Source organism: Cryptomeria japonica, chromosome 9 (assembly GCF_030272615.1).
Source record: "Cryptomeria japonica chromosome 9, Sugi_1.0, whole genome shotgun sequence".
In the NCBI taxonomy this organism is placed as follows: Eukaryota; Viridiplantae; Streptophyta; class Pinopsida; order Cupressales; family Cupressaceae; genus Cryptomeria; species Cryptomeria japonica.
In genome coordinates, this window is record NC_081413.1 from 379,970,341 (window position 1) to 380,114,519 (window position 144,179).

Below are 144,179 nucleotides of genomic sequence, written 5' to 3' on the forward strand. Positions count from 1 at the left end.
GGGTAGATGAATCCTACTTGTAATAACTTCTCAGTCTCTTGTTTCACAAATTCTCTTAATGTAGGAATGATTATCCTTTGTTATTGTCTAACAAGTTTAACATCCTCGTTATAAATATGATGTGTTTAAATATCAAGATGTATCATTTCATTTCCTTATAATCCCACACAAAATCTTTAGTCTTGTTTCTAAACTTCTTTCAAAACACTCTTATTCAGGAGGCAAAGACCCACTTATCAATAATGGGTTATCTCCCTTGACTTGAATCTTCTTAACCACATCCTACATATCTTCAAGATTTCCTATTGGAATGTTCAGTGGATAGGATTGTGGAAAATATTCATGAAAATGATAGTTATCACCTTACATTTTACATTGCTTTTGACTATCAAGTAACTATTCACATTATTTTCAGTTTAAGTTTGCGGGCAAAATTTTGATCGAGATGCCTTTTTTTCCTTCTTTATCTTTCCAGCTGCACTCAATGTACAGGCCAAATGTCATCTCGGCGTTGCCCTTGCGGCCCATATTTTATGTTTGAAGTCTGAAGGAGCACAGAGATGACAAATGGATCAGTTTTGGTGACTCGACATTTTTTTTGGGCCCCACCTTATAGGTTGAGGAGATGGGAGACACATGGAATCTCTGTGCTATTAGTAGTATTTCTGTTGGGATGATTTTCTGTGAAGATTCCTCCGAGCTTCCGTGTGTCCTTCAGTGTGTGTTGTTTGCCATTTTGCACCTAGCATAGACTTTTATGTTCAAGCGGGTATGAAGATCGTCATGACTGAGTAGGAGTAACAACTTCAGAGCTGTTTTACTGGGTACATTCTTGCGGAGTGCCATGGCATGGTTTTTCCATTTCAGCGGTGGTTGTGCTTGGTTGGTGGATGTTTGAATTGTTAGCAGAGTTGTGGGCTCTATTTATGCTTTGTTTTTCCCTTTTCTAGGGGTTCAGAACTTTCAAAAAGAAACAATTAAGTTTTCTTAGATAGAATTTTTAGCCTTTTAGTTGTTACTGTTTTCTAAAGAAGGTTAATCAAATTGTGCCTGTGGCCTTTGTAATGCCTCTTTTCAACATGTTTTGATGGTTTTCTGTGCTTTTCCCTTGTAATTCTAATAACTTTGGAAATATATATCTAAGACTCTGTCAATTAAACTATGTGTTGCACTTGTTATTTGGTAGATGCATGATTGATATTTCTTTGTGTTGTGAAGGAATTTTGATTGTATCTTAATTGTGGTTCTATTCAGATGTGTAGATTGTTGAATTGGGCTTCAAACCGCATGTCTTTGGGTTTTATATGTTGTTAATGTTTTTATAAAATGCTCTAGTGCATCACCTCAGTAGTTTAGATCTTGTTGTTTTAAGTTTCCTTCTTCCCCTTTTCTCAAAACCATAAAGAAGAGCTGACTTCTTAAACCCGAAGGTCATTCAGTGAGTCTTGCGTGATTGGTTCCCCCATCACTGAATTTCCCATAAGGTTGTTTGCTTTCAAAGTAAAATTTAGAGTCAACAGTAACTTCTGAATTTCGTTACTTCCTTCTATCAAATTTTCTTGATATTCTTCTGAATGAGTTGCTAAAGTAATAATTTCTAAATCAAAACATTCATCTTCTTCTGACTACATCCCCTCATCTATCCAATTTTGAGTTCCTGATTACAAAGAGGGTTTTTCAAGAGGATAATGTGAAAGCTCCTTTTGTTTGGTACCATTGAAAATTGTTATATTCCCTAAGAAGCAATCTATAAGAGCAATAGGAGTAGCTAACTAGGGTTTTCCTAAAATAATGGGATAACCAGTTTGTTTCTTCTTACCTTTTAAAACAAGAAAACCCACAAGATAATCCCAAGAGTTAATTTTGATCATAACAACCTCTAGGACCCCTAAAGGTTTATCAATTGATTGATCAACCAATCGTAAGACAATAGTTGTTAGTTGTATCTTAATTAACCCCAACTGCTATGTTGTTGATGTTACCATATTAATAGTAGCTTTAATATCTATCAACACATTGGAAATTTCTATCCTTTTTATGCTCAAAGAAATAAGTACACTTCCAGGGTCATCATACTTCAAAGCGATTAATTTTCCTGATAAAACATCATATAATTTTTCTCCAACCTAAATTGTAGATGGCATCTTTCTCTTCCTACCTAGAGTCTCAACACAAAGTGCTTTAATGACTTGGTTGATCTCTACATTAGCTTTTATATCTCTCAATAGTGGTATCTCAATATTGATCTTTTTCAATTCCTTCAACAATTCTGAATCTTCCAAAGGATCATGCTTTCCTTCATTGTTATTTTGTACTTCCTACTTAAGATGTTCAGGGAATGGAGTATTCTTGGGAAGAGGATCACTTTTATCATTTTTCTTATACTCCTTTAGTTTCCCCCTCTGGTTCTTGAATCAGTAGTCTAGAAGGAACAACTCTAGTTCTCAATCGAATTTCATTAACCTCAATCATATTTGAACTTGCAGTGGTCTGATCAACCCTATATGATTGTTTATTATTTGGGTTAGGGATAGGTTGAGCAGGAATTTGAGGTCGATTAACTTATCTATTACCTTTATTTTGTGTAGTGTTAGTTATTAATGGTTGAATTTCATTCTCAAGACATCTTGGATCTTAATATTTTCATGTTTTAAATTTGATTATTTTGCCATTGAGGTTGATTGGACTGCCATTGAGAAGGATTAGACTACCATTGAGGTGTGGTTTGTTGCAGCATTCACCAATCTGGAGGTCCCCATGAAGGTTTCCAAGGTGCTTACATTTGAGGGGGCTACATAGACATAGGTGGAGGCATCCATTGATTTTCCCAAGGGATTGGTCCCCAACTAGGATTATTCTTGGGCAAAAACTACCCTTGATAAGAGTTAAATACTACATTTTTTTTCTTTATCCTATGAAGTTCAATTCCTCTTCAACAATGGGAGTCTTCTTCAGATGATTCTTAATTTCAAGAAAAAGGTTGCATGAACTTGTAGCATGCATCTTCTCATAGATTTCACACAACTCTATTTGATTCAAGAGATAATCCCTCAATGAGTGCTTCTCCCTAAACTTAGGAAAATAAATTTCTAGAGGCTTGGTATTTATCCTACCAAGTTAAAAATTGAGACAAAGAACAATATCAATTTTAAGATCGGTTATTTCCTCTTGTAGCATCGTATATTATACACCCCTATTTACAGATATCCAATTCCAAACTTAGGTAAGCACTCACCTTAGTGTGTCCCATTTTATTTTTCATTTATAGGGCTTCTTTAGGCATTTAATTATTAATTTGATTAAATATAAAGGCCCTCTCTCATCAATTCATACATTATAAAATTGGGCACTTAACCCTAGGTGCGCCCCTTTTTATTTCATCTTAATTTAATCCTAATAATGTCCTAATTTCAATCTTAAAGACACAATTTTGCATATCTACACATCTTGGATTGACCTATTGTTAGTCAACAGATTTGTCTTTTATTCATTGTATTCTTAAATCTCTGTATGCCCATTAATTAAAAGACAAAAGCAACTAACTGATGGATAATTTTAGGAATAATTATTCTCTGCATACGGGTACAGCTCCCCAACAAAGAATGATTTTCAATCAGCTCTGATTATAGTAATTTAATTTACATACTTTTTACCCCAAAAGTACTTAAAGGCAGATTTATATTCACTTGTCAGCACACAATGAATATATTCTCAATTAACAACACCAATTTAATCATGAAGTTCACAGACTTCAAGCATTTTTTTTTCAAGGGAAAAGCATTTTACATGCATTCACATATAATGAGAAGAAAAGTAACAAACTCTGGATTCAAACTAAATCCACACAGAGATTATCATCCAAATCTATTAAACTCATAGATTTAATATTACAGAACTTGCAACAATTTTATTTATAAAAACTGTTCTCTTCTTTCTCAAAACATCATGAAAAACAGATCTTTATCTATTGCATTCCTTTTTCCCCCAAAATCTTTCGGAACCAAACAGAGTCTTTTTCATCCCTTAAATAGCCACAACAAGGCTTACAGTAAAGCGGGAAACACAGAAAAAACTAACTTTCCACCCCATGAAGTTCAACAAAATTTACCAAATGAAACTGTCTTTTTTCGATACCAGAAAACAGAGCCTATCGTCTAGAAAACATGAAAGAAATTTCAAGAAACAGATTCTTTCTTCCAATCAGAATACGTCGTAATGAAGTGTTGGATTACAGGCTTATGTGGAAGCCCCACATGTGCTATGCACTGCTTCCACACCTCCTTTTCCTTGTGAACCTATGCAGCTTTATCGGAGTGGCTATCCAAATGTCCAATGTATAGGAAGAGAAGCGACTCAATTTTGGTGATAGTAGTTAGGTCATCTGAGACCAAGCCTTTAGCCTCCTTCACATAGTTAATCTTTTTCTCAAAAGATTTTGTTATTACTTCGATAGTCTCTAGTGTTCCATCACTTTTTAGGCACTTAATTCCAATGCATAAGAGCTCATTTCGCATGGAAGTGGTTAACTCTACAAGTTGGCCTGCCAATTTTTTGAATTCTTCATATGCCTGTTTTATCAATGAATTCCTCCATTCAATATTCTTTTGGCAGACATACAAGATGTTATCATCCAGTCCTGGCACTGGTTTCTTAGTTAGGAATTTCATAACTCCTTAAGTTTGTACTTCTTGCATCTGTGTAGTCCTTGTTTCCCATTCCACCTCTTCATTTTTCCAATTACCTATTTCAGTCTCCAATTCCTTCATTACTTGTATTGCCCCATTATGAACTTTACTCAGGTTCTCAAAATACGCAACTCCAGATTTTCGCATCTGTTCCAACCACTCCATCACAGTTTTTGTTATCAGTCTATATTTCTGTATTTGTTCCAAGGTTTTCTGATTGACCAGGGACTTCGGATCAAATGATGTAGGCAATTGTGACAAGGGTTGAGGATTCAGACTGTTCACTGCCTCAATGTACTTTGCCATTATGCGCAACATCTCCTTCATTCGATGTTTGTCCCTTTCATCTTTCCAAGTCCTTGTGATAATCTTCTTAGTTGAAGCTTCAAGATGAAGAACGTCTATGGCACGAATAGCAGTCCCTATGTTTACTTTTTCAATAGTAAAATCTTGAACTGTAGGATTTTCAATCTTAGCATCTGTCAATGGATGTGCAATCTCTGCCACCCAATCTCCACTATCAACATCAAAATCAATTTTTAACACAGTCTTTGATTTCTTGGCTTTGGGAGTCTTTCCTAAGCACTTACTCACCATATCTTCCATTGGAATGGATGTGGGGACTATGTTTCTCTTCTTGCTACCAAGCATATTATCCAACCAGACTGGGCCTGTGGAAACTAGAGTCTTTACGGAATCAATTCCTGCATCTTTTTCATTTCTTATTACCATGATAGAATCTACCTAAAAGGTTTCCTGTGCTTGCTGACTGATTTCCTCATCATCTAGATTTTATTGCTCTGAACCTGGATTATCTTGAAGGGCATCCATTTCAAGATCAACCACTACTGTGTCTGGAGGAAAGAACCTTCTTTTACTTCTAGTTTTAGAGCGGGTAACTCTAATAGGAATCAATTGCCTTGTGCTTTGTAATGCCCTGCTCTTCTGCTCACCTTTATCCCTTTTGTGAGAATGACCTGCATCACAAGATTGAATAAATGTATTAGAAACCAGGCTCTTAGAGGATGAAGTTGAACCCTTCTGCCGACTTTGCCTTAATTGGTGTTGCTTAAGCCATTTCTCTGTTCTTCATATGACCATAAGGGTTCTAGCCTGAATATCTTCCTCCTCATTTTTCTCCCAATCTATCTCTGGGATTACCTCTAGTTGTTTATCTTCAACAAACTGTGGATCAATTAAATCTTTTCCATCTTCCTCAATATGAGCAGTCTTCATTTCTAGGCCATACTCTCTTACTTGTTGCACAGTGAATCTTAGGTGGGCTCTTCTCCGAACCTCATACTCATCCTCACAATTTATCCAGAAATCTTCTAGATTCGACATATGCTGAAAATGTTCACTAATTGTAAGATGAGCCATTGCAAAACCTTTAATATCAAAGTTAGTGCGAGGAATATACAGTTTGAAATTGAACCGTTTGAACTCTAGCTCTAGGTTCAAGGCATCTGAAATAGTATTGCAAGTGTAATGTGTTAGTTCAATAGGGAAAGATACTCTTGTTTGATGCTTTTCTCTGTATTTCTTTTCTATATAAGCAAGTTGTCTACTTACTTCCATTAGCACCTGTCTATCAAAGACATACCTCGGCAATTTATAGGGTTCTCCTTCAAAGCCACCAACCCTCAGATAAGTGAATCTAGAAAACTAAATATAGACACTGCCATAGGTACTTATAAACTGCATAGCTTCTTCAGTCAATCTCTTATGCATATCTCTCCTCAATTCAAATACTATCCTAGCTAGGAAAATATTTTGAACCTTATAATAATTCTCTGCTACCCTATGTTGCTGTAAATGTGGATGGTACTCATAAATTTTCATATTATTCTGCCAAACTTCATGGAATAAACCTGTCCATTGTCTTATACAAGCTAAGCAATATATAAGATAGGAAGACATATAGAAATTCTTGTTCCCAAAGAAGCTTAAACCCTCATGCATTCTCTCTACAATCAACTCGACCCAGTCTATATATCTTTTCTCACCAAAGATAACCTAAACAAAGAAATACATCCAATCCTCCCAGTAATAGGCAATCTGATTCCCCTGCATTCTATGTAAGAGAATGATAATGTCCCTTACTTCTTGAATCATGTGATCACGAGTTAATGGGCTGGGCAACCAAGAACCTCCTTTTTGGAATTTCAACAGCCAATTTCTAGCAATAACACTTCGGTAATAGGCCTTTTTTCTGAAAACAGCCCTTATGACTTGCAAACCGTCCAGTCTTCATACTGTTCTTTCTCAGGAATCCTCATTATTGTGGCAATAGTCTGTCGACTAATTACTAGCAAACTTTTCCCCTTTACATCTCTAATACACCTCTCGACAGGGTCATATCTGCTCATCCATTCTAAAACTAACTCTGGACATGATACGGTAGGGGGAAATGTTGCGGCTTCAATTAACCCACTGTCTAGAATCTTCTGCATTAACGAGGTATTGGCAGAATCGCGTGCTCTTTCATGAAATTCCTCTAAATTCATTGCTGGCAAGAAGGTGTCTCCTATGTCTGGCAGGGAACAGACTAAACCAGATTTTGGGTCCGGCTGAGGTGGTTTTGGTCTCATCTTTACTCAACAAACAGGAAAAGTGCACAGCAAGAAGAATAGATTGAACTAACTAAAATACTAAACAACACTTTTCAATTTACGCAATTTAACAAGGAAGAAAGAAGAACTTTGAGCTCACCTTTCATGCAGAACCGAAAATTCACACAAAGCTAAGGAAAGAAACTACCGCCGCCGCTACTTCCCTACTGACTGATTTGAGCAAACAATAGAGGCCAATAATTTACTTTCAAAGAAACAGACTTATAACATAACCTGAAATGTCGGCTGCATGACTCTTTATGACTCTTGCCTGTCAGATTATTCGTGCCCATTGTGCTGAGAGGATTTGATCCTGACACCTTATTAATTCCTGCGTGCCTTCTCCTTTCATATCTTTCCTCAATATGATTATCTTTAGTATGGATGTCATTATCATTCATTTCCCTTGAGGTTCATCATTCAAATCCAGAATATTCCCTTATATGCCGATACTTTATTACTTTGTCTTCAAAATTATCTATCCTCGAACCTTGAACGTTGAACAACTTAAAAGTAGTTCAGAGGTTCAAGTTCAAGACTGCACTAGAGAACAAAACATTTAGCCAAACAAGGACTCACACTTTATGAACACGACTCACAAAGACTTAATACAAGATGTTTGAACCTTGAACCTTGAACCACCAAAAAGAAGGTTCAAAGGTTCAAGTTCAACGACAATTATCACAAAGTCTATTGACACCCTATTAAACATAGACATTACTTTATAAACCGACTTTGAACTTTGAACTTTGAACCACTTTTTTGAAAGGTTCAAGGTTTAAGTTCAAGAAAGACCACAAAACAATAACTTTCTTTGGATGTAGAAAAATTAAAAGAGCAGACTAACACCTATCATGCTGTATTTAGCATTAGAATCGTGATATCTCACATCCCTAGAAAATTGGAAAAAAGGTTAGTTGGACCAGGTAGTATACTATGTGGTCCCAAAAAAAATTTCACAGAGTAAGAGTTAATTCATGAAACATAAGCACAGAGTCAACCACAACACATGACACAAATATTTGTACGTGGAAACCCTGTAAGGGGAAAAACCACGGTGGGAAACCTTACCCACAATCAAATGATACTACTGCAGATAGTAAGTGTACAAGAGGGGTCTACACATGCAGAAAGGCCAACAGCCTAGAGCTCACTACTCAAACACAAATGGGAGTCACACTGACTACAGATGGATGGTTAAATCTAATGAGAATGTACTGCACAAAATAGCATCTTCATATGCTGGATTCAGTACCAGTGTAATGCTGATATGCTTCTACAAAAACCTAGCTTCACCTTCAAATGATGTCTTTGTGTATACCTCTGCTTAATCTCGCATATACCTTCTTATAATTCTTTTTCGCATTCCACACATTTGATCTTACAAATAAGATCTTACATTTATACCATACCCTAAGACCAATTTTAGTAGGTCGGCTCTACAAGATATTACAATAAAACATTTTACAATTAATACAATATCCGATGCAATAACCAATTGAACATGTCGGCTTAATGCATTTACAACAATAATAAATCATCTCCATAGTGTGCCATGCTGATCTGGAAAAGATAAACCTACCGGTGTAACCCTAGATAACCTGGACCTATTTGCCAGTGAAAGAAAATATGCAAATAAGAATATACCAATGATATTACTTCAAGGAAAAGTGTCTGTTGGGTCTCAAATCAACAGATTGGATAGGTTCTAAGGAAATGCCAACTCCTATGATCAAACCCTCCAATTGACTTGGCCAACTTATAGAGTGAACCTATTTGGTTACTGACTCTCTCACTTTAGGCTCTATAGGACCTAGGCGGGTATACCTATTCACTAGTTGTTTTCAAAGACTAATGCCTTTTATAGCAGATTAAGTATCTTGATCTGGCTTCCTCCTATCATAGAATGGCATAAGTTCTTGGAATGGAGATATAGCAGATGAGTTCAAGATTGTTGTTGTGGAAGCTATTCGATCTTTGTGCTTAGAATTTTAGATGTATACACTATTGCCAACTTACTCTATGCTTCCTACTCAATTACTCCTATTGTAAAATAAAATATGATGAATATGGTGATAAGTTGCAATTTACAAATGGCCAATGCCTTCTTTGCTGTCTGGGCTACAGAGTCTTTATATTGCCTTAGGACTTATTGTATGAACTTGTGAGATAGTTTTTAAACCCACCCCTTTTATGGATCTGTCAGTTACTATTTCTTATGAGATCAATTGAATGCCTATATCATAAGTTTCTTGAATGAATTTAACCCTACCTTTAAGGGACCATCCAAGTAAGCACTGCAAAGAACAATTATAATTCACAAGTAGAACTTTTATTTCAACCTTATAACATAAAACATAAATTTCACTCAAAGAATATGAATAACCTTATCTCCTTTAGATAATATCACAAGTAATTTCCAACAACGAATGAAATAATCCACAACACATATGCAAAGAAAAGACAACTGATTATATTATGTATCCGTCAAAATTTGTGTAACAGGAAACTTACAAGCTATCATATATCATTGTATTCTTGCTATCATGTTCTATCTCTCCAATTACAAGAAACCTTTCTCATATATATATGAGAGCAAATGCTATTTATGAAAAGACATGTCTTTTCGAAATACTAACTGTCAATTTGAACATTCTTAACAAACTTAAGTAAAAAGAGATTAAGCATCCCTAAATGATGAATGTAATCATCTTCTTTAAAAGTCTTGATCTTGATGCTCTATTTCTTTAATTCTTCTCCCTGTGAAAGGTATTCGAATATCATCTGGTTGATGGTAGGGGCCATGTCTTTGCTTCGATCCAATCTTGACAGAGCCTGATCCTTGACGCTTAGAAGTTCATTCCACCATTCATCCATAGATATTAATTCTCCCTCTTTATAAATCGAGGGCATTCCAATAGGGTTCCCATCATCTAATTCTTTAAGATCTCCTTTTAGCACATCTTCAAATTTAATATGATTTTCCATATACGAAGTCCCTTCTGTTTTCTCCTCTAGCGTCATCACATCAACACTATTTATCACTTCATGCAATTGTGCTTTTAACCTTTCATGCTCTCTTAATGCCTTTATGGTTCCAGTGTACACCCTCCAATAATGTTCAACATGGATGAGCATGGTATTGAACCTGTGTTCAATGATATCATTAACCATTTTATCCATCTTCTGTTGAATATTACTCACCTATTTGGCAGCCTTCTCTACTTGATATTTCCAATATAAAACATCAGAAACATCATCCAAGCTTCGTCTTGTGGGATATGCAGCATATTCATTTAAAGGAGTCCCTATCTCAAATTGCAATATCCTTGTTTGTAGCCTCTGATTCTCCTCTTTAGTTCTTTCATATAAACCCTTATAGGTAATGTTTTCCCTGACCAAAAACTCTCTCTGATCCAGATTTAATTTGGCTACATCCAAGTTTAATTTTGCAGTGACCCTAGGGTCAGTCTTTCCTACTTGATGGACCATAAGGTGTCCAAAGCTTTCTTCAACATCCACAATAATTGGTCTTTTTCCTCTTGGATATAGTGCCCATTGTAGGAGAGCTTTTTGATCAGGATCATACCCCGAGCCCATGAACAATTTCTATATCTCTTGAGGCAATACCTGTTGATTTATGTCTTTCTTCTTCAAGAATCCATCAAACAGAAGTGCTGAATTTATATCCCAACCTCAAAATATGATAACTCCAGCCTCCTTTAATATTTTCCTCCCCTTCTCAGGGGTCATATCTTTCATGAGAGCATCTATCTCATTTTGCAGCCTTCTCATCTGTTCTTCTTCTGATCTCCTAGCCATACTTCGTTTCACATGAGCCCCCTTGTACTGGTATAAGAATGAAAGGAATTCTCTTGAGGAAGCGAATCCATCATCCGCAACAAAGTCTTCATGCTCTATCATCCTTATATCAACTATATCCCTATTATTAAAATCACCAGTTTCCACATCTACCTCTGCTTCAAAACCAGGTGGATAATCTTCTCTAGGGGAATCAGCAGGGATGCTACTAGTAGTTGATTTTGGTGACATGTGAGCCAATGGCTTACTACCTCTTCCAGTGTTGACAAAATGGAGGAACTGTGGGGGTACTCTATGCATAATCTCTACCTCATGCTGAAGTAGTTTTTTGGCTATCTCCAAAGGATCTTGGAGGTTTCCAAGTAGGTCTCCATCCACCATCCCCCTTGCTCTTTTCCACTTAAAGGCTTCCCAAGTCATCTCACTTCTTTCTCTCAAAACCTTGGCCTCTTCCCTTTCAAGGTTCCTGATTAAATCGTCTGGCATTTGAGCCACATGTATTCTAGCCTTTAGCTTCTGTGATGCCCTTGTAGCTTTTATATATCCCTCAGGATCAAAATTCTCTCTAGGATCACCCAAAGTCATGCCATAATAATCTAACTTATTTTGAAGTAAATGATAACTTTTAGAACTTTTAACAATGAAATCAGAAAACACGAGTAACCCTGGCACAATAGATTGTTTACCAAAATCTGTAAGATGTTTGGCACTGACAGTAGACAGTTGTCTTATAATCTCTAGACTAGCCACCCTATTTGGCACTGTAATTGGAAGCATGTACGGCTTTCCTTCATACCCGAAAACCCTGATTTCTATATGATTAGGGTGGCAATACCAATCGCCCCAGTTGTGATCAATTTGAGACTCTGGAGAGAAGTCTTTTGGCCTGAGGAATCTTTTGATTTCAGGAGACAAAGCATAATTTCTATGTTGTCCGAAGGCTGCACTGAGTGGTTTTACAAAATATTCCTGAAAGTGCCAATACTGGTTGTTTATAAATCTTTGATCCCATGCAGAAACCCACAACTGGACTGGTTTCTTCAAACCATTTTTATCATAAGCTCTGATGCTAAAATCGTCTGACCAGAAATTGACTTCTTGTCCACAATAAAGAATAATGTGCATTAATAAGGAATACAATGAGAAATGAACATTTACAAGGTCTCCTTTTAACTTCTCGAACCCATGATTTAGGGCTTCTGCAACATAAGTGGCATAGTCAAATGGCCTAGGGTCTTTTGACTGTAGATCAGCACAGAGAACCATAACCCCAATATCCATGAGAGGATGAGCTTCTAAGCCTAATACTTGGGTTGCAGCATAGTATGTATACTTGAAATACGGATGGAATTGGTTGACATCAAAAGGCACCTTGTCATCTTTACTAAAAGGAACTAAGGACTTTCCCACTTTTGGCCGGTGAATGGGTAATCTCCATTTCCTATAGATGTCCTCTAAATTGAAGAACTCTTGCGACAGCTTCTGTATGTCAATTTTCTCTTCTACATCCCAGTCTAAATCAAACACCATATCAATGGTCTATTTGTTAATTACCACCATAGGATTCCCTCGGTAGTCACATATGGTTTTGGTTTTTGGGTCATAACAATCTACTAAGGATTTCATTAATTTGACATACACAAATACATTCGGAACAGCCAATTTCCCCAAATTTTTCTTCCATAGGTTACTCACGGGCTCAGGAGCATCCCCTCTCTTGTAACCAAATAAGAACAACTCATGTCCTCTAATTTCAGTCCATATGTCTCCTAAATGTTCAAATCTATCTTCCAACCCTTCCTCTTCACTTTTGATTTTTTTGGACCTCACACTGGATGTCGGGCACTGGTCTAACAAATCCTGAGCTAAGGCTCTACCCTCCTTTTTTTGTCGTTTAGGTTTCTCTTCGGGGTTCAATTCCTTTCCTTTCCTACTCTTTTTAGAAGAAGAAGAAGGTTCCATAATTTCAATCAATGAGAGATATCACACTTACTTTGGAGAATTGTCGAGCTCTTCTGTTTGTTGTTTACGAACTTCAGCTAACTCCTTGTAACTTTCCGTCTTCTGCACCAAAGTCTGGTTCTTATGAAAATTCGATCAATTCAGCTATAACTGTGTGGGCAACTTGTGCAATAGTTAATGTCTCTATGTTTATAATGTCTACTCAAATGTTTAAACTTAATTGTAGATGTGACATCCCCAACTTGAGCTTTTAATTCCTTCACGGGAAGTACTGTTCAGCTGAAAATGACTGTGAATTGAGTTTTCGATGAAACCCCTACCTTCGGTTGAGTGCTTTAATCTTTCATCGAAAGTTCATTTTCCTTGATATCACCTCATCGGTGAATGGCCCTTGTCGAAAAACCATCTTCTAGTCTCCTCGAAATCATCCTCTCCTCGATGAAATCCTCTTCGATGAGTTATTCGTGAATCTCATCGAAATCATATTTTGATGAGTTTTATATTTCGGTGAAAGTTCACGCGAGCCCTCCGAAATCTTCTTTTCATCGATGTCCTTCTTTTATCGATGAAATCCCTCTGCTTTTATTGACATATTGTTATCGATAAGATTTGCTTCTCGATGAATGCTTTTTAAGCTTCCTCGGCAATTTCATTTCCTCAACTTCACCTTTTGTTGGCATTTCACTTTTCGATGAAAATAGGATATTGATGAGCGGCTTCCTTCATTTACCAAAAGAGATATTCTGTCGAAGACATCTTAACTTAGTATTTTACACTTTGTGTTTTATTTCGATGAAACTATTCTTTCGGTGAGACTCATTCTGAGATGCTCGACATGATATTTTGGCCGATGATCTTTTAGCTTTCGCGCCTTTGGGAAGATTTTTTTTAAATTCAAATATATTGTTCAACAGTGTCCACATGATGTCTTTGACATTACCAAGTGTCTTCCATGTCATTACAGGTACCGGTGTACATTATATCCTGTCGGTTAACCATATACTGATGATTGTTGAACAGTTTACTGATTGCCAGTGAATGTTGCTAGATCTCCAAAGTAGGTGTGTTAGCAAGTGTTGACATCAATGACAAAACCATACCAAAATACTAACAATCTCCCCCTTTGGCATTGATGGCAACACAAGATGGAAAAACCATCAAAGTGCCAAAAAGAAATGCCAAGTACAAAAACCAATTCTCCCCCTGGGAGTAATATGTGTTTATGCAAAGATTTATTTTCAATATCAATCTCTTATACCAATCTCTCCTCAAAAAGATAATGTATTTTTCCATATATCTCTCCCCAATGTTTTTCCATATATCTCTCCCCCTTTGACATCAAATGCCAAAGCTACAAAAAGGTCAAGTTCATACAAAATACCAACCAATTCAATATACCAACTACTCCCCCTGAGAAGTAGCTTCCTCATCAAATACCGGAATATAAGATTTGTCCATTTAATTATGTCGGTTGATGACAATCATCAACTGTCTAAGTCTCTACCGGTGGAGGTAAGACTCCGAGCTAATCTCTGAGATACTCAAAAGTTTCCTTAGGCAAAGTTTTTGTAAAAATATCTGCAAGTTATTCTTTAGTATTCACATAAACCAGTTTTATTTCTTTTTCTTCAACTTTTTCCCTTAGAAAATTCAATTTAATAGAAACATGTTTTGTTTTAGAATGTAATACCGGATTCTTAGATATATCAATTGCTACAATGTTATCACAATATATAGTAATAGGTTCCTTGCATTTTACCTTTATGTCTTTCAACATTTGTTTAAGCCAAAGTACATGTGTACAGTTTGTTGCTGCTGCAACATATTCTAATTCTGCTGTTGATAAAGATGTACAACTCTGTTTCTTACTTAACCAAGAAAATAATCTCTTTCCAAGAAAGAATGCTCCTCCAGTGGTGCTCTTTCTATCATCCACATCTCCTGCCCAATTTACATCTGTGTATGCATATAGATCAAAATTTTCATCTTTAGGATACCATAATCCAAGATTTGCTATGCCTTGTAAGTACCGAAAAATCCTTTTTACTGCTGATTCATGATTTTCCTTGGGATTACTCTGAAATCTAGAAACTATACATACTGCATTCATAATATCAAGTCTGGTTTGTGTCAAATACAGTAAACCTCCTATCATAGATTTGTATCTAGTTGGATTAATAGGTGTAGATTCATCCCTTTGAGATAATTTGTCATTTGTAGTCATAGGTGTGCTTACTGGTTTAGAGTTCTCCATCCCAAATTTCTTGAGTAGTTCTTTCAAGTACTTAGATTGACTCAAAAATATGCCTTTATCAGTCTGTAAAATCTGCAATCCTAAAAAGAATTTTATTTCTCCAATCATAGACATTTCAAATTCACGCTGCATTTTAAGAGAAAATTCTTTGCATAATCCATCTTCTCCTCCAAAGATTATATCATCAACAAATACTTCCATAATCAAAATGTCATCATTAGTTTGTAATATAAATTGCTATCTGCATTTCCTTTAGTAAAACCAATTTTAAGAGATACTTATCCAATCTTGCATACCAGGCTCTTGGGGCTTGTTTTAGTCCATACAGAGCTTTTCTTAATCTGCAAACCATATCATTGTTATCTGTCAAAGAAAATCCATCAGGTTGTTCAATATAAACTTCTTCTTCAAGATCTCCATTCAAAAATGCACATTTAATATCCATTTGATAAACTTTGTAATCCTTGTGAGCTACAAAGGCTAAGAATAACCTAACTGCTTCAATTCTGGCTACCGGTGCAAAGGTTTCATTGTAATCAACTCCTTCTTTCTGAGAATATCCCTTACACACTAGTCTTGCTTTATTCCTGACAACCTTACCATCTTCATTGAGTTTGTTTCTAAATACCCATTTGGTTCCAATTACATTTTTATTTTCAAGCCGAGGAACTAATGTCCAAGTATTATTTTTCTCAATTTGTCCTAATTCTTCTTCCATAGCTTTAATCCAAAATTTATCTTCACATGCCTCATTGACAGATAATGGTTCAATTTGAGAAATAAGACATACCTATTCATTTGCCAATCTTCCTCTTGTCATGACTCCTTTAAATTTGCTTCCAATTATCTGATCTTTAGAATGATTCAGTCTTACATACCGGGGTGTCCTAGTCTGTTGTTGTTCTTCAATTACTGTGGTATCCTCTGATGATACCAGAGTAGCTGGGTCATCATTCTGTACCGGTGGATTTACTGTTGGTTCATTTGTCATAATTTCTGTTACCAGTTCAGAGTCTATATACCTTGAAGTTCCTCTGAATTGTTCATCAATCTTTACATTTGTACTCTCACCAATTTTCTGTAATCTTTTATTAAAACATCTATAAGCTTTACTCTTAGATGAATAACCAAGAAATATTCCTTCATCACTTCTAGGATCAAACTTGCCAATATACACATCTCTTCTAATATAACATTTACTTCCAAAAATTCTGAAATACTTAAGAGTAGGAGTATTACCAAACCATAGTTCATGAGGGGTCTTACCGGTTTCAACTTTGATGTGAACTTTGTTGAATGTATAGACAGCGGTGCTTATTGCCTCTCTCCAGTACACATGTGGTAGATTTGCTTCTGATAACATACTTCTTGCTGCATCCAAAATAGTTCTGCTTTTCCTTTCAACAACTCCATTCTGTTGTGGTGTCTGAGGTGCTGATAACTGTCTTTTGATTCCATTCACTTCACAGAATGTATTAAAATCTCTAGATGTGAATTCTCCTCCTTGATCTGATCTTAAACATTTAATTTTCTTATCGGTTTCATTTTCAACCATTGCTTTGAATAGTTTGAACTTCCCAAGTGCTTCTCATTTTTCTCTAAGAAAAGTAACCCAACACATTCTAGAATAATCATCAATAATTAGCATGAAATATCTATCACCTTGTAAGCTTTTAGTTCTAGCTGGACCACATAAATCAGTGTGAATTAAATCAAGAGCATTATTGGATTTTTCTGGAATACTTTTGAAACTAGCTCTAACCTGTTTTCCAAATTGACATTCCTTGCAAATTGTATTCTGAGGTTTCACAATTTTAGGTAGATGTCTAACTGCCTTAGAAGTACTGATTTTTACCATGCAATCAAAATTTACATGACATAGTCTTTTATGCCATAGCCAACTTTCATCTATATGAGAAATTAAGCATGCCTTTTCACTATTATTCAAATGAAAGATATTACCTCTAGTCTGATTACCGGTTGCAATTTCCAAACCAGTTCTATTCATGATTTTGCATTTTCCATTTTTAAATTGTAACTGAAAACCTTTCTCAACTAATTGACCAACACTTAAAAGATTATGTTTTAATCCTTTAACATAGTAAACATTGTCAGTGTTATGTTTACCATCAAGAGATATTGAACCCTTACCTTTGATTGAACAGGCTTTGTCATCTCTGAATCTTACTAAATCTCCATTGTATTCTTGAAATTTCAAGAATTTGCCTTTGTCTCCAGTCATGTGATGTGAGCATCCTGAGTCAATAATCCATTCATCCTTTGATTCAACTTTAGTTGCTAGGGCTTGTTCTATCGGTGGATCAATAGGTACCGGTTGATCTTCTGTTATAGCAACAAAGACCCATCCATTGTCTGTTGGATCCTCATCAGAATCATCAGTCACACCTTCATCAACAATGTAACAGGATTTATCTTTGTTTTTCTTAAATCTGTATCTCTGATATTCAGGATTAGGTTTGTCTGTCCTTCTAGCTTCTTCTCTTAGTCTAGCATGTCTATCAGGGCATCTTGAATCCATATGACCAATTTTATTGCAATTGAAACATTTAAAGGGTGCTTTACCTTCATACTTACTTCCAATTGGACCTTTTGGCATTTTTCTTGCAAATAGTGCTTCAAGTTCTTCAAGCTCTTCATTCTCCTTCCTGGTTTCTTCAAGTTCTCTTGCATAAAAGGCTCTCCAGTCTGATTTGTCAAAAGATGGAGCAGATGATGTTGATGCTTTGAAGGCCAAATCAGTTTTTATAGCAACAGGGCCAAATTACTCTATTTCAAAAGCTGAAAGTTTTCCAATCAATGTATCCCTAGTTACTGTTGTATTAGGCATTGTTCTCAGCTCATTAATAGCAGTAACCTTCATTTTATATGCCGGTGGCAAACCTCTTAAGATTTTTGAAACAATCTCATCTTCACTCAAAGTTCCTCCACAACATTTGATACCTAAAACAATTTCATTTACTCTTTCCATAAAAGCAGAATTTCTTTCATCTTCTTCCATTTTCAGATGTTCATACCTGACTCGGAAGCTTTCAAGTTTTGCAATTTTGACCGTGGAATCTCCTTTATTCAGTGTTTCCAAATGATCCCAAATAGATTTTGCAGTAGATCTATCTGATAATCCCATGATTTGTTGATCTGACAATGCGCTCAAAAGTGCTTCTCTTGCTTTGCAATCATTTTCTTCTTCTTTACCTAGAGTAATAGGAGCAGGCTGACCAGCTACAATAGTAGTATAACCATTCTTAGTAACTTCCTAGATTTCTTTACCAATGCAATTCAGATGTGTCTCCATTCTGATTTTCCATATTCCATAGTTGGTTCCATCAAGTTTAGGACTATCCTTCCTGAAATAATTAGTAGACATTGGATCTCCTCAAGTTGTTAAACTTCTTCAAAAGAGGACTAGGCTCTGATACCAATTGTAGGTCTCGGGGACAACTGAGAGGGGGGGGGTGAATCAGTTGTCTAATAAATTCAAACCAAAATCTTAATAACCAGCTTATTGCTTAATACCAGTAAGACAGTTAATTGTGTCGGTAAATAGTGTTAATAGGAAATGTTGTACCGGCAAGAGTTAATTCATGAAACATAAGCACAGAGTCAACCACAACACATGACACAAATATTTGTACGTGGAAACCCTGTAAGGGGAAAAACCACGGTGGGAAACCTTACCCACAATCAAATGATACTACTGCAGATAGTAAGTGTACAAGAGGGGTCTACACATGCAGAAAGGCCAACAGCCTAGAGCTCACTACTCAAACACAAATGGGAGTCACACTGACTACAGATGGATGGTTAAATCTAATGAGAATGTACTGCACAAAATAGCATCTTCATATGTTGGATTCAGTACCAGTGTAATGCTGATATGCTTCTACAAAAACCTAGCTTCACCTTCAAATGATGTCTTCATGTATACCTCTGATTAATCTCGCATATACCTTCTTATAATTCTTTTTTGCATTCCACACATTTGATCTTACAAATAAGATCTTACATTTATACCATACCCTAAGACCAATTTTAGTAGGTCGGCTCTACAAGATATTACAATAAAAAAATTTACAAATAATACAATAACTGGTGCAATAACCGATTGAACATGTCAGCTTAATGCATTTACAACAATAATAAATCATCTCCATAGCATGCCATGCTGATCTGGAAAAGATAAACCTGTCGGTGTAACCCTAGATAACCTGGACCTATTTGCTAGTGAAAGCAAATATGCAAATAAGAATATACCAATTATAATACTTCAAGGAAAAGTGTCCACATGATGTCTTCAACATTACCAAGTGTCTTCCATGTCATTACAGGTATCAGTGTACATTATATCCTGTCAGATAACCATATACCAGTGATTGTTGAATAGTTTACTGATTGCCAGTGAATGTTGTTGGATCTCCAAAGTAGGTGTGTTAGCAAGTGTTGACATCAATGACAAAACCATACCAAAATACCAACATTGATTACATTCTAAAGCATAATTATAAATATATATATCGATCCAAAGGATCCAATCGGCCCAAAAGGATCAAAACCCGAAGAACAAGACCTAACGTGCAAAATGAAAAAGGTCAGCCTCCGCCAAAAGATTCCTCCAGAAAATCCAAAGGATGAAACGTAGAATGTTGGCCACATGCCAAGAAACATCGAGATAAACATCCAAGGCTTCACAAGCTTTGGAATGGGTTTTGGTAGATCACCAGAATAGGTCTCAGGTAACCAGTAACAAAGGAACAATTAGTAACAAGAAACTATCATGGAAACCGGTAGCGATAACTTGTCGAAAAGTGATCCAAATGAGATGCAGATTGGAAGCAAGAAAGATGATCCAGTCTTCAAGTACAATCCAACTCCATAGGATTTGGTGAGCCAAAAATGGGACACGGAGAAAGGAAAACTAAAACTGCAAACAGGAAAATAAAACAAAAAAGAAAATATTTTTGGTTGATGCAAGATCGTTGTGAACCGAGGATGCTCTCACATCAGACATCTAGGGTTAAAGAAAAAGTAAGCCTCTCACTTTGTTGGGGTTAGAGGGAAACCAAGGCAGTCTACCTCTTCCTGAGAAATCCAAGATGAATCTTCAACTGGTCTACTCTTCCACTTCACAAGATATTCTTTGTACTTACTGTTTCGGGTACTAAGCCCAATCCTTTTGTCCAAAATCTCTTCAATCTGTTCTGGTTCCTTCCGGGGCAATTGTTTCTCAACATCTGCAACATTGTCCTCATTGAATTATGGTTCATGGTACTCATGAAGATTGCAATGTTGAATATAGGTGAATAATTAGACTATTCGGTAGCCCTAATTTATATGCATTTTCATAACTAAACTTCCTCAAAATATTACAGGGTCAAAACTTCTTCATCTACAACTTATTATAAGTTCCAACCAAGAATCTGTCTTTTCGTAAGTATACCATCACTTCATCACCGACTTAAAATTCCTTGTGTCTCCTCTTCTCATCTACCTTCTTAATATTTTCTATTCATGTCCTCCAAATATTGTCTAACCTGAATATGCAATGTTGTCATGTGATCTGCAAATTCTTCTGCTTATGAACTCTTTCAGTCTTCACTGCTAATGTCTCTCAATTTTTCTATTCCTCTAGGATGCACTCCGATAACAATCTCAAAAGGTGCTTTTCTAGTACTTCTATTCACTGAATTGTTATAGGTAAACTCTACTTGTGCAAGGATCAAATCCCAACTTCCGATTTTATCTCCCACTAAACATCTCAACAAGTTTCCCAAACTCCGGTTAACTACTTATGTCTATCCATCAGTCTGTGGATGAAAAGTAGAACTGAACTTCAAATCTATCTTCATCTTCTTCCAAACTATTCTCCAAAAATAGCCAATAAAATTGTATCTTTGTCTGAAACTATTCTCTTAGGTAATCCATGCAATCTCACCACTTCCTTGAAAAATAGGTCTGCTACATGCAATGCATCTGATGTCTTCTTACAAGGTATGACATCAGCCGACTTTGAAAATCTATCCACTACCACAAATATAGAATCATTCCCTCTTGGTGTCTTAGTCAATCCAAGTACAAAATCCATGCTTATATCCTCCCAAGGTCTTACCGGTACTGTCAAAGGTTTATACAATCCCACATTCTGACTACTACCTTTTGCAACTTGACAAACTCTACAACTATGCACATATCTCCTAACATCCTTATGAATTTGGGGCTAAAAGTACTACTCACTCACCAATGCAACTATTTTATCAATTCCAAAATATCCAACTAAACCTCCACTATGCTTCTCTTTTATCAATTTCTCTCTCATGAAACTCTTAGGTATGCATAAATGAACTCCTTTGAATAAAATCCCATCATGAATGAAATAATCCAGCCATTTGCTTCTATCAACCATAACCGGTTCTCTACATGCTTTCCAAGGTTCTACGAAATTTGGGTCTTCATCATACAAGGTCTTCAAATCTTCAAAACCTAATAATGTCACTCTCATCTCTGTCAGAAAATTCCTTCTCCTACTCAATGCATTAGCAACTTTGTTAGATTTCCCACTTCTATGATTCAACAAAAAGGTGTAACTCTGCAAGAATTCTACCCATCTCATGTGTCTTTGATTCAACTTACTCTGACTGTTCAAATACTGCAAAGCTTGATGATCTATACACAACACAAACTCCTTAGGCAACAAGTAGTGTCTACATTTCTTCAAGGCTTGAACTATGGCATAAAATCCCTGATCATACACTGAATATCTCTTTCAAGCATCATTCAATTTCAAACTGAAATATTCTACTACTCTCCCTTCTTGACTCAAAACTACTCCTATTGTTGTTCCACTTGCATCATAATCCACTAGAAATAATTTATCAAAATCCAGTAAAGTCACTTTCTGCTTCAACAATTCAAAACTTCTATTTGCTATGGTGATCCACTTGAATTCCTTCTGATCTCCTCTCATGGTCTCAGTCATAGGGTTACAAACTGAACTAAAATTTATGATAAACTTCTGGTAAAAATTGCCAATCCATGAAATGACCTTACCTCTTTAATACTTTTTGGTGTAGGCCACTCAACAATGGCTTTCAATTTCTCAGGGTCCATCTTCAAACCATCCTTAGATATCACAAAGGCCAAATAGAATAACTCATCCTTCATGAAAGTACACTTCTTGATATTGATCAGCAACTCTCTTCTCTCAACCTCTACAAAACTTGTCTTAACTGCAACAAATGCTCCTCTTTTGTTCTACTAAAAATCAGAATGTCATCCAAATATATAATAACAAACTTACCCAATAATTTCTTTAATACATCATTCATCAGCCTCATGAAAGTGCTCGATGCATTAGTCAATCCAAAAGGCATCACCAACCATTCATATAGTCCTTCATTTGTCTTAAATGTTGTCTTCCACTCATCACCTTCTTTGATACTGATCTGATGATATCCACTCTTGAAATCTATCATTGTAAAGTATTTTGCTTTACTCAAACAGTCCATTATGTCATCCATCCTAGGCAAAGGAAACCGATATTTCACTGTGATCTTGTTTATTGCTCTTGAATCGGTACACATCCTCCATTCTCCTTTCTTCTTAGGTGCTAATATTGTTGGTACTACACAAGGTCTCATACTCTCCTTGATCAAACCTATCTTCAATATCTCCTACACTTGTCTACTCAGTTCTTCATTCATGTCGGTGTTAGCCAGTGTGCACCTTTGTTAGGCAAACTAGCTCCAGGAACCAAGTCCATGCAATGACTAATACTTCTAACATGTGGCAATCCATCAGGTACATTATCTGAAATGATGTCCTCATATTCTGTCAACAAATCTCTTATCTCTATTGAGTGTTCTCCTTCTAGTTCCGATCTCTTTGTCTTCTTAGGAATTAAGGAAAAACACACATTCTCATGTCTCAGTCCATCCATGAATTTCCTTCCATCTACTAAATAGATTTTGGTATTCGTACAGACTTCATTCTTCAATGGTTCCTCCAAAGGTAACAAAGGTTTGCTTCATCCCATTGGCCACAATAGTGTATGTATTCTTCCTCTCATCATGTATTGCCTGTCTATCAAACTACCAAGGTCTTCCCAACAAAAGATGACAAATATCCATAGGCATAATATCACACAAAACTTCATCATGATAATTCCTAATTTTCAATTTTACTAAACATTGCTCACTTACTAACAACTTATGTTCATCCTAAATCCATGCTATCTAATAAGGCTTAGGGTGTTTCAATCTTTTCAATTTCAGCTTATTCACCATCTCTTTTGAAACAAGATTATCTAAACTACCACTATCAATAAAAACTTTACAACACTTACCGGATACCTTACATCTGGTCTTGAGAAGGTTCTTCCTCTGCAAGGGTTATTTATCTCCTCTGATATGACACAAAGCTCTCCTCATCATCAATAGTTCTCCATCTTTCGATTTATTGTCTGACCCGATGGGGTTTTCTTCCACCATTGTTTCTATTCTGGTAGCCTCTGCATTCAAATGCACAGTGTCCTTCTCCTCCACATTTAAAGCAGGTTCCTCTAAATTTCCTTTTGTCTTGTCTTCCAAAGTTCTCATTCTGGTAACCATCTAGCTCTCTCCTCTGGTAGAAATTTCTATCATCCTTCCGGTGTGAATTACCTTATTTTCTCACTTCCTTGTCCTTCTTGTGATCTATATTGGTTCCTCTTCCTCCAGTATATCCTCTTCCTCGAAATCTTCCTCTGGTAAACCTTCCACCTCTACCTCTTTGTCTTTGCTCATGTCTTTTGTTCAATTTCTCTTCAGCCTTCAGGGCATACTGGTAAGCCTCTTCAACACTCTCCAATTTGATCATACTGAGTTCATCTTGTATAGACATCTACAATCCATTCAAATATCTTGCAATCTATTCAACTTCATCATCAACATGTCTAGATCTGATGTTCAATTTGTAAAATACTTCAGTGTACTCCTTCACACTAGATTCCTTCTATCCCAAATTCTGCAATTTCTAGAATAAATCCACTTGATAATTCTTCAGGAAAAACTTTGATTTTAACTTAGCAATCATCCTATCCCATGTCTTAATCTTTTCTTTACCTCTTCTTTGCCTATCAACTTGCAAGTACTTCTACCAAGGAGATGCATGACCTTTCAACTGGGTACAAGCATATTTCACCTTCCTCTCTTCTGCAGTGTTTTCAAAATCAAAATTCTTCTCCATCTTTGAGATCCAATCCATTAATTCATCTGAATATAACTTCCCATCATATTCTAGTGGCGTAAAATGAGGTTTACTGTTCTCCCTACTCAAAACCCTTAAAAAAATTTCTTCATTCAGATCAACTACTGGTAGTTTCACTTGTTCTACCAAGGCTTCTTCTCCTTCATCTTCACTTACATCTTCAATATGTTGACCTCTTCTCTAATTTGTCTCTATGGCTTCTAACCGGGTTGCTATTCCTCACAACATCTCCATTATAGTAGCATCTGCATTCCCATATGCTCCACCATTCCTAGTTACTCTTTGTGCCATAGGATTCACGCTAATCCTATACAATTGTAGGTTGGATCCGCAATCCACCACCCTACAACAAAATTCAGGACACGCAACCTCCGGAATGAAACTTCACTCTGATACCACTTGAAGAAGTCATCGGTGAGGAGGGACCTCAAGGAGATCAGTCCAAACCGGTCAGCAAGAGTAAACACAATGGAAACAAACAGATGATGGATTAAATGTAGAACTGATAGTTTTATTGCATGAAATTTTATTACATCCAACCGGTAACAACCGGGTTACAACATACCGACACACAAGCCTGGTAGAATAGGTCACACCGGGACCTTGAATCGAAAGACCTATCTTCTAGGCATAGTCTATCTCTGATTGATTCTAATTGATCTTAAATTGATTACGTTCTAAAGCATGATTACAAATATATATTTCAATCCAAAGGATCTAGTCGGCCCAAAAGGATCAAAACCCAAAGAACAAGACCTAACGTGCAAAATGAACAAGGTCGGCCTCTACCAAGAGATTCCTCTAGAAAATCCAAAGGACGAAACATAGAAGGTTGGCCACATGCCAAGAAACATCAAGATCAATGTCCAAGGCTCCACAAGCTTCGGAATGGGTTCTGGTAGATCACCAGAATAGGTGTCACGCAACTAGTAACAAAGGAACAATCGGTAACAAGAAACTATCATCAAAATTGGTAGCGATATCTTGCCAAAAACTGATCCAACTGAGATGTGGTTTGGAAGCAAGAAAGATGATCCAGTCTTCAAGTAGAATCCAACTCCATAGGATATGGTGAGCCAAAACTGGGACACATAGAAAGGAACACTGAAACTGCAAAATAAAAATAGAACAAAAAAGAAAAAAAATTTGGTTGATGCAAGATTGTTATGAACCGGGGATGCTTCTGCATCAAGTTGACTTTAGATTTCAATAATTTGGATCAAACAAACTCATAAACCAGTTTTCTAGTTTGCAAGCTTTCACTATCTCTAAGACTAGGGTGTACAGCTCCCTGGTCTTGTCAAATCAAGCCCAATTTTGTTACATCCCATTTATGCCCTAGTCACTTTTAATGTAATTTTATGCCAACAAGTTTGTGCACTAGTTATTTTATGCAATATTTACGCAATGTTAATCGTGCCCTAGATGTTAATGTTACAACTGAGTGATGATGCCCTAGATGGTATTTGTGTTGAGTACAGTGAAATGATGACTTACAACGGTTAGATTGATGTTTTGATATTTATCATGATCATATTTAAGGTGTTTTATTTATGTTAAAAATATTTTTAAATGTCAGAGTTATGACAAGATTTCAGACTAATTGTTTGAACCGGACCAAGTGTTTGCAGAAGATCTTCGTCCTCCACAAAGGGAGGGAAAGTATCATCAGATTGGGAGGAAAAAGGAAAGAAAGAATTTGTGTCATCTAAAACCCTAACCTGAGACAAGAAGACTTATGTTTGACCATGTCAAACCTTGTTGGTCATCGCGTCAGGTAACCCTAGATGGTTTGTGCAAAGGTTTTAGGGTTCATAACCCTAGGTTATGTTTGTGTTTTGAGGTAGCTCGTTATTATTATTTTTAAGGAATTTTTAATTAATTATTATTTTAAATGCCTCAGAAGCTCCTATTTAATCACGCATAAATATTTATATAAGTATAAATATCTATATAAGTATATATGAATATATGGGAATATATGAATATATTATGCAAAATTATTGTAAGGTCAAGTAACTTTAAAAATAAAAGAAATCGTAAACCATGTCATTTCTTTTTAACTATTCAATAAACCACCCTCTAGTCGCTAAGGTATAAGTGACATGAGGAATAAGTAAGAAACAAAATATATATCGCCCCTTCTTAGTGCAAATTCTTTGGATTTTTAATATAACTTGGTAAGGATATTTTTATCAGCCAAAATAAAGGGGTTGCTTTAACAAAACAGATGCATATAAAATTATAAATTCATATAACCTTGATATACATTATTTTATCGGGCATCTTGGGAAACAATGGAAATCAAAAATCTAACTTAATAGAAGCTTCAAACATATAGAGGATATTCATATTTTGAGATGAAAGAAAATAATTTTTTTTTTATCGGGCATTCTTAGCGTGAATGAAGAATCTTCTCCAGGAAGCTCAAAACTTGAGAAACACGTGATGATGAAGCAAGAAAATGGCGTGACTCCTGGCAGTTTGAGGAAAATGTCTGGCATTACGGAATTGGAAGTAAAAAACAAAAAAAAATGTGTTTCCTAATACATAAGCGAATTTTGGATAAAAATGATTCATTCTACACTTTGCTAGCCAAGAGGAGGGTTTTGCTCTGCGAAATTGCATTTCTTCTACTTGCATTTATAGAGTAAGGGTTTTCACATTAAAGAATGACTTGGAAAGCACCTTCAGGAATTATTCATCTACAATAAATAACCAAGTCATCTAATCTAGCTTATACCTTGTGAATTTGTCATAGTCTTCTTCCTCTTCTTATTTATGTTCAAAAAAAAAATAGATAGAGGAAAAGCACGAAATGCAAAAATGCTCTTTATTATGTCTTGAAATTTCTAGATAAATTCATTTTGTGGTTTACCCTCATGTTGTTCTAAAATCAAATACGTATTATATTTACAATATTTTGTATGAAATGGAAGGTGTCTCTTTTGATTAGAGTGAAAGATCATTTGAGGTTGTCTTGCAACTAGGGTATGAAACTTGGCCCTTGGTTGCAGACCAAAGCATGAGCGGGGGCTCCCAAATTTCTTTGGGAGCCCCCACATTTATTGCATGTCCTATAGTATTAAATGGTAGAAGATGGCTCTAATTTCTCTGTAGAACAAGGCATCTCAAAAGACTTAGCTTCAGGTATTCCTGGCTCGGCGGCGGCTAAACAAAGAATGTTTAAACAAGCCCTTGAGGGCTGCACAGTTGATCTCCCTCTCGAAGCCTGGTTTGTTGTAGAGGAAGGAAACAATATTGTGACCAATCACATCGAAGAAGAAGGTAAGATTCCTCCTATCAAGAAACTCATCATTTCTCCTAATGCTTCTATGTCTGCAATTATTTCTAAGGAAATTGATAAGGTTAGGGATTCAGCAGTATTTCTTGCAGCCCTAGATGTTGATAGGGTTCCATCTAGGCAATTTATGAATAAATAGTTATAAGATATTTGATTTAAAAAGTTAGGGCTTCAATATACATATTGTCAGATGATTCAAAAGGTCCTTTTCTTAATTATTTTTAGTGACCCGGATAGCCAAAAAAAGCCCTAGACAAAAAACTTTGGGTTATAGGGAATTCAAGTTTTAGAAGAACTAAATGGGCCCCTGAAAGGTGCAATGAGTAAATCATGGCCCTTTCAAACCCTAAGTAAATCATTGTCAAAAATGTGCCCCCATTCCTCTGGTCATATGTCTCTAAAATTGTGGAACCCCTGGGTAAAGTGATTAAAATTGACTCTTCCTCGACCCTTCTTCCCTATTTGGATGTGAGGGTCCTTGTGGCATTCAACCCTGATGTGGGTTTCTCTAATGAAATTGTCATTAACTTGGAAAACTTTTCGCATAACTGCTCTATAGAATACCTAGGAGATATCAATGTGTGCCACATTTGTAGAAGAAGTGGACATTACAAAAAGGATTGTCTGATTGTTACAAGGAGAGTTGCTCATCCTGCTAAGGATCCTCCTCATGCCTCTCATAAACCTTGCCCTCCCCCCAATCCGATGCTGAGACCATTGGTCCACCCCAGTATAATGTTGAAACCATTGTTGCTCTGATCATTCCTAATCCTCCCACCCAATCCCAGGCCCCCTCCATTTCTGACAGCATTTTAAAGTATAGAAGAGTCCTTGATGAGACTCATGAGGCTTTTGACCCTCCTCATACCTCTCTATTTCATGGTCCAAATAAACCTGAGTCTAATATGAGCCTGAGGTCACAAAATTCTCAGAAATAGTGTTGTATAAAATGAAAAAAGTGGCTCAAGATAGAAAACAACTTCAAGTTGCACTATATTAGAACAAAGGTGGCTCTAATGTATGCACTCCCTTGCCCTCTAATGTGGACATGAATGTGGATAGTGAGGTTGTGGCCACGGGCCCCAACAATGCCATTATGGGGGTCTGAGGTAATGGTGAGGCCTCATCTTTGGGTAAGGTTGACATGAACTTTAGTGGTTGGGAATGTGACCTCAAGAAGGATTATGTTATCAATATAGGTAGGGAGAATGGAACTATTATGTGCCCCATTAAGACCTCCCCTAAAACTTATGATGACTCTTAAGGCCGCCAGTTGGTTGTGGACACCCCCAAGTCCTCACATGGTGACACTGGTGGGGTCAACGACCCCCTCTTGACCCCCCACACTCTAACCTGTAATGATGGGCATCTTGTCGGCGTCGGGATTGGCCCTACTATCCCTGAAGGAGATTTCAATATGAATATGGAGTCCCCAAACTTTGTATTGGGTATAAATAAAAAAGGGGATAACTTCATTGAGGTTAAATCCAATAAAGCTAGGAAAAAGAGATCTCCTAGAACTATTAGAGATGTAACTATTAGAAAAGAATCAATTGGAACAAATTAACTGTCTGAATCTAGAAGAAAGAGAGGTAGACCCAACTCAGTGGTTTCTTTTGATGCTAGCAATCTCACCAATAAAGAAGATTGGCCTAAATGTATTGATGGGTTAAAGCCATCCATGGACACCTCTAAATAAATATTTTTATGATTTTGAATACAGTATCTTGGAACATAAGGGGTTTGGAATCCCTATATAGGAAATATATTGTAAAGAGGTTCCTGAATATGCATAGCAACATTGACTGCCTTATGCTCCAAGAATTGAAATTTGTTGGATTCTCCTTGCAAATTGGTTTGAAATGCATATGGAGATATGCTACTTATTTCTATACTAATCACTCTAAGAACAAAGAGGGAACTACTATCTTACTTAGTCACAAATGGTCCAATTGGGTGATTAAATGGGGGCAGGCAGTCCCCCTATGCTAGGGCTATGTGGGTAATGCTCAAAGTTGAGGATAATATATTTGGAATATGTTCAGTTTATGCTCCTAATGAATATAGAGAGGGTAGATTTATGGAACTGGAATTCTCATTTGGAAGATGTCTCGTGGTTCATTGGGGGGATTTTGGTTGAGAGTGCTCAGGATAAAAGAGGTGGTTCTAGGTTTGAATGGAAAGGACTTGAAAGAATGCATTGGGATAGAATGATTAATAAACTATTGCTTGTTGATCCAATTGTTGGTTGGAAGGATGAATTAGGCTCCATTTTTTTCACATGGTGTAATTACCAACATCGCATCAAGAGAGTATATTGCAAGTTGGACAAATTTTATTACAATAAGGAATTTTTTGAGATACTTAAGGGTGATAAAGGGGATAAATATTCAATTATACCATATACATTATCTGACCACCACCCTATCAAAATCTCCTTGGGTCTCTCTAAATGTGACCTTACTCTGCCACCTAAAGTTGAATCTTTCATTCTAAATACAAGGCTTCTGGAGGATGAGGACCTCAGATGTGCCATGGGATTTATCGGGGTCTTCAATAAGGTCTTTAATGTCTCTCTCTCAAGTTGTGAGAGATGGTACCTAAATATTAAGAGTTGGAAGAACCTGTGCCAAACAGTGGGTAAGAAGAAGGCTAGGGATTATAGGAAATCTGAATTGCACTGGCAAGAGGCTCTATCTAAATCAGAATTTGAACTTCAAGCTAGCCCTAAGGATGAATAGCTCAACCATAACCTGGTCTACACTAAGGACAAGCTGAGAAAGATTCAAAATGTTAAGGTAATGGGGTGGAAAACTAGGGCCAAACTCAAGTGGCTTGATGCACGGGATAAGAGCTCTAAGTTCTTTTTTTAGTTGCTTAAAATGAAGGAGGCCAAAGATAGAATATACAGTATATGGGAGGATAACAAAAGTGTCACAGAGCCTCAAGATATTCTTAACTATTTTGCCTAGTTTTACAAATCTATTTTTATGTCTGAAACTTTGGGAGAAGATCAAGTTAAAGCTAGAGACATAAATAAGAATTTGGTCCCAAGAAAATTGGGGGAGGAGGATTTTTTTCACCTAGGGAAACCTATATCCAAGGAAGAAATAGAATAGGTTATCTCCTCCCTGAGTAATGATAAGTCCATGGGAATAGATGGCTTCCCAATGGAGTTTTATAAGGCAATTGTTGATTGGATTGTTAATGATATGTTAGAACTATATATGGAAGCCATTGATAGAGATACAGTTGGTAGGGATATCAATCAAGGCCTAATTAATCTCATTCCAAAGGAGGGTGATAGAACACTTATCAGGAATTGGCACCCAATTAACCTCCTTAATGTCTCATATAAGAATTTGGCCAAGGTTGTGGCCAAAATATTGGAGGAGATTCTTCCTAAAATCATCAACCCTACCCAAACAAGATTTGTGAAGGAAAGGTACATCTTAGAAAATCTTATCACCTGTTGGAAATCATTGCACTGGGCAAACTCTTCAAGGAAAAATAGTGCTATGCTATTGATTGATTTTGAGAAGGCATATGATAGGATTGAATGGGATTTTATACTACATATGCTTCACAGTTTGGGCTTCCTAGATTCATAATGCAAATTGGTTCAAACTTTACTATGTGATTCTAATGCAAAGATTGAGGTGAATAGCATGAGGTTGGACGATTTCTCACTATCTAGGTCTATCAGACAAGGTTGTCCTCTTGCCCCTTCTATGTATGTTATTGTCACTGATGCTTTGCATTATATGATTAAAAATAATGAACTCACCCCCAAAGTCAAAGGAATATGTCTACCCAATAAGGAAGAGGTCATCAATATTCAGTTCGTTGATGATACTACAAATTTGATGTCCCTAGAAGAGAATAACTTGACTTCTCTATTGGAAAACATCAATATTTTTTCCAAGGCCTCTGGTAGTAAGGTGGCTTTCCATAAATCTTGTTTGCTTGGCTGGAATCACTCCCCCCCAACATGGTTGTGTAGATTCTCAATGAAATGGGGGGGTCCCAATCAAATAGTTAAATACTTGAGTATCCCCTTTTCAGTATCCCCTAATTTAAAAGAAATGTGGGAGTGGATTAGAAAAAAAATTGATAAGTAACTCTCTAAATGGAACAGGAAATTTCTCTCATTGGTTTGTAGGTATCAAGTCTACCAAAAGATACTCTCCCCATATAATATATAATTCTCCTCTACATGGCTCTTCTCCAACTATCAATTTAATCATATTCAGAAGAAAATTAGAAATTTATTATGGTCTGATGGAAAGGGAAATCAGAAACATCATGATGTCAGATGGGAATGGTTTGCTTTAAACAAAGAGATTGGAGGGATGGGGCTGAAAGACCTAAGAACTCAGGGGATTGCCTTGGCCTCCACGTGGATTTGTAGGGCGGTTTGTGGAAATGAACCCTCGAAAGTACTATTAAGGCAGAACATCCTGATGTCAGTCCCTAAAAGGGCTAAGAAGTGGAAAGATCTTCCCTTTTGTGATTTAATTGGAGGTAAGTTTGAAGTCTCCCCCAGTGGCTCGTGATCTTCAAATCCTTATGGAAAGCTAAGGAAATGGTGACTCAATTCATTAGAAACAATGATTGTTTTAAGGATAATAATTGTATCAGTGTCAACAAATCCATCTGGTGGAATTTGTTTCATAGGGATAAGCCTCTTTCCATACTTCAAGGTTTCTCTACTCTAAAATGGTATAACAGTGGTATAAGAACCTTTTCTGATGTGTTCCATAATGGTTCTTTGATCTCTTGGGAATCTCTATCTTGCAAGTTTAGTGTGCCTCCCTCCCAATTCAAAACTTATGCACTTATGAAAGATTCTCTCTCCCCCTTGACCTCCTTGCCTCCTATCTCTCTAACCCCCTCCTGCCCCTCCTCCTTTGGTTGGCTTGATAATACCCCCCTACCATGCATCAAGTTTAAAACTATTTATAATACCCTGATGGATGCTTCCTTTGTTGTTGAACATCTTAATGTTGTGTGGAACTTGGAATGGAGTAAGGTGCAATGGGGAAAAGCTATCAATAGGTGTGTTGGGCCCTCTAAACCCAAAAAGAAGTTATTTACTTGGAGGTTGTTGTTAAATAGGCTCCCCCTAAAAGATTCTAATGGAAATATGACCCTTTTCCAAACCTGTCGCCTTCCTGAATATGTCCAGCATGTTTTCTTTAACTGTTTGTTTGGCTTTAATTTTGAGAGGGTTAATGTAGCACCCATTGATTTTGTTCTAGGCTTCATTAAGGGCTGCAAGAAATCTGCTAACTCCTTTTGGTCTTCTTTTTCTTTGGAAATTTTATGGTTGATGTGGAAGTTTCGAAAGGATGAAGTTTTCAATGGTAGGAGTAGAAATCTTACTGAGTCTCTAAGGAGATTCATTTTGCATGTCTCTTTGCATATTTTGATGGTTATAAAATTTGACAAATGGCTAGATAATGGCACCATTCATGTTCACATCAGAGAAATATCTCATGGGTTCACATGTGAGCGGGGTGATCACCAAAAGACCCAATTCGAGCAGGCCCTAATGAAGTTCACGCACCATCTTGAGGGATGACAGGCTAGAGAGGATTTGATCAGCAAAGAGGAGGAGAAGATATGGGGGAGGGTTTCACACCCTTGCAAGGAGCAGATCCTGGATGATTTGGTGGAATTCTAGATGGAGGGAGACTAAGGCTAGACTACTTGGATTCCACCTGTAGGAGTCAACTCTCATCCTGAGGGTGACATTATTTTCAGCTAACTAGTGGATGCTCTTCTCTTTTTTTGCCATAGTCTTTTGGTTAGCAATGATGTAATACTAGGCCTCTATTGATTATCTTGTTCATGGTTGGTTGTATCTGAGGTATTATCTGACTCTAGACATCCCCGACCTCCTTAGGCTTTGATATGTAACTCTTTGTTTGGACTGCTTTATATTTAATAGAAAAAATATTTTTTGTGAAACCAGTATTGTAGACACCTAAAATTGTCCTATCTAATTAAATAAATATCTTTATTTATTTAATTATTTAAGCCTAATTCTTCTATTGATTAAATAAATCTTTATTTATTTAATTCATTCATTTATCCTCTTCTAGCCTTATTTCTCACTTAAATAAATATTTTTATTTATTTAAATTATCATTTTCCTAAATTAAATAAATACTTTTATTTATTTAATTGATCCCTTCCTCTATTAATTAAATAAAACTTTATTTATTTAATTAATTCATTATCCTTTTATACTCATGACACATGTAATTAATCTCTTAATTCTTACACTACCTACCCTCTCATTATTTTATTATTTTCTTTACCTACCCTCTAATCCTAGCCAACCATTTATCTTTTACACCTCTCAATCTTATCCCTCCATTTCTTATAGTGTCTTCTATATAAGAGGATACTCTCCTTCATTGTCAATCCTAATCATTATATTCAACTACTAGCACTCCCAAGCATTCTAGCATTCAAACTTTCATATGCAATCTAGCTATCAACCACATTTCCGTTCTTTGTTGAGCTCTTGTGTACAAATAAAATCCAAGAGCAAATATATCAAGCAAGATCAATGGAGATAGTAAGAATGGAGATCCAAACCCTATTGGACATGTGATGGTATAATCTTTGTGATTTTGTTGATTTAAATTGTCTTAGGTAATCTTCATATGTTATGGTGGATCTTTGTTGTTGTTAGGATAGGGTTTTGTGGTTGAATTCATTTAGTCTTTCAATGTTGTTGTTTCCATTTTTACCATAAACAAGTATTATTGTTGTTTTGGAATTTAGAAGGGTTTGAAAATTTGTCAAACCAGTTTCTCTACCTGTACGTTGAAGTAAAATATGGCTCATTGTTAGCATAGATCATGATATGCCAAGGGTAACGTGTGTTTATTAGTTCATACCGACACTATGTCTCCCCATAAACCCATTTGATCAAATGTATTTGATCAGTTGTAGGGCGTAACCCCTATCGGTTGGGAGCCTTCTGTATTTATAGAGCTGAAAATGTTGCATGTATGGCCACATGATTGGATGCCCTTACTATCACCTTTTTGTTTGATAAAGCCAAAATCCTTCTAGTTGTTGGGGCAGGAGGTCGGACCTCTAGAGCGGCCCACACACATACAGTTCTTAGTAGAGATACAAAGTTCACCACTGGGAGTTTTCATGGGGACTGATGCTTAGCTACCCTGGAGAAGTGAATTCCGAGGGTGGAGCCAGTGGGGTTAAGCATCTAAGTATCTGCTCTGAATAGAGTAGCCTAGGGCGAAACCCCATGTGGGATCAACAACTATTGTCTTGACCAACCATAACAATTGTGCTTGTCTTCTTTTGAACATTCAAACATTCAAGATCAAACATCAAAACACTGTGTCTTTTATGTCTTCAAGTGTATGCAAAACATTTTTACATCAAACAACACACTTTCTTTTGAGTCATTTTGAGTCTAAACACTTGCAAACATTGAGTCCTCGTCAAAATTGTGTCCTCTTGTCACAAAAAACAGTCAAAAATTCAGATTTGGTCACAGCAACTTTACATAATTGGAAAAATTGTACTTAGTTTCTGGAAATGCATCTGTGCAGTGTTAAACAGCGTCTGTGTCATTTAGCCGCGTTTATGAGGGGCAGAAATGTGTCTGTGTTATTACAAACAACATTACATTTGGAAAATCTGAAAAAAGTGTATGTGCGCTTTTCAACAGCGTCTATGTCATTTAACAGCATCTGTGAAGTATACATGCACGTCTATGTTCAGAATTGGAAAAACTTGCAATCCGGCAAAAACAAGAGCAGTCAGTTTCAGATTTATTGAGCTTCCTAAGTTATCTCTTTAGGTTTACATCTAGAATTCAGCCTATTTATGGGTCTCACAAATTCCATCATTGCTTTACACCTTGCATTACATTCACATCTGTCTAAACTTGAGTCAAAAGGTCACTTGCTTTTCCTCATCATACTTTGTCAACACACTACATACAACAACATTTTGCTAAGTGGTCCCTCATCAAGGTCTATCACCTTTGGGTCTCATTTGTTCTTACTTAGATTCAAGGTCAACTTACCTCATCAAGAGAATATCATCTCTTTCGAAGCCACACCTACTCTACTACATACATACTTGGTCTTACACTTTGGACATTGCAAGTATACCTTAGATTCATTTACATTCCATCCAACTCTTGGTCTTCCATACTCTTTCCATTTTTATCTAGTCTCACACATCTTGGTCAAGACCTAGTTCATGGTTGAAACCCATTCCCAAAAATCTAGGAGAGAAGCTAAAAAGGCTCAAGAGTCCACAAACATGAGTGCCTATGAGTATGACAATGATATCTTCTTCAATACTGATCATACCACATTACCTGACATGGACACTTATAGAAATACTCAAAATATTGAGAACATGGATAATACGAACAACAATGATACGCACAATGACAATACAAACAACTTTTCTGTACATTCAGCAAAAGTGGAAGACTCCATCATGGATCCCCATTTAATAGATTGGTAGAGGAAATCATGAGAAGAGATAGACAATATTTCTTGCAAGTGATGGCACAAGGTGGAGCCAAGATACCTCATGATTTTGACATGTCTCAAATAATGGAAAATTGACCTATCCAAGAAGCTCAACTCAACATGGATCAAAGGAGACCTAATAGTAGAGGTACTAGAGGACCACATTTCATGCCTGAGTCTCCATCATCTTTGTTTCAAAAACCTGAGGTCCCAAATAAACATGGTCAAGCTTATGATACTCATGAAAGAGAATCTCATGAACAACTCCATCTATGCAGACCATTATGGAAGTCTTATGCAGAAAAATACACTCAATCGCATACCAATGCTAAGGACCAACCTCAAAAGCAATTGGATATCTATAGGCATGCTTAAAATTTGGACACAAGGAAACCCTGTGTCAAATTTGGGGGAAACACACTAGAACAAACTCATGACATGCCTATAGAATATGATATACATGGATAAAGCAGATATTCCATTCCTCATTATGACTCTATACCAGGTGGTTTCTATATGTAGCATCATTATAGACCTCCTCCATATGAACATGTTTATGATCAATACCATCCATATATACAACATGCTCCTCCTCCACCCAGTGGCTCAAGCATGGGATATGGTCCAAGAAGTCGATCTCCACCTAAGAATAATTTGGAACGGAAAATTAAGGACTTACAAAAGAAAATGGAGGACATAAATACACCGAAGCCAACTTATACAATGAGATACATATGTCCCTATCCATTTGACAAAAGCATTCCAATGCCTCCTTTTCCTACACAATTCGTGACACCTAAGTTTGATAAGTACAAAGGAAAAGGAGACCCTAAGGCACATATAAGATAATTTTTCACAGCTTGCATTGAGGTAGCAGCAGAAGAAACATACTTGATGAGACTATTCCCACAAAGCTTAGGTGATCAAGCTATGGAATGGTTCTCCCAACGTCTACCTGGAATTAAGTCTTGGGGTGATCTAGCGGAAGCTTTTATCTAACATTTCTCATACAATATAGAGACAGACATATTAATCACCACTTTGTGAAACACCAAGAAAAAGGATGGGGAGTCATTTTCACCATTCTTACAAAGATGGAGGAATTTAGCGAGTAGGTGCTCTTGTCAAATTTCACAAAAACAAATGGTAGAGATGTTCACATAGAATGTCCAGAGAGAAATTGGTTATGATCTAAGGAAAGCTTGCTTGTCCACTTTCAAGGACATCATTGAAAAATGCTTAGCAATAGAGAAGGTCCTAATTGAACAAGGAGTAATTAAGATATTCAAAGAAAACAAAGAGGACTTTAAAGGAAAAGACAAACCAATATTTTGGAACAAAAACAAGAACATAGTAAATGATGGTGTTGTCGATGCTAACACAGTGAGAACTAAAATCATTCTTTTGGGATCAAGTTCTACAAACAACCAAGTGAATACTCAAGAAACTTCAAAACCACAAAGGAAATACACCCCATTGGGAGAACCACTTAAATGAACCGGTATTACTCTTTGATGAGTTACTAACCCATATTTTTGTGATGAGTTATCATCCATCGACACTTTGGCGGTGATTTTGTGTCATGTTACCAAATGTGTCTAGATGCACTAAACCTAGGAACTTGTAATTTAATCCTATTGGACCGACATGAAATTAGACTCCTTTATAAGGACATCATGTCTAGGGTTTTAGATGATGATGAGGGTTTGTATGTGTGATCATAGAAGAGAAGATTAGGTCTGTGTGAAGAGTAAGAGTGTGGAGATATTGAAGACTGAAGTAATGCTGAAATGCATTAACAGTGAGCTATCAAGGATCTAACCAAGCATACTGTGCTAGTATCTAGATCACTCACTTGTTGTTTACTCACATCTTTGACTAGTCTGAAACCCTTAACTGGGTAGGCCTGGAAAAGCCTTTATAAAACCTCTAACAAGGTGGTTCACAACTATGAATTTGAAATCCTCTCACAAGGTAGTCTTTAACAAGACTTATCTCCTAACAGAGATCTAGATTCCTAACAAGATCTGTTCTGGTGAAGAACATTGTATGACCTTAACTGGTCTGGTTTCTATTCTGCAGATAGTTACTTGTAAGTTACTGATCATCATGGTTTTTCCCATTTGGGTTTCCACATCAAAACATCTTGTGTTATGGTGATTGTGCTCTTGTGGGTGAATGCTTTGTTTTCTATTTGGTTTGCATTTATCTTAACCGGTTTATTAGTGAATCTGTTGTACCAGTTATCTGCTAAATTGTTTAAGAGTTTGAGTACAGTATTTTTTGGTATACTAATTCACCCCCCCCCCCTTAGTATTCATCAATTGGTATCAGAGCCAACCTTTCTATAAGTCTAACCACTTGGAAGGAGATATGGGGGAATATAGTGTGAGGGAACTTACTCATCGTCTCACTCAGACTAAGAGAGTCTATGATGAACTCAAAGTCAAGTATAAAGCCTCTCTGGCCAAAAGAAGAGAGCATGCTGAGAAACTAATGGAGCTTACTGAAAATAGTTCTTTTGATGAAGCGGACATGGATGCCCTAGTTGAAAAAGTTGAAAAACTGAATGAATCTAATGCCAACCTGAGAAGGGAACTGGAAGGACTGACTATCAAAATATGTCAAGAGCTTAAGAACTGAAGGAAACCTAGAGATCTAGTAAAAGACAAAGATCATGAGATCTCCAAGCTGAAGCAAGAAATCAGTGCCCTTGCCACTCATCTCCAAAAGAGGAAAGTGGAAAAAAAAGAAATACAAGGTGAACTAAACATGGCTATTTCTAAGAATGCAACCTTAAAGGAATCCAATGCTTCTATTTCCAAACAAGTTACTGAGACAAAGGAGATACTTGCCAAATTCAATCAGAGTACTGCTAAGCTAGAGAAAAAGCTTGAATCAGCAAAATCAGTAAGAATACCACTGGACTTGGTTTCTCTGGGTATGAGGAAGGTGAGAACTCTAGAACAAAATATGTTGCATCAAAGAAGCAACCAACATCCAAGGATAAAGGTAAGCAAAAGTTTAAACCTGCTTGCTTCAATTGTCTCAAGGAAGAACATACTGCTAATGTGTGTAGAAATAAGGCCTACAATAATTTTCCTTATTTTCTAAACAATAAGCCTAGATCCAATAGATTCAATGGAAACTGTTATGCATGCAACAAGTTTGGGCATAGAGCATTTGAATGTAGGTCTATTTTGCACAACACTAGGAGATATCCTCCAAGAACTCAAGGAGTTGTTCCGAAACCCTCTGTGAACCAGAATCCCAACCGGTATAATGCCTATGACCATCGGTCAGGTGGCTATCAAGCAGCAGTTGGTTGGAGAGGAACCTGTTTGATCTGTCATGGTAGCGGTCACACTGCTACAACATGCAGAAGGAAGAATGGTAGTATCAACAATGGACCATGGAGAACACTTGGAATGGTATGCAATCATTGCAACAAACTGAGACACACTGTCAGAACCTGCAAAATGAGAAAGAACCTACCGGATGATATACCAATCACTCCAAAAGGGAAGATTGATGTTGAAACTGTTTAAATGAGAATGAATAAAACATGGAAAAAGAAATTTGAAGAAATATCACAAGATGAACCAGTTTCTGCACCTAGTGTGGAAATCTCTGAACCGGCAAACTGAGCTTTAGAAAAGCTTAGGGGGAGTATATCGGTGAAATATTTGAACCCCCAGTTTATATTGATAAAGACCTTAACTAGTATACATTACATGTCAATTGGAAGAAGATTTTGAAGTGGTAAAAGGAAAAATTAGGGTTTGTACCCTAGCAGTGAAGCATTTATTATGGTAGGTGAAAGATCGTTTAAAAGGGATTTTTGACACCATTTTCACTTATCTATTTTCGAGCGAAGAATTCTCAAGTGCAGAGTGACAAGAGCGATTTGTCTAGCGATTCAAATTGAAATCAAAATCTTGTAGAAGAATCCAGAGATCATTTTCAATCAATCAAGTGAAGAACACCAAGCAGTAGTCCAGCAACCAAAGTGGTGTGTTGTGAGTGACATTGTAAAACCCTAAATTTTGAAGTGTGAAGGTATTTCTTGAAATTTTTTGTCTATCATTTAATCATGGCTTCTGCATCGCACTCCAGTTCTAGTGCACCAGTAGACTCGGCGGATTTTATTCAAAAGAAGATGAAATACAATACCCTATCCCAGATACCCACTGGATTTATAGTTGAGGAAGATATTTCAGGATATATTGATTGCAAATTGGAAGACCTAGGATCCCTAGTGATCCATTCTCAGCTAGGTCTATTATGTGGGGATGACAAGAAAATCAAACTGGAATATAGCATCCTAGAGAGGAAGAAACTACACAATGCTTATTTTCTTGAAGATTTCACTGAAGATCACATCCGCATCATCCTGAGCAGTGTACATGGTGACAAAATGTATCTCGAGAGGTTGCATGATATTACACCGAAAGCAATTCATGCCATCACCGGTTTCTGTAACATTTGAGAGGTGCCAGCTCTAAGGAAGGTCATTAAAATTGAAATGACAAAACCCACCGGTTCTCTGAGCGACCAACGGGGAATGACTTTCAACACCATCAAAGATGATTTGGTTAAGTATGCTTGCATGGTGATTGGCTACCGGGTGTTTTATGCCAGCAAAATAAACTTTGTCCCTCATGCTACGGTGAATGTCGCCTACAGAATGATTAAGGAATATGCTTCTTTTGATTTGTGTACCTATTTGCAAAAGCAACTGCTATTGAACCTAAAATCCATCAAACAGCATAATGCTCTAAGGTTCAGGTTTGGACAACTTTTGGTTGGCCTATTTTTCTACTTTCAAGGCTATTTTCCAGGAGTAGGCAATATTCAATGGTCTGCTGACCAACCTGTCACTAAGCGAATCAGGGAAAGTCTCCAAGTGGTGGGAACTAGATATCCTGAGGTTCTAAATAAATATTTTGATGAATTCATGCAGAAAATGAGCCAGAGGATGAGGATTTTTGGAGATATTGTAAAGAAATATGAAGATGACATCTTCTTTATCATAAAGGTAGATGAATGCATAATGGAAGTGGTAGAGCCAAGAAAGGAAGCAGTAGAACCTATGGGGTATGAAGTGATGTATGACATGTTGGATGGGTATGTCTCTACCCTGATTGCCTCACCTCTAGATGCTAAGAAAAATTGAACCGGCACCTACTTGGAGAGAGCAACACTGACTAAAGATCCTACACTAAAAAAGGGCAAGACAGTGCCATCGGTATCGACACCGGTTACCTCAGAAAGTCCAAAAGTGACCAAGCGGTCACCTACCAAGAAGAAACCGAAAGTTGCTCCTGCTAAAGTATTTGAAAGGAAGCGGAAGACCAAAAACAACTCACCAGAGTCAGAGGATACTGAACCGGAAGTACAGCCTAAGAAGACTAGGCAAACAAGCAATAAAGAAAAATCTACCAGTAATCCACCTGCAACGTCAGCACTGGTAAATATAGACATCTCTTCTTATAAGCCTTTGGCACATTGTCAAAGAACTATTAAGAATATTAAAAAGAAATTACTTGATGATTTTAAGGAGTATTTTGATGATTTAACTGATAGTGAGAAAGAAGAAGTAGAGTGGGAAATCATTAATTATTTATGTGTTTATGATCGGTCGCCATCTAAAATTAGATCGGTGACACTTGATTCTTTATAAATTCTTTAGACAATAAATGGTGCATTGCCATTGAGAAGGAACAGTACATAAGGGAGAAAGTCTTTGCACAATACTTTCCCGACACCTCTAATTCTGAATTGTTTGAGATATTTGACAAGAATAAAGGTCTCTTCTTCATGAGAAGGAGAAAACTCAAGTTGCTTGAAGGTAGAACTTCTGAAGTGGAGAAGGACACCCACTTACATGCTAAAGTTGTTGTGAAGATGCACCAAGTGTCTGAGGCCAATATGAAGGCTGAACAAGAACCTAACCTATCCTCAACCAAACTAGATGAGGTATTTGATGGTGAAGGAGAAAAAGTTACAGAACAGGTTGACACTATTTATGTGGATGCATTGGATGTTGAGGATGTCACTCTGGACATAGGGAAGAAGAAACAAGACAAGGAAAATGTTGATAAAGAGAAAGCAAAGAAAGAGGAAGAGAAAAAGAAAGAGGAAGACAAGAGGAAACAAGATGAAGAGAAGAGAAAAGAAGAGGATAAAAATAAAGAAGAGGAGAAGAGAAAAGAAGAGGAGAAAAAGAAAGAAGGGGAGAAAAAGAAAGAAGAGGAGAAAAAGAAAGAAAAGGAGAACAAGAAAGAAGAGGAGAAAAAGGAGGAAGAAAAGAAAAAGCTGGAAGAAGATAAGAAGAGGGAAGAATTGAGGAAGAAACAAGAAGAGGAATAAAAGAAGAAAGAAGAAGAAAAGAAAAGAGCAGTAGAGGAGAAGGAAGTAGAGAAATCCAAACAAGCAGAGACTCCCAAGGCAACCGGTGGTCAAACCAAACCGGTTGACATCGCTAGTCCTATTGATCTCCAATCTGTAGATGAATTCGAGCTGCTTCAAAGCATAAAGCTTGCATAGGAAAGATTGGAAGCATTGAGGAGGAAGAAGGAACAAGATGTCATTCAAACTATGGTTGACACCCTTACCAGTTTGATTCCCGGTACTAACCTCCCCAGTATCAATTCCTCTCTGTCTAAACTTAAACTTTTGTGTACCATTGTAGAAGACCAGGTACAATGCCTAGAAGAAGTTGCTGAAGAAAATGCCAATAAGAAGCATGATAAGGCACTCAACACTGCCTTAGTTAAGAAATGTAATGAGCTTCGGTCACAACTTCTAAAACTGCAGAAGGATATAAGTGTTGCTATGGATGAGAGCAAACTATTGTTGAGTAAATTCAGCCAACCCCATCTATTTTGCGATGATGTGCTCACACAAAAAGATAAACTCCAATCGGAGTTGTAGACATACATAAGTAACTTGAAAATGCCCTATGATTCATTTGCTACATATGGGAAAATGGTTCATCGTTATCAGCTTCAGACTGCAAGGATAGAACTACAAAGCAGTAAGCAGTCAAGAGATTTGCAGGAGCTCAAACTGGTCTTATTACCCAAATTGCAAATTCTCCAGAAGTGCTTTCTCAATCTAGAAGCCTTAACAAAAACTCAAGAGATGAGTACCATTGATGCCATGGAAGAACAAGTATCTCAAACGCAGACTGAAAGTGAGGCTGCTACCTCATTACTTGAGTCATGGGCATTGGCCATGAAAAATTTTATGCAGGATTTTAAATCTGTTTTTGATAAGTTTCATTCCTTATTGTCATAAACATTTACTCAATTTTTAATGATAATGAGAAATAGGGGTTATTCTGCATTACTTTGTCATTGTTGGCAAAGGGGGAGTAGTATTTAAAATTTTGGTGAATGTTATGTATACTTTCATGTTACCTCTTTAAGGGAGTAGTATACATTGTAATTTCTGCAAAAGGGATAGTGTATATGCTTAGGGGGAGTAATTTTGTTTATGGCATATTTTTGTTGTAAAAACACTTAGATATCAAAATTTTCCTAAGTGTTACCATCAATGCCAAAGGGGGATATTGTTGGGATTTTGATGATGTTGTGATTGTCATTGATGGACACACACTTGCTTTGTGAACACTATCTTAATGTATGAGTTATGCTCAACCGGTAATTATTCCAGTCAGTATTATGTATTATAGTCTTTAGACTATCGGTGTTTTGCAGAAGATGTTTATCGATCACAAATTGACTGAAGAACTCAAGCAGTATGAAGACCTCAAGCGGTTCGAGGATCTCAAGCGGTATGAAGGAACAAAGCGGTAGTTAACATTTTTTCAGTCTTCATTTTTGACAACCGGTAATCGGTAAATTGTATGAACCAGTATTACTCTGTGATGAGTTACCAACCGATATTTCTATGATGAGTTATCATCCACCGACACTTTGACAGTTATTTTGTGTCATGTTACCAAATGTGTCTAGATGCACTGAACCTAGTAACTTGTAATTTAATCCTATTGGACCGACATGAAATCAAACTCCTTTATAAGGACATCATGTCTAGGGTTTTAGATGATGATGAGGGTTTGTATGTGCGATCATAGAATAGAAGATTAGGTCTGTGTGAAGGGTAAGAGTGTGAAGATATTGAAGACTGAAGTAATGTAGAAATGCATTAATAGTGAGCTATCAAGGATCTAACCAAGCATACTTTGCTAGTATCTAGATCAATCACTTGTTGTTTACTCACATCTTTGACAAGTCTGAAACCCTTAACCGGGTAGGCCTAGCAAAGCCTTTTTAAATCCTCTAACAAGGTGGTTCACAACTGTGAATCTGAAATCCTCTCACAAGGTAGTCTTTAACAAGACCTATCTCCTAACAGAGATCTAGGTTCCTAACAGGATCTGTTTTGGTGAAGAACATTATATGACCTTAACCGGGCTGACCTTAACCGGTCTGGTTTCTACATTACTTGTGAGTTTCTCCTCACTGTGGTTTTTCCCATTTGGGTTTCCATGTCAAAACATCTTGTGTTATGGTGATTATGCTCTTGTGGGTGAATGCTTTGTTTGCTATTTGGTTCGCATTTATCTTAACAAGTTTATTAGTGAATCTGTTGTACCAGTTATCTACTAAATTGTTTAAGAGTTTGAGTACAGTATTTTTTGGTATACTAATTCACCCCCCCTCTTAGTATTCATCAGAGGTAAGGTCACCCTGCAAGGTGCTCCAGCTAAAACCACCATTTCCTCATCAGCCAAACCTGAGTATGACCTAGTATAAGAGTTAGGGAAGACGCTTGGGCTTATCTCCATCCTTGAGCTTTTACGCATATCCCCCACACATAAAGCCATTCTTGATAAAACTTTCAGAGACACTACTTTGCCCACTGATCTGAACGTGGACCAGTTTTAAGCCATGGTGGGATACCTTTCCGTTCCACATTCTCTTACATTCACAGAAGCTGGCGATGCCTCCATGAACCAACCACATAATGCACCTTTACACATCGAATCCTTCCTACACAAAAATCGAATAAAATGAGTCCTAATAGATGGAGGAGCTAGTTTCAATATACGTACTTTGAACATAATAATATAATTGGGATATTCAGATAAAGTTGTGAATGCTACAAACAAAATTACCATCAAGGCATATGATGATGAAGAGAGTGCATCCAAAGGCACAGTCACCTTACCTCTCAAGGTTGGGCCAGTTACAAAGGATGTGGTTTGTCAAGTCCTAGACCTCAATCTCACATACAACATATTGCTAGTACATTCATGGATTCATGAGATGAGAGCAGTCCCATCTACATACCATCAATGCATTAAGTTTCCTCATAATAAAGTTGAAGTAATAGTTAATGGTGATCCTAATCTATTTAAATACTACAATAATTTGAGGCCAAAAGCTGAGACAATAATTCCAATTAATAGAGAAGCTATCCCATCTTCTACATACATTGACCCTGAATCATTAAAACCTTCAACATCAAAGCAAGGTGAGCTTAAAGGGAAATATTAGGACAAAGGCATGGGTGAATGCACTTTGAATCAAACCATGTGCTTGCCGCAAGTTATGAGCTCACCAAAAGAATATGGATGACTACATCCTTCTAAATGGGTATCTATCATTACACTAAAATGGGATCCTACTATTTTCCAAAAGTGGGGTGAAATGGAAGAAGAAGACTTATACAATATGCTTTACAAAGACCCTGAAGATGATACACAAGATCACATCAATATACCATGTGAAAAATATGGCAAAGGATTCAAAATCCTACAAAAGTTTGGGTACGATGGTAAAAGTCATCTTGGCTTAATAAAAGAAGATATCACTCAACCTTTGAAACCAAAATTGACATTTAAAAATCAGCACTCGAAAGGGCTTGGTTTCATCTCTTCCAGGATAAACACTCACAAATCAGAAGAAGCATTGCAAATCATGATTTCCAATGATCAACAAGAGAGTCACTATTCCATTGACTCTAATGAATGGGAATGGGGTTCAGACAAATCCTCCAGTGACTATGAACTCACCAAGAAATTTTGAGAATGAGGTGAACCCACAGAAGAAGAGGAATTTCATAGAAAAATCAAAGTTGGTCAAGAAACAACCCCTGAGGATCCCACACAGTCTTTGTCTTTAGGTTTTAGATCGAAATCACGAAGAAAGAGAACACCCGTTCTAGAATGTTCTTTTAATGATGACAATTGGGAATTGTTCACGATCGATACAGATGAGGAGTGCCAACGATGACTTTGATAGCTACCTTGACATACCTGAATATAACTATATCTGCACCCTAACACCCTCTAACTTCAAAAACATTGAGGGCCTTCCCCTTGTTCACCACCAACTTATTGATTAAGACCATGAAGGACCTTTACAATTCGACACATTCCAAAATGATGAAGCCTTTATCGACTATCTAGGAATATGAGATGATCTTCTGCTTGGGGACCATAATGCGGGATATACTATAGAACTCAACAGCGTGGCATATTTTGGCGAGGGTCTTGGGCCTTCTAGTCGCAAAAATGTAAAAATAAAAACAAATCATGGGTTTTATGGTGAAAACCACATTGTGGCACTGTGTGACCCCAAAAAAGTAAAAAGAAAGGATGTATTTGAGGGTGAAAACCTCTCTAAGGTGCCCAAAAATGGAAGGCTCGACATTCTCTCGATATCATATGAAGAAAAATCATTTATGTTAGTAGAGGAGACCATCAAAACAAACATTGGTACAAAAGAGATTCCACATAACATATTCCTAGCACAATCTCTGATAGAGAGAGAAATACCAAAGTTCATAAGTTTCTTCACCAAGAGACAAATCAGTTTTTCATGGTCATATGCCGATATGCCTGGACTGGATCCAGATTTAGTAATGCGTCATTTGACAGTTAAACTGGGGGCAAAACTAGTAAAACAAAAATTAAGAAAGATGCATCCACAAGTGCCATTATTAGTCAAGGCAGAACTTAAAAAATTATTGGATGTCAAATTCATACACCCATTTGATTATCCTGAATGGATCTCCAACTTAGTACCAGTCAGTAAGCTAGATTGCAGCATCAGAATATGCACAAATTTAAGAGACATCAACAAAGCTTGTCCTAAGGATGACTTTCCATTGTTAAACATTGACCTAATCATAGATCTCACAGCAGATCATGCGATGTTATCTTTGATGGATGGATTCTCTTACTACAATCAAATAAAAATCACATCCGAAGATCAGCACAAAATAGCATTTACTTGTCCCTGGGGAACTTTCTGCTAGAATGTCGTGCCCTTCAGGCTAAAGAATGCAGGCGCTACATACCAACGATCCATGACTACTATTTTTCATAATCTCGTGTATGTAACTATAGAAGATTATGTTGATGACCTCTTGGGAAAGTCAATAGACAGAGATACATATTTGGACATCCTTTCAATCATTTTTGATCGGTTGGAAAAATAAAATGTAAGACTCAACCCCAAGAAATGTGTCTTTGGAGTAACCTCCAGGAAGCTCCTGGGATTCATTGTTTCAAAAAGAGGAATCGAAGCCGATCCAGCAAAAGTCAAAGCGATCCTAGAAATGCCACCACCAAGAAATATCAGTCAACTTTTGATCTTTACAAGGAAGACTCCAGTCCATACGATGATTCATAGCACAACTTGCAAATAAATGTCATCCTTTTCAACACTTGCTACACAAAAACATCAAATTCAAATGGGATGATAACTGTCAACAGGATTTTCAGATACTCAAAGATTATCTTCTAAATCCACCAGTCTTGATGCCACCAGTCCCAGCACAACCCCTGTTACTCTACATATCAGCTACATCAACAGCACTAGGGGCATTCCTAGTGCAACAAGATGTTGAGGGCAAAGAAAAGGCATTATATTACATTAGTCATACTTTGGTTGGTTATGAGCTAAACTACACACTAATTGAGTGTGTGTGTCTCACTGTGGTTTTTGCTTTGCAGAAATTACAACATTAAATGCTAACTCATAAAACTAAGTTGGCTGTAAGGATCGACCCATTGAAGTACCTTCTCAATAAGGTGATGCTTACTAGCAGACTAGCCAAATGGGTGATGCTCTTGAGTGAATTCGACATTGAATATGTGGATAGAAAAGCAATAAAGGGATAAGCTATTGCAGATCAGTTAGCAGATGCACCCATGATAGATTATGCTCCTCTAATTTTAGAATTTCCAGATGAATCCATCTTGACGATATCACACACAAAGCCTTGGTAACTATACTTTGACGACTCACACACGCAGCATGGTGCAAGAGTAGGCATCCTCTTTATCACACGTCAAGGGGATTCCATTCCAAAATCATATCGATTATCATTTCCTTGCACTAATAACATAGCAGAATATGAGGCATTAACAACTGGACTACGGATTGCAGTTCAGTGGAAGATCCAAGAACTTCATGTTTTTGTGGACTCTCAACTAGTAATTCATCAAGCAACCGATGACTACCAAACAAAGGATGAAAAATTAATGCCTTACAAAAAAATGGTAGATGACTTCAAGCAACATTTCATGAAGTAAATTTTTGAGCAGATACCAAGAGAGCATAATCAAGCCACAGATGCCATGGCTATTATTGCTTCATTGATCGATCTACCGCAGAATGAAACCCGCTATGAGTTCTTGGTGGATAACCTTTTGGTTCCCTTGTATGAGATCACTCCTACTAAGATGATATGTGTCGTTGGTCCTGATTCCTAGCTATACAGTTCCATTTTCACATACCTTCGTAACAACACCCTTCCTCCTGACTTATCCAACAACCAACGTCGTACTTTCATTTGCCAATCTTCCCGATACATCACTTTAGGTGATATCCTATACCGTCGAGGTCTAGATGGCACTCTTCTTATATGTTTAGAAAGGAACAAAGCTCAAATTGCGTTACGTGAATTTCATGAAGGAATGTATGGTCCACATTCTAGTAGTCCTACCTTAGTCAAGAAACTCATCAGGACTGGATATTACTAGCCCAATATGGAAAAAGACTCATATCATTTTGTCAAGAAATGTAAGCAATGTCAAATTCATGGAGACCTTATTCATGCACCATCACAAGAACTTCAACCGATTGCGACTCCTTGGCCCTTTTGTCAGTGGGGACTCGATCTCATAGGCAAGATTCACCCTCCTACTTCTAATGGCCACAAATTCATTATCACTGCCATAGAGTATTTCACAAAATGGATCGAAGTCGTTCCTCTTACACAAGTCACTAGAAAACAGATTGCTACATTCATTCTTAACTATATCATTTGTTGGTACGGTATTCCTCTTTCCATTATCACTGATAACGGACGTCCTTTCAAAAACCAAGATGTTCATGAACTTTGTGATCGCTTCCATATTACTCATTGTTTCTCCACTCCATATTACCCTGAAGGTAATGGTCAAGTTGAGGCATCTAATAAAACCATTCTTAAAATCCTCAAAAAGATAGTCGATGACACTGGCCAAAATTGGCATATCCAACTCAATCTCGCACTTTGGGCTTATCGTACAAGTGTTCGCACACCTACAGAAGCCACACCTTATTCACTTGTCTATGGAACTGAAGCTATCTTTCCTATTGAGGTTGAGCTACCATCTTTATGAGTCTCTTTGCAAAACATTATCAGTGATGGAGACTATGGGGTCTCTCGCTTACAAGAACTAGAACTATTGAATCAACGAAGACAAACTAATTTTAATCATCTCAAGGCTTATCAGAAATGAATGAGTCGCAGTTACAATCACAAGGTAAAGCCTCGCACATTTGAGGTAGGTGACTTAGTTCTCAAGGAAAATCCAAAAAATCAGCAAGACAAAGAGAAGGGCAAGTTCGAACCAAATTGGCGTGGTCCTTACATCATCACAGCAGTCGATGGATCTGGTGCATATCAACTCTCAACTATAGAGGGAGAACCTTTGGAGGATCCTATCAATAGTATGCACCTTCGCAGGTTTTACACATAGCTCTTCAGCATATCCTAATTCAAAAATACAAAAAAATCAAAAAAATATCAAAAAATCAGAAAATAAAAAATTGTTACTTGGTGAAAACCTGACAAACAGGCCTTTTGACACAAAAAAAAAAATCAAAAAAAAAAAAGAAATAAATTCGTCCAATAGTGAAAACCACTTCGGTGGCACCCTAGGCAAGTACCATGGTGAAAACTAGGTCACCGGCATCGTGTGTAGAGGTATTGCTCCTCCCTCCTTTAGGATTCAATCTCATCCTTTCACTTTGCACACACTCACAACCTTTCCATCCATAATAAATCAGCTCCTATCTGTGGCTAAGGCAAATCCTATGTCTAGTGATGGGTGTGGAACTAAGAGCATCACATGTTTTGAGGAGTATAGTTTCTTCCAATTTTCTCTAGTCTATCCACGCACAATCCACAATAAAGCAACACTTGCATCGCCAATCCATAATAAAGTTTCATCTTCTCCACAATAAAGTCAGTTTCATGGATTCAGTCAGTTTCAGATGAGGCACAAGAAGCAACAGGCTTCAACAAATCAAATCTTTCAATAGACTCATACAACATTATGGTTCAGTGCTATCTATCCTTTTGTGAACAAAAATATTGTGAGCACAATCAAATAGACTTATACAAGTGACAAAAGACACTAAACTTGAGGACTACAATGGATGTTGGTGTCAAGTCTTGGTTTTCTTTTCGATTTTATCTTTTTGGTGACATGTCTTTTAGCTTTTTCGGGATGTCTCTGACTAGAGATTCTATCTCCAAGATGTCTTTGACTAGAAAGGCGAGGATGGGGTATCGTCACCTATTTTTCTTTGTTGTCTGTGGATTGTCTCTTAGTAATGCCATGACTTGTCCAAGGATATGAGGACACTGAGAGTCTAGTGTGAACTAGGGCATTCCTTGTCTGCGACTGCCTGATCTCCATGCAAACGGGTACAATGACTTTCTGGGTTGAACATATATCTCGATTGTCATAACCTATTTGCCATAATAAATCTCAATGATGATAAAGCACAAGAATCTCTTTCACTTCCATATCTTCTATCTTTCATCCCCCTTTCTTGATTGACCTCCATTGTCCTTGAGTCTGTGTAGCCTACTATCACATGACTGAGTGTAATGACACACCAAAAACATTTGCATTTCATATAGTTTGCACCTGCATTACCACATATTTGCATTTCATACATACATATAGATATCACAATTGCATCATATCCTGCACACAACATATGGTAGTACATTTTACATTATCATCATGTAAATAATTATTTGCATTATCATATTCATCTGCATTTCATACATTCACATTTGCATCATGCATGACATATAAAACATAAAAGAACAAAAATATTGCATTCCATCATATACATATTTGCATCCATCTCATAAGCATCATATAGAAACATGCATCACATAGAAGCAATATCACATAGGTACACATGCATATAGTTGCCGCAAGGATGAATCATTTCATATATATCATAAGTGTCATGATACAATGATGTCAAAATCATATGGCTACAATCACCCGAAGGTGTCATCATACAAAATGATACAAAACTGATACATAGGGAGCCCTCTAAGGCTATGATTAACTCCCTCCCTCAGAGCCAGCTAGCCTCGATGGAGTCTGAGCCCTGGAAGGACCCACCCCAGGATCATCTCTCATGTCCCCTCTATCTAGTGGTGGTGGAGGACCCATGACCCTACCGCTAGACGCATGCCTCCTATCTCTCCCTCCAGTGGTCGTCGTCGTCCGCGATGGTCTCCGGAAGCTCCTAGCCCACTGATCTAGTGGCACCACTCCATAGTATAGGTCTCACCAGTAGGCTATCTCCTCCCCTGCCCACAAAACATAGGTGTATCTAGCTCCTATGTCCTTTGTTGCCTGCCTCCCTTCCCTCAGTGTTGTTTCAGCCTCTATATATCGCTAGCCTAATCTCTCTCCCACTTAGTGTCCCTCAGTTGTCTCCTGAGCCTAGCCAGATCCCTCTCCAGATCCTGTATCTCATCTGTATGTCCCTGGCAGATGTCCCTCAAGGATAGTAGCTCATCCTCCTCCTCTCTCCCCTCACCCTATCACTGTGGCTGCTCATGTCCCTGTCCCCATTCCTATACCTATTTAAGAACCTGTACCTATCTGGGAACCTATGCTACTGGCACCTATAATGGAAATCCACCTCTACCCCTCACTACATGCATCTATCTCTCCTCTCTTCCCTCTCTCCTCTGAGCCACTCTCCTCTCTATCATTGCACCCTGCCTTCGTCGCCGACCTCTACCTCCACCATCTCCCTCTATCGATTCCCCTAGATCCATCAACCATGGAAATGAATGCTCTGCCCAATATGCGATGTACTCTGCATCCATCCCTACATCCTCCACATCTGCCCAAATATCCCAAAGCATGGGAACCATCTCCAACATTTGTGTCACTTCCTGATCATATGATAATAGGGGACCTAAATGCACCTGATCCCTCATTGTCTATGCATACATTCCAGAGCCCCATGGCATCCATTGTATCCTGTCGAACTGCCTACACACTTTGTCTATCAATTATCGCTCAATAACATATGGTGTCCTCCCTATCAGATACCTACTTCTGAACACATACAGAAGCTCCACTACATCATCCTCCCACTCCTCACAGTCCCGGTAAGGCCTCCATACCACACTGTCTATCTTGTCAATAACCCGGTGCCAATACTCCAACCTCCCAATCCGTGGCTATGATGTAATCATATCATACAAATACACAAAACTGCATCCATGTCCCCTACCTCTAAAGTGTATCGGACGTGTAATCGGCAGATGCTCGTATGCCCAAACCTATAGCAAGGTCACTCCACACCCCAATCCTATTGATCCTTGATATACAAACTCATGCATCTCATATTACAAGTGTGCCAACAAAAATGACCCGCATGCAAACCTAGTGTGCTTAGTCACCAATGTCTCCAGAGTCATCCCCCATCCCACAACCAACCCTCATGTCGCCCTATCTGGACAGAGGAACCCACTGATCACTCCTGCTAGCACTATCGGTAGTGCCAATCCTGTCACTGTCATGGTGTCCCAAGCCACATGTCCTTCCCTCATCTCTAGTCCTGGATCCTGAAACACTCATCTCGGTGCATCCCTATCTCCATCTCAATCATAAGGAACTAACTCCCCATCGATTAGTATCTGCAGTATCATGTATACATCCTCTAAGGTGGTTGTCATCTCACCCATCAACAAATGAAACATACATGTCTCAGAGTGCCATCTCTTAGCTAAAGTAGTTAGCAAACCCATGTTCACCTGAAACTCAGGCACATACATAATGTATCACAAACCCATAGCCTCAACTATTGCTCTACCCTCGAGTGTTAGCTTTGGTTGTAAACTATGAGTCAAAGGGAATCTCTCTCGTGACTCTAGCATAGGTAAGTCCTCCTGCAGTCAAGCAAATCAACTATGTCAATCCTAGTGGCATTCCCTACTCATCACAAAGTGCTTCTTTTTATCCTAGTGTTTATATCTATCATATGGCACTCTATCCTAGTGGCATTCCCTGTTTATCACAAAGTGCTTCTTTTTATCCTAGTGGCATTCCCTGTTTATCACAAAATGCTTCTTTTTATCCTAGTGGTACTCCCTGTTCATCATAAAGTGCTTCTTTGATCCTATCTTTTAGGGCACCTACTTGAGTGTATCCTCTTGAGTAGCTTATCCAATTGGCAACGTATGTTCTATCACAGAATTGTCAATTTCAGCCTAATCCAGTTGACAACGTATGTTCTATCACAGAATTGTCACTTTCTATGGTACTCCATGTTCATCATAGAGTGCCTCAATCTATCCTATCCTAGGGCCTCTACTTGAGTGTATCCTCTTTAGTAGTTTCCTGATTGGCAACGTATGTTCTATCACAAAATTGTCAATCCTAGCCCTATATGTCATCCTAGTCTTCCCTAGAGGACCTTCTTGAGTGTATCCTCTCAACAACTTGTCCAATCAACAGTGTATGTTTATCACATAACTGTCGATTCGACCTTGAACATGTAAATGCACTGGCATCCTATCCAAACATGCCTACTCTGCACAGATGCACCTCCATCACACAAATGTGCCTTCGTTCGACACAAGCGTGCCTATCTTGCATAAACACGCTCACATCTGACACAGATGCTGCTGTAATCATAGACACGCCTGACACCAACACAGACGCGCCTAACACCAACATAGATGCGCCTGGCACCAATGTAGATGTGCCTTAACATTTTTCCTCCCGCTTGACATTTTTTTAGACATACCTAACATGCATTTATTGCCCTACCTAACATGCATTTATGACAACATGTAATGCAACAGGGTATAAGGAGGTTTTGTGGTACTCACCAGCTCTCCTGCATCTGTTGGCCTCTGATATCGGTGAACGCAATTGAATCTGTGCACCAATGCCATTGTTGCTAACTATTGACTGCTCTCTGCTCTCTCTGCACTCTGATCTCTTAGGTGTGTGGATGACAATGAGGCTATTTTCCCTTGTAGTCTATCTTATAGACTACACTAGCCCTCATCTCCTAAGTTAGTCTCCTTTATCCCGTGAATCTGTCACTTTATCCTATCTGGTCAGTCCTTTCTAGCCTTTCTTTCTTATCGAGAGATTGTCTGTGATCTTTTCACACATTTTCATGCAGTCTCTCGAGGGGGCATATCATTCCCATATTGGGGCAACTTTGTATCAGTTCATCTTATCTTCTTTGAAACAACGCGACAAGTTGTATTGTCTCAAAGAGGGGCAAAATTTAGACACCTAAAATTGTCCTATCTAATTAAATAAATATTTTTATTTATTTAATTATTTAAGCCTAATTCTTCTATTGATTAAATAAATCTTTATTTATTTAATTAATTCATTTATCCTCTTCTAGCCTTATTTCTCATTTAAATAAATACTTTTATTTATTTAAATTATCATTTTCCTAAATTAAATAAATACTTTTATTTATTTAAATTATCATTTTCCTAAATTAAATAAATACTTTTATTTATTTAATTGATCCCACTTCCTCTATTAATTAAATAAATCTTTATTTATTTAATTAATTCATTATCCTTTTCTACTCATGACACATGTCAATCATCTCTTAATTCCTACACTACCTACCCTCTCATTATTTTATTATTTTCTTTACCTACCCTCTAATCCTAGCCGACCATTTATCTTTTACACCTCTCAATCTTATCCCTCCATTTCTTATAGTGTCGTCTATATAAGAGGATACTCTCCTTCATTATCAATCCTAATCATTTTATTCAACTACTAGCACTCCCAAGCATTCTAGCATTTGAACTTTCATATGCAATCTATCTATCAACCACATTTCTGTTCTTTGTTAAGCTCTTGTGCACAAATAAAATCTGAGAGAAAATATATCAAGCAAGATCAATAGATATAGTAAGAATGGAGATCCAAACCCTATTGGACATGTGATGGTATAATCTTTGTGATTTTGTTGATTTGCATTGTCTTAGGTAATCTTCATATGTTATGGTGGATCTTTGTTGTTGTTAAGCTAGGGTTTTGTGGTTGAATTCATTTAGTCTTTCAATGTTGTTGTTTCCATTTTTACAATAAACAAGTATTATTGTTGTTTTGGAATTTAGAAGGGTTTGAAAATTTGTCAAACCAGTTTCTCTACCTGTACGCTGAAGTAAAATATGGCTCATTGTTAGCATAGATCATGATATGCCAAGATTTTTTATAATGTTGGAATATTGATGAAAAACCCTACTAGTTAGAGTGTTTAAATTCTTCAAGTTTTTATGATTCTTCAATTAAATGAAGCATACTTCCGGTTCAGGTAGATTACTATTGCACACCCTTTTCCACTAGCAAAATCTTGCATACAAACTAGAAGTAGACTGTATTAGCAGTCATTTGATATTTTTTTAAAAAATTATTAAAATCTAAACCTCTATGAAGGTGTCGTATGTCATAAATGACTCATAAAATATGGTAGCTAGCTTGAACATTTGAAGAACCCAAATGAACATGAGTAGATGAAAATACATACACGTATATATACACGAACATACATACATGTGTGTGTGTGTGTGTGTGTGGATGTATGTATGTATAGTACTCCATATTTGTATGTGTAATGTATATGGTATTTAACCATAATCAGTGTAATATGCTGGAAAAAGAGATATGCTATTAGTGTTCCTCATATTAGAGTGAATGCCTAACCAAGTCTTTTGTTAAGAAGACTTCTGGCCTCTTAATTGAGCTTTTTCAAAATGTTTAAGACTGGAAATCATAAAATCAGAATTTGATAACCTAGTTGTTGAGACTATCATCTCTAGATTATGAAATCATCTAATACCCTAGCCTAGGAAGCCAATGGGTAGAAGGGAATCATTGTACTTCCAATGCAGCTAGCATCACCATGGAGAGAAGAGTACTCTCAAGATGGAAGGACAACACAAACATGTTAGGCATGGTTATATCTCATACTTATGAGTTGGACGTACAACTGGCAGCTCTTATGCCCCCTATTTTCCCATACCAGGGATTTAGTTGAACCATCACAAATCATTGCAATCTTAAATGAGAAAGAAATTAACAGTAACTTTTATGAGCACTAGAGTGGGTAACAAATAAATGTTAATCAATTATGTGACCAATAGTCACCATGTGTGCGCAAACATGCTCAGCTGTAAACTAAAACTCTCTCATTCTAGACCCATGCCTTAGAGCCCTTAACATGCAGTTATGAAGGGAGTAATTATGAATTCACTCACAAGTGTTATCACATCTATTTGGAAACATTTGGCACAAAGGAGCTCCCATACTAGAGTGTCAATCAAGATAGTTAAGTTATCTTCATCTTGGTAAGAACATCGGACTACAGTAGTACTTGAGACCTCATTAATGTGGTTGGGCATAATAAACATTATGGAAGCACTTAGACTTTTAGTAAATATTACCTCAGTGCGAAAGGGGATGATGGGCAAGGGAGCTTATAACACTTTTAAAGCTAATAATCCTATGTATAGAAATACATAGCTTCACAACCCTTAATGCAGTTGAATTCAAGCAAAATAAATAGTTTTTCTAACATTATAGAAGCAACATGAATGCTCTCAATATGCGCAAAACATAGAAGCTAATGTTCCTCTTTTTGTTCCTCCCTGCGAAGGGTCTAGCCAATCCAGTTGGATATGTCATGATGGACTAGATAGTTTGTGGTTGGGTGGAAAAGCGCCCTAATGATGCTTTCCCTCCTCACTGGTATCTTGATAAAGTTATGAAGTTTAGAATGTTATCATCAGATGAAATGTACCTTCTAAACCCTCTCTCTTCAATTATGGTAATGTTATTTAGTCTTTATCTTACATTTATGTTTATCTAAAAAAAAAATCTCTTCATTTTTATGTTAAGTTGAAATGATTATGCTAACGGTTATATTCGTTTCAGTAAGTTACATTTTTGAATAAATGTTTTCTTTAAATTTTAGCATGTTACACATGGTATCAGAGCAACGGGTTTGACACTACCTTGGGCTCGCCACTGAACACTTTAACATTGAAAACTGAATCAACTTTCTTGAAATTGGGAGTGCATTTTTCAATCAACAAAATAAATTGTAATGAATAATTTAAATAATGGTCACCTTGTGTTAATTGAGTTGTTAAGAATCGGGAGATAGCAGTAGGCTAATCGTAAATGTAAGGGTACCATGAAGGTTGTTTAAGACCGTTAATGTCATTAGACATAAGATAATTTATAAATTCAATTTGGATATAGTTGAACTCTAGTTTCTACAAGTCGAGCAAGCATGGTGATTATTGACAGTACATTTAACGTGCTTGCATTGTTTAAAAACTTGGCCAAGGTGGTGTTGCTTAATGAAAGTGACCGTCAGATCACTAGAACTAGATACACCTCTAGTCAGAAGTTTCATACTAGTAGGGGGTACCCATAGTGTATGGCCAACTAGTTTGTGTAGGTCTTAAACACCAGGCTTAGATGACAATGATGGTAACTAAGTCGCATTCCCAGTTTGCACAATTGTGCAGGTTAGACCACTTCTAGTAGGAAGATGGCATAGGAGACTGCCAAGTCTAAGGCAGAAGGGAAGCCTTGATAAAGCACTTCCTCTTTTAGACTATGTCGAGGCTTGATACAGAATAAAATCTCCAATTTGGAAGCTTAATGATTTTAATCTTTAAACCTTTACTGTTTATTAAAAATGGAGGTTTCCATTTGAATGTCTTTTTATAGTGAATAGCAAGAATAATATATGTTTCGTGCTTTGGTCATAAAGAACTAATTTTCCTTCAAAAGAATTGGCTAGATTCTTATTTTCTTGTAGAACAATAGATCAAATTGCAACTTCGGTTGAAGTAAGTTATATTTTAATCAAAAGGCTCTAATTTTATATTAATATTGATCGAAATCCATTTCTTCTAAGTATAGAAGCTATGAAACCCAACACTTTGGGAACCCTGGTTAGGGAATCAATTTATTTTTTTTAAATGTTATGAACTAACTCTCAATTGACTATAGATGATCATAATCATGTATGAATAATATTTTTCATTTTATAATGAAAACCCTAGCAGAACCTATATAACTTTGGAAGAGAGACGCAAATAGCCACACTATATAGGAAATAGTTGGAAGCACACTTTATTTGAGTCAACCAAAGATTCAACTAAGAAAGTGACCTAGGAGAAGAGAGATAGAAGGTCAGAAAGACCTTTAGCTTTTCACTCTGGGATACTCTAATTCCTTTTGGTTCCTAGATAAGAGTAAGAACATCGAGTGGTAGACACATTGATTTGTAGATGCCATATCAGTGTCATCACTGAAGTGCATACAGATTTCAGATATCATGTACTACAATTGTTAGGAGAGGATAGATTTTACCAACAGGTAAAAGAAGCTCTACGATTAGATCCCTAGGATCCAAGGTATGAAGGTTTTTGATTTGAAGAAGATGGACTATTAAGATACCAAGATAGGATGTATATACCTAAGTCCAGTGAGCTGAGAAAATTAATATTGAAGGAAGTACACTTTGCGCCTTACTCTGGACATTCAGGAGTAACTGAACTACTTGCTGACATCAAACCTTTATATTTTTGAAAAAGAATGAAAAAGGATGTCGCAAGGTTTGTGGCCAGCTATTTTGAATGTCAGCGAGTTAAGAATGAACATCAACACCCAACAGGATTATTACAACCTAACGCAGTACCAAACTGGAAAGGGCAGAAAAACAGCATGGAATTTGTCCAAGGATTGCCTATGTCTAGAAATAAACATAATGCCCTTCTAATAGCGGTGGATAGATTAACTAAAGTGGCTCATTTTATGCCAGGCAAATTATCAAATGGAGCACCTACCATATCTTATAAATTTGTGCAAGAGATATTTTGATTACATGGAGTGCCAGAGAAAATAATCTCAGATAGGGATTCTAGAATGATATCTAGATCTTGGCAAACTCTTTTTGCAGCTTACGAACTCAGTTGAACATTAGCTTGGCCTATCACCCTGAAACAAATGGTCAGACAGAAAGATTATGTTGGCAATTGACACTCAATTGGTTGGTTTCACTATGTTGTCATTGATGGCAATATGGTATCTTGTTCTGGCTTCATGTTTTGGCTAAGTTGTGTACCGATAGGCACTTCACAGACACTACATCGGCATCGGAACCCACAGGATAGAAGGATTTATTTGGTTACCGGCAATGCAGGCTGACATGGTTTACAATAAGGTTATCGGTATTGGAGGCCAAAATCTCTTGGATCCAGCATCAGCAATTGTTTTTGATATTCATATATTTATGTTATCTAGCTGACATATATATTGATATTGTAATTACCTTTGTAAGCTGACATAAGGCATGATAAGTTGTATAGGGTATATAGGTCACTTGGATTAGATAATTTTGATATCGACGTGGTAATAGATATGTGGATGTGATATGATATGAAATATATCAGAGAGATTATGTATGTGAGGATATTTTGTAAGGGTTATTCTGGCAAAGGGTTTAGGGTTTCAGACCAGAACAGACAGAGCTTAATAGGAACTGTATTCTGGTATAGAAGATGTTATCTTTTGCAGTACAAAACTTTTTTGAATTGTAGTCTAGATTTATATGTAGTCAGTGAGACTCCTTTTGTGATTGAGCAATGTTCTCTAGGCTGTAAGCCTTCCTGCAAGTGCAAGCCACTTATATTTTGTAATATCTCTTCATATGGCCAGTGGATTGATATTGTGGGTCACAAATCCAACCATGGTTTTTCCTTTTTGAAGTTTTCCACATATAATTTTGTGCTATGGTTCTCATTTATGTGATTGGCTTATTGGTTGCTTTACTTTTTTAAATTTTGTATGTATCGATAAACCAGTTGGTGTATGCATGTTTTAATAAGGCTAAAATTGATCATTCTAGTATAACACTGATTCACCTCTGCCCCCCCTCCCTCTCAGTGTTATTGGATTCCAACAATTGGTATCAGAGCCTTGTACCTCGGAGGAAGTTTAACAACTTGAGGGAGATCCTAAATCTGGAATCCATGGACATAGGCTTGAAGAAGCAACTTGAGATGGCACTTGAAGATTATGATGCTGAAAGGTTGAAGAACTTGAAGCTACAAAATGAATTGAATTTTGCTAAGAAATTCATTCTTGTCCTAGAGGAGAGGCTATAATCTGTTCAAGCTAGGATGAAGGAACTTTTACAAAATTAGGATGATGAAGAGAAAGATGCACTTAAGGAACAATGTCAGAAATTGAATCAGGAGAACATGGTTATGAGAAATGAATGCAAGCTATAACTACGAGGATCTCTAAGGAGATTGAAGACTGAAACAAAAAAGGAAGAAAATCTTGTTGTATCCTTGAAGAACAAATTTGAAGAATGTGGTAGGTTGGTTCATGAGAATAATATGTTGAGAACTGATTTAGTACAATCCCAAAGTAATGAACAAGACCTTGAGACAAAAATGATAATTTTGAGAGAAGATCTGACTACTGCAAGTGAGTAAAAAGAAAAATTCAAGAGTAGTTCAGCACAACTAGATGAGTTGTTGAAGAGACAAAGGCATATTGGAGATTCCAATGGACTTGGATTTGAGCAAGGACAGAGTTTCGGTACTGTTAATGAAGATCAAAACCATTAAAAATTGATATGGCAATTTAATTCTTATAAATTTAATGGTAGATGTTTTGTTTTCAATAGATTTGGTCACATGGCTAGGCAATGTAGAAATAGAGCAAATCAGAACCCTAATTATGCTCCCGGTCAATGTTCTAAATGTAATAAATAAGTATGGGCATAAGATACAAGATTGAAGAATGAATGTTAAATGCTATGCATGTGGAAAATTTGGACATATGGCTAATAGTGCAAGTCAAGCAATTATACCGATTTTAGCAAAGCAATTCAAAAAAACAATCTTACATGTTATGCATCTAATGAGGTTGGACATACTGCTAAATTTTGTAGAAGCATAAATCCACCAGTTGGTAATGGAGGATCAAATGAGAAAGGGAAAGAGAACATAAATAAAGTCCGGCAAGATCATAATCAAAGATGGGTCAGGAAGACTGAAGAACAATCAGCAAATGGAAATGTACCGGTTACTTATCCGGCAAAGGAGGTTGCTTCTGCACCGGCACGAAGCTCATCTGATAACTGAGGCAGATGCCTTAGGGGTAGGAAAAATTCATGAAGATGTTGCATATGTCCTGGGAAGAGGTTATGTAAGATGTTCCAGACATTGGAGATGATTATCTGGCATGGATATGTTATGTTCGAGATCGGGTATCTTCCATCGACAGACATTGATGTCAATGAAAGATTAAAGTTTTTCTTGGAGGATATAAGGTCGAATTCACTTAATTTTTTATCACCTTGCATCCAGAGTGATTCAGAGTGATTAAGAGCAATTTAGAGCAATCAAAGGCTATTCAATGCAATCAGATATCTTCTTGAGCGATTTCACCGGTGACTGGAAGAATTTGTTAAGGGTTTTCACCAAAAGTGATCATTAGGTATTTATCTTTAAACATGGAAATGAGATCATCATCTATTCCTATCTTTGTTGCAAATCAGATTGTTGTAGAGTTCAAGGACCATCCCAGGCCAATTTTCAAGCGGTATCCATATGTGGCTACCCTGGAAGATTCGGTTGGAGCTTTTTCCCATGTTCCAGATGGAGTTGTTTATGTTGAAGAAGTTTGGGCATATATACATTGTCACATTGAGGATTTGGGGACATTTGATATAAAGAGCATGTACATGAGCGATCTTATGGGAGATTCTAGAAAGATTAAACCAACATACAAGCACATTGAAGACTTAGGGTTTACCGGTATTCTAGAATTTTGGAATTCGAAGATGAAATCATTAGGTATGTTTTGAGCAGAGTACAAGGGAAGTTTATCTAATTAGATAGACCTTACAAGATCACAAAGGAATCCATCAAGGCAATCACTATTTTACCACAGGTTGGGCAACATCCAAACAAGAAGGTCTCTAATGATTATGTCAATAAATCACTTGCGCAAATCAGAGAGGAGATTGATGAGAATAAGCACTATTACTGACATAGACATCAGATTCGGTAACATGATCATCGATTATAAGGTAACTCAGTCAAACCGACTGAATTCTGTTTCTAGCTCCCGCATTTTCACAACTTACAAAATGATGAAAGAAAATGAGAAATTGGATCTTTACGGTTGGATGTTAGATGAATTATTAATAAACCTAGGAAAGATTAAAGGTGAAAAGAAAGGGACTTTCTAGTATGGAAACTTAATTGTCTGTTTAGTGTTATTTTTCATGAATGACACTCCCGATATTGGGAAGAGGCAATGGGCATTTGATATCCTGGTAGGGAGACAATTGAAATAGTCAATTGCTACTTTAGGCAGTCAGAGGGATGATAAAGTATGGGGATATTTTAAGGGATTCCAGAAGTCCATGAAATCTAGGGAAAGGGTTCCTAAGCATATTGTTGAGAAATATTCAACTGACATATGCTTCATGGTGAAGAAATAAGAAACACATATGGAAGCAGTTAAGCCCCAAAAGATTTGGATTGAGGAAATGGCCTATGAATTTTGATGCATAGATCCTTGAGGCTTATGCAAAAATGTTTATTTGTGCACCTGTTGATGAGGCTGAGAAGACCTGTGGTACTGCAAAATAGAAAACACAAGAAGTTGAAATAGAGTTCAACTGGAAGAAGAGAGAGAGAAACGGGAAGGAAAGGCAAGCAAGTTTGTTGAGAAGGTTACACAAGACATCAAAGCATTAATTAATGTTGTCTTGGAGAAAGGAAGGAAGAGGAAAGAACCAGAAGTGTTCATTGAGACTGTCACAGCTGAGTCTGAATCTGAGGATGATAAACCCTGGCATTCAAAAGGGTTGTAAGGAAGAAAACAGAGGAAACAAAAGTAGAGGCTAAAACGCAACCGGTTAGGAAAGTTACATTCAAAATACCGGCACAGATGCAAGCACCAAAAGAAACACCTTCAACTTCATCTGGTACTACAAGAAGGAAGAAGAAGAATGACATTGATGTGGCTATTCAATCTGGTAATTTAACTATCATTCCTCCAAAAACTTGTGCAAAATTAGTTTATGAAATAAATAAGGATGACATGTTAAAGAATGTATAGTTTTATTATGACCATTTAGAGGATGATGAACAAAAAGAGGTAGAGCAAGCAGTATTATTATATTTTGATATTTATAAGAAAGGCTTGATAGAAATTGAAGATCAAATACCAGCATAATTGTATAATATGTTAGATGCTAGGGGACTATCAGCAATGCAAGAAGACAAACACATAAAAATTCAAGAACTATTATCTGTTTGTGTTTCTATTACTCCAAAGGAAATGGATAAGACACTTGAGGTGGCAGATAGAAATTTTTTTAACAACAAACATAGAATAACCAGTTTGACGCTAGGAAGGGTAAATGAGATAACAAAGGAGACCCACAAGGCATGGGTTAAGTTCTTAGGAGAGAACCAAGGTTTCTTTACTTCACCGAAATCAAAGACATACACTGAAACACCCCAGTTGAAGGAAAAGGAAATGGTATTATGGGTACTTCACCCTCAATTTTGAAAAACAATAAGATAGTAAAAATTAAGCCCCCAATAGATACAAGTGTATAGACAAATGTTGAGATACCGGCAAATATAGAGATTGAAAAGGTTTATAATGTATAGGATACTAATGTTGAGGATAACAGTCCTCCAGATATAAATGTACAAGTTGAGGTTACAGTTCCTACAAGGGAACTGGCATTTACAGTGACTGCACCAAGTGGCGAAGCCACCGGTGCAAGTAAGGAAGCTATAAAGGATAAATCATCAAAGGAGGAGAAAATGGAATCTCGACAGGGAACTGATCATAGGTCCATCATTGTTGTCAATTGACACCTCATAGGTTGTAAAGAAAAGCATAACCGAGATGAGTCCTACTAAACTCATGATGATAGTTACACATAAATTGATGAAGGAGGGATCTATAGATAAAGGGATTATTAATGAGTCTATCACTGTTTTACATAGACTAGTCTCGGATTGCAAGATTGACAGGGAAGGTATCCCATCCAACAAGCTTAAGAAAATTACTAAGCACATTTCAAAGGATTTTCAATCCTTGCAGCAGATTTCAAACAGGCAAGCACTGGAGAGGTTCACACAAGCTAAAAGAGTTGCATTTGATCAAGTGATTGAATATGAGAAGAAGAAGATTGATGAAAAGATGAAACTGATAGATAATTTTTTGAAATAATGTACAAATATATACAGGGTATGTTGTAACACATATATACTTACAGTTAATCTGGATAAGAGGATAAAGGAATTTCAGAAGAAAATTGCAAGTATAGCTAATTCTTTTGATCGATTGAGTTCATTGACTACATCCATTGATGGTCAAATTTTGATTTTGCAAGCCCAAATTTCTGTTCATGAGAAGGAAAAAGACAAAATCATAAGAAGAGCCAAAAGTCTAAGAGGCTTGGTGAGTCCCCGGTTGGATTCACTTAGTGTACATAAGAAGGAATGTATGGATATGGTTGGAAAGCCCACACAGACAGAGATAACTGAGAAAGAGTCATTTGCACAAATACTAAATGGACTTGTATCTATTTTCAACACTTACAAATTTGGTTGGGATACTTATCTTGAGCTATTGGAGAACGCTTATCCAGAAATTTTCAAATTTGTTAAACTCCGGTAAGATATTTTTTGGGATATTCATTGTACAATGTTTTTGGATCTTTGACATTGTTTTTAGAATTTTTGATGGCACTGATGTCAAAGGGGGAGTGATATAAATGTGAAAAAGAAAAAGAGGAGTTGTATACATTAGGGGAAGATATGGAGACATGGAGTATGGAGTATTTTGCATTGATGAATATTTAGCTCAGGGAGAGCAGCCAGGATGAAACCGGTAGATGAAACCTTGACCATTTTCCACATGAGTGTTGCCATCAATGCCAAAGGGATATTGTTAGAAATTGACACTCAATTGGTTGGTTTCACTATGTTGTAATTGATGGAAACATGGTATCTTGTTCCGGTTTCATGTTTTGGTTCAGTTGTTTACTGGCAGGCACTTCACAAACACTACACCGACTCCAACACTGGCAGGATAGAAGGATTTCTTTGGTTACCGGCAATGCAGGCCGACATGGTCTCGAAAAAGTTTATCGGTATTGGAGGCCGACATCTCTTGGACCTGGAATTGGCAATTGTTTTTGATATTCAGATAATTATGTTATCTAGCTGACATGTATATTGATATTGTAATTATCTTTGTAAGCTGACATAAGGCATGATAAGTTGTATAGGGTATATAGGTCAGTTGGATTAGAGCATTTTAATATCGACGTGGTAATGGATATGTGGATGTGATATGATGTGAAATATATCAGAGAGATTATGTATGTGAGGATATTTTTGTAAGGGTTATTCCGGCAAAGGGTTTAGGGTTTCAGACCGGAATAGACAAAGCTTAACTGGAACTATATTCTGGCATAGAAGATGCTATCTTTTGCAGTTCAACACTTATATGGATTGTAGTCTAGATTTATATGTAGTCAGTGAGGCTCCTTTTGTAATTGAGAATTTTGATGTAGGTTGGAAGCCTTCCTACAAGTGCAGGCCCCTTATATTTTGTAATATCTCTTCATATGGCCAGTGGATTGACATTATGGGTCACAAATCCCATCGTGTTTTTTCCTCTTTGAGGTTTTCCACATATAATTTTGTTTGTTATGGTTCTCATTTATGTGATTGGCTTATTGGTTTCTTTACTTCTTTCAATTATGTATGTACTGGTATATCAGCTGGTGTATGCATGTTTTAATAAGGCTAAAATTGATCATTCTGGTGTAACACTGATTCACCCCCCCCCCTCACAGTGTTATTGGATTCCAACAATTGGTATCAAAGCCTTGTACCTCAGAGGAAGTTTAATAGCTTGAGGGAGATCCTGAATCCAGAATCCATGGACATGGGCTCGGAGAAGCAACTTGAGATGGCACTTGAAGATTATGATGTTGAAAGTTTGAAGAACTTAAAACTACAAGATGAATTGAATTATGCTAAGAAATTCATTCTTGTCCTACAGGAGAGGCTATCATCTGTTCAAGCTAGAAGGAAGGAACTTTTGCAAAATTAGGATGATGAAGAGAAAGATGTACTTAAGGAACAATGTCAGAAATTGAGTCAGGAGAACATGGTTATGAGAAATGAAATGCAAGCTATAACTATGAGGATGTCTAAGGAGATTGAAGACTGAAAGAAAAAAGAAGAAAATCTTGTTGTATCCCTGAAGAACAAATTTGAATAATGTTGTAGGCTGGTTTATGAGAATGATATATTGAGAACTGATTTAGTACAATCCTAGAGTAATGAACAAAAACTTGAGAGACAAATGATAATTCTGAGAGAATTTCTAACTATTGCAAGTGAGTATAAAGAAAAATTCAAGATTAGTTCAACATAGCTAGATGATTTGTTGAAGAGACAAAGGCAGATTAGAGATTCCATTGGACTTGGATTTGAGCAAGGACAAAGTTCTGGTACTGCTAATGAAGATCAAAACCATAAGGCGTCGGTAAGGCAATTTAATGCTTATAAATTTAATGGTAGATGTTTTGTTTGTAATAGATTTGGTCATATGGATAGGCAATGTAGAAAAAGAGCAAATCAGAACCCTGGTTTTTTTCCCGATCAATGCTCTAAATGTAATAAGTATGGTCATAAGACACAAGATTGCAGAATGAATGTTAAATGCTATGCATGTGGAAAATTTGGACATGTGGCTAAATAGTGCAGGTCAAGCAATTATACCAGTTTTAGAAAAGCAATTCAAAAGAACAATGTTGCATGTTATGCATGTAATGAGGTTGGACATATTGCTAAATTTTGTAGAAGTAGAAATCCACCAGTTGGTAATGGAGGATCAAATGAGAAAGGGAAAGAGAAGGTAAATGAAATCTGACAAGATCATACTCAGAGATGGGTCAGGAAGACTGAAGAATATTCAGTAGATGGAAATGCACCTGTTACTTATCCAATAGAGGAGGTTGCTCTTGCACTAGCAGGAATCTCATCTGGTAACTAAGGCAGATGCTTTAGGGGTAGGAAAAATTCATGAAGATGTTGCATATGCCCTGGGAAGAGGTTCTAGAAGATGTTCCAAACATTGGAAATGCTTATACAGCATGGATACATTTTGTTCAAGATCTAGTATCTTTCATCGGCAGTCATTGATGTCAATGAAAGATTAGGGTTTTTCTTGGAGGATATAAGGTCGAATTCACTTCATTTTTTATCACCTTGCATCGAGAGAGATTCAGAGCGATTAAGAGCAATTTAGAGCAATCAAAGGCTATTCAATGCGATCAGATATCTTCTTGAGAGATTTCACCAACGACTGGAAGAATTTGTTAAGGGTTTTCACCAAAAATGATCATCAGGTATTTATCTTTAAACATGGAAATGAGGTCATCATATTTTCCTATATTTGTTGCAAATCTGACTATTGTAGAGGTCAAGGACCATTCTAGGCCAATATTCAAGCGGTATCCACATGTGGCTACCCTAGAAGATTCGGTTGGAGCTTTTTCCCGTGTTCCAGAGGGAGTTATTTATGTTGAACATGTTAGGGCATACATACATTGTCACAATGAGGATTTTCGGACATCTGATATAAGGAGAATGTACATGAGCAGGCTTATGGGAGATTTTGGAAAGATCAAACCGAAATACAAGCACATTGAAGACTTAGGATTTACCAACATTCTGGATATTCCGAAATTTGAAGATGAAATCATTAGGTATGTTTTGAGAAAAGTACATGGGGATTTTATCTAGTTAGATAGACCTTTACAAGATCACCAAGAAATCAGGGAAATCACTTGTTTACCACAGGTTGGACAACGTCCAGAAAACAAGGTCACTAACGATTATGTCAATAAAATCATTGGTGCAACATCAAACAGGAGATCAATGAGAATAAGCACTATTACTAACATAGACATCAGATTCGGTAGCATGATCATCGATTATAACTTAACTCAGTCAAATCAACTGAATTTTGTTTCTAGCTCCTGCATTTTCATAGCTTACAAAATGATGAGAGAAAATGAGAAATTGGATCTATGCGGTTGGATGTTAGATGAATTATTAATAAACCTAGGAAAGATTAAAGGTGAAAAGAAAGGGACTTTCCAGTATGGAAACTTAATTGTTTGTTTAATGTTATTTTTCATGAATGACACTCCCGGTTTTGGGAAGAGGCAATGGGCATTTGATATCTCGGTAGGGAGACAATTGAAACAGTCATTTTCTACTTTAGGCAGTCAGAGGGATGATAAAGTATGGGGATATTTTAAGGGATTCCAGAAGTCCATAAAATCTAGGAAAAGGGTTCCTATGCATATTGTTGAGAAATATTTAACTGACATATGCTTCATGGTGAAGAAATATGTAACACTTATGGAAGTGGTTAAGCCCCAAAATATTTGGATTGAGGAAATTGGCTATGAAGTTGATGCACAGATCCTCGAGGCTTATGCAAAAATGTTAATTGATGCACCTATTGATGAGGCTGAGAAGCCCTGTCATACTACAAAATAGAAAACACAAGAGGTTGAAATAGAGTTCAACCGAAAGAAGAGAGAGAAGCAGAAAGGAAAGGCAAGCAAATTTTTTGAGAAGGTTACACAAGACATCAAAGTATTAATTGATGTTGTCCCGGAGAAAGGTAGAAAGAGGAAAGAACCAGAAGTGTTCATTGCTTGACTATCACAGCTGAGTCTGAATCTGATGATGACACACCCCTGGCATTCAAAAGGGTTGTAAGGAAGAAAATAGAGGAAACAAAAGTAGAGGCTAAAATGCAACCGGTTAGGAAAGTTACATTCAAAATATCAGCACATAAGCAAGCACCAAAAGAAACACCTTCAACTTCATCTGGTACTACAAGAAGGAAGAAGAAGAATGACATTGATGCGGCTATTCCATCAGGTAATGTAACTATCATTCCACCAAAACCTTGTGTAGAATTAGTTGAAGAAATAACTAAGGATGACATGTTAAAGAATGTACAGTTTTATTATGACCATTTAGAGGATGATGAACAAAAAGAGGTAGATAAAGCAGTATTATTATATTTGGATATTTATAAGAAAGGCTTGATAGAAATTGAAGATCAAATACCAGCAGAATCATATAATATGTTAGATGCTAGGAGACTATCAGCAATGCAAGAAGACAAACACATAAAAATTCAAGAACTGTTATATGTTTGTGTTTCTATTACTCCAGAGGAAATGGATAAGACACTTGAGGTGGCAGATAGAAAAGTCTTTAACAACAAACATAGAATAACCAGTTTGATGCTAGGAAGGGTAAATGAGATAACAAAGGAGACCCACAAGGCATGGGTTAAGTTCTTAGGAGAGAACCAAGGTTTCTTTACTTCACCAGAATCAAAGACAGACATTGAAACACCCCGATTGAAGGAAAAGGAAATGGTATTATGGGTACTTCACCCTCAATTTTGAAAAACATTAAGATAGTAAAAATGAAGCCCCCAGTAGATACAAGTCTACAGACAAATGTTGAGATACCGGCAAATACAGAGATTGAAAAGGTTGATAATGTATAGGATACTAATGTTGAGAATAATAGTCCTCCGGATATAAATGTACAGGTTGAGGTTACAGTTCCTACAAGGGAACCAGCAGTTACAGTGACTGCACCAAGTGGTGAAGCCATCGGTGCAAGTGAGGAAGCTATAAAGGATAAATCATCAAAGGAGAAGAAAGGGAAATTCGGGAGGGAACCGGTAGTAGGTCCATCATATTTTTCAATTGACACCTCGCAGGTTGTAAAGAAAAACATAACCGAGATGAGTCCTACTAAAATCATGATGATGGTTGTACAGAAATTGATGAAGGAGGGATCTACGGATAAAGGGATTATTGATGAGTCTATCATTGTTTTACACAGACTAGTCCCAAATTGCAAGATTGATAGGGAAGCTAGCCCATTCGGCAAGCTTAAGACAATTACTGAGCATGTTTCAAAGGATTTTCAATCCTTGCAATAGATTTCAAATAGGCAAGCACTGGAGAGGTTCACACAAGCTAAAAGAGTTGCATTTGACCAAGTGATTGAATCTGAGAAGAAGAAGATTGATGAAAAGATGAAACTAATAGATAATTCTTTGAAACAATACAAATATATACAGGGTATGTTGTAACACAGATATACTTACAGTTAATGTGGATAAGAGGATAAAGGAATTTCAGGAGAAAATTGCAAGTATAGCTAATTCTTTTGATAGATTGACTTCATTTACTACATCCATTGATGGTCAAATTTTGATTTTGGAAGCCCAAATTTCTGTTCTTGAGAAGGAAAAAGACAAAATCATAAGAAGAGCCAAAAGTCTGAGAGGCTTAGTGAGTCCCTGTTTGGATTCACTCAGTGTACATAAGAAGGAATGTATGGATATGGTTGGAAAGCCCACACAGACAGAGATAAGTGAGAAAGAGTCATTTGCACATATACTAAATGGACTTGTATCTATTTCTAGCACTTTCAAATCTGGTTCGGATACTTATCTTGAGCTATTGGAGAAGGCTTATCCGAAAATTTTCAAATTTGTTAAGCTCCGGTAAGATTTTTTTGAGATATTCATTGTATAGTTTTTTTGGATCTTTGACATTCTTTTTAGAATCTTTATTGCATTGATGTCAAAGGGGGAGTTATATAGATGTGATAAATAAAAAGAGGAGTTGTATGCATTAGGGAAAGATATGGAGATAGGGAGTATGGAGTATTTTGCATTGATGAATATTTAGCTCAGGGGGAGTATGCAGGATGAAACTGGCAGATGAAACCTTGACCTATTTTCAATGAGTGTTTCCATCAATGCCATAGGGAGATTGTTCGCAATTGACACTCAATTGGTTGGTTTCAGTATGTTGTCATTGATGGCACCATGGTATCTTGTTTTGGCTTCATGTTTTGGTTCAGTTGTGTACCGGCAGGCACTTCATAGACACTACACCGGCACCGACACTGGTAGGATAGAAGGATTTATTTGGTTACTGGAAATGTAGGCGGACATGGTTTAGAATAAGGTTATCGGTATTGGAGGCCGACATCTCTTGGATTCGGCATTGGCAATTGTTTTTTATATTCATATATTTATGTTATCTAGCCAACATATATATTGATATTGCAATTATCTTTGTAAGCCGACATAAGGCATGATAAGTTGTATAAGGTATATAGATCAGTTGGATTAGATCATTTTGATATCGACATGGTAATGGATATGTGGATGTGATATGATGTGAAATATATCAGAGAGATTATGTATATGAGGATATTTTGGTAAGGGTTATTCCGGCAAAAGGTTTAGGGTTTTAGACCGGAATAGACAGAGCTTAACCAAAATTGTATTCTAGCATAGAAGATGCTATCTTTTGCAGTTCAACACTTCTCTCAATTGTAGTCTAGATTTATATGTAGTCAGTGAGGCTCCTTTTGTGATTGAGGAGTGTGTGTGATCTAGGTTGTAAGCCTTCCTGCAAGTGCAGGCCCCTTATATTTTGTAATATCTCTTCATATGGCCAGTGGATTGATATTGTGGGTCACAAATCCCATAGTGTTTTTTCCTCTTTGAGGTTTTCCACGTATAATTATGTGTGTTGTGGTTCTCATTTATGTGATTGGCTTATTGGTTGCTTTACTTCTTTCAATTCTATCTGTACTGGTATACCGGTTGGTGTATGCATGTTTTAATAAGGCTAAAATTGATCATTCTAGTATAACACTTATTCACCCCCCCTCTTAATGTTATTGGATTCCAACAGAGTCGACTAGGTTTAGAGGACCTTTTGTGAATGTACTGCATGGATCAACAGTACAAATGGGAATATTATCTTCCTTTGGTCGAATTTGCCTATAACAATTCCTACCAATCATCCATTAAGATGGAACCCTTCAAAGAACTATATGGAAGGAGGTGTAGAACTCTTATCAATTGGGAGAAGTTGGAAGATAGGATAACCCTCAGTCTAGAAATGCTCTAAGAAATGGAGGAGCAAGTTAAGCTGATTATATTAAGGTTAGCATAAGCTAACAATCGGCAAAATAGCTATGCAGATGCAAAGCATACTCCCAGATAGTTTGTAGTGGGAGAGAAAGTGCTTCTACGGGTGAAACCAAACAAAAGTAGCATAAAATTTGGGAAGTCTTCCAAACTAGCTCTATGATATGTGGGACCTTTTGAAGTGCTGGAAGTTATTAACTCAGTTGCCTACAGAAATGTTCTACCACCATCTCCTACATAGTTGTATGATGTATTTCATGTTTCCTATTTGAAAAGGTATGTTTCAAATTTTGCACATATGATTGACTGGAACTTCTTGCCGGTACAGGACCCAAGGGTGGTCATGATCGAGACAATCAAGGTGCTCGAGATACATAAGTAGCACTTATGAAATAGAGAAGTTACTTAGTGTAAGGTCCAGAGGGACTAGTACACTAAGGACAGTACCACCTAGGAGGATTATAATGAAATCCATCAGTGATTTCCCAATTGTTAGTGTTTCAATAGTTGAACTTGTTTCTTTTGATGTTTGATAAACTATGTTAATTTCATGATATTTTAAAATCATCCTTTAAATCATCAAGGACGATGATTCACAAGGGGAAGGATATGTTATATCCCACATATGCCCTATTCATTTTTAATGCAATTTTATGCCAAGATGTTTGTTCCCTAGTTGTTTTATGCAATATTTACGCGATGCTAATCATTCCCTAGATGTTTATATTATAACTGAGTGATGTTGCCCTAGATGGTATTTGTGTTCAGTACAATGAAATGATGACTGACAACGGTTAGATTGATGTTTTGATATTTATCATGATGATATTTAAGGTGTTTTATTTATGTTAATAATATTTTTGAAATGCAAAGTTATGACAAGATTTCAGAGTAAGTGTTTGAACTGGGCCAAGTGTGTGCAGGAGATCATCGTCCTCTGCAAAGGGAGGGAAACTATCATCAGGTTTGGAGGAAAAAGGAAAGAAATAACTCGTGTCATTTGAAACCCTAACTTGAGCTAGGTAGACTTATGTTTGACCGTGTCAAACCTTGTTGGTCGTCACGTCAGGTAACCCTAGATGGTCCGTGCAAAGGTTTTAGGGTTCATAACCCTAGGTTATGTTTGCATTTTGAGGTAGCTCATTATTATTATTTTTAAGGAACTTTTAATTAATTATTATTTTAAATGCCTCAGAAGCTCATATTTAATCACGCATAAATATTTATATAAGTATATATTCATATATGAGAATATATAAATATATTATGCAAAATTATTGAAAGGTCAAGTAACTTTAAAAAATAAAAGAAATGGTAAACCATGTTATTTCTTTTAAACTATTTAATAAACCACCCTCTAGTCGCAAATTCTTTTGAACTTCCTAGAGAAGCTTCTTCATTCACGCTAAGAATGCCCGATAAAAAAAAAATTATTTTCTTTCATCTCAAAATATGAATATCCTCTATATGTTCGAAGCTTCTATTAAGTTAGCTTTTTAATTTCCATTGTTTTCCAAGATGCCCGATAAAATAATGTAAATCAAGGTTATATGATTTTATAATTTTATATGCATTTGCTTTTTTTAAAGCAAGCCCTTTATTTTGGCCGATAAAAATATCCTTACCAAGTTATATTAAAAATCCAAAGAATTTGCACTAAGAAGGGGCAATATATATTTTGGTTTGAGGAAAATGCTTGGTATTAGGGCATTGGAAGAAAAAAAAATGTGTTTTCTAATACATAAGTGACTTTTGGATAAGAACGATTCATTCTACACTTAAATGATAGCCACGAGAAGGAGGGTTTTGCTCTGCAAAATTGGGTTTCTTCTACTTGCATTTACAGAGAATAAAGGTTTTCACATTAAAGAACGACATGGAAAGAAACTTTAGGCATTGTTCATCTACAATAAATAACCAAGTCATGTAATCTGGCTTATACCCTGCGAATTTGTCATACTCTTCTTCCTCTTCTTATTTATGTTAAAAAAAAATAGATAGAGGAAAAGCACGAAATGCAGAAATGTTCTTTATTATGTCTTGAAATTTCCGGATAAATTACATTCTATGGTTTGAATGTTTGAAAGAGTTTGAGATTGGGTAAGGGTTCACCCTTATGCTGTTTTAAAATAAAATACATATTATATTTGCAAAATTTTGTATGAAACCAGTATTATTATTGTTTTAGAATTTAGAAGGGTTTGAAAATTTGTCGAACCAATTTCTCTACCTATATGCTGAAGTAAAACATGGCTCATTGTTAGCATATACCATGATATGCCAAGATTTTCTATAATGTTCGAATATTGATGAAAACCCCTACTAATTAGAGTGTTTAAATTCTTCAAGTTGTTATGATTCTTCAATTAAAATGAAGCAGACTTCCGATTTTGGTAGATTACTATTGCAGACCCTTTTCCACTAGCAAAATCTTGCATAAAAACCAGTAGTACACTGTATTAGCAGTCATTTGATACTTTAATAAAAAAATCATTAAAATCTAAACCTCTATGAAGGTGCAGTATGTCATAAATGACTCATAAAATATGGCAGCTAGCTTAAACATTTGAAGAACCCAAATGAACATGAGTAGACGAAAATACATGCACACACACACACACACACACACACACATATATATATACACACAAACATACATGCATGTGTCTGTGGGTGTATGTATGTATAGTACTCCATATTTGTATGTGTAATGTATATGGTATTTAACCATAATCAGCGTAATAAGCTAGAAAAAGAGATATGCAAGTAGTGTTCCTCATATTAGAGTGAATGCCTAACCAAGTCTTGTGTTAAGAAGATTGTGGGCCTCTTAATTGAGCTTTTCCGAAATGTTTGACTAGAAATCATAACATCAGAATTTGATAACCTACCAGTTGAGACTATCATCTCTAGATTATGAAAGCAACTAATACCCTAGCCTAGGAAGGTAGTGGGTAGAAGGGCACCGTTGTACTTCCAATGCAGCTAGCATCACCATGGAGAAAAGAGTACTCTCAAGATGCCAAGACACCAGAGACATGTTAGGCATGGTTATATCCCATACTTATGAATTGGTCATACAACTGGCGGCTCTTATGCCCCCTATTTTCCCATACCAGGGATTTAGTTGAACCATCACAAATCATTGCAATCTTCAATGAGAAAGAAATTAACAATAACTTTTATGAGCACTAGAGTGGGTAACAAATGAATGTTAATCAATTATGTGACCAATAGTCGCATGTGTGCGCAAACATGGTCAACTGTAAATTAAAAATCTCTCATTCCACACCCATGCCTTAAAGCCCTTTAATTGCAGTTATGAAGGGAGTAATTATGAATTCACTCGCAAGTGTTATCGCATCTATTTCGAAACCTTTAGGACAAAGGAGTTCCCATACTAGAGCGCCATTTAAGATAGTTAAGTTATCTTTAGCTTTTTAACAACGTCGGACTACAGTAGTACTTCAAAGATCATTAATTGTTGGGCATAATAAATATTATGGAAGCACTTAGACTTTTAGTAAATATTACCTCGGTGCGAAAGGGGATGATGGGCAAGGGAGCTTATAACACTTTTAAAGCTAATAATCCTATGTATAGAAATACATAGCTTCACAACCCTTAATGCGGTTGAATTCAAGAAAAATAAATAGTTTTTCTAACATTATAGAAGCAACATGAATGCTCTCAATACGTGCAAAACATAGAAGCTAATGTTGATGGGGGTGATAGAAATCTGTCGTCTATCTCATCTTTCCCTTACTAAGGAAAGTAAAGCAATTTAAACCATGCTTCAATGGAATTAGAAGGGAGCAAATTTTATGTAAGTAAAATAAGGCCTTTAACCTTAGGATGAGGTAGAATAGCAGCCGATTTAATCAAATATGCCAATCTGTGGTGAACTAATGATGATTGAGATTCATGTATGCTTTATGTGTAAAAAGGGCATTGTTGTAATCATTTCTAATTTAAAGGCGGATGTCAGTTAATAAAGGCCACGTATGGGCTACTTTCCTTGTGTAAATAGCATTGAGACTATGTGGTATACAAACTATTCAATTATTTCACTCAAGACTGGTATATTTGTATAGAACATTGGTTCATGAAAAGAAGAAGGTCGATGATTTCTACATATTCATTAAACTTAGATTCGTCCTTGTACCTGTAAAAGAGTGGGTTGCTAGCTCAAGGGCACATGTATGAATTTTTGTATTAAATTAACGTAAGTTTTGTCAAGAAAGGTTTCATTCGAAGAGTATTAGTCATCTCGAGTTGCTTGACTACCATGGAAAGCTAGAGTCCAAACATGTATGGTAGCCAATGAGCCTCATAAAGTCAAATTGCAATAGCATAGAGATAGATTTGAGGTCCTGGTCACCTACAAGAATTCATTCCAACCAAGCAATATGTTAAACAATTGAATTCATATTTTAGCATGTTTGCAATAACCAAGAAACCCTTAGAGATGATACTTCTATAAATGTCAACCAGTATGTTAATCTAGATACACAATCCAGTCAGAGGTCATACCAGTTAGGGGGAACCTATAGGGTATGACTGACTAGGGATTTATTTAGGATTATCTTCAGTTTAGATGACATTGAGTTCCTCTTTCCATTTTTCCTTGTGAATGGTCAAGCCAATCCAGTTGGATGTGGCACGAGGGACTAGATAGTCTGTGGTTGAGCGGAAAAGCGCCCTAATGATGCCTTCCCTCCTCACTAGTATCTTGATAAAGTTATGAAGTTTAGAATGTTAGCATCGGATGAAATGTACATTCTAAACCCTCTCTCTTCAATTATGGTAATGTTATTTATTTCTTATGTTACATTTATGTTTGGTATAGATTAATGTATTTACTTTCATTTTTGTTATCTAAAAAAAATAAATCTCTTCCTTATTATGTTAAGTTGAAATTATTATGTTAACGGCTATATTTGTTAATGGCTATATTTGTTTCAGTAAGTTACATTTTTTAATAAATGTCCTTTAAATTTTAGCATGTTACAAATTTTGTATTACAAGTGCATATCAAATCCTTATTCTCAAATATATACTTTTTTGTCTCAATTATGCGACTTTATCAATCTATTATTAGTGCTATTATAGTTGCTTTGATTAATCTTGTTAGTAGAGGTTTGCATTCTCCTACATTTGGAATATTCTCTTTCATTGCAGAAAATGAATAGAAACCTTAAAAGTATCCATTGACTCTGTTTAACAAGAGTTAGTCAAAGAGGATCACTTCTTTAGGTGCTTTCATATTCCAATGTTTGGGTGGAAGTGGAATTAGGTCCTAAAACTACTCGATTCCATTTTTACCCTAAAAATTTTGGTGAACCCAACCTTCTTACATTTGAATTTTCTAATTAGGTTTTGTTATTGCATGTGTCTTTTATATCAAAAACATAAAATTCTCAAAAATATTGTTATATGCATTTTGTGTATTTACGTTTTATATGCACTTTTCATTTCCAAAGTTAGTGTTTTAATCATGTCAGACCTTTTTTACAAGATTTTCCTTCATATGATAATGCATTTGCTTATGATTATTATGCTTTTAGTAAAGAAGAACTTGATGAGGCTTTTCATGAGTATTTTATCCCAAACCTTCTAAATCAACATTTTGCCAAAGATTACTCAACATTTTTACTATGTCATTTCATAGTGATGATTTTGATATGTTAGATGACTCTCCCAATGAAGAAATCCCTATGAAAACATCTTCCAAATCTAGTAACGGGATGATTACTGGGAATCCTCTTTATGAAGATTTACCTCCTTTCCAATTCAAATATAAACCATTTAGTAGTGATGAGTATGCTATGCTAGATGATGTTCTTGATGATTTCATTTCTACTAAAACATCTTCAAGCAATCTTAAACAATCTATTAGATTGATTAACATGATAAATGTGAATGAACCTAAATTTCAAACACTTCCTAATAAACCTCTCTTTGTGGTTCAAGGTGCAAGCTAAGAACAGAGCATCTGACAATGTTTAGTATTTGGGTCAGTACTTCTTTTTAAGATACTATTTTGTGTTGTAGATCTAAGGGAATGTTGATGGATGTCGGGAATACCTTATTCTAGAGTTTTGGTCTCCAGTGATAATTGTGTTGGAATGCACTGATACCGGTAATAAACTGAGGGGGGGGTGAATCAGTTTACTAACAATAATAGAAATTAATTCAATTATAAACCTTATATCAGAGCACAACCCAATGAAGAATATAACATGAAAGCACAACACACATAACACCAATATTTTGACGTGGAAAACCCAGAAAGGAAAAAACCACGGTGGGAAACCCTACCCACAATCAGATGAATACTCTGTAGTAGTATTGTGAATAATTACAATGGGGTTTACACATGCAGAAAGGCCAACAGCCTATATAACACTGCTCATCACAAAGGGAAGTCTCACTTACTTACAAAATCATCGGACTACAATCCTGAAAATAATGAATTGTGAAAGTAGCATCTATGAATGCTTTATACAGTTTCGGCTAAGCATTGATGTCTGCTCTACAATACAAAACCTTTCCAACCTTTATTCGCACTTAATTCTTTTTTTGATAATGCAGACTTAACAAACCATAACCATCGCATGTCCATTTGAATTACATGAACAAGTCACCTATAAATATAGATCTTCAACCTTATTGACAAGGTCGACTAAACCCTAAACCCATAAACAAAAATTACATCACATGATACCACTGGACCAATATTATGATTTACATTACATAGCATGGACCTAAATCAAGTAACCAAACAATTATATTCGTCGGGGATTCCACTAAGACCAAAATCCAACACGCTTCACTTGCCGGTAGAAACCCTCAGTGAAAGTTTAACCGGATCCAAATAGGACCACCATAATAGCACACCATCCAAAGCAAAGTCACCAAATGCTCGAGATATGATAAAGAAGCACTAATAGCATGAAAGAAATCGATTCTATAAGTCCGACCCAAAATCCACTGACCAAGTCACCAAAACAACATACAGGTAAAGCTAACTGGGAACACCAAAAGTCGGTGAAGCCAAAAGCTAGTCGGTAAAGGCATAAACCAACCGGTAACTGGAAATACCAAAAGTGATAACCAAACCATGAAACCACTAGAATATAGCAAGCATATAACCATCAAAATAAGCATCCAAAACCGATTCCAAAGGCCAGATCATACCGGATCAAAATCACAACCAAAACCAAAATTATCACCAAGACTAACAGGGATAGATCCAACCAGCATATAGTGTTGACATCAATGACAATACTTAACTAAATCCAACATATTACCAACAATCTCCCCCTTTGGCATTGATGGCAACATTGAATGTGAAAAACATCCAAGTGCCAAGGAATGCCAACAAACTCGAAAACCATCAAAAGATCTAGCAGTTTTCACATGAATACCTTCTTCCCCTTTGACATCAATGACAAAGGATGGATACTAAATCAAAAGTACTGAACCAAACAACTGACTACTCCTCCTGAGTAGTAGTGCCATCTTCATAAACCTAGATAAAAAAAGTATGTCTGATAAGCTCACCAGATTGATGCATCTATGCATCACTAAGTCTCTTTCGGAGGGTTGGTAACCCCCAAATGATCTCTGAGATATTTAAAAGTGTCTTTAGGAAATGGTTTTGTTAGAATATCTGCAATTTGTTCCTTAGTAGGAACATAAACCAATCTGACTTCCTTTGCTTCAACCTTTTCCTTCAAGAAATTATATCTTATAAAAATGTGTTTTGATTTGGAATGAAATACCGGATTCTTTGACATATAAAAAGCAGTAGTATTATCACAATGAATAACAATAGGCCCATCATTACTTACCCTTATATCCTTTAACATATGTTTCATCCATAAAATCTGAGTACCATTGGTAGTAGCTGCAACATACATATTCTGCTTCAACTATAGACAATGAAGTGCATGATTGTTTCTTATAAAACCATGAAACCAACTTCTTCCCAAGAAATGATGCACCACCAGTAGTGCTCTTTCGGTTATCTACATCTCCTGCCCAATCAGAATCTGTATATGCATATAATGTGAAGTCATCACTCTTTGGATACCATAACCCAAAGTCTGTTATACCTTCCAAATATTTGAATATCCTCTTGACAACAATATCATGAGTTTCTCTAGGATCTGACTGAAATCTTGAAGCAATACAAATAGCATTCATTATATCAAGTCTTGTCTGAGTTAGGTACAACAAACCACCAATCATTGATTTGAATTTGCTCGTGTTCACCTTAGTTGATTTATCATCCTTTGACAATTTGCAACCGGTTATCATAGGAGTACCGACAGGTTTAGAATTCTCAAGTCCAAATTTCTTAAGTAACTCCTTCACATACTTAGTTTGACAAATGAAAATACCTTTATCAGTTTGAGTAATCTGCAAACCTAAGAAAAATTTCATCTCACCAATCATAGACATTTCAAATTCATTCTTCATATCATTAGCAAATTTCATGCATAAACCTTTTTCTCCTCCAAAAATGATATCATCCACAAAGACTTCAATAATCAATATGTCGTCATGCTCAATTTTGTAATATAAATTACTATCAGTATTACCTTTACTGAAACCAAGCTTTGAAAGATACTTATACAATCCAGCATATCATGCTCTAGGGGCTTGTTTTAGTCCATATAAAGCTTTCTTCAATCTGCAAACCATGTCCTTGTCTTTTGATAAAGAAAAATCATCAGGTTGTTCAATGTAAACTTCTTCTTCAAGATCTCCTTTCATAAAAGAACATTTGACATCCATCTAATATACTTTGTAGTTCTTATGTGCAGCATAAAAAGAAAAAGTCTTATCATTTCAATTCTAGCAACCGGGGCATAAGTTTCCCCATAATCAATTCCTTCTTCCTGTGAATAACCTTTGCAAACCAATCTAGCCTTGCTCTTCACCACTTGACCTTCTTCATTCAATTTGTTCTTGAAAACCCATTTAGTTCAAATAATGTTCTTGTCTTTAGGTCTAGGTACAAGTTCCCATGTCTTATTATTTTCAATCTAATCTAATTCCTCTTCCATTGCTTTTAACCAATTTTCATCCTAACTTCCTTCAATGAAATATTTTGGTTCAATTTGAGAAATTAAACATACCTCTTCAGTAGCTAACCTTCTCCTAGTCATCACACCTTTCCTTTTATCTCCAATAATATGATCTTTAGAATAATTTAGGTTTACATACCTAGGAGTCTTTGAATTTTCTTGATTTGCTGACTCATTATGTTGTTCCTCTATCACTGTTGAATTTTCTGATTCTACCGGTGTCACAAGTTCACTGTTCTAAACTGATTCTTGCGTTCCCGGTTTAGGTCTAATAAATTCATCTTCCGTTCCATAATCATATGCTCTGATCTAATTACTTCCATGCTCATCTACCTTGACATTTATTCTTTCCAATATCTTATTCAATATTGTGTTATAACATCTATATGCTTTGCTCTTAGTAGAATAACCCAAAAATATTCCTTCATCACTTCTAGAGTCAAATTTTCCTAATGCATCATCTCTTCTAATTTAACATTTTCTTCCAAAAATTCTGAAATATCTAATAGTAGGAGTATGAACAAACCATAATTCATAAGGATTCTTACTGGTATTGCCTTTTATGTGTACTCTGTTGAAAGTGTATACAGCAGTATTGATAGCCTCTCTCCAATAGTTATCAGGTAATTTAGCTTCACTCATCATAGTCCTTGCAGCATCCAAAATTGTTTTGTTCTTTCTTTCCACCATTTCATTTTATTTTGGGGTTCTAGATGCAGAAATTTGTCTCCTAATACCATTCCTTTCACAAAATTTGTTAAACTCATCGAATGTAAACTGACCGCCATGATCTGATCTTAAGAACTTTATCTTAAGTCTTGTCTCAATCTCAACCATAGCCTTAAAGATTGTGAATTTCTCAAAAGCTTCAGGTTTCTCTTTTAAAAATGCTACCCACATCATTCTAGAATAGTCATCAATAAGTAACATAAAATATCTATCACCTTGAAAGCTTTTAGTCCTTGCCAGTCCACACAAATTAGTATGAATAAGATCAAGAATTTCATTAGATTTATCATGTACACATCTGAAAGAAGTTCTAACTTGCTTACCCATTTGACATTCTCTGCATACCAGATTATGAGGTTTAACAATCTTGGGCTAATCTCTGACAATTGGTATTGAACTAATCTTTACTATGCAATCAAAAATAACATGACACATCGTCTTATGCCATAACCAACTTTCATCAATTTGAGAAATCAAGCAAGCCTTCTCACCAGAGTTCAAATGAAAGATATTACCATTGGTCTAAGTTTTGGAAGCAACCTCCAATCTAGATTTATTAATGATCTTACATTTTACATCCTTGAATTGCAAATGAAATCCTCTATCCGCCATCTGACCTACACTTAAAATATTATGCTTTAAGCCTTCAACATAATAAACAGTATTAGTATTAGTCTTACCATCCGATGAAATTGTTCCTTTGCCTTTAATCCTACATGCCTTGTTGTCTCCAAATTTGACCAATCCACCATCAAACTCTTGCAATGACAAGAAATTTCTTTTGACACCATTCATGTGATGTGAGCATCCACTATCTATAACCCATTCATCCTTTTCTTCACATTTAGCAGCCAAGGCCTTTTCCTCAGTATGTGTTGGTTCAATGACAGATTCTGGAGAATCATCCTTGATAGCAATAAAGACAAAATCTTTGTCAGATGAATCACTATTACCATATTCTATCCACTCACCGGTTCATCATCATCAGAAATACCATAATCATCACCAGCATAATAACATGATTTATCCTTATTTCTTCTGAATCTAGGTCTGCTCTGATATTCAAAATTAGGCTTATAATTCCTCACAAATCTTTCATGATTCCTGCAATCTCTCTCAGGACATCTAGATGCAAAATGACCAATCTTATTGCAGGAAAAACATTTAAAAGGGACTTTTCCTTCATACTTACTTCCATCTGGTCCTTTAGGAATTCTTCTAGCAATCAAGGCTTCCAACTCTTCAATCTCTCTTTCTTCTTTCTCAATTTCCTCCATATCCTTAGTATACATCTCTTTCCAATCTATTTTTTGTTTACTGAGTGCAAATGCTCTAAATGAAGTCTCAGTTTTAGCAACACTCTTATCTCCAAGATCTTCAAGTTCAAAAGAAGTCAATTTCCCTAGTCTATCTATGGTCACAGGGGTACTTGACATTGTCTGAAGTTCATTGATAGCAGTAGCCTTCATCTTGTAAGCCAGAGGTAGAACTTTTAGAACTTTTGACACTATTTCATCTTCACAAACAGATTTGCTACAACATTTGATACCCATGACAATCTCGTTGACTCTATCCATGAAAGAAATTATCTTCTCATCTTCTTCCATCTTTAAAGTTTCATATCTTACCCGAAAACCTTCAAGTTTAGAAATCTTCATAGCCTAGTCACCTTCATAAAGAGTTTCAAGCTTTGTTCAAATCAACTTAGCATTCTCCAACTCTATGACATTCAATAGCTTTTCATCAGAAAGGGCGCTCAACAATGCTTTTTTTTCTCTTACATCATTTTCAGGTCTCTTATGTTCATCAACAGGTATCGGTGTTCCAGAATTAGGATCATGAGGTATATACCCTTTCTCCTCTATCTCCCAAACTTCAGCTCCAAGATATTTGAGATGAATATTCATTCGCTCCTTCCATATCTTGTAATATGTACCATCAAATCTAGGACTCTCCTTCTGATAAGGATTGAATGTGGAACTAGATGCAGTTGCCATCGGATCTCCTCAAGCGGTTAAGCTTTTGTAGAGAGGACCTCGCTCTGATACCAATTGTTGGAATGCACTTATATCGACAGTAAACTGAGAGGGGGGATGAATCAATTTACTAACAATAGCAGCAATTAATTCAATTATAAACCTTATACCGGAGCACAACCCAATGAAGAATATAACATGAAAGCACAACACAAATAACACCAATATTTTGACATGGAAAACCCGGAAAGGGAAAAATCACTGTGGGAAACCCTACCCACAATCAGATGAATACTCTGCAGTAGTATTGTGAATAATTACACTGGGGTATGCACATGCAGAAAGGCCAACAGCCTAGATCGCACTGCTCATCACAAAGGGAAATCTCACTTACTTACAAAATCATCGGACTACAATCCGAAAAACAATGAACTATGAAATTAGTATCTACTAATGTTTGATACAGTTCTGGTTAAGCACTGATGTCTGCTCTGCAATACAAAACCATTCTAACCTTCACCTAAATTATATGACTTTATTCGCACTTAATTCTTCCTCTGATAATATAGACTTAACCAACCATAACCATCGCATGTCCATCTGAATTATATGAACAAGTTGTAATACCCTAAAAATGGTCATCTAAACCATGGGCCCCTAATCTCGACAACGTCACCAAGGTCCTAACCAAAGGCAATTAAAAAATCTGGAGCACACAATTAATTTCTAAAATCATCAAATGTCACATGGCAAAATTAATCAGCCAATATTAATTAAATATTTATTTAATTAATTAAATCATTCCAAGTAAATCATTTTAAACAATTATCTTATTTATTTTAATTAAATATATTTTGCATATTTAATTAAATAAATCAATTTGCCATTAAATCATCAAAAAGAGAAATTAATTTGAAAAATAAATAAAAATTGCCATAAATCTTCAAAAAAGGAAACAAATCAAGAAAGAGGAATTGGAAATTATGAGCACAAATCTTCAAAAAAGGAATTAATTGACAAAAAAAGAATTAAAATTTGAGAAAAGAAATCAATTGGAGATAATCTTGAAAAAAAAAATTAAAAATTGATGGATAATCTCAAAGAAAGCAATTAAAATAATTAAATATTAAAATTGAATGAAATAGAGAATAAATCAGTTTTTTCTTGATTTTATATTAATTTTAGTTCAATTTCCTTTAAAACTGAGAAAAGCATCCAATCACCTGGATTGTGTTTCCTCTTGGAAAATCTTGACCGCTCATCATCATTTGATCTCAGCCTTTGGTTTCTTTCTGAATTTTCTATAAATTCAGGCTCTCATCTCTCATTCAAAGATCCTGGAGAATATATTGTTATTATGTTGTTTTTGCTCTAGGTTCATTGAGAATTTGTATTGAGATATTGCATATTAGTTATTTCATATTGTTTAAATCATTTAGCTTAAATATTCATATATTGCTTAAATCATGTTAGATTAATCTTGCATATCTAGCTTACATCTTGCATCCATTTAGCTCATATTCATACTCATATAAATTTACAAATCCTTCATTTAGGTGTTGTCTAGTCATTGGATAGCTTAGTAATCTGAGAGCAATCTAAACTCACATCTACTAGAAGGCAATGGGTCACTTTGTAATGGTTTATTATTCATTGATTATTGATTTACTAACCATGCATCTAATGACTTAATTGAAGTGTTGTGCATTCCAAATACAGATACAGGTCCACTTTTCACACACACATTTTTGGCGCCCACCGTGGGGCAAAAGACTACTTTTTTTTCGGCCTCAAAATCACTTTTTTAAATCCTGCAAGTTTCGTCCGTACAATCTCTGTGAAATATCATATGAGTGGTATTACTGCATCGTACGACATTCTATCGAAGCCTTTTATTTTTCGTATGAATCAGAAAATGGTGTCGTACGACATGTTGTTCTGATTATCTGATTTTATCTTCTGTTGTCCTATGTTTAGCTCTAACTCATACGATAAAAGCCTTTTGTCATTTCACTTTATGATAATTGTCGTACGATGTTGTATTCTGTTCGGTTAAAACAAGTTTCACCTTTTAGGTTTTTTGTCCAAATTTTGATTATGCTAATGCTAACCTTGAATCATCTTCTGTCTGCCTGATATTTTCACAGCCTAACCAGTTTCTTGCAGATCGCTTGTCAAAGAATTTATCAATCACACATACACCTATCAAAGAATAAAAATAACATGATTACTGATACGTTGTTTTTGCAGGTTGCCTAAAGAAAATCAACCAAACATCGTGTATTCTTTAAATTCATTTTTTTTAGGCACCTAACTTTCTATCTGGTTAAAGAAAAAATTTGTATTTCGTGTTTTAAATAAATTTCAAGAGGTAGGAGAGTATGCTCTTGTCTTTTTAGACAATCAAAAATCCAGACCCTTGAGGCATTTTCTTTGTTTGAGATTTGTACATCTTTAGCAGGCCTGCCCTCCCAAGGAGCTTAAAAACTCTTAAAGCCATTACGACCAGTGCGAGGGGAATGACCTAAGTGGGAATGGCTAAACGCCAAGTACTCCAAACCACTATAAAATAAACGTGATTTGATGAAAATCAAGTCAACGGCAATGCTTGGGAATAGCTCTCCTCAGTACCTTCGGGTATATTGAACCTTGGTTTTCAAGGCTGGGAGACCTCCTAATTCAATTTATACCTCTACACGCCGAATGGACCCCTTACTAGATCCAATTAAAGTTAGAAGCTACCTTATTCACCTTCGAAAGGTTGATAATCTTTGTGCAAGAGAGATAGTAACTCTCCCAAGACACTTGTCATATCGTGCCCCCATTAGCATTTGTAGTCAGCTAATAAGGCATTGAGAATCCATTGCATGAGACTCAGAGGCTGTATTCTAATTAGCTATTGGGTGTGTGCCTAAGTCAGCAAGAAAAGGTTTTCTTTTCTTAGCCAACTTCCATAGGGTTTGCTTGTTGTGATTGGAGTTACTATTCATACTGCGTGTTTTCTATGTTTTTATCCCTCAAACTAAAACTAGAATACCAAAATTAGAGAAAACAAGAAATAACTCAGTGATCAAAAACTTTGTTCGTGTCAGAACTAGTCTACCCTAAGTCAAAAATCTATCCAAAACTAGTCTATCCTGGTCAAAAAATAGTCTATCTCAGAATTGGTCATACTCAGTTGTCATACTCAACTATTCAAAAACTCAAAATTTTTGTCTCTGTCCTATTAACAGTCATACAAATTTGATCATTTATCGTCCTGCACCATATCCTGTGTCGACTAGTCTAATTATTTGTCGTCTGAGATCAATCCTCTATCATACGAAACCCAATAGTTTGTCGTCTGAAGCTAAATCTTGTGTTGTACGATACATAATTGCACTGAATCTTTTGTTGTCCTAGACATACCCATCTGTCGTACGGTACTAGGCAGAAACTCATACAAAATAAAACTGTTGTTGTCCAGAAACTATTAACTTGTCGTCCAGATCAGTAAATCCTGTCATATGAATCTCTAATTTTGTTAGTATAGAACAATCAAACCTACCCAGATCAATCTATAGTGAGCATAAAACTGGTCATCATCCCCTTTAGCATAAACAACCTTGATAGTGTACCCCTGTCGTTGCATTGCACGATTTTGTCGATCATCTTTAAGCTAGTTACACAGGATAGATCATTCCTGAAACCAGACCAGACTCTCAATCACTACGTTAAACAAATAACTAGCTACAATTTGATCTTGACTTCTATAACACATCTAGCTCTCGGTCTCGTTAGTTGCAAATGCCTATTCAAACCAAAAGTTCTCACAGCAAAATAGACAAAGAAAAAGAAACACCCTTTTTGTCAAACGACAATCCATTCTTTGTAGAAAACCTCTTTCCAAATAAACTGTCCTCGTCACAAATACCAGTTTACGATCTACCAATCTTTGTTCAGCCCCTCTCCCACCATGTCTGGAGAAAGGCAAGAAAGCCAAGCTAGTAAACGAGAGACTTATGACAACTTTAGCAATCATGCCACTGACAATGAATCCTCATCAACTAAATTTGAAATCACTGAACCTCTCGAGGTCGAAATATATAGATGTCAAAATGATAAAGAGTTCCAAAAAATGATGAAGGTCATCATGCCTAGAGAAAAAGAAGACTATTTCCTAGAATTAGCAAAGCAAGGTGCCAAACTTCCTACTGGTTATAATGTGGAGGCCCTCGTCACTAAAGAGGAAGAGACGCCATTGGGAATGCTAAAAAAACAAATGCAAGTGTTACGAACTGAGGTCACAAAACTAAAAAAACAAAGATAAATCACCAAAACAATATTCTTTGGACACAATATGCCCAATTCCCATTTGACAAAAACATTTACATGCCTCCATTTCCCTCAAAAGTAGAAATGCCTAAGTTTGACAAATATGACGGTAATACAAACCCTCAAGATCATATTAGAGAATTTTGTGCTTTATGTATGGAGTTCATGCACGACCAAACATATCTCATGTGCCTTTTCCCGAGAAGTTTAGGGGGGCAAGCTATGGAATGGTTCTCAAGTCTACCTATGGTAATAAAAACTTTTGAATAATTAATCCAACTATTTCTACAGCAATGCTCCTATAACATCCATCACCCAATCACTATGATAGAGCTTTGCAATACCAAACAAAAGACAAGAGAACCCTTTCTCACTTTTCTCCAACGATGGAGAAAGATGTTCTCTAGATATTCACGGACTATTCCAGATCTTGAGAAGATGGATATCTTTTTCAACAACTTAATCCCTGAATTAAAATACAGTGTCCAGATGCAAGTACATCCTTCATTCAACAAAATGATAGCTAATGCCCTAAGAATGGAAGATGTGATTATAAAAAAGGGAGATATATCACTTTGGAAAGAAACATCACAAGGTTCTGTGTGTGTGAAAAAGGGTATGTAGTTGCAAGCACAACACTTCAATTAAGTCATTACATGCATGGTTAGTAAATAATAATCAATAAATAAAAAACCATAACAAAGCGACTAATTGCCTTCTAAAAGATGCGAGTATAAGATTGCTCTCAGATTTTTATAAGCAATACCAGTGACTAGACTACACCAAGACGAAGGACTTAATCTATATGATATTAAATATATGGATGCAAGATGGATGAATAATTCAAGCAAATTATCAATTCAAGCAATAATGGATGTAAAATGATCTAAAAAGCACAATAATCTTCAATGACTCCAGAGCGAAATTAGCATGATAATAATCTACAAGCATGTTCTCAAAAATCTCTGGGGTAAATTGGAATGAGAGCTAAAGACTGAATTTATAGAGAATTACAAAAGAAAAAGCTCAATTTAGGATTAATTGAAAATAATTGAGAAATCAGGTTTAGTTAACATTGAGATAGATTCCAATTATAGTTTAATTGAAATGCATTCAAATTAGAAGTCCAAGTTGCATTGGAAATAATAATAAATTAATTCCATGCATTTGTGATAAAAATAGATAATTCTTTTATTTATTCAAGAAGAGTCTTTTCAATGCAACTGAACTTCTTTTTCTGAAAAGCTTTGAGCTCCAATTTTAAAGAATAATTCAATTTAATTGCTTTTCAAATTTCAAGTTCTAAATTTAGAAAAAGAAATAATATCTCAAGTTTGATTTCTCTCTCAATTCAATTCTTTTTGTTTAATTTCAATTCAACTCTTGCTTTGTGATTTATTCCTCTTTTGTAATAAATTAATTCCTTTTGCATGATTAAATGGCAATTTATTAATTAATTAAATATGCAAGGATATTTAATAAATTAAAATAAGATTATTGATCAAAATGATATTCTTGAAAATGATTCAATTAATTAAATGAATATTTAATTAATATTGAGTAATTGATTTGCCATGTGATATTTGATGATTAAAGATTTAATAATGTGCTCAAGATTGATTTAATGCATTTGGTTAGGACCTTGGTGATGTTGTCGACATTAGGGGCCCATGGTTTAGATGACCATTTTTAGGGTATTACATTTGCCCCTCTTTGAATTAATGTGCGAGCAGCGCGTTGGTTCAAAGAATAGTTGATGTCTAGGAGATGCCAGTTTTGAACTTGATTGATCACGAACTAGATGAAGAGCAAGGTGTTTAGCTTGATTCGAAGTGACAAAGTTGAATGAAGTCTGATTAAAGCGATACCATTCCCGAACTTGATTGAACTGAGAAACGATAGAAACAAAAGATACCAAACTTGAACTTGATTGATCAAGAAGCTAATCTTACTGATCTAGAACTTGATTGATCTAGACACAGTGAGTGATGATAAAAATCGATCTTGAACTTGATTGATCAAGATACGATGAGCGAAGATAAACTGTTCAGCTTGATCAAGAAACGAATACTGAATACCTGCTTAAATTGAGTGTGATCAAAGATACTCTTTAAACTTTTGATTGAGTTTAAACGAATAATCAGCTTGATGTGAAGCGATGAAACCGATTAACGTTAAGAGATTGATTCAGATGAAAGTCAAATATCAGCTTGATTTGAAGCGATGAAACTGATATGCCCCTAGCGATTGATTCGATTCAGATGATTGAGAGATCTCAACTTGATGTGAAGCGATAAAGATGAGATGCCCCTTAGCAATAAGAATTGATTGATTTTTTTTAGTTGAAAAGATTTTGCTCAACTTTTGATGAAGATTTGAAAAAAAAAATCTTGACTATGAGAGATGTGAGGTCATAAAGTCGTAAGTATGCCCCCTCGGGAATGAAATCCAAAAAAAAATAGCGAGGGTACTTGATCATAGGCAATTGTGTGGCAAAAATAAGTTATTTGAGCACAAATTGATTGTGAGGAATATTTGAAGAATTCGGCGTTGATTGATGAGTTAAGTGTAGAGTTGATCGTAAAATTGATGTGTAGAATTGAAATTGAATTAAGATTCAGCATTGAAATTGAGCGCAATTGGAAGAAAAAAAATGAGCATTTGATGAAAAGAGCGCTAAGTGGTCCAAATTGTGAAATTGACTAGCAAAATGATCTTGAATTTTGATTTTGATCCCGAAAATGGAATCAAAGAGGGAAAATTAGCTAAGGGTACAATTTTCATGTCCATCGGAGCAATTTGAAAAATTACGTTTTTGGCTATATATGGGACGAAAGTGTCATTTTCAAATCATTTTAACCCTCCAAGTTTGAAAATTCAAAAAACCTTCTGTGAAGAAAATGGTGGTCCCTACTTGTCAGCATCGATTCAAGCGCTAGAGATGTCATAATCGACCCCGAAACTATGAGCCAGCGGTAAGTGATCGATCTTAAGCCTTTTTATGTTTTCAATTTTGAATTTTTTTGTTCATTTTTCAAGTTTTTCGCATGTGTGGGGTCGGGTTTCATGTTTTATCATGCGAGACAGGATTCTGTCTGGTACGAGTAACTGGTAAATTATTTTTTGTCATTTGAAGTCATTAGAATTGTCGTTCGGGACGCACCCTTGTATCGTACGACAGGTCTGTAAAAAGACCATTTTGTCATGCTAGGTCTAATAAATTGTTGTTTGGGGTTGTTTTGTCGTACAAGAGCTATTCTTGACTCATACGAGATTTTGCCCCTCTGTGTTTTGTCGTTCGAGAGACAGTGAGCATTTTTGAAGGTCTAAACGTGAAATTTTGATTTTGCATTTGACTTAGTTGGATTTGCTTGATGTTTTACTTCTCTTGTAGGCTCATTTGGAATGTTTTCTGATGCTTTGTTGTTGGGTTTTTGCAGGTTTGATTACCTCCTGTTCTCTTTAGATGTGTTTATCCTCCTACTATGGCATTAGTTTGACATTTATCTGAGGTTGAGCAGGCTCATATTGATGTATGTGGTTTGACTCATCTTCTTAGTTTGCTAGATATCCATGTGAATCACAGAATGCTCATGGCATTGGTAGAGCATTTCCATTCAGAGTATAACACATTTCATCTGCCAATGGGGGAGTTGACTATCACTCCCGAGGATGTATATAGGATCCTCTATATCCCTTTTGTTGGGGATAAGGTGGATTATGATTCAAGGCACCTTCTAGGATTACAGCCAATGAGGCATGTCTTCAAAGATCCTGACATCTTGACTCATTCCATTAGTTGGGACATATTGATGAGAAGATACAGTGAGGAGTTTCCTCTGGCATGCATTCTAGCAAGATTTATAGGTTGTTTTCTGATGCCAGATAGAGGGCAGCAGGGTTTCCAGTGTGGTTGGGGCAGGATGTTGATGAGATTGATGGAGACCCCTCAAAGGCTTGGTTGGGGTTCTTGCTTGCTGGCTCACATGTATCGCGAGATGCATGAGATCATGTATAGAGATGGTCGGAGCATGGCCGCAGGTGTATATATTTTACAGGTTTGGGCTTGGGAGCATCTTCCCGTTTGTCGGCTAGTGGTAGATGATAGTAGAGAGCTCGGGCAGTCGATTATATACAGGTATGTCGGTTATATTACACAGCCCCATCTAGGCAAGACAGATTTTTGGTGGTGATAGCTGGATGATTTCATAGCCATAGTGTGGAGACCTTATAGAGGTTTGGAGCCTTGGGATGATTGGCGGCTAGTCCGCAGGGACCTTTTTGTCACACGTCCACTTATTGGGAGATCACAGACTATTGTAGAGCGGTTCGTCATTTCTCGAGTGATAAGGCTGTATGGCCAGCCTCAGGGGATCTCGCGGGAGTATATAGCATATGCGCGTTATGTGGATGAGGAGAGATAGGGATGGTCTCCACGATTATCTTATGCCTTATCCATGCAAGAGCTGACTGGTCTACAGTGCCTTAGATGGGATTATATGGACGATGTTGCGGATGCAGGGGTATTGCCCCAGTACAGAGAGTGGTTCCAGCAACATCATTTTCCTATGTTTACTGATCTGGGTGAGCAGGCACCGCGTATTGAGGATATTGAGGATGATGCTCCGGCATAGGTACAGGGATAGGGTCCGAGACAGGGCCAGAGACAGGGACAGAGACAAAGAGCCAAGGCTCTGAGGTGGATAGGTGGGGATCCTGGTGCTAGTAGCAGCAGGGTTCCAGCTGAGGGTGGACAGCAGAGGGGTGAGGGCGGATCCCTTGGGAGAGTAGCAGTGAGATTGGGTGGAGCTGAGGAGAAGCGAGCAGCTCCAAGACAGGTCCGGCAGTGGCGAGAGGAGCAAGGTGGTACTGGAGGTGGAGATGGGGGTGGAGAGCTGGCGAGAGAGTAGGGGACAGACACAGGATGGATGATGAGAGCACGTCTTACAGAGTTGCAGTCACAGTTGATAGTGGCTCAGACTCAGCTGGCGGAGCGAGATCGTCAGCTTACGGAGCTTAGAGCAGAGCGCGATCATCAGGTTGCGGCGATGAGAGCGGAGTGAGACACCCTGTAGTAGGAGGTTTTGCATCAGAACAGCAGGGCAGCCTACTATGTCATAGCATATAGCATGGCAATTCCAGCAGTGCAACAGGTTATTCCTTATTCACAATATATGGCACATTTTGAGGGAGCTTAAGCACCTCGACAGGATCCTGATCATCAGGCTCCTCCTCCTCCACCAAGCGATGAGGGAGAGGCTTAGAGCTACATATTCTTCTTGTACCTTGGATATATTTTTTGTAGAAACACCCATTTTTTTGTAGCCTATACGATTCTTGCTCTGATGGGAGTTTGTATATGTCATTCGACATCATTTTGTACCTTTAGACTTGACATGATATATATATATATACAAGATCCGATTTGACTTCATCATACTTGTGTTGATTTGTTTATGAGATGTCTTTTATATGCTTTATTCTATATGTATGCATTTCTTTTCAATATGAATATATGTAATGCAAATGATTATGGATGTCTATTTTTGTTTCTTTTCATATGCAAATAAATGAATGAGCAATGAGTAATATGAGTAATGCAATGTTTTCTTTTTATTTTTCGATGCAATAAGATGAATGCAGATGAGTGAATAATGAAATGTATGAATCTATATTAAATTTTATGTATGCAGCTAACATCTCAAAACACAAGTACTTGATCGAAGAAATGATGATAAATAGACCACTTAGCATAAGAAACAATGATGCTTTCAGCTCTCATTCAGAAGATAAAGAGATTATTACCCTACCGAAATCACTCTAAATTCAAAAAAATGTAGAATGATATGTAAAATGATATGCGGAATGATATGCAAAATGCATCCTAAACCTAGTCACTAGATTTAAAATACTTAAGATTCATTACTAAGCATAACAAACACAACAGGCAGGTTAGAGTTCCTTTCTTTTTTCAATGTGCAATATTAATTATCTTGTCCGCAATGACCCTTTTTTCGTTCATATCCTTGGACAGATTTCATAGGGACCCAAATTACATCATAAAGAAATTCCCTCAAAATGGACAAAGAAATGATATGGACCTCCCTGTAGCATACAAATAAGCGGAGTCAAGGTATGTGAGGCGATTTCACCTTGTTGTGAAGGCTCTTATCACAGACACCCAGCTAATTTAGATGTTTCCAGATCATTGGGATCATTCTTACAAGTAGAAAACAAAGAAAATATTATGCCCCCAATCCTTGCTCCTCTTAGTCACAATAGACTTCCTCGAGTTACTCAAAGGGATAATAATTGAAAACCAATATAAAAGATAGCACACAAAGAAAATTTTCATTCATAGCTCAAATTGTTTAGTGATTGTTTTTCGTTATGTTGTTTTTCTTGTTTACTCCGTGATAAAAACTCTTTGGTAGTTAGGAGACAAGTGACTAACTCATAGTGGACGACCACGATTCACTGATGGAAAGATGACTTGGTTGACACTGCTTAAGACATATGAATTTCTTTGTCGAGGAAACTAAGACTAGGATGCTGATCAGTTTCATGTCATGAGGGTTCCAACGAACCAGGATGTCATGAAAGTGACTGAAAAATATGTACAAGCGAAAGCAAGGATGCATGAAAGCTGGAAATGCCAACGTTGCGTTGATAGATGGAGCACTTGAGTACAAGAGGCGCCTGTTTGCTAGGTTTTCACCTGCTTGGCAGAGATTCTTTTTTTTTTTTACCAAGGTGCCTATTTACCAGGTTTTCACGAGGGCATTTTCTCTCTTTATATTTTTTTTCTTTTTCTCTTTCTTTTTCTCTTTTTTTTTTGTATTTTACGATTTTTTATTTTATTTTTTTCAAGACTTTTTCAGCTGTACAAGTTGGTAGCACAAAGAATGCTAAGCAAAGAATTTCTTCAAGTGGATGGTGTTCATCGGTTCATAGAGTTGTTCTCCTTCTGATTTTGAGATTTGATAGGCACCAGAGCCGAATACTACAGTAATAATGTAGGGACCCAACCAGTTGGGTTCAAACTTCCCTTTATTGTCGCGAAACTGTTGATTTTTTGGATTTTCTCTCAGAACTAGGTCACCAACCTGAAATTCTCTTTGTCAAACTTTCTTGTTATATCCTCTAGACATTCTCTTCTGATACACTCTGAGATGATCAAAAGTCACTTGCTGACGCTCATCCAGCAGTTCAAGTTCTTGCAATCTAGATATTCTATGATCTTCATCAGTAGCAAGACCTTGCAAAGAAACACTTAGAGATGGTATTTCTACTTCAATAGGTAGTGCTACTTTGGACCCATACACCAAAGAGAAACGTGTAGCCCCAGTAGGTATTCTGATACTTGTTCTATAAGCCCATAGTGCAGGATTGAGTTGCAGATGCCAATCCTTCCTGAATTTGTTCACTGTTCTGTGCAAGATAGTCAATAGGTTTTTGTTAGACGCCTCATCTTGTCCATTACCTTGAGGGTAATATACTGATGACCAGTGTTGCTTTATTTTGAATTTCTCACAAATCTCATCCAGATGTCTATTCTTGAATTATCCTCCATTATCAGTCACAATGGACGAAGGTATCCCATACCAACAAATGATATAGTTCAGGATGAACAAGGCGACTTGTTTACCAGTTGCTTTAATGAGCGGAACTGCTTCTACCAACTTGGTGAAATACTCAGTGGTAGTTATGATGAATTTATGTTTGTTAGATGAAGCAAGATATATCTGACAAATGAGATCAAAGGCCCATTGCTGAAAAGGCCAGTGTGTAATAAATGGTATGAGGTCCCTTGTTGGGGCATGTATGAGATTTCCATGAAGATGACATTTCTCACAAGTCTTAGCAAATTTTATGGTGTTTTTTTCCATGTCTGGCCAGTAGTAGCCAGCCCGTAGTAGTTTTCGAGCTAAAGTAAGGCCATTTGAATGAGATCCACAAATACCTTCATAGACTTCCAATAATGCACGTTTAGATTCTTTAGTTTCTAGACATCTAAGCAATGTACCGTCCAAACCTCATCTAAATAAATTGTTAGCTATAATAACATATCATGAAGTGTTTCGAGTTAGGTTTCTTTTATCATTTTGGGTAAGATTTCCAGGGATAATTTGGTCGCATAGATAGGAGTAGATGTGGTTGTATCAGGATGAGTCGTGTCCAATAATAGAATAGACTATTTGGGTCTCAGGAGAATCATAAGCGGGGTAATATAACTCTTCCACCAGGAAATCAAAGCAAAAATTGGACTCCTGTAACTCATGTATAGATGCCAAGGTAGCCATAGCATCTGCTGCTCTGTTTGCGGATCTAGGAATCTGTTGGAATGATACAAAAGAAAAATACTTCTTAAGATCATCAACCATCCTCTTGTAAGGCATCAATTTCTCATCTCAAGTCCGATATGTATCATTGATTTGATTAACCACCAGCTGAGAATCTCCATAGACATACAATTCTGCAACCTTCCATTCAATAGCTAGTTTTATCCCATTCACCAAAGCTTCATATTCTGCAATGTTGTTCGTGCAAGGGAATAGAATCTTATAAGACTTTGGGATGGAATACTTTTGAGGAGTAATGAATAATATGCCAGCACCTGAACCATTTTGAGTAAAGGACCCATCAAAGAACATTTTTCAAGGTTGTTGAGTAAGATGCATTATAGATTCATCTGGAAACTCTATGTGTAGTGGTTGAGAGTCTTCAAGCGGAGCTTCAGCAAGTTGATTAGCAATTACCTATCCTTTTATGGCTTTGCGTTCCACATATCCAATGTCAAACTCTGTAAGGATCATGACCCATTTCACCAATCTTCTTGTAAGTGTTGCCTTATTGAAAAGATACTTGAGTGGATCAATTTTGGCCACCAACTTGACTGAATGTGCTAGCATGTAGTGTCTCAATTTTTGTGATGCAGAGACTAACACCAAGCATGCTTTTTCTATTATAGTGCAGTTCATTTCATAAGACACCAATGTCCTACTAATGTAATAAATAGCTCGTTCCTTTTTGTTGTCATCTTGTTGTGCCAGAAGTGCCCTTAGTGATGAATCAGTTGCCGATATATAAAAAATTAGTGGTTTACCCTGAATCGGTGGCATCAATATCGGTGGATTTGACAGGTACTCTTTTATTTTCTTAAGATGTTGTTCACACTGTTGATCCCAGTTGTAAATTACTCCTTTTCTCAATACCTTTGTGAAAGGTTGAGCTTTTTCTGCTAGCTAAGAAATGAATCGTCTGATGGATTGGAGACGTCCCTGTAGACTTCTCATTTGACTAATGTTCTTCAGAGGCGGCATTTCCATTATGGCTTGGACCTTCTCAGGATCAACCTTGATTCCCTTCTTTGAAATGATGTAGCCAAGTAGTTTACCAGATGTCACTCTGAATGCACACTTCTTTGGATTTAACTAGAGTTTGAACTTTTCCATTCTGTTGAGTATAGGACCTAACTCTTGAATATGGGTTGATATTTTCATAGTATTCACTAAGGTGTCATCAACATAATCTTCCATATTCCTATGCATCATATCATGAAAAATGGTTGTAACTGCTCTCTGATAGGTCGCTTCTGCGTTCTTTAGCCCAAATGGCATAACGTTCCAGCAAAAGGTTCCCCATGCACAGGTGAAAGTTGTCTTTTCTTGATCTCTAGGAGCTATTTTGATTTGATTATATCCAGATAATCCATCCATTATTGAGTACATTTCATACCCAGCAGTCATGTCAACTATTATATCAATGTTTGGCAATGGAAAGTCATCCTTTGGACAAGCTTTGTTAAAATCTCTGAAGTCAGTCCAAACTCTGATAGACTTGTCTGCCTTTGACACAGGTACTATGTTTGAAATCCATTTGGCATAATCTATAACTCTGATGAATCCAGCTTTGAGCTATTTTTCTAGTTCAGCCTTGACTAATAGTGCTACATGCGGATGCATCTTACGGAGTTTTTGCTTAACTGGTTTTACTCCTAGTGTAATTGAAAGATGGTGCATAATGAGATCAGGATCCAAGCCTAGCGTATTAGAGTATGTCCATGCAAAGTTTATCTTCTTTTCTAAGAATAGCTGAGTGAACTCCTTCAATTCTTCTGCTGATAGTGATTGAGCTACATGAATGATGTGTGGTGTCTCTTGACTCCCAATGTTCACTGGCTGAGTTGGCTCGATCAATATGGAGGACCTTTCCTGGAAATGACTTGGCAGTATATCAAGTATCTCACCTTAAGGTGCCTCAGAGAGGTTTTCAACTTTAGGTACGTCCTTTATTTTCTCTTTTTTAGATTCTGTTACCGCCACAATGTGGTTTTCGCCATCAGATCTTTTATTTTTATTTTTCTTGTTTTTGCGACTAAGATACTTGATATCCGCTTCAGTCATATTTTCACTCTGTTCACTGGTGGAAGAGTCTATAAGTTCGATTGTATTGAGATAATAGGCTAACGTATAGTCATTGGCAAAAGTAAGTATATTCATGGGCTGGTTTTGTAAAGTATAGTCAATCAATTCGGGGTATACTAAGGATAAATTTTGGATAGGTTCAAGAGCATTCACGGTATTGTTATCATAGCGGCAGATCGAAAAGTCGAGTTCTAGAAGAATAGCTTGCGTAAGTGTCTCGAGACCAGGAAGAGTCAGATCAAGATTATTAAAGTTCATGTTAATATTTAGTTGATCTAATCCGATAGACATGCTTGTAACGTCATTCACTATGCCAGACTGGACGTCATATAGTGGTTTAACAGTGATAAGATCAGTAGACATATTTTCATTGTTTGTATCAACTGATTCAGGATTTGAGGCTGAGTAGATATTGTCCTGAATAGGACTGTCATCAGAGTCATCAGGTGAATTTTTTGAGTCTTCTTCATGTGATTTAGTAAGTGTATGTATGGTATCAACACAAACATCTTTAATACTGCAAGTTCCTTCATGTTGTGGTTCATTAGTCATTTGTATCTAACACACCTATTGACATGATCTTGATGTTTTTGTGATTTGTTGTCGTCTACTCCATTCAGCTTCCTCTGAGATAATAATTGGTTCTTGTTATGTAGCTTCCAACTTTTCTTGTGTAGTGCTATACCTGATTTTTTCTGTTTTAGGATAGGGGTACATAGATGAGAAGCTTTCTGGTATTCTTCCTTCATTCAGTCCTTGTTCATAGTTTGCTTGTCTCTTTTGTCTAATTTCCTGTATTTATTTCTCTAGTTTTATGTGCATCAGCTCTTGAGCATCATCTATGACATTGCTAGACTCTTCTAGAGTTACTATAGTGGATGTGTCTGAGAGGTGGTCAGGACCCCATTCATACTCATTTGAATCAGTCTTCGAATCATCTACTTGTTGCTTGCCAGTATATGTGACTAGAACTTTTAGTGGTGCAAACAATTCTCTGATTCTTACTACTTCATCTCTTATATCCTCAGGGACCTCAACTTCCTGTATTATTGTAGCTGATACCATCGAAGCTTGAGCACTAACTGTTTCTTCTTTCTTGACTGTTGATTCCTCTTTCTCTTTTCTACACTCTACTTTTGTTTGTTGAGTGTCTACTTCCTGTAATGTTAAAGGTGATATTCTTTTTTGCCACTTAGACTTAGAAACATTTTTTTGATCTGATGTCTTTTTCGGATCGTATCCCAGTCCAGCCTTATCATTTGTGGATTTGGTTTGTAGCTGAATTGGTTCAGTAATACCTTCCTTTTGTTTGCCCAAAGGACCAGTACCTGAGTACCCCATGCATTGAATCATTTTGTAGCCAGGACCATATTGGTTTGAGAAAATCTCACAATGTCGTACCTCCTCATTTTGACTATCTTCCTTAAAGAGCCAGTTAAGAACAACATCCTCTTCTATTTCATCCGCCAAGGAGGTAGAAGATTGTATAAAGAGGCCATCATATATGGTATTTGGAGCTGAAGTTTGTGTTCTCATAGCCTCTGATGCCTTGCCCAACTATTTTGGTGATGGAGGGAGAGAAACTAATGAAAGTACCGATATCTTGTAGCCATCCATGCTGGTATTTGTAATCTTCAATCTCTTTTCTAAGTCTTTCATCAGTATTCCTCAATCTAAATTTGGAGATGATGCCCTATTATGAGGCACAAAAGTATCTGCACCTTTTGTCAATGCATTACAGATGACATTTGTATCAGCAGGAATACTGACTTCAGCTCCGTTATAAGGAAACTTTAAGCATTGGTGGTATGTTGACGGTACTACCTTCATTTCATGAATCCACGGCCTGCCCAATAATATATTGTATGACAAAGGAATATCAAGTACTTGGAAAAGGACATCTCTTTCTACTGGTCCCACTCTGATAGGTAATGACACCAGACATTTAGAAGTCCTTTCTTCTTCATCATAGGCTTTTATTGTTATTTTTTTGACAGGTCAATGACATTTTCAGAGAATTCTAGTTGTGTAAGCATATTGTAAGTACACATATTCAACCCCGCGCCTCCATCTATCAAAACACATTTGACTCTATGTTTGAGGATCATGGCTTCAATATGCAATGGCTAGTTATGTGGATGATTTAGTGAGTTGTCATCTTCTTCAGAGAAGGTCAGATAGTGAGGTGAAGTCAGATGACCCACCATAGAATGAAACCGATCAATTTCTAAATCTTTTGGAACGTTGGTGGTGAGAAATGCTTTGTCTAGGATCTCTTTGTGAGCAGATGAGAGTTTTAGCAATTCAAAGATTGAGATTTGAGCATTTGTCCTTTTTAATTGCTCAACAATGCTATATCTAGAAGATGATGATGAAGTTAACCTTTTAAATTTGTCCAGGGTTGATTCTTTTTGTTTGTTTGACAAGGCTAGTGGGTTTGATGTTGCTTGAGTCAGGTCGGAAGAACTAGCTCCTTGGAGGGTGACTTTCTTCTGAGAATGGGTGAGAGCTCTTGCATATGGTGATTCATTTGGTTTATCTTGGACTATAGTCACATTGCAATATTCCAAGTGGGAAGGCTCAATCATGTTGATAATGTTGTCCTGACTGGCATAAGTATAATTTACCTTGGCACCTCCTTTGGTCTTTGAAGAATCACCTTGTTCGTAAACAGGCAAAGGGTCCTTAAATGCTTTATGATCTGCATTGGTCGGATGATTCCCAACAACTTTACCAGCGTCTATGAGATCTTGAATCTCATGTTTTAGCTTCATGCAATTGTTTATGTTATGACCTTTATTCTGATGGAAGTCACAGTATTCATTTTCTCTCCACCATCTTGGTTTGACATCTGGATCATATGGTCTGGAGTTATCTGGTAGTGTTATCAAGTTGTTTGCCAACAGAGTTTTGAAAGTGGATTCATACAATTCTTCGAGAGGAATAAAATCAAGCTTAGGTTTGGAAAGCCAAGGCTTTTCTTTGAACCATTCCTTTGTTTTCTTTGGTGGATTTTCTGCTGCAACCTCAGCAGCTTTAAGTGCTTGTGTACCACTAGCCAAGTTGAATATTGTGGGTTTTGAGTTGGTTTTAACAGTGTCTACTACTCCATCGTTAACAACATTATTGTTGTTGTCTTTGCCAAATTTCCAATACTTGTTCTTCTCTTTAGAGCTAGATCCTGGTTGTGTTTCTTTCCAAGGTGTGATTTCCCCCTTCTTTATGAGCACATCTTCCATTTGAATGGCATTATCTATCATTTTGTTAAATGATGGGTGTACTTGCATTTGTACACTATACTTCAGTTTGGGGACCAAGTTATTGACAAATATATCCATTTTCTCAGAGTCTGGGATAGGTCGAGAATACCTAGAAAACATCTTTCTCCAATGTTGGAGGAAAGTAAGAAGAGGCTCCCCTATTTTTTGTTTAGTATTGCAAAGCTCGATCATAGTCATAGGATGTCGAATGTTGTATGAGTACTGTTGTAAAAATAGTTGGATTAGTTCTACGAACGTTTTTATTCCCTTGGGTAGACTTGAGAACCATTCCATTGCTTGACCCCCTAAACTCCTTAGGAAAAGGTGCATGAGGTACGTTTGATCGTGCATGAACTCCATACAGGCAACACAAAACTCTCTGACATGATCTTGAGGATCTGAGGTACCATCATACTTATCAAATTTTGGGATCTCCACCGTGAGGGAAATGGAAGCATGTATAGATTCTTGTCAAATGGAAAGGGACATATTGTTTCTAGAGAATATTATTTTGGGAACTTGTCCTTATTTTTCAATTATGTGACCTCCATTCGTAAGGCTAGTAATTGTTTGTGTACCATGAGTATAGGTGATTCTTTCTTTTTAGTAACAAGCGTCTGAACATCATATCCAGTAGGAAGTTTAGCACCTTGTTTTGCTAGTTCTAAGAAATAGTCTTCCTTCTCTCGGGTCATGATATCTTTTATCATTTTTCTAAAGTCTTTGTCCTTTTGACAGTCACGAATTTCTTTTTCTGGAGTTTCAATGTCTTCGTCAACCTCACTTGATGATGAGGAATAATTATCATTTTTGGGAATATTATTATCGTCCTTGTTTCCGTCATTGTGTTTCATCTCATATATAGTGGGAGATTTAGGCTCATCGAAAATTGGTCCACCTGATGATGATGGTATGTTAGTGAGTGGATCCCCTTCGTAAAATGGATTGTTGGTGTATGAAAAGGGTATTCCTTTGCCTTTGGCTTCTTTCTTACGAGAACTCCTAGTTTGTGTAGGCATTTTTTATGGATTAGTGCGACCTAAATTTGTTTGTGATGCAGAGGTCAAGATCAATTTCAGAGCTAGGTGTTATGTTTAGAGTATTGTTTGAGAGAAACAACTGAGATTCAGTCTGGTTTCAAGAACGATCTATCCTATATAAGATGTTTATCTAAGTTGATTCTAAGAGTAGTGTAAGATTCAGTCTAGTTTCAGGAATGATCTATCTTGTATAAGACGTTATCTAAGTGACTAAAAATTTGATAGGTAGTTGATTGAACTAGCCAAAAGATGATCAACCAATTCGTGCAACACAAATGGCAGAGGTACACTGTCTTGATCTGTTTATGCTCAAGAAAATTGATAACCAGTATTATGTTCGTTGTAAGCTATTTTTAGGCAAATTTGACTGTTCTGTTCTGACAAAACCAGAGACTCGTACAACAGGGTTTTATGAACCGAACGACAATTTAGCAGCTACAGGATGACAAAATTTTTGTTTCGTACGAGTTGTTGTCTCGTACTGTATGACAGATGGGTATGTGCAGGACGACAAAATAATCAGAGCAGTTTTGTTTCATACAACATAGGATACAGAACCAGATGATAGATGAAAATGACTCATACGACACAGGATACAGAACCAGACGACATATGAAAATGACTCGTATGACACAGGATCAGGTAAAGGACGACAAATCAGAAGACTCATACAACACAGGATCAGGGGCAACACGATAAATTATCAGACTCGTACAATTGTTCACAAGACAAAGCCTAGAAATTCTGAGTTTTTTTTCAATTGCTGAGTATCATAATTGAATATGACCAATTCTAAGATGGACTGATTTTTTACCAGGATACAGAATTTCAACTTAAAATGGACTAATTTCTAATAACAGACAGATTTTCGACTTAGGATGGACTAGTTTCTGACACTGATAGAGTTTTGACTTAGGATGGACTACTTTCTGACACTAACAGAGTTTCAACTTAAGATGGACTAATTTCTGACACAGATAGAGTTTCGACTTAGGATGGACTAGTTTCTGACACGGACAAAGTTTCGACTTAAGATGGACTAGTTTCTGACATGGATAGAGTTCCGAGTTAGGATGGACTAGTTTCTGACACGGACAAAGTATCGACTTAAGATGCACTAGTTTCTGACACGGACAGATTTTCTAATCACTGAGTTGGTTTCTTGTCTTCTCCAATTTTGGTATTTCAATTTTTGTTTCAGGGATGAAAACACAGAAAATAAGTAGTATGTATAGTGACTCCAATCACAACATGCAAACACTAACTAATTTGGTGAGGAAAGAAAACATTCGCTTGTAGACTCAGGTACACACCCAATAGCTAATCAGAATACGGTTGTTGAGTCTCACGCAATGGATTCTCAACGTCATATTATCCGACTCCAAATGCTAATGGGGGCACGAAATGACAAGTATCTTGGGAGAGTTACTATCTCTCTTGCACAAAGATTATCTCCCTTTCGGAGGTGAACCGGGTAGCTTCTAATTTTAATTGGAACTAGTCAGGGATCCGTTCGGCTGGTCGAGGTATAAACTCAATTAAGAGGTCTCCCAGCCTTGAAAACCAACGTTTAATATACCCAAAGGTACAGAGGAGAGCTATTCCCGAGCACTGTCGTTGACTTGATTTTAATCAAATCATGTTTATTTTATAGTGGGTTGGAGTACTTGGCATTTAGTCATTCCCACTTAGGTCGTTCCCCTCACACCGGCCGTAACGGCTTTAAGAGTTTTTCAACCCCTCGGGAGGGCGGGCCTGCTAAAGATGTACAAATCTCAAACAAAGAAAAAGCCTCAAGGGTCTGGATTTCTGATTGTCTAGAAAAAGACAAGAGCATACTCTCCTACCTCTTAGAATTTTCTAAAAACATGAAAGACAAATTTGTTCTTTAACCAGATAGCAAGTTAGGTTCCTAAAAATGAATTTAAAGAATACATGATGTTTAGTCGATTCTCCTTAGGCAACCTGCAAAGACAATGAATCAGTAGTCATATTGTCTTTGTGCGATGAGCATATTCTTTGACAAGCATTCTACAAAAATTGATTAGGTTGTGACAAATTCTGAGATAAACAGATAAACAATCAGGGTCAGTCGTTAGAATAATCAAAAAATCATGAAAATTTGCCTCTTTTTTTTAAAATTTTTAACTAGAAAATACAGAGTCGTACGACAGTATGAAAACTCATATGATACAGGATCCCAACTTGTACGAGACAGGATTCCAATTTGTACGACACCTACAGTTTGTCGTTTCATCCTATGGGAAATGTCGTACAAGATGTACGGACGAAAAATCAAAAAATCTGAAATCTGGAAAATAACAAAAAAAAAAATAAGCAGTCAATCTTGGAGGCCGAAAAATGTAGTCTTCTGCCCCATGGTGGGCGCCAAAGATGTGTGTGTGCAAAAGGGTATGTAGCTGCAAGCACAACACTTCAATTAAGTCATTACATGCATGGTTAGTAAATAATAATCAATAAATAAAAAACCATAACAAAGCGACTAATTGCCTTCTAAAAGATGCGAGTATAAGATTGCTCTCAGATTTTTATAAGAAATACCAGTGACTAGACTACACCAAGATGAAGGATTTAATCTATATGATATTAACTATATGGATGCAAGATGGATGAATAATTCAAGCAATAATGGATGTAAGCAATAATGGATGTAAAATGATCTAAAAAGCACAATAATCTTCAATGACTCCAGAGCGAAATTAGCGTGATAATAATCTTCGAGCGTGTTCTCAAAAATCTCTGGGGTAAATTGGAATGAGAGCTGAAGATTGAATTTATAGAGAATTACAAAAGAAAAAACTCAATTTAGGATTAATTGAAAATAATTGAGAAATCAGGTTTAGTTAACCTTGAGATAGATTCTAATTATAGTTTAATTGAAATGCATTCCAATTAGAAGTCCAAGTTGCATTGGAAATAATAATAAATTAATTCCATGCATTTGTGATAAAAATAGATAATTCTTTTATTTATTCAAGAAAAGAGTATTTTCAATGCAATTGAACTTCTTTTTCTAAAAAGCTTTGAGTTCCAATTTTAGAGAATAATTCAATAATTCAATTTAATTGCTTTTTTGATTTCAAGTTCTAAATTTAGAAAAAGAAATAATATCTCAAGTTTGGTTTCTCTCTCAATTCAATTCTTTTTGTTTATTTTCAATTCAACTCTTGCTTTGTGATTAATTCCTCTTTTGTAATAAATTAATTCCTTTTGCATGATTAAATGGCAATTTATTAATTAATTAAATATGCAAGGATATTTAATAAATTAAAATAAGATTATTGATCAAAATGATATTCTTGGAAATGATTCAATTAATTAAATTAATATTTAATTAATATTGAGTAATTGATTTGTCATGTGATATTTGATGATTAAAGAATTAATAATGTGCTCAAGATTGATTTAATGCCTTTGGTTAGGACCTTGGTGATGTTGTCGAGATTAGGGGCCCATGGTTTAGATGACCATTTTTAGGGTATTACGGGTTCTAGTTCTAAAGAAAAGAGCAAAAACTGGAAATATGGCAAAGATAACAACAGAAACGTTGTTAATGATGGAGTGGTAGATACTGTCAAAGCAAAAACAAAATCCACAATATTTAACTTGGCTAGTGACACGCAAGCACTCAAGGCAGCTAAAACTGCAGTAGAAAATCCTCCGAAGAAAGCAAGAGAATGGTTTAAAGAAAAGCCTTGGCTTTCAAAACCTAAGCATGATTTTACTCCTCTAGATGAATCATATGAATCAGATTTTAAAACTTTATTGGCAAATAATCTGATAACATTGCCAGACAATTCCAGACCATGTGACCTAGAAATTAAACCCAAATGGTGGAGAGAAAACGAATATTGTGACTACCATCGGAACAAGGGACATAATATAAACAACTGCATGAAACTCTGACATGAAATCCAAGATCTCATTGACGCTGGCAAGATCATTGTTGGAAATCACGCGACTAATGTTGATCATAAGGCCTTTAAAGATCTCTTGGCGACTTATGAACAAGGAAATTCATCAAAAGCCAAGGGAGGAGCTAGAGTCAATTATACATACACTAACAATGATAATGTGATCAACATGATTGAATCTTCCCAACCTGAATATTGCAATGTGATCATAATCCAAGATAAACAAAATCAAGCACAAACTGCTAATGTTGTGACTCGCGCTCAAAAGAAGGTTACTCTAAAAGGAGCTAGTTCCTCAACTTTCAATCAAACAACATCAAATCAACCAAATAGACAAACAGACACAATCACAGCCAAATCAAAAGAGCTGGCTTTATCATCTTCTCCTGGTTATAGTATTGTTGAACAATTGAAAAGAACCAATGCTCAAATGTCCATTTTGGAACTGCTTAAGATCTCTTCTACTCATAGAGAGATCCTGGACAAGGTTTTTCTCACCACTAGTGTCCCTAAAGATTTAGACATAGATCAGTTTCAATCTATGGTGGGTCACCTAACTTCACCTCATTACCTCACTTTCTCTGAAGAAGATGATAACTCACTGAGTCACCTGCATAACCAATCATTATACATCGAAGCTATGATCCATAAACACCCAGTTAAACGTGTTTTGATAGATGGAGGCATTGGGTTGAATATTTGTACCTACAATCTACTGACACGTCTAGGCTTTTCTGAAAACATTATTGATCCAACAAAGAAAATAAAAATCAAGGTTTATGATAAGAAGAAAGAACCTCTAAGGGTTTGGTACTATTACCAATTAGGGTAGGACCTGTAGAAAGAGATGTCACTTTTTAGGTCCTTGTTCTTCATCTTTCATACAACATCTTACTGGGCAAGCCATGGATTCATGAAATGAAACCAATACCATCTACGTATCATCAGTGCTTGAAATATGGAGTTGAAGTCAATATTCATGCCGATACAAGCTATACCAGCAATGCATTAACGTAGAGTGCTGATGCTTTTGTTCCTCATAATAGAGAAACCTCTATAGCTGAAAGTTTGGAATCTTTGCTGAAAGATTTAGAAAAGAAATTGAAAATCACAAACATTGGCATAGATGGCTACAAGATAGAGCCTATACTCTCACTAATGGCTCTTCCTCCATCACCAAGATAGTCGGGAAAACAATCAGAGGTTATGAAGCCACAAACTTCAACTCCAAAATTCATTTATGATGGTCTCTTTATACAGTCCTCTACTTCTCTTGTAGATGAAATAGAAGAGGCTGATGTTCTCAAATCACTTTTCAAAGAAGATAGTGCAAACAAAGAAATACGACATTGTGAGATTTCCCCGACACAATATGGTCCAGGCTATGAGATGCTTCAACACATGGGATATTCAGGTATCGGTCCTCTAGGAAAGCGTCAAGAAGGTATTTTTGAACCTATTCAATTACAAACTAAGTCTGCCAATGATAAAGCTGGACTAGGATATGATCCAAGAAAGTCATCAAATCAGAAGCACACGTCCCACCATCAACGTAAGTGGAAGAAAAAGGTACTACCTTTAACAACACAAGAAATTAATACTCAACAAACTCAGGAAGAGTGCGATGATGAACAAAAAGAATTGCCAACCCAGAGAGAGGAAACAGATGGTAATCAAGTTCCAATTATATCAGCTATAATACCATAGGAAGTAGAAGTCCTAGAGGATATGAGAGATGAAGTATACAGAATCAGAGAATTGTTTGCACCACTGGATATTACGGTAACATATACTGGCAGACAACAAGTAGATGATTCAGAAATTGATTCAAATGAGTATGAATGGGGTCCAGACCACCTCTTAGATACATCTACTATAGAAACCATTGAAGAATATAGTGATATCACAGATGATGCACAAGAGCTGATATGCCTAAAAATGCAAAGGGAAATAGAAGAAATCATACTAAAAAGACAAGAAGACTATGAACAACAGCTGGAGGAAGAAAGGACACAAGCAATTTCTTCACCTACTAACTCTCCCTCTAATGAGATAGGACAAATCAGGTATGGAACTACAAAAGAAGAATTAGAAGCTACAGAAATAGAACCAGTCATCAGTCCAGAGGAAGCTGAATGGAATAGACGGCAGGGATCAACAGAACCATCAAGCTTATGTCCACAAGTGTGTCAAATACAAGTGATCAATGAATTAAATCATGAAGGAACTTGCAGCATCAAAGATGTAGGTATTGATACTATATATACTTTTACTAAGCCACTTGAAGACAAGTCAAAAATTTCATCTTATGACTCTAATAACTCAGACAGGAGCTCTATTTATAACAACTATTCAACAACGCATTATGACTACTCTGTCATGAATGTTGAGATGCTATCTGCTGACCCTATTACTGTCACACCACGGTATGTAGTCTAGTCTGAAGTAGGTGATGATGCTAAAAGTAGGTCGGTTGGGTTAGGTCCAATAAATACTAACATGAATTTCAATAATTGTGTTGTAACTCTTCCTAGTCTCGAGACACATACACAAGGTAGTCTTTTGGAACTCGACTGGTCAGTCCGAAGCCATGATGATAGTACTGTGAACTCCCTTGAGCCTGTTCAAACCTTATCCTTAATACATCCTGAACTGATTGATTGTACTCTTTATAACCAACCCTTGAATATACCCACATTTGCCAATGACTACACACTAGCCTACTATCTTAATGTAGTGGAACCAATGAACTCTTCCACGAGTGAGAAAAGCAAGAAAATGACTAAAACAGACATCAAGTATCTCAGTCATAAAAATCAAAAAAAGAAAAATAAGAGATCTGATGGCAAAAACCACGTTGTGGTGGTGTCAGAATCAAAAATAGTAAAAATAAAGGAAGGACCTAAAGGTGAAAACCTCTCTGAGGCACCTAAAGGTGAGATACTTGATATGTTGCCAAGTCATTTCTAGGAGAGGTCTTCTATATTGATTGAGCCAACTCAGCTAGTGAACATTGGGAGTCAAGAAATGCCACATATCATTCATTTAGCTCAATCACTATTAGCAGAAGAGTTAAAAGATTTCAGCAACCTTTTTTTAGAAAGGAAGATCAACTTTGCATGGACATACTCAGAATGCCAGGACTAGATCTTGATCTCATCATGCATCATCTCTCTATTACACCAGGAGTTAAACCAATCAAACAAAAACTCTGTAAGATGCATCCTCATGTGGCACTACTAGTCAAGGCTGAACTAGAAAAATTGCTAAAAGTTGGATTTATCAGAGCTATAGAGTACACATAATGGATATCAAACATAGTACTTGTATCAAAGGTAGACAAATCTATTAGAGTTTGCACAGACTTCAGGGATCTCAACAAAGCATGTCCGAAAGATGATTTTCCATTGCCCAATCTTGACATGATAGTAGATATGACTGCTAGATATGAGATGTATTCATTAATGGATGGATTCTTTGGTTACAATTAGATCAAGATAGCACCTGAAGATCAAGAAAAGACATCTTTCATATGTGCATGGGGAACCTTCTGCTGGAATGTTATACTGTTTGGGCTAAAGAACGCAGGAGCAACTTATCAAAGAGCAGTAACCACTATCTTTGACGATATGATGCATAAAAACATGGAAGATTATGTTGATGACACCCTAGTAAAAACTATGAAGAGATCTACGCATATTCAAGAACTAGGCCTCATACTAGATAGAATGGAAAGATTCAAGCTCCGGTTAAATCCTAAAAAGTGTGCATTTGGAGTAACATCAGGAAAATTGCTTGGTTACATAATTTCAAAAAAAGGAATTGAGGTTGACCCTGAAAAGGTCCAAGCTATAATGGAAATGCCTCCGCCCAAGAATATCAGTCAAATGAGAAGTTTACAGGGTCATCTTCAGTCAATAAGGCGCTTTATATCTCAGCTAGTAGACAAAGCTCAACCCTTCACAAAGGTATTAAGGAAAGGAGTTCAATACAACTGGGATAAGGATTGTGAACAACATTTAAAACAAATCAAAGATTACCTTTCTAATCCACCCATATTAATGTCACCGATTCAAGGTAATCCATTGATTCTATACATATCAGCTACAGATACTTCACTGGGAGCACTCCTGGCACAACAGAATGAAAATAAAAAAGAGAGAGCTATATATTATATCAGCAGAACATTGGTGTCTTATAAAATGAACTACACTATAATAGAGAAATCATGTTTGGCATTGGTCTTTGCATCACAAAAATTAAGACACTATATGTTAGCACACTTTATTAAGTTGGTAGCCAAGATTGATCTGCTCAAATATCTTCTTAGTAAAGCAACGCTTACAAGAAGACTGACCAAATGGGTCATGGTTCTTATGGAATTTGATACTGAATATGTGGAAGGTAAAGCCATCAAAGGATAGGTTATTACAAACCAAATTGTTGATGCTCCACTTGAAGACAGTCAACCTCTGCATATAGAATTCTCGGATGAATCAATCATGCACCTTACTCAACAATCATGGAAGATGTTCTTTGATGGGTCTTTCACTCAACATGGTTATGGTGCTGGATTACTTTTTATTACTCCCCAAAAATATTCAATCCCAAAAGCTTACAGGATTCTCTTCCCTTGCACAAACAACATTGCAGAATATGAAGCTTTGGTAAACGGGATCAAGCTAGCCATCGAGTGGAAGATTGTTGAATTACACATCTATGGAGATTCTCAACTCATTATCAACCAAATCAATGATCTATATCAGACAAGAGATGAGAAATTGATGCCTTATAAGAGAATGGTGGATGATCTCAAGAAATAGAGCAGCAGATGCAATTGCCACTTTGGCATCTATACCATAGCTATAGGAATCTAATTTTCACTTTGAATTCCTGGTGGAAGACTTACATTATCCTACCTATGATTCTCTCGAGTCCCAGATGGTTTGTTCTATTATTGGACATGACTCGTCTCGTTATAGCCAAATTTACTCTTACCTGCGTGACCAAGTTGTCCCTGCTAATCTTTCCCGAAATGAAAAAAGGAACCTAATTTGAAATATGTCATGGTACGTCATCATTTCTAATGACCTATTCAGGCGAGGTTTAGATAATACTTTTCTTAGATGGCTAGAAACTGAGGAGTCCCAACGCGCATTATCTAAGGTTCATGAAGGTGTTTGTGGATCCCATTCGAACGGTCTAACTTTAGCATGAAAACTACTAAGGGTTGGCTACTACTGGCCAGACATGGAGAAAGAAGCTGTAAAATTTGCTAAAACCTGTGAAAAGTGTCAACTACATGGGCACCTTATCCATGCTCCAGCAAGGGATCTCATACCCTTTGTGACACACTAGCCCTTTCAACAGTGGGTGTTTGATCTAATTGGCCAAATATATCCTGCATCATCTAACGAACACAAATTTATTATCACTGCCACTGAGTACTTCACTAAGTGGGTAGAATCAGTTTTGCTCATCAAAGCAACTGGTAAACAAGTAGCTATGTTTATTCTTAATTATATCATCTGTAGGTATGGTATACCTTCATCCATTATAACTGACAATGGAGGACAGTTCAAGAACAAAGATCTAAATGAACTCTGTGAAAAAATCAAAATAAAACAACACTGGTCATTTGTGTACTACCCTCAAGGTAATGGACAAGTTGAAGCATCTAACAAGAATCTGTTAACTATCTTATATAGGACAGTCAATAAATCTAGAAAGGATTGGCATCTGAAGCTCAATCCTGCCCTGTGGGCCTATAGAACAAGTGTCAGAACACCTACTGGGGCTACACCTTTTTCTTTGGTGTATGGGTCTGAAGCAGTATTACCTATTGAGGTGGAAATACCATCTCGAAGATTTTCTTTCCAAGGTCTTGTTACTGATGAAGAATACAAAATATCTAGATTGCAAGAGCTCGAATTGCTGGACAAATTGCTGGATGAGTATCGGCAAGTGGCATTTGATCATCTCAGAGTGTATTAAAAGAGAATGTCCAGAGGATATAACAAAAAGGTTTGACAAAGAGAATTTCAAGTTGGTGACCTAGTTCTAAGAGAAAATCCTAGAAATCAACAGTTTCGAGACAACAAAGAGAAGTTTGAACCCAACCAGTTGGGTCCCTATATCATTACTACAGCTTTTGGCTCTGGTGCCTATCAACTCTCAACATTAGAAGGAGAACAACTCTTCTAACCAATCAACACCATCCATCTGAAGAAATTTTTCACCTAAATATTCTCTGCTCCAGCAGCCTATACAGCTAAAAAGTCCTAAAGAAATTAGAAAAATCAGAAAAAGTCTTGAAGAAATCATAAAAATCATAAAATGTCCTGAACAAAATCCTAAAAATCATAAAATGTCCTAAAGAAATCCTAAAAATCAGAAAAAGTCCTGAAGAAAATCCTAAAAATCAGAAAAAGTCCTTAAAAAGAAAAGAAAAAAAAATGAATCTCTGACAAGCAAGTGAAAACCTGGTAAACAGGTGCCTCTTGTACTCAAGTGCTCCATCTATCAACGCAACATTGGCATTCCCACTTTCATACATTTTTGCTTTCGCTTGTACATATTTTAGTCACTTTTGTGACATCCTAGTTTGTTGGAACCCTCATGGCTTGAAACTGATCAATATCCTAGTCTTAGGTTAATCTACAGAGTACATTACATGTCCTAAGCAATATCAACCAAGTCATCTTTCTGTCAGTGAAACCTGGTCATCCACTCCGAGTCAATCACCTGTCTCCTGACTACTGAAGAGTTTTATCACTGAGTACACAAGCAAAACAAAACTGAAAACAATCACTAAATTGTTTGAGATATGCATGAAATTTTCTTTGTGTGTTGTCTTTTATATTGGTTTTCAATTATTATCCCTCTGAGTAACTCGAGGAAGTCTATCTTGACTAAGAGGAGCAAGGATTGGGGGCATAATATTTTGTTTGTTTTTTGCTTGTAGGAATGATTCTGATGATCTGAAAACATCTAATCAGTTGGGTGTCTGTGATAAGTGCCTTCACATTAAGGTGAAATCACCACACATACCTCGACTTCGCTTATTTGAATGCTACAGGGAGGTTCCCATCATTTATTTATCTGTTTTGAGGGAATTTATTTATCATGCAATCAAAGTGCCTGCGAAATCTATCCAATGATATGAATGAAAAAAGGGTCATTGCAGACAAGATAATTAATATTGCACATGAAAAGAAAGGAACTCTAATCTGCCTGTTGTGGTTGTAAAATGCTCAATGATGAAAATAAAGCTTTTCAAAATCCAGTGACTAGGTTTCGGTTGCATCTCATTTTGCATCTCATCTTGCATTTCATTTTGCATCTTGTGAATTTGATTTTGGTATGGTAACAATGATCTCTTTATCTTTTGAATGAGGGTTTGAAGCTTCATCATTTCTTCGCTAAGTGGTTTCTTCCTCATCATTTCTCTGATTGAGTACTTGTGTATTGAGATGTTAGCTGCATACATAAGCATTTTACATAGATTCATACATTCACTATCATTAATTTCAATTCACCTTATTGCATGAAGAAAAATAAATATTTGCATTACTAGTTACTCATTCTCCTCATTTATTTGCATAAAAAGAAACAAAAATAAACACCCATATTCCATTTGCATTCATTCATCTATACTGAAAAGATATGCATACATATATAATAAAGCATATAGAACAACATCTCATAATCAATCAACACAAGTACAATGAAATCAAATCAAGAACTCGTAAATTGGCTATCCTGAGTCCATTTACGGGATCGAAATCAAAATCTAGCTTTAATTCTCTCATCGAAATTTCATGATGTTGACCACTTAGCGCTTTCATCAACTGCTCATTCTCTTCTTCAATTTGCGCTCAATTTCTCATTAATCAACGCTAAATCTCAATTTACTTCTCACATTAACTCTAATTTTAATCTTCAACATTAATCTTTATGCTCAAATAACTTATAATCACTCCAAAAAAAATTGCCTACAATCACTACGCAACCCTCGCTATCTTTCGATTTCTCTCCCGAGGGGCATACTCGTGACCTCAAAGTCGAGAATTTCTTTCAAAAATCTTCGTTACAAGTCGAGCAGCTAAGCTTCATCAAATCAATCACTATGGGCATATCAGTTTTATCGCTTCATATCAAGCTGACATTATCTTTGTCTGAATCAGTCTCTTAACGTTCATCAGTTTTATAGCTTTTCATCAAGCTAATTATTTGTTTAAACTCAATCAAGGGTTTAAAGAGTATCTTTGATCACACTCAATCTAAGAAGGTGTTCAGTTTCATCGCATTGAATCAAGTTGGATAGTTTATCTTTGCTCATCGTGTCTTGATCAATCAAGTTCAAGATCGATTTTATCTTCACTCACTATGTCTAGTTCAATCAAGTTCTAGATTGGTAAGATCTACTTTTTGATCAATCAAGTTCAAGTTCAGTATCTTTGCTCTCTATCGTTCCAAGTTCAATCAAGTTTGGGATCAGTATCACTTTAATCAACTATGTTCAGTTTCATCACTTCAAAACAAGTTGAATACCTCACTCTTCATCTAGTTCATGATCAATCAAGTTTAGAACTAGTATCTCCTAGACATCAAATTTTCTTTGAATCAACGCGCTACTCGCACATTAATTCAAAGAGGGGCAAATGTAATACCCTAAAAATGGTCATCTAAACCATGGGCCCCTAATCTCGACAACATCACCAAGGTCCTAACCAAAGGCAATTAAATAAATCTAGAGCACACAATTAATTTATAAAATCATCAAATGTCACATGGCAAAATTAATCAACCAATATTAATTAAATATTTATTTAATTAATTAAATCATTTCAAGTAAATCATTTTAAACAATTATCTTATTTATTTTACTTAAATATCTTTTGCATATTTAATTAAATAAATCAATTTGCCATTAAATCATCAAAAAGAGGAATTAATTTGAAAAATAAATAAAAATTGCCATAAATCTTCAAAAAAGGAAACAAATCAAGAAAGAGGAATTGGAAATTATGAGCACAAATCTTCAAAAAAGGAATTAATTGACAAAAAAAGAATTAAAATTTGAGAAAAGAAATCAATTGGAGATAATCTTGAAAAAAACAAATTAAAAATTGATAGATAATCTCAAAGAAAGCAATTAAAACAATTAAATATTAAAATTGAATGAAATAGAGAATAAATCAGTTTTTTCTTGATTTTATCTTAATTTTAGTTAAATTTCCTTTAAAACTAAGAAAAGCATCCAATCCCATCAATTCACCTGGATTGTGCTTCCTCTTGGAAAATCTTGATCACTCATCATCATTTGATCTCAGCCTTTGGTTTCTTTCTGAATTTTCTATAAATTCAGGCTCTCATCTCTCATTCAAAGATCTTGGAGAATATATATTATTATTATGTTGTTTTTGCTCTAGGTTCATTGAGAATTTGCATTGAGATATTGCATATTAGTTATTTTATATTGTTTAAATCATTTAGCTTAAATATTCATATATTGCTTAAATCATGTTAGATTAATCTTGCATATCTAGCTTACATCTTGCATCCATTTAGCTCATATTCATGCTCATAAAGATTTACAAATCCTTCGTTTAGGTGTTGTCTAGTCACTGGATAGCTTAGCAATCTGAGAGCAATCTAAACTCGCATCTACTAGAAGGCAATGGGTCGCTTTGTAATGGTTTATTATTCATTGATTATTGATTTACTAACCATGCATCTAATGACTTAATTTAAGTGTTGTGTATTCCAGATACAGATACAGGTCCACTTTTCACACACACACAAGTCACCTATAAATACTGATCATCAACCTTATTGACAAGGTCAGCTAAACCCTAAACCCATAAACAAAAATTACATCACATGATACCACCAAACCAATATTATGATTTATATTACATAGCATGGACCTAAATCAAGTAACCAAACAATTATATCCGTTGGGGATTTGGCTGACCAAAATCCAATACGCTTCACTTGCCAATAGAAATCCTCAGTGAAAGTTTAACCTGATCCAAATAGGACCACCATAATAGCACACCATCCAAATAAAAGTCACCAAATTCTTGGGATATGATCAAGAAGAACCAATAGCATGAAAGAAACTGATTCCATAAGTCGAGCCCAAAATCCAGTAACCAAGTCACCAAAATAGCATACCAGTAAAGCTAACCAAGAACACCAGAAGTCGGTGAAGCCAAAAGCTAGTGGGTAAAGGCATAAACCAATCGGTAATCGGAATTACCAAAAGCGATAACCAAACCATGAAACCACTAGAATATAGCAAGCATATAACCATCAGAATAAGCATCCAAAACCGATTCCAGAGGCTTTATCATACCAAATCAAAATCACAGTCAAAACCAAAATGATCACCAAGACTAACCAGGATAGTTCCAACCAGGATACAGTGTTGACATCAATGACAATACTTAACCAAATCTAGCATATTGCCAACAAATCGGTGTGCAAGTTAGAAGCTTCTGAGTAGCGTTTTTTGGTTTATTAATGTAGAACGACCGACTTGTGTAGTTGACCTTTGTGCAGATTTGTTGGAGTGGTTTTTGTGATTGGTTTTGTGATCCAAGAGGTTTGGTCGACACATGTGGTAATGTGTGAATAATTATTTTGGTCTGCATTAGTGTTTGTGTTTAGATTTTGCCGACAGGTTGTACACGCTTGAATAATGTTCTAAGTCTTCATGAGCCAACTAGCGTTGGATCTAATTTCTTTTTGTGGATATATATTATTGATGTAGTTAATTATTTTGATATAGATTATGTGTTAGGTGATCGATTGTGCGTAGTTTCACATGCGCAGGATAGAGATTTGTGCTTTGAATCTTTGACAGAATAGTGTAATAGAGCAGTGAGAGATGAAGTTTATGAAATCAGTATATTGTGCTTAACTAAAAATGTATTTTACCATTTGTAGATGTTATTCTTTAGTTCAAATACTACAGTCATCTTTTGAAATTGATCTGTAGGCAATAAGCCTCTCTTTTGAGCAGTGAGCTCTAGGCAATGTACCTGAATGCATGTGTGTTCCTATTGTAATACTTTTAACAAAGTATACCTATTTTGTGGGTTCATCCCCATCGTGGTTTTTCCCCTACAAGGTTTTCACGTACAAATGGTTTTGTGGTTTTTTTTCTTGTGTTCTTGCATCCTTATTTTGATTAAATTTGTTAAGTGCTTAAAAGAACAAGTTAAAAATAAAATTTGCAGAACACCGATTCACCCCCTCTCAGTGTTCCTTATTTCCAACATATTTTTGGTGTTGATAGTGGAAAACTATTAGGATTCATAGTGTCACATCATGATATTAAGGTGGATGCGAAGAAAATAAATGCCATAGTGAGCTTGCCACCCCCTCGAAATATATCTCAATTGTGAAGCTTACAAGGAAAAAATCAGGCTATTTGTAGGTTTGTCTCGCAACTTGCGGATCAGACCTTTCCTTTTACTCAATTGCTTAAGAAAGATTCTACCTTTTGATGGAATGTACATTGTCATAAATATTTTGAGGATCTACAAAATTATTTGGCTAACCCTCCTATCTTGCAACCTGCTATGCCTACTCAACCTTTCCTCCTATATACTATTGCTTCTTCTCATGCTCTCATAGATTTATTGGCACAACATAATAGTGATGGTAAAGAATGTATGGTTTATTATATAAGTTGCACTAACTCGATTACAAAGTCTAATATATTGTAATAGAAAGGCAATGGATCGCTCTTCTTTTTGCAACTCAAAAGTTGAGACATTATCTTTTGAATGTCAAGACACATGTTATCATCAAATTTGATCCTTTAAAACATCTATTTTCTAAAACTAATCTTTCAAGATGCTTAGTGAAACGGTTTATGATGTAATTGAATTTGACCTCAAATTTGTTTCTCAAAAAGCAATTAAAGGACAAGCTTTAACCAGCCATTTGTCTTATGCCCCCTCTCCTCTTACTAGACCTAATCAAGAGTCCTTTCCTGATGACTTTGTTCTTCCTATTAATATTGATAAAACTTGGGAATTGTATTTTGATGGATCTAAGTGTCGAATTGGTTCAGGCACTATTATCATTTTAATACCACCATTAAGAAAACCAATTCGTTTATCCTATCATCTCAATTTCCTTTGTAATAGCAATATCACTAAATATGAAGCCCTTATTGTTGGTTTAAAAGTGGATTTATCTCTTAATATTCAACATTTGAGTTTCTATGGTGATTCACAATTGATTATAAGACAATATATAGGAACTTATCAAGATAAACAAGACAAACTATCACAATATCATAACTTGGCCATATCATTGTTAGAGAAGTTCACTACTTATACCATAGAACATATCCCTTGAAAGGACAATCGACACAAAAATGTGACGGCAAGCACAGTGTTGGGACTCATAAAAATTTGAGGAATTTGAGAGGCCCAATTCAAAATTTTGCACTTGCACTTTCAAAGGACCACCTAATGAGTTGACCTAATAGGCCTACTTTGAAGAAGGGTAAAATGGAGCCAATTGATTATCAAGGGGTAAGGCTTGGAAACTTGTTGTACACCTTTCATTTAGCCTATGCAATGTTCTACAACTTTCATAATTGAGTTTTGATCAGTTTATCAAGTACCCATTTCAAGGGGTGGACTGAAAGTTGTTCTATGTGCAAATTCAGATTTTATCAAGTGGCCTACTTTGAGCGCCTATAACTTTTGCCCAATTGATCGTCATGTTGAAATTAAAAGTGCATTGAATTTTTTGAATATAGGTGAGTCCACATGCTGAATTTCAAGTCCCTATAAATCCATTTGCTCAGTTTGGTAAGCCCAATCCATTTGCAATTTGTGCTTTTTGAAAAGGTCCATGTTTTGACAACTAGTCAGAGCACCACTTTGCATATGTGTAATAAATTCCCCGGTGAGTGTCATGTTAGAATGTTCATTCCAGGGTATTTCTAGTATGAAGGACAAGTTATGTTTCCAATTTGAATCTCCTACTAATCTGTTTGATCAGTTTGCCAAGAGGGTTTCTTGAGCCATTTTATTCAGTTTTCTGCACTTTCATTGCTGCCTCTGTTAAGTGGCTATTTTCATGAGCTCACCATTTGCACCCTATTATCTTCCTGATTAAAATGAACATCCCATGGTCTTCCATGTACTTCAAGGTACTTATGTCCCAGATTTGGGGATCTACGGAGATCATTTAATATTTTTAGTAAAGGCATTTTGTGGTCCCTACACTTGGATTTTATCAGGTTCATTTGCTAACAAAGCCATTTAATCAACTTTGTGCATTAATATCTCATTGCCTGGGATTCATCTTGAGAAATGGTTTGGCAAAGTGAATGCCAGTATATTAGACAGTATGCCCATCAATTTACGAAGTCCAGAAAGGTGTTCTGACTAGTTTTTGAAATGCCTCTTTGCGTTTAAATGTAAAAATGTGACACATTTGTCTGGCAATCGCAAATTGAGTTTCAGTGATCAGAACTATGTCGATCAATTCGAGAGGTATGTTCAAGGTGCCTAAGGCATTTCAAGGGTCAATTGAATGAAAACAAAAAATTTTTTAGCCAGACCCACTTTGGGGCCTAACCTAACTTGTAGCTTCATGTATCTTTTGAATCAAGGTTTAAATTGTTATTTTAAATTATATGTTTATATGATTTAAATATGAAGCAATAGCATTTATATCAGTGAATGGGCAGGTGCATTGCTAGTATCCTCCACGCGTGAGCTGGAGTGGGCATTTTATAAATCTTTCAAGCAAATGCATTTGCCAGGTTTAAAACCAGAATCCTCTCTGCAAGGCATTGGAAAGGCTTTAGTAAGTTTCAAACCAATGAAATTGGCATGTGTAAAACCAAATTCCATATCTTCCATGCAATGGCATTAAATGCCAAAGTTTTCCCTTCCATGGCCAAAATCTCCCTACTGCGTGGTATGATGGGAAAGGCATAGAATCTTCCAAGCAAATTCAATTGGCAGGCATAGTGCCAACGTCCTCCTATAGATGTGTAACGTGGAGAAGGATTTAAAAATTTAAGCAAATGCATATTGGCATGTGTATTGCCTCCTCCCCATCGTGCTTTTGCCAGCAACCTCCCTGTGTTGAAAAGGCTTTAAGAAATTTTTATGCAAATGCAATGGCTGGTGTAAAGCTTACCTCCAATGACCTTTGTCAGCATTCCCCTGTCGTGAGCTATAGATGGTAAAAGGCATTTTAAAACTTCAAGCAAATGTGATGGGCAGGTGTATTGCCCAGTTTTCCCCTGCGTTGGGTGAAGGGGGTTTTAAAACAAAAACCTTCAAGTAAATCAAATCCTCCCTGCAGATAGCGTGGCAGACAAAGAAGACATTAAAATTTTCAAACAAATGTATATTGGCAGGTTTAATTCAAAATCCTCCCTGTTGTGTGATAAGAAATGATGAAAATGCCACAAAAACTTTTAAGCAAATGAAATTTCCCTGGTAGATGGCATTTGAGCAGTTATAAACTTTCAGCAAATTGCAATGGTAGGGGTCGCGTCGTAGACAAGGCTGAAAACATTGGTAAGTTTCATGAAATTTTCAAACAAATGCAAGTGCCAGGCAAAAGCATTTATCCCACATTGACAGTGGGGAGGGACCTTCCAGTATTAAGGCCACACACATCTATGATGTCAAAGCTTAAGGTCTTTTGACAAGAGGCTTTTTGGTGATCCAATGGACCCCACGTGCGTGCATGCATCCCGAGGCTACCAAATTTTGCAGCAGACGGGCGAATTAACAAGTGAGCAAGTTGCAGATGATCGGACGGTCGTCGCTATACCGCAATGGAAATACATCTAAACTTTAATCATTACGACATGGTGACTGAATGGTGGGGCTCGCTATAAAAGACCAACTCAGGTGTTAAAGGTCGAGCAGGTCTGAGGCAGATCCAACGATTGTCGCTATATTGCGATGAGAAGTAGCTCGCCGGTTAATCATCACGATTTGGCGACAAGGCGGGCCCAGGTCCAGTGGTGGGTTCGGTTCAAGGTGAGGTGGCGGTCCATTGGAAGATGAGGTGGCATCTAGGTGAACTCAAAGCGAATCACAAGATGCCAAATGGCAAGGCACAGAGGTAAAAATCAAAATTAAATGTATAGTTCCAGCTATAGTGGAAAATTCAAAAATTTAAATGACTAATCTGCATCCGGGATTAATTCACTAGAGGGGTATTTTTTGTCCAAATATACAAGTATTCTATACTATTGGAAAGCTCTCGGAATGAGGAATTCACTTTTACTATCAGTTTCAACAAATATTAGATACTTTGAGAGCAGCTTCCATGGGGGAAGGATGGAAAGAATTTTTTAGTTGGGGAAAGAGGACACTTGGCAATTGGTGATGCAGATCTGATCTTTTCCCCCTTCTTTATATTCTCAATTCTTCTCATTTGTAAGGGTTCCCAGTTTTTTGGAAAATTTCTCCAAGGGAGAAATCCGAAATTGCAGGTTCCAATGATGGCATTTTTCGTTCTTTGCAAATAACAGTGTGTTTCTATTGCGTTTTCAGTGTTGTCTTTACTATAGGTTTTGTTTCAGTTTGCAGGTTTACACATATGCAAGGCATGTGTGAGTTTCCACAAAATTATCTCCAAGATACCATTTGAATTTATACAATTTCATTTTATCAAGGGTAATTTGGATTTGTCTCTTTCAGTCTTCTCTGAGAGTGTAATGTTTGTCTTTTGGGTATTCTTCTAGGAAGGATTTAAATCCTGAAACCCAGCATTAATGATTTTTAATGTGTGTATTGGATGTATATATAAGTATGATTTTGTGACAGAGCATAGGATTGTGTTAATGTAATGCATTAATACATGAAAATTCAATGTTGAAAGTAACTTTAATCTAAGATTTCTCTTCAAGTTTTATGCATGACTCTGTGGCTAGGATAAGGCACTAGTCTTTTGTAATGTTGAAGGATTGTCAGAACACCAATTTTAAAATCCAATCGGAATATATTTTGCTTTCTATTCTATGGTAGTGTTCCGCCTATCTCAAGCTCAAATGTAATTGAGAGTAAATGTGAATATAGCTAGTGCAGTACTTTCCTTATTGTTGAGCTATGTCTGAGATTTATGCTTTAATGGTGATGTTGTGTGTGAGTTCTAGATTGTATTTGAAGTGCATCACAGGTAAACCCACCTAGGCCTTGGAGAGCCTGAAGAGAAGAAGGATTAAATATCCTTGTTAAGTTGGTCCAGTTTGTCTTTTGAAATAATAGTTGAGGTTAGCTACCTTTCAAATTTTGGTTGCAGATTATACTAGTTGTTGATTTTGTTGTTCAGCATAAAAAAGGAACCAACACATAGCTTCCCTCATATCCTTTGAAGATCCTACCATGGATTATCAGTTTATTATTCACAATATTTATTCACTTGCTATTATTGATAGTCTTAGTGACATGGCTTTTTGTTATTCTTTAGATTCTGATGAATGGTATTCTGATATATCAAAATATTTGACTTATGGTACTTTTTCATATTCTACAAGTAATAACACTAGAGATAAATTTGTAAGCTTGTTGTGCAATATTTCATTTTTTCTAATGTCCTTTATCAAAGGGGTTATAATGGTCTTCTTCTTCGTTGTCTCAAAAAAATCAAGATTCCATTGCTCTTGAGGAGGCACATTTAGGTGATTGCAAGGGGCATTTTGGTGGTAGATCTTTGGTTTAAATATTGCTCTGAATGGGATGCTATTGGCAAACTATGGAAAAATATTCCTTTGCCTTTGTCAAAAAGTGTCATCAGTGTCAACAACATAACAATTTGATTCACACTTCTGAACACAAACTTAGGTCGCAGGTGGCCTCTTGGCCCTTTTCCTTGTGGGGTTTGGATCTTATTGGAAAAATTTCCCCTCCTTCCCAAGGACATACTTTCATTCTCACTGCCACAAATTATTTTACGAAGTGGGTAGAAGTCATTCCTCTTTGATCCACTACTACTAATGTAATTTGTCAGTTTCTTCTAGATAACATTATTTTTCATTCAATATACCTTACACTTGAAGGAACACAATTGACCACTGAGAGGGGGGTGAATCAGTGGTAATCAAAAAATTTAACTTCTAAATGATCCAGACTTTAATAACAGTAATCATAAAACTATGAGCAGAGATATTAAAAAAAATGAAATACACACACATAAAATGCAAGCCCATAACACAGGATGTACAAGGAAAACCCAATGTGGAAAAAACTCGGTGAGAATAGCTACTGGAGTATACTAATCTAATTCAGCCTCACAAGTAAAATTGATTACAATGTTTTGGGTGCCAACCCAAGGAGCACCAACCCCTGAAGTTTATGGGAAGCAACTCAAAGCAGCACCAACCCCTAGCTCTAAGCACCCACTCAGAGACTTTACAATGAACATGTAAGAAGAAACAATTTATGCACCTTGTTATAATTTAAATATTGTAACTCGCTTATTTTCTCTTTGTACTTAAGATTGGCTTGACTCTTTATTGCTCTCAAATCTTATGTTGTCAATATCTCCTTCTCTCAAATCTTATGTTGTACTTAAGATTGGCTTGACTCCTTTTCTACTCTAATCATATCTCCTTCTCTGCCTATTTGTCTTAGCTCTACACTCTACTACTCTTTGCTTTTCCTCTCTAGTCTGAACACACTTCCATCTCTACTCTCAACCTTTTTGCACTTCCACCTTGCTTCTCTTCCACACTATTGCACTTACACCACATAGTTTGAATACACATCTCTATTTTCACGAAGTTTCTACACTTCCTTGCAGCTCACTCTTTATTTTTCCTTCAATTACTTCACAACCTTGTTGTTCTTTTCTATCTTTAAACCTTTTACTTCTCTCAATAAAACTTCATTCATTACCCAACAACTACTACATCAAAAACCTTCCACCACCTCTACACATACGGCCAATCTGATTTTCTCTCCAAAAATTCCATTTGAAAACATTCTAAAGAGATCATAACTACATGCTTATTAGACTTTGTCTTTTGTTCATAGTTGTTAGCATTAATTGCATCTTTCTGCCTTTTTATTGTCTCTATGTTTGAATTGCTATATTTAGCCATCCCTAATTGTTTGTCAAATCTTTCTAAAAATAATTTCAAGCTTCACACCTAACTGCAATAGGTTTGTCATTAATGCATTCTCCATCCACCTGCTCTAATTGAATCGACAATAACAACCTCCTTTAAATGCACTACCACTGTAGTCACCAACTTCTACATATCAAATTTCCTCGTCAACCACTAGAAAGCCATATATGTCTTCATATTCGATGTCCAGATCATCTAGTCAATGTCAATCAGCTGCCATGTGAAAATCTATGTTTATCGGCATACACTGTATCATCAAAATCTTCTCATTTGTAATCTAGATAAACTGGTCAAAATTGGTCAAATAGCTCACGTGGACAATTTGCATTTCGAGCTACAATTGTGAAATCGAAACCCTTTGATTTGGTCAAATTCAATCATTTAAATAATTTCAACCAAACCCATCTATCGTTACAGTGAAGTACTTTCATGTCGCTATTTGTCTAAAGAACTGCAAGACCGAAAATAGCGTCATGGCAAAATGTCATGCCTCACCGAAAAACAAGTCGGAGACAACTAACACTTTGTCCACGTGGTTATCTCTATTTCTATGTGACAAGTGTCATGTCACATCGAAATCTCCTTATTGCTATAACTACAAGCTTTCGATGGAAGGAAATAAAGCTCTTGCCAAAATCTGGTGTTATTTTGACAAGAGAACCTTCATCAGCAAGCTATGCACACCGTCACAACGACATCGACATTAGCATGTCGCCATAGCTTTCACTGCCTAGAGAGAGCAGGTAAAGGTCATACCGATCAACCAAGTTACACTGAAAAGCGTTTATCACTAAGAGACTTCAATAGTCACACTGAAAGGAGGTCTTGTCGGCCAGACAATGTAACCATCACAATAAAAAGGTCATTTCAGTGTAGTTCCAAAGGGGGGCCAAAAGGAAGAAAGAGTCTTGTTGAACTATGAGGTTATGCTAAAAAGACAAGTGGCCCCCAAAAAAACACATCATTGCATGGGTGGACCAAGGAATGCGAGCCAACTGAAGAGTAGCGGACACGGGGAGGTTAAGTGGATCTGGCAATGGTCCCACCACAAGGAAATATGCAACCATACCATCAAGGGTCCTGCAACAACACATCACCATTAGGTAGAGCCAACACATAGTTGCTAGTTGGACATTTACAGACACTTGGACAACGTGGGCCTGGCTATCAGGGGTCAGAGGCTGATCAAAACTCAACATGAAAACAAAAACAACTTCTTTTCTATTTGGATGCTATAGGATGATAATCTAAAACTCGTACAAGGTGGGCTCATTATCGAGGGTCGGAGAGTGATTGGAACTCAGGCTTGATGGAGCAAAAAGGCTATCAGAAATATTTCTAGTCAAACATGGTCAAACCATAATACACAGGGGTCGATAGACTTCAAGTCAAAGAAGCAAGTGTGGGGACCATTGTTGGAGATCGGTGGATCGGGCAGAACAAAGCTCATCAATAAAAAAATACTAAGCGATAACACTTCCAATGAGGAGTGATGACTCGATAACACAAAGGATGCAGGGTGCGATAAAAACTTAACACATGACCACTATCAGAGATCAGAGGTCAGTAGGAAGTTGGACATAACAACTTAATGCAAATGGGTGGCAAGACTTCCAATGGACAACAATAGGTCAATAAAACAAAGAATCTTTGTAACTCCACCAAATTGTCCCTACACACACATGTTGACATCAATGACAAATTCAATGACAACACCACTTTGAATTCTAATAATGGTACTTCACTTAAGCACAAATATGTAAAAAAATTCCTTGAGAAATATCACATTCAACATCACTTTTCTACACCATACTATCCTTAATAAAATGGTCAAGCTAAAGCTTCTAATAGGATCATTGAAAAAATTCTTCACAAGACTATAAATAAGCATGGTAAGGATTGGAATACTCAATTGACCTATGCTCTTTGGGCCTATTAGACAAGTGTTTGCATAGATACTAGTACTACTGCTTACAATCTTGTATATGGTGTTGATGAAATTATGCCTTTGGAGTTCAAGGTTCCTTCACTGAGATTATCTCTTAAGGGGATAATTGATGATGATTCTTACTAAAATCAACATCTTCAACAATGATAAATGCTTAATAAATAGTGCATACATGCTCTTGAGCATATCCAATCTTATCAAAAGACTTTACAACAAAGCTATAACGACAAGGTTATTCAATGTTCCTTCTCTGTGGATGATTTGGTACTTAATGAGAATTAGCACAATATGAATACTTTGCTGGAATAAAAAGGAAAGTTTATCTTGAATTGGCTTGGACCATACATCGTCACTAATGTCTATGGATCGGGTGCTTACAAAATTGCAGATATGGAAGGTACGCCTCTTAAGGAACCCATAAATGTTGTGCATCTTTGTAGATATTCTTCTTAGAAATTTATTTTTCTTTCTTTCACTACTTTTCCTTTAATCTTGATTGGGCGATATGTTAGTATGTCTTCATTAAAGCATATGACATTAAAAAATTGTTATTTAATATATATTTCATCATTCTTGACAAACTTGTTCGTTTTAGTTGTCTTGAATTCATTATGTAATTTTCTAGGAATTTGCATTTTGTTGTGCTATCTTATCATTCAATTTTCTTTATGTATGGTGTTAGATTACTTCATGTTGTGTTTAATTAAGATAGGCTTTAATTAGATGGCATTGGCCATGTATGATAACATAATTACATTATTTCATCATTTGTAGCATTTAATTAAACACTTAGATATTCAGTTAAATCGCACATTATGAATTTAATCATGAAAGTATTCAACAATCAATCACGAGTATTAAATTAGACATACATGTAAATTTTCCAAATTATGTATATAAAAATATGTTTTTGTGCATGTGTGTGTGTGTGTGTGTGTGTGTGTGTGAGTGAGTGAGTGAGTTTATGTATGTATATGTATATGTATATGTATATGCATATGTATATGTATATGTATATGTATATACATACATATACATACATACATACATACTAATTGACAGACATGTGTACACACACATATATATACATACGTATATGTATATATGTGTATATGTATACATATGTATGTATACATATATATGTATATGTATATATGTATATACATATACATATACATACATACATATATTACACCTTGCATAATAATGTTTCATTGTTGTATTTTTTTTTTATTATTGTGTGAGGTGGACATGGAATTATATTGTAATATCATATTGTATTGTTGCACCTAGGAGCACCTAGATGGACTTGCAACATGTAGAGATTCCCTTGGAATATTGTTGTAACCACTTGATGAGTTGTATTGACACATTGGTATTATTATATTATATTTATTTAATATTGGGGAATGTAATTGTGATGAAGTACCCAATACTAAATGTGGGTCAAGGGTAGGTAGGAAAAATAATATATTTTATTGTCACATGGTTTTTGGCACATGGTTTTGATGTAATACCACTTGGTGGTTTCGTGGGAGCTTGTGTTTATAAAAGCAACCACAAGGGTAGTTGTTTGGGTTAGCCAGGTTAGCATTTGTGAAGGAGGAAGCATGGCATGGGATGAGTGGATTCATGCTTGGTCACATGGAGTGCTTGGTTATGGTTGGGTTTTCGAAGGCTTTCCATATTTGTACTGTAATGGATAAATTGTTGATAATACATTGTGGATGATGCTTTTGGAGGCTGGGTTTTTCCCTCATGAGGGTTTTCCCAAGATATATCTTGTGTCACATTTTCATGCGTATGTTGTCTATTATTTTCATATGTCTTCTATGTGTTGATTTAATTCAAATCTAAATTGGGTTATGTGGAAATTGTCATAAAGTTGGCTGCAAGTTTCCTTTCAAGTGGTATCAGAGCTATTGGTTTAATGGTGTTTATAACCTAGTTGGAATCCATGAATGCATGAAAGAATGAAAAGAGAATGCAAGATATATGGTTTTGCAAGTTGTTATTGCAAATCTATGTTACTTGGGTTTGTTGTTATAATGGGTCGTTTACATATTTGGGGTTTGATGAATTTGGTCAATCTAGGGCATCATTGAAAATTTGCTTTAAATAAGTTTTTTGGGGGTGAGCTTTCAGATTTGGTCTTGTGGCACAAAATGGACCTCGTGGATGGATTCAGGTTGGCCGAGAAACAAAAATTGATATAAAACTTGCCCCAGTTTGGTCAAAATTGAAAATATTGCCAAATTGTTGTATGGTCAGATGCGACGGCCATCAAATTTGTGCTAGTTGGATCTACAAAAAATAAAAAATAATTATTTTTTCCCATTCGCATTAATGATTCAACCTCCGAAATAAAATAAAAATAAAAAATTATATGGTGGGGGGGTCGTAACCCCACCACACCCCGTTGTCCTTGTAGCCTGGCAAGTATTGCGGCAACTACAGTACCCTTGGGTACAGCAGGCACTACAGTGCCAGGGCGTGTACCCCGCCACCGTGTGGTGCGATAACCGCCACCATCGGCCCGTCCCCTTTAGGGGTTAATAAAATCAAACCGCCAATGTAAAAATTTTAAATGTCAATGAAATATTAAATTAAATCCACCACATATTTTATCAAACCATGATTTATAATGATTCACGCTTCTGAACACAAACTTAGGTCGCAAGTGGCCTCTTGGACCTTTTCCTTGTGGGGTTTGGATCTTATTGGTAAAATTTCCCCTCCTTCCCAAGGACATACTTTTATTCTCACCGCCATAAATTATTTTATAAAGTAGGTAGAAGTTGATCCTCTTTGATCCACTACTACTAATGTAATTTGTCAGTTTCTTCTAGATAACATTATTTTTCATTCAGTATACCTTACACTTGAAGGAATACAATTGACCACTGAGAGGGGGGTGAATCAATGGTAATCAAACACTTTAACTTCTAAATGATCTAGACTTTAATAACAGTAATAATAAAACTATTAGTAGAGATATTAAACAAATTTAAACACACGCACACATAAAATGCAAGCCCATAACATAGGATGTACAAGGAAAACCCAATGTGGAAAAAAACCTCAGTGAGAATAGTTACTGGAGTCTACTATAATTCAGCTTCACAAGTAAAATTTGTATACACCTAAAAATGGTCTAAAGATAATTAATAAAATAAGCAATTATTTAATTAATCCCCCTTCCTAATTTAATTGAATTCATTATCAATTTGATTAAATTCTCCCATTCATCTACTTATTAATAAATCTAAGGATTTATTTAATAGGTTCATTTCAATAGTCCCCTATGATTAATTAATTCAAATTAATTAATCCTCTCCCCATTTAATCAATTCTTCTAATCCCCTAATTAATTAAATCAAATCAATTTATGAGTTGTTGAAAATTAATTAGTTTTTTCCTATTATTTGAATTTTTTAAATTCAAATTACCCACATGCCTCCTAACTTCTAACCAACTAGCCTAACCATCCCTCTAACCTAACACATTCCACCTAACCTTGGGTTTAACTAACCTATCCTATCTTGCACATCTTAACCTCCTAAGGTGTGGATATTCTCCCCTTGAGACACATGGCACTTTGGCCACATGTCTCCTCTCTTAGACACTTGCTCTCTTATGAGAAAGGCTCCTTGACACTTGTCACCACAGAGATGACAAGTGTCCCTTCCTCCAACCTCTTCTCCAACCTCCTCCAATTTCACCCTTGATATCTTCAGATTCAATCTTGACCGTTGATTCCTGCCACCTCACTCACCCCTGGCCTTGGAAATCCTATAAATATCTCCCATTTTGGAGCACAAAGGATCCCATCTCATATATCAATTTATGCATTGTGACTATAGGCATATCCATTCTACCTTATCATTTGAGCATTGTTATTATAGGCAATTGCATCTTAGATCTAGCTTAATTTGATCATTTTATAGCATAATTGTTGAATCGTGTAGCTTAATCAATCCCTTTTCTAGCTTAATTGTATCATCATCATAGCTTAATCATGCATATCATTAGCTTAATTAACCTCTTGGATCAATCTAGCATAATCAATCTTATCTAGTTTGCATATTATCATTTGAAATCCTCCATCTAGGTGTAGTCAAGTCATTGGGATTGCTTATCCAGATCTGAGAGAAAATCCATACTCACATCTCTTAGAAGGCGATAGGTCACTTTGTCATGGTTCATCTTTCATTTGATTTTAATTTGCTAACCATGCTTGTAATGATCTATTGAGTGTTTGTGTTGCAGCTACAGGTATCACACTTCATAGGCACAAGAAAATTGATTACAATGTTTTGGGCACCAACCCCTGAAGTTAATGGGCACCAATCGAAAGGAGCACCAACCCCTAGCTCTAAGAACCCACTCAGAGACTTTACAATTAATATGTAAACAAAAATAATTTTTGCACCTTGTTACAATTGAAATATTGTAACTCGCTCAATTTCTCTCTACACTTAAGATTGGCTTGACTCTTTTTTGCTCTAAAATATTATGTTGACAATCTCAGTCCTATGCTCTGATCATCTCTCTTTGTCTGCCTATATGTCTTGGCTTTGCACTCTACTACTCTTTGTTTTCCTCTCTAGTTTGAACATACTTCTATCTCTAACTTGAACCTTGTTTCATTTCCACCTTGCTTCTCTCCCACATTGTTTCACTTACACCATACAGTCTGGATAAATGCCTCTATTTTTGCAAAGTTTCTACACTTGCTTGCATCTCACTCTTTATTTTTCCTTCAATTACTTCACAACCCCTGTGTTCTTCTCTATCTTTTTCACCTTGCACTTCTCTCAGCAAAACTTTATTCATTATCCAACAACTACTACATCAAAAACCTTCCACCACCTCTACACATACGACAAATATGATTTTCTCTCCAAAAATTCCATTTGAAAACATTCTAAAAAGATCATAACTACATTCTTATTGGACTATGTCTTTTGTTCATAGTTGTCAGCATTAATTGCATCATTCTGCATTTTTATTGTCTCTATGTTCGAATTGCTATATTTAGCCATTCCTAATTGTCTGTCAAATATTTCAAAAAATAATTTTGAGTTTCACACCTAAGTGCAATAGACCTTCCATTAATGCATTCTCCATCCACCTGCTCTGATTGGATTGACAACAAAAACCTCCTTTAAATGCACTACCTCTGTAGTCACCAACTTCTATGTATCAGATTTCCTCTTCAACCACTAGGAAGCCATATGTCTTCATATTCAGTGTCCAGATCATCTGGTCAATCTCGATCAGCTACCACGTAAAACTCTATGTTTATCGGCATGCACTGTATTGTCAAAATCTTCTCATTTGTCATCCAGATCAACTGGTCAAACTTGGTCAAATAGCCCACGTGGACAATTTGCATTTCGATTTACAACTGTTAAATCAAAACCCTTTGATTGGGTCAAATTTTGTCGTATGAAGAATTTCGCCCAGACCCATCTATCGTTATAGCAAAGTAGTTTCATGTCGCTATAGGTCCAAAGAACTGCAAGATTTAAAATAGTGCCATGGTGAAATGCCATGCCTCACCGAAAAATAGGTCGGAGACATTTAACACTTAGTCCCCGTGGTTATCTCTATTTCAATAGTGAGAAGTGTCCTCTCACATTAAAATCTCCTTATTGCTATGACTATAAGTTGTCCATGGAAGGAAATAAAGCTCTTTCCAAAATCTAGTGTTATTTCGACAAGAGAACCTTCATCGGCAAGATATGCACACTGTCACAACGACATCGACATTGGCATGTCTCTGTAGCTTTCACTACCTGGAGAGAGGAGGTAAAGGTCATACCAATCGACAAAGTTACACTAAAAAGCATTTATCACTTAGAGACTTCAATAGTCACACTGAAAGGATGTCTTCTCGGCTAGACAATGTAACCATCACACTGAAAAAGGTCATTTCAATGTAGTTCCAAAGGGGGGAAAGGAAGAAATAGTCTTGTTGAACTGTGAGGTTATGCCGAAAAGACAAGTGGCCCCCACACAAACACTATTAGGCCCAATATGGAAAGCTAATGTACTAAGAGGGGAGGGGTGAATCGGTACTCCAAAACTTTTCTTCAATAATAACCTTACTGTTATGCATAAACAGAATAGTGCAATAACATAAAATAAAGTTAAAACAAACATATAACAATCATACATGATTCACTCCATAACACATATATTTTGGTCATGCAGAAACTCTTGGTTAGAGAGAAAAACTACGGTGGGGATGTCACCCACAACTTCACTACTGCAATAATAAAGATTGCTCGGTTAGAGCTACATTTAGCTATTTCTGATAGCTTACCCTGTTAGGAGTAACAAGATCTGTTAGATCTACCTTGCTAAAGGATTTTACAACACTATATATATGTTGCACCTAGTTAGAGGATTTACAATTTATAGACTTGGTTAGAGTCTTTTACCCTGTTAAAGGTTTCTCTTACAACTTCAAAATATTACAATAAGACTTTACAAATATTTGCAACTTTACATCTGAAATGTTATAGCAGATTCTATGTGCTCAGAATAAGATTACCTAGCTTATAGCATACCTTGGTAACCCATATTGTAACTCGGTAAACCCTTCTGTTTACTCTGTTCTTCAACTGTTCACTGATAACCTTCTCGGTGACCTCTCTATGTCTCTGTAACAGTCTTCCTTCATACATACACACACACATTTCTCACTCACATATATTTCTAACCCTAAAATCATGCTGTATAAATAGACTTCTTATGTCGGTGATCTGATTCATTGCTTTGATCTTACAAACATGATTTCTCGAACAAATAACCATGCAAAAGATTTCATTGGTTAGATGACCTCAAAATTATACAAAATCTATATGTGCAATTTCCAATGTAATAACGGTTAGATGTGCCTCGAACTTGTAACACGTTTTCATGTGCATGTCCAGGTTCAATGTATCTGGTACTACGTTTCACTGGGTGAATATCAACTCGGTGAGTTAACTTTACTGCTCGGTAGCCATGAAAAAATACTCGGTAAACAGCTCAGTGAATACTGCGTTCTGTGACTACTTTCTTCTATAACCGACTAGACTGTTCATACTGACTTCTCTGTGCGTACCAACTGCATGATTCGGTAATACTAACCGACTAGAATATATATTATGACTTTGAATATAAAAACTAATGGCAATTTGATAAGTAGTAACAATCTCCCCTTTTGACATTAGTTGAGATGTTTGACAAAAACTACTTTCAAAGTCATAACTCAAAAACTATATACTTTGCAAAATGACTACACTTGACAATATATACAATAGTCAATGAAATAGTATATGCAGATATACTCCCCTTATCATTATTTTGTACATAACTCAGAATGCTCTTTATTTTCTGCTCGGTATACTCCCCTTGTATGCAATACTAAAAACTATGTTACCAAAACTATATCACTCTCCAAATATAGTATTACTCCCCCTTTGTCTGGTATTACTTCCTTTATGTAGTATTATAGTATTACTCCCCCTTTTTGACAAATATCAAAAACTTAATTTCCATCCGAAGGTGGTAACTGATCAAAAATAGACTTATACTTGTTCTGGGCATTAGTGAGGGCGACTGAGAGTGAATCCTTTACACTTTCCATTAATGAATTTTGTGCATGAATATCAACTAATAGTGATATTAAGCCATCAAGAGTGCTTCCCTCTTGTGTAGTTGATAGGTGTGTAGCTCTGTTGATCTTTTCCTGTACTGATGAGAGATGAGGAAGGAATGATGTCTGAAGGGTCATTATGTCCATCCTGATTTTATGCTCTTCATTCCTGAGTTCTAACTATTGAGCCATGAGCTGTTGAAGCTTTGTATAAAAATTCTGAACTGAATTAGGCTCGGTGGTCAACTTAGTTGAGAGATCGGTGATCTCTTTCTCAATTGCATCAGTTTTATTCTTGATATCTTTAATGAATAAGGAAAATGTACACAGTTTCTGAAATAATGAAAGAATATGCTTGAGTTGAGGGGACAACTCAGCAATGAATTTGACAAGCTTTACTTTTCCTATAGCGAGAGCTTTTGTACCTCTTCAATCATTTTTGTTGTAAGCTCTTTATCTTTTAGCTTGCTTAAGTACTTAGATGCATCAACTCCAGATGTTTCTATTTGAGTAAGGAGTTCATCCAGTTGAATGTGGATGGCTGCATTGGTTGACACTGTTGCTGAAGGTAGCATTTTTGTTAGTAGTGTCTTGACCTTCTGAAGTACTTTATTCTTCTTTTGAATAGCCAATTGTTTTTCCTGTTCGGCCTTTGCTTTGCATAGTTCACCGAATTCAGTAAGTGCTTGCCCTTTTAACTTTGAGATATCGACATTGGGCAACACTATCAGTTTAGTCAAATCAATTTTGAAACTATGCTTTCTCACCTTCTTCTCTTTTCCTTTGGTCAGTTGCACTAAGACAAGTGCTTGTGAGGTTTGCTGACCCTCGGTAGGTTGCTCGGTAGATGCAACACTTTGGTCAGTTCATGTAGCCATTGTAGTGTCCTTGGGTGTCTCGGTGCTAGGGGTCTCAGTTGTAACATTTGCAGTGCTTGACAGTGCTTGAGACGTCTAATCTTTGGTTGTATCTTCTGCTGCTTCAGATTTGTTACCTTCAGTACCTTGATCTGTGTCCTTAGGAGCTTCAGTTGAGATAGGTGGCTTCACTAGCGGATAAGGTTGAACTTATTCTAAAACAGATTCACTAGATACAAGTTTTGCATAGGTGGTGCCTTCAATCATTTCCTGCTCCGGTGCTGCTTCATCCATAACATCTTCATCAATTTGAATAGTGTCAGCCAAGTCTGGACCTTGCTCGGTGACATCTGGATCTTGCTCGGTGACATCAACAATTTCAATTTGAGATTGTTCACCAACATCCTTTTGTTTGAAGATCTCCTGCCACTTGGCTTTTGTCTCATTTTCCACATCAATGTATAGCCCATTCATCAATTTTAAGGCTCTCTATTTGACAAGAAATTTAGAACTGTATGTGGTCAAATGCTCCTTGATTTCTGCTATAGACATATCAGGGAATAGATGGACTAGACTTCTTTCTCTTATTTGTCTCTCTGAGTGCATTGCATATTTCCATCTGTTATCAATATGTAAGTATAATTCACTCGGAAGTGACTTTACTAGTTCTAATGGAGCCAGCCGAAACTTTAGAAGTGTGCAGATGATAGCTTCTTCAATTTGTCGCTTCTCATCATTATTCCTAGTCTCATACTTAACATATCTAAATCCTACAAATACACCGTATTCTTTAAGATTGGCACAAAAAAATTCAACACTATGAATATTTACCTTTTTGCTTTTTACAATCTGAAATTTGTTCACATCATCAGATTCTGTATCACTAGACTCTTTTGCCAAATGAGTGCCCGAGTAGATTTCTTATAGGTCTTGGTTACCTTGGGTGCAGTAGCACTCTTTAGTTTCTTACTCGATGATGCAGCTGATGCTCTAGTGTTGGGTCTCTTTGTTGGTAGAGTCGGTAGGGCCTTTGAAATGTCCTATTTCTTTCTTTTCAAAACTTTACCCTTAGGCAACTCTGTACTTAATGTTATTGTTGTCTCTTGAGCTTCTAATTCCTCTTCGGTAATGGCAAGATTGCCTTTGACAGGTGTAGAGGAGGATTCTTCTCCAAATTTCTCAAATAAAACCTTTATCATTTTTGTAGCTTTTCTTGTAGCCTTAGGTACTACAATGCTCATTTTTACTTTTTCCTTCATCTCTTCATATGTTCCATATCTTAGTTCGGTTGCATGCCTTGGCAATGATAAATAGGCATCAATTTGCTGATGTGTTATATCATAGTCAATCTCATAACCCATTGGTGGCAAAGATTGAGTCCTCGGTTCAACAGCATTCACATAACAATAATCAGTGTCTACCTCAAAACATATTTCATCTTTGTATTTTTCTACCAGCTATGGTGGAATCCTGTACCTATTGTGCATCTTCTCTTGAAATTTGCAGAAGTAGTCATCCATGATATCATTAAAGTTATCTCCCAGTTTCTTGATAAAGTCATTGATTTGATGGGTGATAGGTCGGTGTAGCTCCCATACTACTTTACCGACTGAGGGAAAGAACTTCTCAAAGTAGAAAAACATGCATACAAGAAGTGAACCAAACTTTAGTGTATTTGTCGAGTTGTTCTTCTTTGGCTTCCTTATTGTGTTCAAGTTCACAAACAAGTTCTTCAGTAGCACTTCACATAAATCTACTTTCATTCCCTTCTTCACTATTTTGTAGGCCAAGTCAACTGCAGCACATGGTACACTATTTTCCCTTGCAGATTGGAAGAAACAGTAACCAATTACTCTAATTGCAAACTTGAGTTCTGCATCAGTGACATTATTCAATTTCAGTCCTCGGTAATCAGATTCTACTCCAGTAAGACTGATTAGCTCCTTTTGTGATATCATTTTTTGTGCTTGTGCATGATCATAGATAGGATACCCGATGATTAGATGAATGATTTCCTTAGTGATCTTAAACAGTTGCTCTTGTAGCCACATGAAATCATCATGCACTCGGCTTAGTACAAACTTGACCCACTAGGGCTTCAACACATAGGGATAGGTTAGGGCTTCAGTCAATCCCTTGATTTTGATATGCTCATACTTGCTATCCATTTTGCCATCAGTGCAAAGTTCATCATATGTGTCACTAATCTCAACATGACCGAGTTCCTCAACACGGCATTTGGTGAAGAATCTAACATCTTCAACTAACAAGACTTGATCCGGGATGAGTGAAAATGCAGTTTTGTCATCCGGTTCAGAGGCAACTTTGGGAGTTAAAGAATATTTCAGTGAGGGCTTCTCCACATTTTTGACAACTACGGGATCTTGGATCTTGGGCACCATTGTAGGTTTCAGGTAAAATTTAGCAAATTATCCTTAGGGTTTACAAACGACTGACACTTCACACTCGGTAGATAATAGCAATTTGACTAGATCGAAAACCAGCTTAACAGTGTGAATAGATTTGATGTAAATACCTTGAAATTCTCTTTGAATGAAGTTTGATCACCTTGATTCGCTCTGCTCTGCTTCTCAAAAACTTGGTGAATGAAAATGACCGCGAAAACACTTTTAAGTACTCAAAAATACCTTATCGGGCTCCGTGCAAGTTAGGTCAAAACATTAAATGCACTTGGTTCACCTCTTACTGATTGACTCCTTTTTGTTTTAACCAAGTAACCAAGTTTCCTTTATTAACCGACTTGATAGGTTTCCTGTATACACCAACTTGACAGGTTTCCTGTAAAGTATTTTAATAGAATTTCAAACTGACTAATTGCATCTTAACTATGCAGATTTTGAATTTTGTACATAATAGAATAGGAATTGTTATGATTTAACCTTTAGAGAATGCAGTCCCTTCATACCTTTTCCTGACTAATTTGAAATAGGTGCACCTAACTCGGCAGGTAAGGTGCTTTCTTCATCTGACATAATTTCCTTCTTTTTCCAAATCATCTTGAATTTTTCTTTTATCTCTTCAGTGTCTTTTCTAGGTTGATCTCTGCAATCTCCAGCTAAATGTCCAACTTTGTGACAATGAAAACATGCCATACCAGGATTTCTCCATGATCTTCAGTTATTCATACCAAACCTTATAAAATAGTTGGCACTAATATGTCCATATCTTCCACAACATTCGCACCATATCCTTGTATTGTAATCCCATGGTACAGTTGCATATTGTCGGTAAGGATCTGTGTGAGTTTGGTAACCTCTAGTGTTTTCTCGGTGTGGATACCGCATCTAGTTCTTTTGCTTAGACCAGCACTTTTCAATACTATGTCCATATCTATTGCAGTTTCTACAAAACTCTTTGAATTTTGCCTTCTGATAGTTGTTAACAGACTTTGTCCTACATTGATTAGATGTGTGAACATATTTATTGCAATTATAACAATATCCATTGGACTTAGTGATATTCGGTTGCTTACCTTTTTTGATCTGGCATATGTTGGTAGTATGACCTTGATTTCCATAGTAGTATCAAATAGGCTTCTTCCTTTTGATGTTATTCTTGTTTCCAGCTTGTTTTGATGATTCTCCTCTCTCGGTAGTATGAATTCCTTTCTCGGTTGATTCTTTTCTTTTGTACCGAGTCCTGCATCCTTGGTGGGTCTTCTTGTATTCAGTTGCTCATCCAACATCTTTGATGCTTCATAACTTTTCTCCAATGTTTCTTTGGATTTCTTCTTTGTTTCAAGTTCACTAGTCAGCCTTGATACTTCAAGTTTCAATGATTGATTTTCATCATTCTTTAGAATTGCTTCATGATGTGCATAACCTAGCTGATCTGTCATATTTTGTTGAATACCAGTTAGCCTTATGATTTCATCATTCTTATCAGATACTAGATCTTCAAGTTGTTGTTTCTCTCTTTGTAGATCTCTTGCTTTATCCTCAGCTATCCTTAATGCATCTAGATTTTCAGTCATCTGTGTACTGAAATGTTCATGTTCCCTTTTCATTGCTTTTAGTTGATCAGCCAATGCTTTGTTCTTTTCTTTCAACATTCCAATCATTTCTTCAGTCCCTTCAGATATACTATTCTTAGATGATGTCTCAATTTGTTCCACTAACTCTTGAGAATCCTGCAAGTCATCAGATAATCTTCTCCTTACTTTCAGAGATTTTTTCATTTGCCTTTGCATGTCTGCAATCACTCGATTTGCATTCTCTAGCTCTTCTTGTAGATACACAATCCTCCAAGATTGTTTGTAGCCTTCCATTGATAAGATCTTTCTCTTTAGTTAGTTAAACCCTTTTCCAAGATTCAAGCTCTGATACCAATTGTTAGGCCCAATATGGAAAGCTAATGTACTGAGAGGGGAGGGGTGAATCAGTACTCCAAAACTTTTCTTCAATAATAACCTTACTGTTAAGCATAAACAGAATAGTGCAATAACATAAAATAAAGTTAAAACAAACAAATAACAATCATACATGATTCACTCCATAACACAGATATTTTGGTCACGCAGAAACTCTTGGTTAGAGAGAAAAATTGTGGTGGGGATGGCACCCACAACTTCACTACTGCAATAATAAAGATTGCTCGGTTAGAGCTACATTTAGCTATTTCTGATAGCTTACCCTGGTAGGAGTAACAAGATCTGTTAGATCTACCTTGCTAAAGGATTTTACAACACTATATATATGTTGCACCTAGTTAGAGGATTTACAATTTATAGACTTGGTTAGAGTCTTTTACCCTATTAAAGGTTTCTCTTACAACTTCAAAATATTACAATAAGACTTTACAAATATCTGCAACTTTACATCTGAAATATTATAGCAAATTCTATGTGCTCAGAATAAGATTACCTAGCTTATAGCATACCTCGGTAACCCATATTGTAACTCGGTAAACCCTTCTGTTTACTCTATTCTTCGACTGTTCACTGATAACCTTCTCGGTGACCTATCTATGTCTCTGTAACAGTCTTCCTTCATACATACACACACACATTTCTCACTCACATATATTTCTAACCCTAAAATTATGCTGTATAAAAAGACTTCTTATGCCGGTGATCTGATTCATTACTTCGATCTTACAAACATGATTTCTCGAACAAATAACCATGCAAAAGATTTCATTGGTTAGATGACCTCAAAATTATACAAAATCTATATGTGCAATTTCCAATGTAATAACAGTTAGATGTGCCTCGAACTTGTAACATATTTTTATGTGCATGTCTAGGTTCAATGTATCTGGTACTACGTTTCACTTGGTGAATATCAACTCGGTGAGTTAACTTTACTGCTCGATAGCCATGAAAAAATACTCGGTAAACAGCTCGGTGAATACTGCGTTCTGTGACTGCTTTCTTCTGTAACCGACTAGACTGTTCATACCAACTTCTCTGTGTGTACCAACTGCATGATTCGGTAATACTAACTGACTAGAATACATAGTATGACTTTGAATATAAAAACTAATGGCAATTTGATAAGTAGTAACAAACACATCATTGCACGAGTGGACCAAGGAATGAGAGCCAACTGAAGAGCAGTGGACACATGGAGGTTAAGTGGGTCCGGCAGTGGTCCCACCACAAATACACATGCAACCATACCATCGAGGGTCCTGCAACAACACGTCACCATCAGGTAGAGCCAACACATAGTCGCCAGTTGGACATTTGCAGACACTTGGACAATGTGGGCCTGGCTATCAGGGGTCGCAGGCTGATCGAAACTCAACATGAAAACAAAAACAACTTCTTATTTTCCATTTGGATGCAATAGGTTGATAATCTGAAACTCGTACAAGGTGGGCCCGCTATCGATGGTCAGAGAGTGATTGGAACTTAGGCTTGATGGAACACAAAGGCTATCAGCAAAATTTCCAATCAAACATGGTCAAGCGATGTACAAACGGGCCAATAGACTTCAAGTCAAAGAAGCAAGCGTGGGGACTACTGTCGGAGATTGGTGGATCGGGCAAAACAAAGCTCATCAACAAAAAAAGACTTGGTGATAACACTTCCAATGAGGAGCGATGACTTGATAACACAAAGGATGCAAGGTACGATAAAAACCTAACACATGACCACTATCAAAGATCAGAGGTTGGTAGGAATTCATACATAAGAACTTAATGCAAATGGGTGGGACTTCCAATGGGCAGCAATAGGTTGATAAAACAAAGAATGTCTTCATAAGCCGATATCAATAAAAAATAGGGAGTTCATCTGCAATTCATTCTTATTTGTAACTCAACTAATCTTTGTAACTCCACCAAATTGGCCCTGCACACACACATGTTGACATTTATGACAACTTCAATGCCAATGCCACTTTGAATTCTGATAATGCTACCTCACTTAAGCACAAAGATGTAAAAAAGTTCCTTACGAAATATCACATTCAACATCACTTTTCTACACCATATTATCCTTAATCAAATGGTCAAGTTAAAGCTTATAATACAATCATTGAACAAATCCTTCACAAGACTATAAATAAGCATGGTAAGGATTGGCATACTCAATTGACCTATGCTCTTCCGGCCTATAAGACAAGTGTTTGCATAGCTACTGGTACTACTTCTTAAAATCTTGTATATGGTGTTAAGAAAATTATATCTTTGGAGTTGGAGATTCCTTCACTGAGAATCTCTCTTAAGGGGATAATTGATGATGATTCTTACTAAAAGAGACATCTTCAACAACTTGAATTGCTTAATGTGTTAACAACGCATACACACTCTTGAGCATATCCAAGCTTATCAAAAGACTTTACAACAAAGCTATAATGACAAGGTTATTCAATGTTCCTTCTCTGTGGATGATTTGGTACTTTATGAGAATTAGCACAATATGAATGCTTTGCTGGAAGAAAAATGAAAGTTTAGCCTGAATTGGCTTGGACCATACATCATCACTGATGTCTATGGATCAGGTGCTTACAAAATTGCAAATATGGATGGTACGTCTCTTGAGGAACCCATAAATGTCGTGCATCTTTGTAGATATTCTTCTTAGAAAATTCCTTTTCTTTCTTTCACTACTTTGCCTTTCATCTTGATTGGGTGATATGTTAGTATATCTTCATTAAAGCATATGGCATTAGATAATTGTTATTTAATATGTATTTCGTCAATCTTGACAAACATTTGAGGTTTGGTTGTCTTGAATTCATTATTTAATTTCCTAGGAATTTGCATTTTGTTATGCTACCTTATCATTCAATTTTCTTTATGTATGGTGTTAGATTACATCATGTTGTGTTGAATTAAGATAGGATTTAATTAGATGACATTGGCCATGTAGAATAACATAATTATATTATTTCATCATTTATTTAAACACTTAGATGTTCAGTTAAATCACACATGTATCAATTTAATCATGAAAGTATTCAACAATCAATCATGAGTATTAAATCGGACATACATGTAAATTTTCCAAACTATATATATAAAAATGTGTGTGTGTGTGTGTGTGTGTGTGTGTGTGTGTGTGTGTGTGTGAGAGAGAGAGAGAGTGAGAGAGAGAGAGAGAGTGTGTGTGTGTCTGTATGTATATGTATATGTATATGTATATGTATATGTATATGTATATGTATATGTATATGTATA